The sequence below is a fragment of the Antechinus flavipes genome, chromosome 2 (genome assembly GCF_016432865.1).
Source record: "Antechinus flavipes isolate AdamAnt ecotype Samford, QLD, Australia chromosome 2, AdamAnt_v2, whole genome shotgun sequence".
Lineage (NCBI taxonomy): Eukaryota > Metazoa > Chordata > Mammalia > Dasyuromorphia > Dasyuridae > Antechinus > Antechinus flavipes.
Genome location: NC_067399.1, coordinates 372,571,484 through 372,715,662, shown reverse-complemented (window position 1 = coordinate 372,715,662; position 144,179 = coordinate 372,571,484). Strand labels below are relative to the sequence as shown.

The window sequence follows — 144,179 nt, the reverse complement described above, 5'->3', positions numbered from 1 at the left end:
TTTATCAATTGGAGAATGGCTTGAATTCTTAAAAATTTGAATCAATTCTCTATATATTTTAGAAATGAGGTTTTTATCAGAACCCTTAAATGTAAAAATGTTTTCCCAATTTATTGCTTCCCTTCTGATCTTGTGTGTATTAGTTTTCAAAAGTTTCAAAAACTTTTAAACAGTATAATCAAAATGATCTATTTGGTGTTCAATAATGAGTTCTAGTTCTTTCTTTTCTTTTTTTTGGACACAAAATCTTTCCTTATCCACAGATCTGAGAGGTAAACTACCCTATATTTTTCTAATTTGCTTATAATATCAATCTTTATGTCTAAATCATGAATTCATTTTGACCTTACCTTGGTATTAACAGTATAATCTTTTATTTTTATTATTATTATAATTTTTTATTTACAAGTTATATGCATGGGTAATTTTACAGCATTGACAATTGCCAAACCTTTTGTTCCAATTTTTCCCTTCCTTTCCCCCATCCCCTCCCCACGATGGCAGGTTGACCAATACATTTAACAATATAATCTTTAAACAAGTGATTGTTCCATTATGTATTAAATATACCCATATGTAGGTAAACTTTTTTCTTCAGGTGGTTTAGAATGGTTCACTAATATTGTCTTTTTTATAGTTTTCGTTTTGAATATAAGTATCTTATAGGATTATATTCATAATGATGAAAACATTAAAAAATGAAATAAAATGTAACCTATCTGATAGTACGTTTTCATAGAAAAAAGGAAATACATTAGAATTTATTTCTAAATGATGGTTGCAGAGAAGATAGATCAGAGTAGGCTCTGATCAAATTAGAGAGTTTTCCTAAACAATCTGATTGTTTAAAAAACATAATATCATAAACAAGTTTTCTTCCCCCCTCCTTTTTTAATAAAGCTTTTTTTATTTTTAAAACAAATGCACAGATAATTCGACAACATTGATCCTTGCATAGCCTTGTGTTTCAGATTTTCTGCTCCTTTCCCCACTTCCTCCCCTAGATGGCAAGCGATTCAATATATGTTAAACATGTTAAAATATATGTTAAATCCAATTTGTATAAACATATTTATACAATTCTCTTGCTGCACAAGAGAAATCAGATCAAAAAAAGAAAATAAATGAGTAAGAAAATAAAATGCAAGTAAACAACAATAAAAAGAGTGAGAATATTATGTTGGGATCCACATTCAATTCCTACAGTTTCCTCTCTGGCTAAAGGGCTTTCATCATTACAAGATCATTGGAACTGGCATCAGTCATCTCATTGTTGGAAAGAGCCATGTTCATCAGAATATAATATTGATGTTGCCATGTTCAGTGATTTCCTGGTTCTGCTCATTTCACTCAGCATCAGTTCATATAAGTCTCTCCAGGCCTTTCTAAAATCATCCTCCTGATCGTTTCTTATAGAACAATAATATTTCATAACACTGATATACTATAACTTATTCAGCTATTCTCCAACTGATGGGCATCTATTCAGTTTTCACTTTCTTGCCATTACTAAAAGGGCTGCCACAAACGTTTTTGCACATGTGGGTCCCTTTCCCTTCTTTAAGATCTCTTTGGGATATAGGCCCAGTATAAACATTGCTGGACCAAAGGGTATGCACAATTTGATAACTTTTTGAATATACTTCCAAATTGCTCTCTAGAAGGACTAGATCTATTCACAACTCTACCAACAATGTATTAGTGTCTCAGTTTTCCCACATCCCCTCCAGTATTCATCCTTGTCTTTTCCTGTTATCTTAGCAAATCTGAGAGATGTGTAGTAGTATCTCAGTTGTCTTAATGTACATTTTTCTGATAAATAATGATTTAGAGCACCTCATATGATTAGAAATAATTTTAATTTCTTCATCTGAAAATTGTTCATATCCTTTGACCATTTATCAATTGGAGACTGGCTTGAATTCTTATAAATTTGAGTCAATTCTCTATATATTTCACAAAGGAGTTTTTAAAATAACCTGATAATATTATAAGCCATTGGTTATCTGAAGAAGGCAATTGATGAGAGTCAGAGAATTTCTCATGATTAGTTAGCTTAGCATCAACCTTGTCCCCAGTGACCTCTTAAAAGGAAATTATACCTAGTCTGAGAATCTTAGCTTGAGAATTAGCTTTCAAAGAAGGAATGATCTATTGAGAATTTATGCTTATTTTCTCTTTTTTACATAGAGGAAAATGGATTTCTCTCATCTTCCCCCATTTCTTACCATTGATAATATGCCCTGTGGCAAAAGCACATAGCCATGAGGGGCATTTGGTTTCATATAGCTTGAGAAGGGAATTCAAGGATAATACTTCTTGAACCTTCTAGATAGGGGAAGTCAAAGAATGAGAAAGCCTAGCTTTTGGAGCTGAGATCATGTTGCTTTGAAAGATGGCAAGTTTTATAGCCAAGACTTTAAGAGAATATTACTGGAAAGTCTCCCTGCTAATTCTAGGGTAAATGTTCTGGTTCTTTTTCAAAAAGCATAGCAGTACACTAGCCAATAGCTTTAGGTGAACTAGTTACTAGAGGAATTGAAGATTATTAGATATCTAGTACAGAAACATGCCCTGTCATGATCAGGCCCAATAAAACCAACCAAAGTATATGTAAATACCATGACACCTCTTAATCTCTGTTTCTCATCATTCTATACTCCAAATGATTTATGATCCCATAAATAGTAGCATTTGATTTACCTGCCACAGATTGTAGCCCCCTCATATTTTCTTGTTTTTCTTCTGTTTCTTTTAAAATGTCATTTATACCAATTTGGCAACTGGCCTTTGCATCTATTATCCCTGATATCTTAATATGACTGACTCATTTCCTTTCCTAATCATTCTCATCCCACATCCTTGATGATGCTATTACACTGCATCTCATGTGAAAATCATCATTGGGAATATATTGCTATTTACTTACACTCACCAATTCTTATATAAGATTGTGAAATATATGTTGGGTATAACTGTCTTTGTACTTAAATGATGTTGGCATGTGTTATAATGTTTAGCCAACTCACCTTTTTGAAGCCATCTAAACTTGGTGACAAAAAAGGTATTTAGAATGATGACCTTGGAGAAGAGGCTTATTTCATTTTGGTAGTCCTCAGATTGTTTTTTTTTCAACTTTAAATTCTGATGAAACTGGGATAACAAGCAATTTTTAAAAACCTATTTCATCCAAAGCTATTGATTTAATAAACTATGGAAAGTAATTATTTCCAGGGATTCAAAATAAAAGAATGTTGATCTACCTATTTTAATAACTGAAGAGTGGGAACACTTATTCCATTTATATACATCAATCAAGTACCCAATATATGAAAAGAGGCACTGAAATATGGCTTTGGGATTTAGGGAATTTGTAAAGGAAAGAAATGATAGAAATCTGGCCAGAATGGAATAGTCATGAATAATCCCATTATTCTCTGATTACTTCAAAACTGATAAAAGCATCAATCTAAAGAGCAACAACAAAAAAGAAAAGTAGGAAAGAGAAAGCACCTTTTATTGGAAAAATTGTAGAGGAAAACTAACCGAAAGATTGAATGAGAGTGTAAATAGAAAAAGAGGCATTAATATAGTAAATAAATATTACAAAGTAAAAGAAAATAAATTAGAATCTACAGAACTCAAGAGTACAATTACATCTCTAAAATAGAGAACAGCCAGTGTTTTAAAATTACAAAAAGATAAAATTAAAAGTCTGTCATTTTTAAGATTGAAAACAAGTTCTCTTAGAAAGAAATTTCTATAATTCTCATTAATATGTGGTTCCATTATAAAAATTAGTCATGTATGGAAGCACAAATTTCTCATGAAAAAATATTAGAAAGCAAAAATGTTATATGTTCTTTACTGAACTCAATGCAATAAATATAGAATCCTTAAAGAAAGAATTAAAAAATAATAGAAACTAACAAAATAAGACCTGGTATTTCAAAAAATAAATTATATTAATAATGGAAAATTTTACCCAAGAAAAAGACAACAAAAATATAACATATGAAACTTATGCTATATTGCTAAAGCAGTTTTGTAAGGAAAATTTATATCTTTAAACAATTTCATAAGCAAAAGGAAGAGAACAAATCAGTGAATGGGGCATGAAATAAAAAACCAACAACTTAACAAAACAAAATAAAACAAAAAAAAAAAACCCTAACTAAACAAATTGGAAATTACAAAAATTAAAGAAAAGGTTAATAAAATTAAAAGGAAAAGATCATTTGATTAGTCAGTAAGACCAAAAGTTGTTTAAAAAACAAAGAAGATAAACTTATTGCAATTGATTTTTTTAAAAAGAAAGAAGGAAACCAAAATTTTTATATCAAAAGTGAAAAAGAGAACTCATAATATTTGAAGAGGAAATTTAAAAAATAATCAGAAACTATTTTTGCCCAATAAAATGCTAATAAAACTGATAACGTAGAGGAAAGAGATGTTGTTTATTCATCAATTGTATCTGACTCTTTGTGACTCCATGGATCACAACATAACAGCCCCTTCTACCATCCACCATCTCCTGAAATCTGTCCAAGATCAAGACCAAGCAAATTCAATTGATCTTATGATACTCTCTATCCATCTCATTTTCTACTGTCCCCTTTTCATTTTGCATTCAATCTTTCCCAACATTAGGGTCTTTCCCAATAAATCTTGTTTTTTCATAATGTGGCTAAAATATTTAGACTTCAACTTTGGTATTTAATCTTTCAATCAATAGCTTGAATTAATTTGTCTTAAGTATTGACTGATTTGATCTTCTTGCTGGCCAAAGAACTCACAAAAGTCCTCTCCAGCACTATAACTCAAAAATCATTGATTCTGCAATGCTCAGTTTTCCTCATAGTTCAACTCTTACAGCCATACATTAAGTACTGGAAAAAACATAGTTTTGCCCATCTGAATCTTTGTCATCAAGGTGAGATCTTTGCTTTTTTAATATTCTGAGAATAATTGGGGAATGGCTGAACAAGTTTTGGTACATGAAGGTAATGGAATATTATTGTTCTATAAAAAAAATTGATGAAGAAGCTGATTATAGAAAGGCCTGGAAAGGTTTACATGAACTGATGTTGAATGAAACAAGCAGAACCAGGAATACACTGTATACTATAACAGCAAGAATGTGCAATGATTAACTAAGAAAGGCTTGATTCTTTTCAGTGGTTCAGTGATCCAAAGCAATCTCAATGGACTTTGCACAGGAAATACCATCTGCATTCAGAAAAAGAACTAAGGAGACTAATATAAATAAACACATGCTATATTCACTTCTTTTCTCTTTGTGTGTGTTTGTGTGTGTGTGTGTGGGTGTGTTTTTATCTCTTCTGGGATTTTTCCATTTTGATCTGATTTGTCTCTCCCAACATGATTCATAAAGCAATGGGTATTAAAAATAAATAAACTTACTACAATTAAAAATTTTGAAAAAATATGCTGTGAAGATTTGCCATAGCTTTCCTTCCAAGGAGCAAGCATCTTTTAATTTCATAGGCATAGTCATGTCTACAATGAATTTTAAGTCTAAGACTGTAAAATCTGGTACTGTTTTCATTTCTTTTTTTCTCCATTTACCAGGAAGTGATGGGACCAGTTGCCAATATCATAGGGTTTTTTTTAACATAATGTTTCAAGTCAGTTTTTATACTTTCTTCTTTCACCATCAGCAAGGGATTTTTTAATTCTTTATTTTCTGCCTTCAGAATGGTATCTTCTGTATAGCTGAGACTGTTGATATTTCTCTTAGCAACATTAATTTCATCTTTTGATTCATTTGATTTGACATTTCACAATGTACTCTGCATACAAGTTAAATAAGTAAGGTGACAATATACAAGCTTGTTATTCTCCTTTTTTCCAATCTTAAAGCAATTAGTTTTCCCATGTTTGGTTCTAATTGTTGTTTCTTGGCCTGTATATAGATTCCTCAGGAGACAAATAAGATAATCTGTCACTCCCATTTCTTTGAGGACTTCAAATATTTTGTTGTGACCCACATAGTCTGAAGCAGAAGTAGATGCTTTTCTGGAACTAGCTTACTTTCTCTATAATCTAGCAAATATTGGCAATTTGGCTTCCAGTTCCTCTGCCTCTTTGGAAACCATCTTGTACTTCTGGAAATTTTTGGTTTAGATATTGTTGAAGCCTAACTTTCATAATCTTAAATTTATAAGTAAGAAATGATGAGTAGCTTTTTGAAGTGGCAAGGAAATGGAAATTGAGGGGATGTCTATCATTTGGGGAAAGTTATGGTATATGAAATTAATAGAATATTATTACTCTATAAAAAATGATATGCAAGCTGATTTTGGAAAATCCTGGAAACACTTGCATGGATTGTTGCTGAATGAAGTGAGTAGAACCAAGAGAACATTGTACACAGTCACAAGATTATGTGATGATCAACTCTGATAGATTGGCTCTTAGCAATGCAGTAATTCAAAATAGTTCCAATAGACTTGAAATGGAAAATGCTAATCACATCTAAAGAGAAAACTATGGAGACTGAATGTGGATCAAGGCATAGTATTTTCACTTTTTGTTTGTTTCTTGATCTGATTATCTTTTTTGATGTGATTTTTCTTGTACAACATGGAAAAAATGGAAATATGTTCAAATGGATAGCACATATTTATCCTATACCAGATTTCTTGCTGTCTTGGGGAGAGGGGAGGTAAGAGAAGAAGGGAGAAAAATTAAAAACACAAAGTTTTACAAAAATGAATGTTGAAAATTATCTTTACATTATTTGGAAAAATAAAATACTATTTAAAAAAAGAAGCGTGAGCATGATGGTTTCAGAAAAACCTAGAAAGATTTTCATGAACTGATGCAAAGTAAAGTGAGCAAAACCAAGAGAACATTGTATACAATAACAGTAATATTATAATATGCTTAATTATACATAGCTTAGCTATACTTCAGCAATACACTGATCCAAGAAAATCCCAAAGGACTATGATGAAAAAATGCTATCTACTTCTAGAGAAAGAACTGATGGTTTCTGAATGCAGATTGAACCATGCTATTTTTTCACTTTGTGTGTGTGTGTGTGTGTGTGTGTGTGTGTATGCATGGGTAGAGGGGAAGGAGGATGGTACAGGATTGGTGGGATGATATCGTTTTCTTTTATAACATGACTAATATGTTTTCTATGATTCTCTAACCTAGATCAAATTATTGTCTAGAGGAAGAGAGAGGGAAGGGATGAAGGGAGAGAATCTGGAACTCAAAACTTTTAAAATGAATGTCAAAAATTGTTTTTCATGTAATTGGGACAATGTTATTTAAAAAAAAAAAAGAATCTTAAGCATAACCTTGCTGGCAGATGAATTGAATGTAATTGTTTAGTCATTTGAACATTTTGTGGTATTACCCTTCTTTAGGATTGGGACATAAATGCTTTTTGTTGAGTTTTGCAAAGTTGTAGGCAGATTGAATGCAGCCCTTTAATAGCATCATCTTTTAGGGTTTTAAATAGCTCAGCTGGAATTCCATTACCTACACTAGCCTTATTGTAATGCTTCCTATGACCTACTTGACTTCATTCTCCACGATATATGACTCTAGATCCATGGTGCCACTATGGTTATTGGTGATGTTAAGATCTTTCTTGTATAATTCTTCTGTGTATCCTTGCCACCGCTTTTTATTCTACTTCTGTTAAGTCCCTATCATTTTTGTCTTTTATTACTCCCATTTTTATATGAAACTTTCCCTTCATATTTCTAATTTTCTTAAAGAAATCTCTTGTTTTTCCTATTCTATTGTTTTCTTCTATTTCTTTGTACTGCTCATTTAAGAAAACCTTGTTATCTTTCGTTGCTATTCTTTGGAATTTTCCATTCAGTTGGGTGTCTCTTTTTCCCTTTCTCCTTCCTTTCTCTTTCCTTAGCTATCTATAAAGCCTTATGAAGCCATTTTGCTTTTTTACTCTTCTTTTTCTTTGGAATAATTTTTGTTGCTGCTTCCTATATCATGTTATAAACCTCTAACCACAATCTTTCAGGCACATTATTTACCAGAACTAATTACTTAAATCTATTCATCATTTTCACTTTACATTCAAAAGGGAGGTTATAGCTACACAGTCTGATGTTTTCTTCTACTTTTTTCAATTTAAGTTTGAATTTTGTGATAAGAAGCTAATGATCTGAGTCACAGTCAGCACCAGGTTTTATTTTAGGTGACTATAGAGCTTGTCTAGGTTTGGTTGAAAAATAATTTATAATCAATCTGATTTTTTAATTAACTATCTGATGATATACACATTTAGGTTTTTTTTGGGGGGGGTGTTGAAAAGAAATGTTTGCTATAAAAAGAGAACTAGCTTGAAAAAATTCTATTAGTCTCTGCCTGCTTCATTCTATACTCCAAGATCAAACTTGCCTGTTATTCCAATTATCTTTTAATTTCCTATTTTAGCAGTACAATCCCCCCTCTCCCCATGATAAATGTGACATCTTTTGGGGATCACTATTTCCAGAAAATGTTGAATATCTTCAGAGAACTACTCAACTTTTTAAAAATTTCATTTCTTTATTTAGTATTTTTACAAGTATTTTTAGAGGAAAGGGAGATAAATAATTATAAAATAGAAAATACTCAGACTAACAAAAGAAGTATATTAATCTGATATCAGAAAAAGAAATTGAATTTGTCATAGATGAATTTCCAAAGAAAAAAAATTCCAAGACGAGATTAATTTCCAAGTGAATTCTATCAAACATTTAAAGAATAATTAATTCTAATACCATCACAAATTCTTTGCAATAATAAGAATGCACCCTTGCAATATCTTTCTGCAATACAAATATGGTCTTGATCCCTAAACTAATAAGAAAAAAGCAGATAGAAAACTAGAGACTAAAATCCTTAATGAACATTGATATAAAATTTCCAAATGAAATATTAGTAGGAAGGCTATGAAAATATATTGGAAAGATTATGCATTGATACTAAATTAGATTTATACCAGGAATGCAGGGTTGATTTTTTACATAAGGAATAAATAAGTGCTGGGGATACAAAAAAGAGGCAAATTCATCCCTACAAGGTACTTACAATCTAATGGGCATGACAACATGCAAACGAATATATACAAAACAAGTTACATACTTATAATATTGGTGAATTAGGGAAGCAAAAGCATTAAAATTAAGAAAAAATTTCCTGTAGAAATGGAATTTTATTTGGGATTTAAAGGAAGCCAGGGAAGTCAGTAGTTGCAGCAGAGGAAGGAGAGCATTGCAGGCAGGAGGGCAGCTAGAAAAAATGCCTTAGAGCCAAAAGATGCAACAGGAGGCCAATGTCACTGGATTGAAGACTACATGTTGGCGGATAAGGTATAAGGAGAAAATTCATAGCTAAACAAGTAATAAGAGGATTACACAAGATAAAATGGATAATTTTGATGATATAAAATTTAAAAAGTTTTCCCCTCCCCACAAAAATTTAATGTAATTAGAAGTAGAAAAGAAATAAATAACTGGGGGAAAATCTTTGCACCAAATTTCTCTAATAAAGCTCTCATATCTAAGATAGAAAAGGCATGAATTCAAATTTATAAGACTGAGAGCTATCCCCCAAATAGATAAATAGGTAAATAACCAAATAGATAAATAGTCAAAGGATGTGAACAGGCAGGTTTTTTTTTCCCTTTTAAGACTATTTTTAAAAATAATAGTCTTTTATTTTCAAAATATATACAAAGATAGTTTTCAGCATTCACCCTTGAAAAACCTTGTGTTCTAAATTTTTTCTGTCTCCCTTTACTCCCTTCTCTAGCCAGCAAATAATCTAAAATATGTTAAACATATATAATTCTTCTGTACTTATTTCCACAATTATCATGCTGCACAAGAAAAATCAAATCAAAAAGGGGAAAAAATGAGAAAGAAAACAAAAAGCAAGCAAACAACAACAAAAAAAGTGAAAATATTATATTGTGATCCACATTCAGTCCCCATAGTTCTCTTTCTGGATACAGATGGCTCTTTCCCTTACAAGTCTATTGGAATTAGCCTGAATCACCTCATTGTTGAAAAGAACCACATTCATCACATAATTTTGTTGTTGCTTTGTACAGTATTCTCTTGGTTCAACTCACTTCACTTAGCATCAGTTCATATAAATCTCTTTAGACTTTTCTGAAATCATTGTGCTGATCATTTCTTATAGAACAATAATATTTCATAGCATTAATATACCATAACTTATTCAACCATTCTCCAGCTGACGCACATCCACTCAGTTTCTAGTTCCTTGTCACTACAAAAAGGGCTGCTACAAACATTTTTGTACATGTGGCTCTCTTTCCCTTTTTTTATGATCTCTTTGGGATACATGCCCAAAAGAGACACTGCTGGACTAAAGGGTATGCACAGTTTGAAAACCCTTTGGACATAGTTCATAATTGTTCTCCAGAATGGTTGAATCAGTTTATAACTCCACCAAAAATGAATTAGTGTTCCAGTTTTTCCCACATCCCTTCTAACATTTATCCTTATCTTTTGAACAGGCAGTTTTTAAAAGAGGAAGTCTAAACTACTGTTAAAGGACAGGTCAATTCTCCAAGAGCCTCCACAGCTGTGGATCATAATATCTGAAGGAGTTGCAGGGCAGCCTTTACTGACACAAGTGTTGTGGACTGGGAATGAAATAAACTGGAGGCAGAGGGAAGAGGAGAGAGGTCAGACAAGCAATGGCCTCTCAGTCAGAGAGGTCAGAGAACAGTAACTGCCTCTCAGTCTCCTTGTGTCATCCTCTCACATGAGGAGATCTGGGTTGGATCTCCAGCAGCCAATGTCAGCTGGCTCCCATGTATTCCAACATCTGTCCCGTATATTCCAAAAGCTACCAACAAAATTATTTTCTAAAAAGCTCTCCATCACTAATAACTATAGAAATACAAACTAAAACAATACCTAGTGAAGATGATAAAAGAGCATATGACATGTTGCAAGGACTTCTGGAAAACAGGTATACTAATGCACTGTTCCTGAAACTGTAAATGGACCACTTTCATTTTGCAAAGAAATTTGGCACTATGCCTAGAAAGTTATAAAACTGTGCATATCCTTTGACTTAGTTATACCATTACTAGGTCTATTCCTCAAAGAAATCAAAGAGGAAAAGAATATACATGTACAAAATTGTTTATAGTAGCTCTTTACCATGGTAGCTCAAAATTGAAAACTAAGGAAGTATCTTTATATTGGGGAATGGCTAAAAAAAATTGCCATATGAATATTATTGTGCCATTTAAAATGCTGAAATGTATTGTTTCAAAGAAAACCAGATATGAACTAATGTACAGGGAAATGAGACCTAAGGAGAATAATTTATATAATGATAATATTATAGAGAAAAGACTTTAGAACTCTTATCAACTCAATAATAAGCCAATACCTCAATAATGAAGATGAAATATGCCATTCAACTCTTGGCAGGAAGGTGTTGAACTTAAAAATACAAAAAGCAGCATTCTATAGCATAAGACATTCTTAAGATAGTATAACAATTAATATTAATCTCCTAAAGCATTCACATATTACAAAAAAGTATGAATACTCTATTCGAGCAAGTTGAATAAGAAAATTACCTAAAAAGATTGAGAATATATGGTAGCATAAAATAAATAAAATTCATAAAGGGTATATGATTAAGACCAAATTTATATTTTAAGACAAGCTTTATGTGTGATATAGATAAAAGGTATGAGCATACAAGGAATAAGACTATGCTTTTTCTCTTTAAAAAAAAATATTTTTAAAATTCTGAACCTAAGCTCCAGTAAAAAGAGTGCTTCCACATTACAGTTGAGCTAAAAAAAAAAAAAAAAGCAGGAGTTTCAATCATGATTTCATATAAAATAATAGCAATGTACATAAAATTGAGAGAAGCTTTTAAAATATGGAAGATTATGGAATATCTTACAATTAAAGGCACAATAAATAATGAAACAATATCAATATTATGCACCAAATGGATTTTAAAAGGGAAGCTGCCTGAAATGAAAAAGGTCTAGATAGTAATTTTAGGTGACTTTAATATGCTTGTGTCAGAATGTGATAAATTAAACAGAATTTAATAAATACCACTCTTAGAGGTATTAGTGTAAGCAAAATGAGCCCTTAGTCTTAAAGAATGTAAGAATATAATCAATCGATCAGTCAGTAAACATTTATTAAAAACCTATTATGTGCCATGTGAGCAGTTAGGTGACACAGTAGATCAAGTGTATACTTGGAGTCAGGAAGATACATTTCTTTGGGTTCAAATCTGATCTCAGACACTTACTAATTGTGTGACATGAGGCAAGTCACTTAACCATGTTTTTCTCAGTTTTCTCATGAGTTGAAGAAGGAAATGACAAACCATTGCAGTATCTTTGCCAAGAAAATCCCAAATGGGGTGACAAAGAATTGGACATGATTGAAAATGACTGAATGACAATAACAAAAATAAGCCAGGCACTGTGCTAAGCACTGGAAATAGAAAAAATTGGCAAAAAACAATTCTTATCTTTAAGAAACTTATAATCTTTCCCTACCCCCATTTTAATAGCTTTTTATTTTATCAAATACATGCAAAGACAGTTTTTAACACTCATCTCTGCAAAACCTTGCATTTCAAATTTTTCTTTCTAAGTCCCTCTCAAATCTTTCCATATCCAGAAAGCAAACCAACATGGGTTAAATATGTAATTCTTCTGAACATATTTCTATATTTATCATGCTATGCAAGAAAAATCAGATCAAAATGTGAAAAAAAATAGGAAAATAAAGCCAACAAACAACAACAACAACATCAATAAGGTGAAAATACTATGCTTTAATTTATATTCAGTATCCATAGTTCTCTCTCTGAATGTGGATAGTTCTTTACATCTATTGGAAACTACTTTTAATCACCTCATTATAGAAAAGAGCCAAGTCCATCACAGTTGAACACATAATCTTATTGTTGCTGTAGACAATGCTCTTTTGATTGGGCATCTACTCAACTGAAGTTTATAATCTAATGGAGGAGACATTGTACAAACAAGTATATTAAAAAACAAGTTATATGTAGGAAATAATTAAAAGAAGGAAAGTACTAAATTAAGAGGATAAGGGAAGTTTTCCTGTAGAAGGTGGGATTTTAGTTGGGACTTAAAGGAAGACAGGGAGGTCAATAGCAAAGTGAAGGAGAGAGAGTATTCTTGGAATGGGGGGTGGTGATAGTGAGGGGGAAGTGGCCAGAGAAAACACCTGGTGTCAAGAGTTGGAGAGTCTTGTTAATTGAACATTCAGGAGGCTAGTGTCACTGGATTTAAGAGTACATGTTTCCAGATAAAGTGTAAGAAAAATGAAAAGGTAGGAGGGGATAGTTTAAAAAGGGCTTTGAATGCCAAAAAGAGTATTTTATATTTGATTCTAGAGGTGTTACAGAGCTTTTGGATGGGGGTGTTAAAACTGAACCAACATTTTAGGAAAATCACTTTGGCGAATAGATGGAGAATGGATTGGAGTAAAGTGAGACTTGAGGCAGATACACTCACCAGCAGGCTATTACAACAATCCGGGCATGCAACAATCTAGTGCAATCATCAGCACTAGAGTAAGAGCAGTGTCAGAAGAGAGAAGAGGATTTGCATTTTTAAATACAATAAAATTGTTGCTAATTTGAGAGATGTTGCAAAGGTGAAATCAGCAGGTCTTGGCAACAGCTTGGATATGGGGGGGTGAGAGATGGGGAGGAAGATAATGTCTTCTACAGTAGCAGGGAAGGTGGTGGTGGGGAGGGTTGGTCATTTAGGGATAAAGATAATAAGTTTTATTTTGGACATACTGAATTTAAGATACTACTACCGTGTTTCCCCGATAATAAGACACTGTCTTATTAAATTTTTTTGGACAGAAAAACACCAGAGGGCTTATTTTCAGGGGAGGGCTTATTTTAATGAACATTGACAGCAATTTTAATAAACAGGTAAATGTGAACAAAAAAAAGTACTTTTATTCAATAATGATCATGTCATCTTCTTCAACAACATCGTCATAAGTGTCCATACCCTGAATTCCGTCCTGGATGTCTTGCGCCTCTATTTCTTTCAGAAGAAGTGGACCCAATCTGTCATGTCCAGCAATATAGCTCTCTTTAAATGAACATGTCTTGTCCAGGTAACCTGCTCGTAGTGCCTTGGTGACACAACTGTCAGTAATTTTATCCCATGACTTCTTCACCCAAGTCACGACTTCTTACAGACAGGGCTTCACAAAGTTTCCATGCTGATTTCTTTCCATTCTATTTTCAATGTAGTCATTGACTTCCATGTGCAAATGGTCCTTGAATGGCTTGTTTATTGCAATATCAAGGGTCTGGAGATAGGCAGTCATTCCTGCAGGAATCATTACTTATCTATTCTTCTCTCTGCAAGGAAGTTCTTCATTTCTTTAGCGCGGTGAGTGCTGGCTGAGTTCTTCTTTTATCCTCCATCATGCCCCCTGAGTTCTTCTTTTATCCTCCATCATGCCCCTTTTATCCTCCATCATGACCCCTCACTCCCACTTACATACCGGGTTTTTATGTTGTCCTGCCTCAGCTCTCCTCCGCAGCACTGCTCTCAATGGCGCCAGCAAGCAAATCACTGGGGAAGAACAGGATGACGCGCTCACTGCATCTGATTGGATGTAGCTCGGGGAGTGCGGCATGCGTTATACTCGGGGGGGGGTGTGTGAGGGGGGATGTGGAGTTATGGTGCATACAGAGGGTACCGTAATGTAGCGTGTAGCGCAGGGGATCACCTTCACTACAGTAGCAATCTCAATAGGGCTTATTTTCGGGGGAGGGCTTATTTTAGAGGAATCTTATACAGTAAGGGGAGGACTTATTTTCGAGATAGGTCTTATTATTGGGGAAACATGGTAGATATACAATTTGAGATACCTGAAAGGCAGTTGGAGATGCAAGATTGGAGGTCAGTAGAGAGATTGGGGCAGGGTAAGAAATATTCTAACATAATAAGCAAGGAGTATGAGGAATTCAGGAAAACAGTGATTCACAAATTGATACAAAGCAGAGGGAACAGAAGCATGATAAAATTATATACAATGGCCACAATTATATAAAGAATAACACTAGAACATAGTTGAACTCTGATAAATTGTAACACTCTTTGACCTAGAGAACTGACAAATAAACATATCTTTCTCCCCTCTGTAGAGAGGTGGGGATTATGAGGTAGAATGTGTCAAATGCAATTGTTGAGTCAATTGGTTTTTATTAAATGTTTTTCTTTGATACAAGAAAAGATTCAGTGGTGACACAGTTTAGAGGGGAAAGATATTTTTAAAAAGGCAACAATAAAACATAAAAAAGCTGACATCTTAAATAATTAGTAAGTCAAAATTTGAATAGCAGAAACTAAAAAAAATATTAAAAAGAATAATAAATATGAGACAACATATGAAATCTATTTTATGTTATGAAAGCAGTCTTTTCAGGAAAACATATATTTCTGACAGCTTATAAAAGACAATGAATTGAGGGTACAACTGAAAAAAGAAAACCATTAAAATAATAATCCCAAATAAAGCATCAAAGATTTTTGAGAATTAAATTACAAATAAATAATATCAAAACATTTTAAAATGGAATAACCAAAGTGTTGGGGTTTAATACATTCAAACATTTAAAAATCATTAGCTAATTTGACTTTTTTTAAAAAAGAAAACAAAAAAATTAAAAGAACTTAAAAAACAAGTTGACAAGTAATAAAGAACATTATTAGAAGTGACTATTATATTATGTGACAAAAAGCTAAAAACTTAAGCGAAATGGATGAATAATTAAAAAAATAAAAAATGAACAAATTTGGATACTCTGAATAATCTGATCTCAGAAGAATTGAGCAAGCTCATAAATGAAATAAGTTAGAGAGAAAAAAATTGACTCCAGGACTGAATGGTTTTATAACAATTTTATTAAATACTTAAAAGTACAAGTAATCTCGATGGCACATAATTCTTTTTCAAAAATCAAAAAAGAAGGCACTTTGGCAGACTCCTTCAATAAGAACAACACAGTCCTGATTCACAAAGCAAGGAGGGGATAAAACAGAAAATCACAGGATAGTGTCATTCATAAATATTAATCTAAAAATATTAAATATATTACCAACAAAGAAATTATACCAATGTATCTAAAAAATTATTCAGTATGACCAAAGTGATTTTACATTAGGAATACAAATATAGCACTCCTTATCTAGAGACATTAACCTTTATCTTAATGAGCATACTATTACTCTCCTTAGAGTTCTGTGAACAACCTGGGGAGGGCAGAATAACTTGGCTTTCTAGTACTGTTGCTAATGAGTCCCTCACTAATTTTTATCCCATTCATTATCAACCAGATACAATTAGCTATTAAAGAGGGCCTTTACTTAGAGGGTAATCATAGAATCAAACATTTCCCAAAATTAAGGGACACATTCTCCTCTTGGACATATAAGATTCTCTGGGGAAAGTGAATTCAAACTTGGCACCTGTGTCCAAAGTTAAACTTTTAGCTTCTCATTATTGGAAGTATTTTTTTGTTGTCAAGTTGTTTCAGTCTGGTCCAACCTTCTGTGACACAATTTTGGATTTTGTTGGCAAAGACACTGTAGTGGTTTACCATTTTCTTCTCTAACTCACTTTACAGATGAAAAAACAGACAAACAGGGCTAAGTGATTTGACAAGGTTCCCACAGATGGTAAAGGTCTGAGACCAGATTTGAACCTGGATCCTCTTGATTTCTTTTTTTTTTTTTTAAATAACTTTTTATTGATAGAACGCATGCCAGGGTAATTTTTTACAGCATTATCCCTTGCATTCACTTCTGTTCTGATTTTTCCCCTCCCTCCCTCCACCCCTTCCCCCAGATGGCAAGCAGTCCTTTACATGTTGAATGGGTTGCAGTATATCCTAGATACAATATATGTGTGCAGAACCAAACAGTTCTCTTGTTGCACAGGGAGAATTGAATTCAGAAGGTATAAATAACCCAGGAAGAAAAACAAAAATGCAAGCAGTTTATATTCATTTCCCAATGTTCTTTCTCTGGGTGTAGCTGCTTCTGTCCATCTTTGATCAATTAAGGCTCTCTTTATTGAAGAGATCCACTTCCATCAGAATACATCCTCAAACAGTATCGTTGTTGAGGTATATAATGATCTCCTGGTTCTGCTCATTTCACTCAGCATCAGTTCATGTAAGTCTCGCCAGTCCTCTCTGTATTCATCCTGCTGGTCATTCCTTACAAAACAATAATATTCCATAACATTCATATACCACAATTTACTCAACCATTCTCCAATTGATGGACATCCTTTCATTTTCCAGTTTCTAGCCACTACAAACAGGGCTGCCATAAACATTTTGGCACATACAGGTCCCTTTCCTTTCTTTAGTATCTCTTTGGGGTATAAGCCCAGTAGAAACACTGCTGGATCAAAGGGTATGCACAGTTTGATAACTTTTTGAGCATAGTTCCAAATTGCTCTCCAGAATGGCTGGATGTGTTCACAATTCCACCAACAATATATCAGTGTCCCTGTTTTCCCACATCCCCTCCAACATTCCGATCCTCTTGATTTCAAAGCTAATATGCTCTATCCACTGTATCACTCATTCATAAAATTAACTCTTTATAAGATCCCTGTCAGATCTCTCTTTGGGACTCTGAGAGTTGGTGATTTTACAGAATCTTAAAGCTGCCTATATTATTGGTGTAGAATCTAGAATCATAAAATCATAGACCTATTGCTAGAAGTAAGGGTATGTTTGGAGCTAGCTCATGAGAACATTTGGAAATCAGCAAATGTTACAAATCAGGACTTGATTTGTTATTTTATTGATTGTCTGAAAGGGTAGGGTTAGCAAACTATAGTCCAAAGGCTAAACTTAGCTATAACTTAGGAAAGGGTTTTCCATTTTTTAAATAGTATTTTATTTTTTCAAATGCATGTAAAGATTGTTTCTGACATACATTTTTGTAAAACTTTGTGTTTTAAATTTTTCTTTCTCTCTCTCCTTCCTCCCTCCCCAAGTAGGCAAACAATCTGATATAAGTTAAATATGTTCCATTTTTAAACACAATAAATTTTATTTTATTTTAAAATATAAAAGCCATTTTTAGTTCAAAGGTCTTACAAAAACAGAGGGCACTTTGGATTTTGCCCATCTCTGGTTGAGACTTGAGAAAGTGATGGAGAAAATATTAATAATGCAGACTAAACTTATAAGAAAGTTGTGAATACATCCCTCTCCCCCCCAGAGAGCTGGTTGTTAAACATTTAATCATAGCATCACAGGTTAAAAGGATTCTCAGAGGTCACATAGTACTACCACTTCATTTTACATTTTTGTCCTCAGAGTGTTCTCTCAGCTCTCTCTTAGATGCAGTATTTACTATTGGTTCATGGCATAGTCAACCAGGGAGAGGGATGGAGTACAACAGTTCCTTTGGATTTACTCTTTTTTTACTTTCATATCCTCTTTAAGGAAGTCCCAGGCCAGCAGGCTCTCAGTGCTTTTCTAGTTTGCTGCTGGACCAATTGCTAAAATTCTCCCATTATGGAAAGCTGATCATGATCAGTTTTTTTTTTTAATTAGATAATCACACTAGTCCTTTACTGACCCAATCAAAGATATTCAGGCCTCATAAAGTATTATAAACCATTTTGCTCAGACATTTTAAACTTCATTTAATTATTAAGGTAATGGTATAGAACCCTTACACTAGGATGGGTCACTAAGTAGAGGTTAAGATTTATTGTTGTTTGACCTTCATACTTGGAAAGGACCAAAATAATAACATGTCAGGCTCAATATACAGCGTGGCTAGCTGTGCCTGATATATGAGTTTTGAAGGTTCTACCATCAATCAGACATAAATGGCTTATATGATCTTTTAGAAAGAAGATGTCTCAAAATTTGTGTACCTCATGTTACTTTTTGATTACTGCAATTCTGCTTTGCTCCTAGAGCATAGCAACTTCTTTGTTATGGTTACTCCATGCTGGATGGTCTGTGCCAGTGTCTCCTATGTCTCACCATCAACACCAAAATTCTTCAGGAAGACTTTACGAGTGTCCTTGCATTGCTTCTTTCTGACCACTAAGTGAGCACTTGCCTTGTGTTGAATTCTCGTAAAAAAGTCTGTTAAGTAAATATAAGTTTAAGATTCAAACTATATGGCTAGCCCATTGAAATTGCATTCTGTGCAGTAGAGTTTGAAAGTTTGACATAAGATGGAGGAAGTCCTGCATGGTTGGCAGATTAGCCTTCCTTGAGTATAGATCATGATGTTCTTCTGTTCAAAACTTGCCCTTTGTTCCTAATCAAAATTCAAACTCTTTTATTTAATTTTTAATTTTTAAAAATTTTCATCTGTTTCATTTTCCCAAATACACATGAAGAGCAATTTCAACAATCATTTTTGTAAAACTTTGTTTCAAATTTTTCTCTCTCCCTTCCTTACTTTCTCCCTCATCAAGACAACAAGTTATCTGATACAACAAGTTATCTGATATAGGTTAAATATATGCAATTCTTGTAAACATATTTCTGTATTTGTTATGTTACACACAAAAAAAAAATCTGACCAGAAGGGGAAAAACCATGAGAAAAAACTCCACCAAGGTGAAAATACTATGCTTCAATCCATATTCAAACTCCATAGTTCTCTCTGGATGCAGATGGCTGCTTCCATCCTAAATCTATTGGGATTGCCTTGAATTACCATGTTGTTAAGAAACAAATCCATCACATTTGATTATCACATAATCTTGCGATGATTTTATACAATTTTCTCTTGGTTCTGCTCACTTCATTCAGCAAATAGATTTTTTCAGGTTTTTCTGAAATCAAGTTCATCAATTCTTAATAGAACAGTAATATTCCATAACATTCATATACCATAACTTATTCAGCTATTCTCCAACTAATGGACGTTCACTCAATTTCCAGTGCCTTGCCACTACAAAAAGGGATGCTACAAATATTTTTGCATATGTGGGTCCTTTTCTCTCTTTTATGATCACCTTGGCTTACAAACCCAATAACAGGTCTCCTGGATCACAATTTTATAGCCCTTTGGGCATAGTTCAAAATAGCTCTCCAGAATGGTTTAATCAATTCACAACTCCACCAACAATTATGTTGTATTAGTATTATGAATTAGTGTCCCAGTTTTCTTTCATCCCTTCCAACTTTTTTCATTATCTTTCCTTGCCATCTTAGCCAATCTGAGAGGTGTAAAATGGTATGTCAGTTATCTCAATATGTATTTCTCTAATCAATGGTGATTTAGAGCATCTTTTCATATGACTAAAAATAGTTTTAATTTTTTAATTTGAAAATTGTCTATTCATATCCTTTGACCATTTATCAATTGGGGAATGACTTGTATTCTTACACATTTGACTCAGTTTTCTATATATTTTAGAAATAAGGCTTTTATCAGAAATACTGGCTGTAAAAATTGTTTCCCAGTTTTCTATTTCTCTTCTAATCTTGCTGCATTGGTTTTGATTGTGCAAAACCTTTTAAATTTATTGTTAACAAAATTATCCATTTTACATTTCAAAGTGTTTTCTAGTTCTTCTTTGGGCATTGTTTCTTTCTTCACAGATCTGAGAAACAGACTATCCCTATCTTTCTTAAGTTGCTTATAGTATCATTCTTTATATCTAAATCATGAATCCATCTTGGTATGGGATGTTAGATGTTGATCAATACTTAGTTTCTGCCATACTAAAATTCAAACTCTTTAGCATGGTGTTCAAGACTTCTCACAAACGAGTAGACCAGGTTCTTAGGACAAAGGTTTGTATTAACTGTCTTTATCATGTTATCTGAGAGTAGTAGTAGTTGCTCTCTGGAAACTCAACCTGCCAATTTGAGCAGAAGTTAGGGAATGTTATTTCTCCTCCTCCTCTCCCTCCTCCGCCTTCTACTTTCTGCTCCTCCTCCATTTCCCTCCCAAAAAGTGAGATAACTTATTTTGGGGGCAGTTTTCATTTTTTTATTTTTATTTCATGAAATATATCTCTGAAAAAATAGGCTTTTAAAAAAATCCATGAAAGAGGAATTAGAGGAATTGCTTGGGGAAAGGGAGAAGGGAGGGAAAATACAGGGTTTTGTAAGGATGAATGTCGAAAATTATACATGTATATAATTGAAAATAAAAAGCTATGATTTAAAAAAAAAAAGAAAAAAATCCATGTGTTTTAAGTGGAGCTACTTTAGCCAATAATCGACCAACCTAACCCTCTGTGGCTCATTGTTTAGTTTTTGATGGCTTAAAATGAGTGCAAATAGCAATCGTTTTTCTCTTCTGCACCAAATTAGGCCATCTTAATTTTTAGCTTGTTCCTTATTCATAGAATGGATATTGCCTTAGACAATCTGAGACCTAGGAAAGATGGTTGGCTGTTATTCTTAGTTCTTGAAGAAGACCAAAATGACATCACTATATTAGAGTCAAGTTACAGTATGTCCAACTGTGGCTGATCAGACCAATATGAGCTTGCAATGGTATGCCACAGGTTGGACACAAATAGTCCATATGAACATTTGGGATAGCTTCTCTAATTTTGCACATCTTGCATTTCCTTTGGGCTAAATTCAATTTTGCTTTGCTCATAGAGCACAGTACCTTTCTATGATAAGGGTATGCCATGTTGTTAGGTCCTGTTCAGTGTTTCTGGTGTCATACAATCGATTCTAAAGTTATTAAGAGATAACCTTGAGAATGTCCTTATTCTGCTTTTTCTTACCACTTTCTGAAAGCTTATTCTGTGTGAGTTCTCCATAAAACAATTTTTTTGGCAAGCATACATTTGGCATTCAAAAATGTGGCTAACCCTCCAGAGAGTTGTGTTCTCTGCAGCAGAGTTGGAATGGTTAATTCCAGAAAGGACCTCAGTGTCTGGTATCTTATCCTGTCAGGTGATCTTCAGACTCTTCCTAAGACAATTCAGTTTCCTGGCATGGTACTGGTATACTATCCAGGTTTCACAAGTATACAGCAATCAGGTCAGCGCAACAGCTCCATGAACATTTAGTTTGATAGTCAGTCTAATACCTCTCTTCTCTCACACTTTTGTTTGAGGGCAGTGAATTTGCCTTATGGGCAATTCTCTTAGTGTCCTCCCAAACACCGAGCTGGCTCTTGCAATGCATGTGTCAATCTCATTATCAATGTGAATATCCCTAGAAAGTATACTGCCAAATAGCAACTCTGACTGAAACAAGAATGGCAAATTAAGAAGTAGGAGTCAGATATATGTTTTTCTGGAGTAGCTGAAGTGAAAGGGAGCACCGTGAAGTTGGAATAGGCTTTACAATCAAAACTAATCTAATAAACAAGCTCACATGCCTTCTAAAAAAAGTGAATGACAGGCTCATGACAATGCAATTGCCACTTGCAGAAAAACACCATGCAACTATTATCAGTGCCTATGTTCCCATCATGACAAATCCTGATGAAGTCACAGGAAAATTTTATGAAGACCTAGAGTCCCTTATCATCAATGTACCAAAAGAGGACAAACTTATAATTCTGGGTGACTTTAATGCTAGAGTAGGCTCAAACTACTAGATGTGGCAGGAAGTCCTTGGGAGGAATAGAGTTGGAAACAGCGATTAACAATGGTTATTTACTATTGAAGACTTGTGCATCTCATGACCTGGGAAAAAACTTAATTTTGAAAGGTCAAAGTCATTCACTGTATCTTGCAACACCAAACCTCTTTACTTTTGTGGCAAGCCACTAGCTTTTGATGATTCTGGAGGAGTGAGGTTAATGATTTTGCCCAGTTCTGTCTCACTTAAATCCAATGCAAGAGCAAGTAAAGATATCATTCTCATAATGTCATTGATCCTATTAGAGATCAATGGATAACAATGGCACCACCAAGACTTCCCCCAATTTAGCACCCTTAACAATCCTACCTTCCAAATCTTTTCTTATACTATATTCTTTATATAGTCTTTGACAAACCTTACTGTAGTTTTTCAGTGCTTGGAAGTCTTCCCGACCATTTAGGGAACATATCTTGTTTGATCCCAAGATTAACTTTGCAGAGCTAGAAATCAGTGGGATTTGTAGAGAAACAGACTTAGGAATTGTGGCGTTGTGGATAGAATGCTGGTCCTGGAATCAGGAAGACTCACCTTCCTGAATTCTAATCAGCCTTTGATACTTATTAGCTATGTGACCTTGGCAAGTAACCCTGTTTTGCCTCATCTTTATAATTAATTGGAGAAAAAAATGACAAACCACTGTAATATCTTTGCCTCAAAAACTCCAAATGGGGTCATGAAGGTCAGACAGGATTTAACAACAACAAAAATAATAAAGCTGCAGAGTAATTTTGGTACATAATAATTTTTAAATTTAAATCCTTTATTCAAATCTCCACTAAATATTCACCTTCTACAAGAAGCTTTTCTCAGTCTTCCTTATTCTTTTTCTTCTGAGATTATCTCCAATTTATTGTCTCCTCCATAGACTTGAGCTTCTTGAAGGTACTGAATGTCTTTTACCTTTTCTTATATCCCCAGTATTTAGCATAATTTTTAAAATACTTCTTGATTGATTCATTACTGGAGGTCTTCCAATGGAAAACTGATGAACAGTCAGTTATTATAGAGATTGCTTGCTCATGTATAGGCACTATATATTTTTTTAACTATGATTCTATGAATCATAATAACAGATATGTGGAAAATAGGATGAAAATAATTTTGTCTATGCAAATAGCATGATAAATGTGTTATTATTGTTTATATGTCACACTAATTGTTCAGTCAAGTCCAATTCTTTGTGATCCCATTGGCTAAATTGTCAATGTTTTCTTTTTCTTTTTTTTCCCCTGAGACAATTGGGGTTAAGTGACTTGCTCAGGGTCACACAGCTAGGAAGTATTAAGTGTCTGAGGCTGGATTTGAAATCAAGTCCTCCTGACTTCAGGGACAGTACTCTATTCACTGCACCATCTAACTGCCCCCATGATGTTTTCTTGGTAAAGATACTGGAGTAGTTTACTATTTCCTTTTCCAATGGATTAATGCAAACAGAAAGTAAATGATTTGCCCAGGGTCACACAGTAAATGTCTGGGATTGAATTTGAATTTGGATCTTCCTGACTCTAGGTCCACTGCTGTATCCATTGAGTCACTTAGTTACCTAATCATATTAGTTAATTTTTTTTTTAGAGTGAAGAATCTAAATTTTTTGCACAAAAGATGAGTTATAAAAACAAAAACATTTTTCTTTACTAATTAATACTTTTGCCTCTGCTTTGTTAAAATTAGACTAAGAATTTGGAATAATAATTTATGTCTTGATTTGTATGTGAAATATCCTCCCTCCCCCTAAAATCTGAGTTTACAGGGACTGGGTTTAATCTTGGAAGGTGACCCTAAAATATGACCTTCTTTGACTTGTTATGCCTATGTCCAGAGCTTAATCTAGGAAAATCACCAAATACTTTAGTTTAGATCTCAAAGAAGGTGGGGTAAAAGTACCTATAGCTTAAAGTTTCAATGATAGCAGGTATAGGAAATGTTTATTTTACCTCTATAGAAAATGCACAAAAGGCAAAGACTTACTTGAAGGAACCTAAAAGAACAATTCTTTGAATTTGCTGTTGGGGTCTTTTAAATTCCTCACAGACCTTCATCTGAAGGCTTTGTGTCCTCTAGAAATGAGCTGCTAGACAATCTTGTTTCTAATGGACTTTCTCTCTCTAAATAACTCAAGGTAATAGCCTTTCTGCCATAATTTTGATCTTTGGCTGCTTCTTCATTTTTCTGAGCCTTATGGGCAATTCTCTTAGAAGCACACTATTCAGGTAATTCCTTATTCCTTGGCTAGAACCATGAACTATTAATTTCGGTTACTTGAAGAATCATTTCCAAGGCTGGCATTCCCCTTCATTTTGGTCCCTTCTTTACTCATGAGCAAATGTTTGGAAATTAAATATTCATGTACTCTCTTTTCTAGTTTTTAAGTTTTTTTTTTTCTAAATTAAAGCATCAAAATAAGGGATCATTTCCATATACAAAGTAGATCATAAGAAGAGGATTCTACATGAAACTGAGAATGTATTATGTATTGCTTGTCTTTTAAAAGTATATAATAAATTTGACTTATACCCTTCATAACTGTCCTGCTTGTCTGTGTTTCTCTTTGTTCTCCCTTCTGTTTTTTTTTTTTTTCTTTCTTTCTGTAAAATGAGGATAATGATGGAATCTACCTCATAGGATTGTTGTTAGGAACAAATGAGTTAACCCATGTAAAATGCTTTGCAAACCCAGCCTCTTGTCATTTAACAAAACATATTCAATCATGATTTTTTGTTGTTGGTAGCAATACAACCATTCCCTCCTTTACTTCCCCATTTCTCTCACAAATACTCATATTGGGGAAAAAAATGCAAAATTCTTGTAACCATGGTCAGGCAAAACAAATTTCTGCATTGTTCATTTCTAAACTGTATATCTTGAATCCATTACCTTTATCAGGTGGTAGATAGTAGCAAACTTCATCTGTTTTTTGGCAAAATGGCTGGTTATTGCATTGATCATGGTCCTAAATTGCCTTCTCAAGGCATCTGTGTTTCTATGATACTCCAACATTTCCCTGGCTCTTTCCATCATTTGGCCTTAGGAAATTCATGGTCATTCACGTGCTGAGAAAGGGGAAAAAAGCACCCCAATATTCTAAATAAGCTAGTCCACTAATTTCCAACACCTTTCCTACCACGTGAATGTATGCAACTCCCACATGTCTTTGAGGCAGACACTGTAGATACTACTACGGTCTCTCCTAAAGAAAGGTTAACAACAACAAAATCTAGAATCTTTAATGAAGATGGAAATGGGTTGGTTTTTCCGATAAGAATATGTCTTTTTGAATCTTAATTTTCATCTTAAGAGCAGCTTCTAATTACTGAAAGCTCATCCCCTAGGATTGTGACTCCAAACAAATGAATGATTCCCAGTTATAAAGGGTTTCAAAGAAATTCTGGTTTTTTATCCACTTAAAGGGTCCTTGGCCATTTCCAGACTTTTTAGGGGAAGGTAAGGTCAGACATAAACTGATCTCCTGGCACACTCATAAAATTTGACATTTGATGTGAGTTGACCACATCAATGCCCCATCCCAGATTTGATTTTTTTAAAATAGCTGTTAAAATTTATAGTAAAATTTGAGAAAAAAATTGCAAAATGCCTTATAAGCATATCCCTACATAAAGTACTTTATCTATGAATTAACAGATTTTTTTTTTTTAAACTATAAAGTCGCTTAAGATCACAGAATTTAGAACTGGAAAGGATATAATAGAATATCTAGTCCAACTTCTTGATTTTAGGTATAAGAATGCTGAAAACCACAGAAACCAGAATCATAATGGAAATCTAGATCCTCTGACTCCAAATCCAGTATTTTCCCATCACTGTAGGTGTCTCTCAAAAAAAAAAAAATACACATTTTATCAAGTTTGAAAAAATTTTAATGCTGTAAACATTTGGGGAGATTCATGAAAACAGTTCTCTGATCTGAACAGTCTACATTCTTTAAGAAGACAATTGTATAATTCTTACTCTATTAACAATACGAAATAATGGGTCAAATATTCCTAAAATAGGTATATCAGTATCAACGTAATTACATTATATCAATGTAAGATCATTCAAGCAGAAGTTAATGTGGTTAAATCAACAAAATGAATGTTCATGTAGTATTAAAAACTGAATTTAAATTACTGTTTAGTTTTTAAAATAATGAAATGGAACATTCTATATTTATTTATATGCCTGTACTGGTGTAAATCTTACACGTGTTAAGCTTTGGTTTTGAAAAGATGTTATTTTTCTAATGATTTAAAAAATTTAATTATTGAAGATCCTTCCCAATGATCCATTGATGATATTTTATTTAGAAAACATTTGATTTTTGGCTAAACGATATTTTCTAGATAATCACCCCATAAATCTTTAGACTTCAAAATAGCCCCAGTGGATTTTGTCCCTTTAAGTCTTTGAACTTGTGAATTTCTCACATCACTGTTCAGCCATTCACATGAATTTCTTCAGCTCCACATTGAGCCAGAGGAGATAAAGCAAAAGCAACGAAAAGCTAATTCTACCTGGAACTGAAAAGGCAAGTTCTTTATAAGACACTCAAGGGTGGAAACTAGTGGACTAATTTAGAAGATTGGGGTGCTTTCAGTGTTGAAAAAGTGGACTTTGTCTTTGGAGGAAGTTGACCCACATAACAAAGGGATTTGGGTGTCAATTTTTATTTCTTTATCCTTTTTTCTAACATCCCGGCCATTTTCATTAAGTGTAACTCTCTCGGAGCATTCGGGAATGTCTTTCAGTTACAGTCGAGAAATTAAATATCTGAGAACCAGTGCTGGGGAAAGGGGGACAAGGAGGAAGATTCAACCTCAAAACCCAGCAGCACTATCACTTTATCAGCAGCCCTCTTCTTCTATCCCTTACTCTGCCCTAGCTCTTTCTGGCTTAAGGGGAGAGATAGGGACAGAGGAAGTGCAGATAGAGAATGAGGGACAATTTGGAAGGATGCATAATAATGTGATAAGGTGCAGTCCCAGCGGAATTTTTACAATATCATGACACAGACCAGCCCGCACCTAGTTACAAAGAGGCAATTTGATTGGAAACTCTGCAACTCTAGACGCGAGAGGGTGAATGTGTTAGAGAGATGTACATATCCCTTATAGCGCTATGGCTGTTTAAACTGGAAATAAAAATCTTTCAGTTATCTAAGGTGGAACCTCGTAAAGTGGCTGGGACCTTGCCTGCTCCCTTTGGAGGCGGGGTTCGGCCCGTAGGGAGAACAGGGAGAGGGGAGATGGCCCTCCGCAGCGGGAAGCTCCTCCTCTTCTTTCCCTCTGGCCGCAGCACACACAATAATTTGGGCAACTCCAGCAATTCAGATGACTTTCCCCCCCAACTCCCACTTTCCTTTTTTTTTTCACCCAAGGGGGGTGGTGGTGGGACTTTGTATACTCTTCTGGGAATAGACCCAATCTCAGAAGAACTGTTTCCCCCGGTTCTCCACCTCCCCAATCTTTGGAGAAGATATAGGAGTGGAAGAAGGGGGACTGGTGCAATTAGTTTCTTCCAATTAGTTTCTCTTCTTTGTATGGTGTCCATTCAAACTGTGATGTAACCTTCCGCTGAAAGGGGGAGGAGAAAAAGTAGTCCGGCTTTAACAGCTTTTTTTAAAAAAAAAAATATATATATATATATATATATTTTTAAAAATGTGATGTTTAGCGCTTCGGTGGACTCCTTGGGGGAATTTCAGATGAAGGTGTTGGTTGACGGGTATTATAGGGAAGGGCCGTTGGGGGTAGATAGTCTAAGTCTTCTCCATTGCCTAGACTAGAGAGAGGGATCATGGGGCGTAGAGATTGCAAACCCCCAACCACGTACAGCGGACTATACGCGTCAACCGAACTCGAGCAACGGAAGCGCCGGGCCCGCCCCCTCCTCTTTCCCCCTCCCTTCCGCACTCAGCTTTCTTTTGACGGACGGGGTGTCCTAGCCAACCAACGTGACTGTGGCTCTTCCAAAATCCCAAAGGGACCAATGAGAGGCAGGGAGCGGGGCGGGGCCTTCCTCCGGCCGGCTGGGTTCGGCTGAGCTCCCTCCTTGCTCCTCCTCCCCTCCTTGCCCTCTCTCCTCCCCCCTCCCCCCGACTCCCTGCTCCCAGAGTAGTTGAGCCAGTGAAGTGCGGGCGGGCGGCGATGAGAGCGAAAGTTGCGCTTGGCTTCGAGCTGGGGCGTTGAAGCAGCTCCGCGTTCCCGGCTGCCGTCACAAGTCTCTCCCTCAGCCCTTTCTCCCTTCGAGTAGCCCCGGTTCCAACTGTCGTCCCCCGGAGCCCCGGGCTCCCGGTCCCCTCGGCGGGCGCGCCCCCCTCCCTGCGCCCTCGCGGCGAGCCTACCCTCCGCCTCGCTCCTCAGCCCCACTTTGCTCCCTCCTCCCAGCGCCCCGCCGTCCCCTCTGATGCCAGCCATGGTGGAGAAGGGCCCGGAGGTGCTGGGGAAGAGGAGGGGGAGGAATAATGCCGCTGCCTCCTCGGCCTCCGCCGCCTCCAACGCCGCCAACGCCGCCACCACCACCACCACTACTACTGCCTCCTCCTCCTCCTCCTCTTCCTCCTCCGCCTCCGCAGCAGCCGCTGCCGCCGCCTCAGCCTCAGCCTCGGCCTCGGCCGCCTCTGCCTCCTCCGCTGCAGCCTCCGCCTCGGCTGCCTCCGGCTCCGCCAATAATGGCCATAATAAAAGTTTGGCAGCGGCCGCCGCCGCGGCGCCCAATGGAAATAGCACCAACTCCTGGGAGGAAGCGAGCTCGGGTTCCTCGAGTGATGAAGAGCATGGTAGGTGATAGCCTCAAACTCGAGCCGAGGCTACCCTGCTTCCACCCCCCTCCCCCTTCCGCCCGGGCGTCCCCGTCGTCCCCTCTTGCCCAGTTCCCAAACTCTGCCCGGAGCCCTCACTGACTTCCCTCCCGCTCTCCTCTTTCTTCGCAGGAGGAGGTGGCATGAGAGTCGGACCCCAGTACCAAGCAGTCGTCCCTGATTTTGATCCTGGTGAGTTTGACACCCTTGGGGGTGGGGTGGGGGGTTGTCGTCCTGACTTCGGATGACCGTTGCCCCTGCTTGGGTATAAGAGGATGATATGTAGAGCTTGAGGCTGATGGGGTAGGTAGCCTCAAACTGGTTAGAGACAGTGCTGGGGGGAGTTGGCTGTGTGTATGTCCTTGGTTGTTGCACTTAAGCCTTCCAGGTGGGTTATGTTTGAGGGACAGGTACCCCACCCTTTTCATTTCTTGGGGAGGAAAATCTTACGGGAAAACGTAGGATTCATGTGAATTTTAAGGAGTATGAGGGGATTTGGGTAGGGAGTGGAGATCAAATCAACAACTTTCTTTTTGTGTGTGTTCGCCCTGCTGTCCAAGGGAAGAACAGCAAGGGGGGGAGGGGGAACGTGTTCTGCCAACGTGCCTCCAGACTTATAAAAAGAGATGATTTCTCCTTCACGAAATACCATTGTAACTTACGATTTGATATCTATCCTCCGGAGTGCTGGGAATGTATTTATAGCGGGGATGTAGTAGTGGAAGCAATTGTATTGGCTCCATTCTGGCTCAGGTGTGGTTAGTTTCACATTCACAGTGATTATGGTAGTGGTGGTGAAGTAGCATCTAGCAAGCTAAATGGACTTAATGAAATTTCACTGACCACATAAAATAGACACCCCTACCCAATCAATTATTGCTCAAGATTCCCCTTTCTTTTTTTCTGGCCTCCTGAGCTCTTGCTTTCCTCTTTATCCCTGATTTTGAAACGTCAAGGATGGATGGAATAAGGACAAAATACATATTGTTTCAGTTTATGAGAGAATTGGGTTTTCCAGAGGGCGCTTTGCAGGAAAAAGAAGAAAAGCTTATATAGCCAGGAGAGAATCTCATATAGTAGGTTGCTTTTTCTTTCTTTTTTGAGACTTCTTTGTAAATGTTTTTTTCCCCTTTGGGGTGTTGGTAAATGGAGAACAAGTTTTGAAAATAAAATAATTAAAAGTCTTATCTTATAGAATACGTTAATCTAAAAACAACCAGCCCCAAATCCACCCCCCCATCCCCCCCCAGAAACAAGAACAGAACATTTTAGAAACATTGCCTGCTTGGCTGTTATATGCAAGATAATTTAAAGTGATATAGGAACAAATTTACATGCAGACAAAAGAATTTTATTTAGATTTTAATATTGAGATTTCAGCTTGTCAGTTTACATGACATATTGGTATATAGAATTTTTAAAAGGAAGAAATTTTATTAAAAAAAATAAAACTTGACCTCTTAGTCAAACATCCTTACTGGCTAGGGTTTTTAGACCTGGAATTAATTCATTCTTGGCTCAAACTTTGAATGATGCATAACTTCTTTTCTACAGTATATAAACAGTCATGGAAATAGGTAGAATTCTTACTTTTTAGTGAAGGTTTTAGTACCTATTGTGATTTGATATTTGAAGTCAGTTAGTGGAGATCACTTTGTCCTGTTCACCTATACTTTGGTTGTGCACTTTTTTCTTGCAATTTTATCTTTCCTTGTAAATTTTAATAATTTCTAACAATGTTTTAAAATTGAAAATAAACATTTTAATCTGTGTAGATGACAGTACATAAAGACTTGTGCTTTTAAAAAAACGCCCTCCATGTTACTTTGTAATAATTTTTATTATCTGAATTTTGAGAGTGCCTCTCCCCTTTTTATAGTCACTTTTCATTTGTTTGAATGACAGACCAGATCTAGGAAGATATGCTTCCTCTCTCCTCTTCTCTCCTCTACCTTCTCCCTTTTCTTTTCCCTCCCTCCCCCATTCTTACATATGACTTCTCCATTCCTTAGTCAGCCACCAGGGGAGGTATATTGTTTTTTGGTTACAGTTGACCCTTTCTTCAGTTTGTAGGTCAAGCTCATCATTTCTTTTGCATATTAAAATAAAACTTGTCACCAAGTATCCACAAAATATTGTCTATTTTTTCAATAATCTTCTCAAATCTTCTAGTTTTAACAAGTTGTAACTATGTTGATACATTTTAGTTACATTTATTTGAAACCTTTCACTTAAATGTTTTAAGTGGGCCACAAGAAAATGTGGCAGATGCTTTGGGAGCTAAACAAGATAAAAAATTTTTGCTTTTTAGCTGAATATATCTGGTCTGACTTTATCATTTCATATTTGATTGCATTATTAGCAGTTTGAGGATTTGACTTGTATATTCTCCCATGGAAGAATATATGTAATATATTTTAGTTGCCTAAAAGTTTTCAAGTAAATAAATATTTACTTGATGTGGGCTTACTATAATAAGCCCCTTGTTGATAAAGTAAAAGTAAAACATTGTAGATGTTCTTGTTCAGGTAAATAGAATAATTTGTCTCTTGTTTTATGTAAACATTTCTGAATGCTATTTTGAACAAAAATGAAAAATTTGAGTTATAATAATAAATTTCAAATAATACTTTATTTGTATAGTGACTTTCAGAAAGTTGGTATTGGTTCTAAATTAATGTTTGGTTAAAGGTTGTGTTTGGCCTTACTGTAATTTCACAACTAATGACTCTCTTGCCTAGTAGTCTATACTTAAGAAAATTCAGGAACAAATAATTGGGATACAGGGGAAGGAAAGAAATTAATTTTGGAAACTTAGATTCGCTCTTAAACTATTTCCTTTCTTTTAGACTAGTTATGTATTGGAAACTACTCTTAAGGGAAGTTTATTCATTTTAAGATTATTCACACTCCTTAATGCTTTTTCTACTTAACTTTTTGGCATTGTTATTCTTCTGTAGCTTCCCTACTAGATATCAGTAAGGAGGAAGTGAAAATTGGATTTAATAAGTGTTACTTTTTAAGTGTAATGTATTTGGGGGTATGTAAGATAGTAAAGGATAACAGGGATAACTGGCTAGCAGTAATTTTTAGACTGTCTTATTATCTACAGTATATTTTTCCATTAAGGTTTTTAATGGCACTATATAACTTAAATTATTAAGTTGGGATAAGACTAATCTTCCTTGGCCTTCCCCCCCACCCCCTTTTTTAATAGATCATAGATCATTTGGGGCATACAATCATCCTGTCAAGAAGATGTGTGAATAACAATGTTGATTTACTTCTTAAAATTTAATTAAGTACTAAGCTAGATTAATAGAGTATTATTTGAAAAAATCCGTTATAAAGTCATCTTAATTACTGTCTGTTTACCTTGGAAAGAAAGGTTTTAGCATTCAGAATAAAAAAATATGTGAAAGTTGAAAGTGTAGTATAGTAAAATGAACCTTTCACTTAGTAGATTAGACTTGTTTGAAGAAAGGGATTATCTTCTGAATTTGGATCACATGGACTCAGTGATGCTTTTTAGGCTGTCTTGTATGAGTTTCTTTAAATTTTTATCTTTGACTATTCTCCTTAAATATATTTTAGCTATCACAAAGAAAATTATCTTGAGTTTTATAGTCCAGTGCTTGATTTGTTCCATCCAATCTGCTTATTAATTAATCAATGTGTTTCCAAGTTATGGCTATTATTTTGAAAGAGTTAATGTGGATTACATATGTAAATGTGAAAACTCCTGTAATTTTATTAGTATGTTTAATAGTAATATGTTAAAGTCTTTGCTCTTTGCTATTCTGTAGTCCAGTAAAGCTATCAAATTCTCTCTTGTCTTTTTTTCAGTGGTATGTATTTCAGGGATGTTAGTCAATAAGTATTTTATTAAGTCCTTGTTATGTGTGTCAGGTAGTGAGCTAAGTCTTGTAGATACAAATAAAGGCAAAAACCCCCCAAAAAAACCTGTCCCTTCTTTCTAATGTGGGAGACAACACATACATAACTAGATATATACCAGTTATATAGACAGAGTAGAGGGAAGGTAATCCAGAAAGGGAGATGAGGGAAATAGCCTGTATGGAAGATACAATTTGAAATCAGTATTGAAGGAAATTAAGAAGCAGAGCTGTAGAAGAAGGGCATTTCCATCCTCCACTTAGTTGTCAAAGTGGTCTTCCCAAAGAGCAGATCTGAGTATGTCATTGCCTTACTCAGTAAATTCTAGAGACTCCATATTATCCCCAGAATAAAAATACAAAGTATTTTTATATTATAAAATATAATGCTCAGCATTCAAAGTCTTTGATAACCTGCCCTCTTACTAGTCATAATACCCTACTTTCCTCTCACCGCATTTATTTTTCAGTTTAGTGACATTATCCTTTTTACTTTTCTAAGAAAACACTCATCTCCCAGCTCCTCTGTATTTTCACTGACCAGTCAGTGAAATGTTTTTCTCTAATTCTTGTCTTCCTGCTTCCCTGGTTTCCCCTTAAGTCCTTGATAAAGTTACCTTTATGGGAAGCTTTTCCTGACTCTCCAATGCCTTTCTTCTGTTGATTGTTTATCCTGTTCATTCATATATATATATATATATATATTATATATATATATATATATATATATATATATACACACATACATATGTATACTGTTTATAAATCCTATGTATAACTTTTTTGTACAACTTGATGTTGTCTTCTAAATTAGATTGAGTTTAAGAGCTGGGACTGTCTTTTACCTTTTTGTGTATCTCCAGTGATAAGTGCAGTGCCTGACACATAGTTGGTGCTTAATAAATGTTATTGACTGACTAGGGAACTTTTACTAGATAGGGAGATAGAGATGGAAATGAGAGAGAGAGTTGGGAGAGAGAAGTACTTCAAAGTAGACCAGTAGAGTATTAGAGTGGAGTAGTGTGAGAAGACTGGGCCAGATTATGGAGAATTCTAAAAACCAAACAAGATTTTTCTTTTTAAATTTAGTCCTAGAGATAATAGAGAGCTACTGGTATTTTTGTAGGTGTAATGACATGCTCAGACATATACATGAAAAATCATTTTAGTAGCTAAGCAGAAGCTTGATTAAAGTGAAAAGAGATTTGAAGCCAGGAGTCCAGGTTCTTTCAGTGTTTCAGGTGAGAAATGATGGGGTCCTGAACTAGAGTTGTGATTGCATAAGTGAGAAATTGTGAAGGTAGAAGTAGGATTTGATAACACTTTGGATATGTGGAGTGAATTTTTGGGCCAAAGTGATAGTGTGAAAGATGATGGCACCCACAACTGTGATAATTAAATTTTAATTTTAGGCATCTACTATGTTCCAATACTATGCTAATTGTTTTTTTCAAATATTATCTCATTTAATCCTCACCACAAACCTGGGAGGTTTTACAGATGAGGAAACTGAGGCATATAGAGGACGACAGGTAGGTGGTACAATGGATAACATATTGGGCCTGGAGTCAGGAAAACTCATCTTCCCAGTTCAAATCCAGCTTCGGGCTTACTATGTGACCCTGGGCAAATCATTTAATCCTGTTTGCCTTAGTTTCCTCATCTGTAAAATGAACTGGCGAAGGAAATGGAAAACCACTACAATATCATTGGCAAGAAAACCCTAGATGGGGTCACAAAGAGTTGGACACAACTGAAAATGGCCGAGTAACAACATTCCCCAGAGTCACTTATGTTGTACCTGAGATTAGATTTGAAATCAAGTGTTAATGGTTCCAAATTCTTGGCTCTATTTACTATGTCACATAGCCCCTCCTAGGCAGTGTTTAGGAAGTTTGGAAGTTAAGAAGAAAGATGATGAATTCTGTTTGAATGTACTGATTTGGGGTGCTAAGTTTTGGGTTGCCTATTAGACATCCTGTTCAAAATGTTGAAAAGGTACTTAGAGATGCTTAACTTTTACTTGTGGAGATTTGTGATAGATCTGTAGAACTGGTAATTATCTACATAGAGATGATAATTGAACCCATGGGAGCTGAAAGGAGAGAATCAAAAGAGAAGAGGGATTAGAATAGGGTCTTGAGGGATCATGGGTGTGTGGCATAAAGAAAGGGCTAGTGAATGAGACTTAGAGTCAGTTGGACAGCTGAGAGAACCATGACAAGAAAACCCTGAAAAAGATGTGTTCAGAAAGTGATCAATATACTATAGAAAAGTCAGAAAGAATCGGGATTGGTAAAAGGCCATTAACTTTGACAATTAAGAGGTCATAGCTAATTTAAGAGAATGTAGAGCATTTAGAAGAGATGGAGAGGAAGGAAATAGAAAAATATGATAGCCATGTTGTTGGGATCAAATGAGGGTGGTGTTTTTTTTTGTTTTTTTTTTTAAGGATGAGGGAGGTATAGACATCTTTGTAGATTTCAGTAAAGAAACCAGTAGATAGAGGTTGAAGATAAGAGTGGGAAGGATAGTAAGAGTAGGAACAATTTGCTATAGAGGTTGTGAGGGAATGGGATCAGAGGTGCATATAAGGGGATTTGCCATGGCAACAAGGACCACCTCTTTATCTGAGACTGAAGGAGATGGAAAAAAATTGGGAAGAAGAAATTCTTAGGAATAGTTTCAATTTTTCTTGTTATTTATGATATGAAGTTCTAGGCTAAGAAGATACTAAGGGGAGGGGTACAGCAGGAGGCTTGAGGAGAGAAGAAAAGTTTCAGAGAGTGGACAGTGAATCAGGTAGAAATAAAATATTTTTCTTGCTTCAGTGAGGTCCCAGTTGAGATTAGATAATATATTTGTAATACGTCCCCATCATTTTCTTGTAACTCTGTTTAGCAAAGGTACATAGGAGTAAAGGAGTGGGATAGTGGAAGCAATCCAGGGTTGGAGCTTGCAAGGATTGATAATAATGAAGGGGCAAGGATTATTGGGCAGAGTTACTGTAGAATTGAATTGATACATTGAAGTGTTCCGATTAAGAAGAGAGTATAATATAGGAGTGATGACTTGGGAAAGAATAGAGTTGAAAATTGACTTTGGTGCTTTGCCTCTTGGCCAATGTTTATTAGGGCAGTTTGTTGTGTTTTTCAGAACTACTGGTTACCATTTAATAAAATAGGTTTTCCACAGACTGTTTTTTGGTTTGTTTTTTAACAACTCAAAGAGGTTATAGATATGCAGGTAATCTAACCTGTATTTGATCAAAAATATCAACATCCTTCTAACAAGTAGTTAGTCTTCTATTTGAGACTCCCAGTGAGAGGAAATCCTATTACTTCCTTAGCCAGTCTTTTCCATTTTTTGAAATGTTTTGGTTAAAAACTTTGTTTTTAAATTTGAGTCTGGGTCTGCCTCTCTGCATCATTTCAAGTTCTGCTTTCTGGAGAAAAGCAGAATTAGTCTAATTCCCTTTCTATAGGAGAGATCTTTGAACATTTTAATGTCACAGTCATGCTCTCTATCATCATCAAGTTGTCTCTTCTATAGACCTAAAATTCTTTACTTCTAATTTTGGCACGTTCTCTAGTCTTCTTGCCCTTCTGTGTTTTGTACATACTCCAATATATCTTTTCCAAATGTGGCTCCCAGAATCAAATGGATTAGTTATATAGTCTGACCAATGTGAAATGTAATGTGTTAGTTTCTTCATACTGGACACTATACCTTTCAGTACAGGCTAGGATAGCATTAGTTTTTTTTTTTCCCTTAGAGCTGACAGTATTGACTGTCAGTTTTGAGTTTGCATCCTTTTGAGTTTGCAATCCACTTAACCCTTCTGTTCTTTTTCACAAGATATACCTGCCATATCTTCCCTATCATATGTTTATCAAGTTGATTTTTTTAAAAACACGTGTGTATAACTTTCTTTATACATACCCTGTTCAATTTTTATAGATGATCTAGAAATAAGCAATTGTCTTTTTTGATAATGGTGATATGATAGCCAGGTTGTTGGGACCAAGTGAGGGTGGTGGTGATTGTTTTTTTTTTTAAAGGATGAGGGAGGTATAGACACCTTTGTAGACTTCAGTAAAGGAACCAGTAGATAGAAGTTGAAGGGTGGGAAGTATAGTAAGAGTAGGAACAATTTGCTATAGAGGTGGGGAGGGAATGAGATCAAAGGTGCATATAAAGGGGTTTGCCATGGCAACAAAGACTACTTCTACCTGAGACTGAAGGATTTAAGTTATATTAAGTAGTATAGAAAATCCAAAGCTTAACTTAAATACATTATACAAGTGAATTCATTTTACATTTACTATTAGCGCAAGTAAATTTAGTTGATTTCTTAGTAAAAATAATATACTTTAACATAGTTTTCAGAAGAGAAAAAACTTGTGTAAAATAAATATTTTAAAATATTAGTTTAATAGATGAGCAATAAATTCTGGTTCACTTAAACATAAAATAACATTCTTAGAAGAATAAATTAGTGTAAAAGCTCACTGATTAATTCAAATGAGTAAGTCTAAGTAAATGAAGTTTGAACAATTCTTCTATTTTCTAGTATATTTAACTACATACAATCTGACATAGCATGTTTATCATGTTAAAGGTCTGTTTTGCTGAATAGATAAGTACATTATGAATTTGCTTAAGAGAACCTTATTTTATTGCGAACAAAAATAGAAAAGATGTTTTAAAAAAGTAAATCTCCAAATATCTAAATCCTACTCATGGGTCATAGGAATTTCTAAGTAATATAAGAGTCTGAATTAATGAGGTTTTTATTCTGTGATCCTTAAGGTTTGAGTATTTTATGTTTGATTATCAGAGGTCTTTATTTTACAATTTCTCCTTTGAACTGCTGAAACCCACATATATAGTTCATAGACTTAGAGCTTGAAGGGATCTTAATAGATTATTGCTTCTATTTCCTCATTTTAAAGATTAGGAAACAGTCCCAAAGAGCTTAAATGGCTTGCTTAAATGGTAGAATCAGTATTCGACTCCAAGACTTTGTGACTTTAAACCTAGCATTTTTTTTATTTTATCACATTGGAGCAATTAGGAAGTTTGTTGAGAGTTGTTGTGAAGAGATTAAAAAAAAAACAAACCAGTACAAATTTGGGGAATTTTAAAGAGACTTTGTTATAATTTAATTTTTAATTTTGAAAAAAGTTAGATACCAATAAAAATGAGGGTTTTTTCCCTTACCAGTTCCATTAACATCTCTTTGTTGTCTTGTTTGTCCTTCATTTTAGAAGAGGACCATGACATCAGGAAGGTAATGACATGCAAGTGAATTGAATTTAAGTGAGGGAGGGCTGCCTCACTTTCCCCTCCAGAACCATCTGGATTCAGTGGCCAAATATTTATCAGGACCACTGGAGATGGCCCTAGACATAGACCTTGGCCTTTTTAAGCTAAGGTCTTCAACAACCTTCAGTTTGATTTGAGTCTGCACTCAGGGAAAAAGTAGTAATTGAGACAAAGAATCTCTTAAAGGTGATCCCTTTAGTCATTGATTGGGTCCTGATTAACTCACATTGAATGTAAACATCAGTCATTTCTACTTTGGCCAGAAACCCTGGGGGTCTTTCCTCCCAGATATTTTTGTTATCTTATAAATAAGATATACTACAGTTTTGTGTGTGCTAAAGACCTTTACTAGAAAACTATGAACTTTGGTTAAAGAGTTTATGAAGAAAATATTATTTTTAAATCTGTCAGCTGAGAACCTGAAGTCTATTTCAAGAAGTGGTAGTCAGAAGGTTGTTCTTTGTACCCTTTCCCTTTCTCTTGCCAATAATGCCTTGTAATAATCTTCCAGAGATCAGTATGACTTAGCTACAGAAGAACTGGATCCTAAGGGGAATTGATTTTGAAGATATTAAGTTGATATTTTTAAAAAAAGTTTATTTTCAAAATACATGCAAAGATAATTTTCAACACCACTCTTGCAAAATCTTGTGTTCCTAATTTTTCTTTCCCCTCACCCTCTCCCCTAGTCAGTAAGTAATCCAATATATGTTAAATATGTACAATTCTTCTGTACTTAATTTCCACAATTATCATGCTGCACAAAATAATTCCCCATAGTTCTTTCTGGATGCAGATGGCTCTTTCCCCACTCCAAGTCTATTGGAATTGGCCTAAGTCACTTCATTGTTGAAAAGAGCCACACCCATCAGAATTGATCATCATATAATCTTGTTGCTGTGTACAATGTTCTTTTGGTTCTACTCTTAAGTTAATACTTAAGTCTTGAATAACAGTTATAGATTGGGCAGCTAGCTGACTCAGGAGATGAGTATAATCTGGTTTCAGCAGTAACTCAGTTCAAATCTGGCCACAGCTACTTAACTACCTGTATGGCCCTGGACAAATCATTTAATCTTGTTTGTCTCCCTTTTCTCAGCTGTAAAATGAACTGAAGAGTGATATGGCAAATCACTATAGTATTTATCCTTCATGAGAAAACTCCAAATACAAAGAAAGAGGACTGAAGCTACAGAATGATAACAGCAATTATGGAAGATACTTTGACTCTCTTTATGCATTCATTTATTTGTCTTATTTTAGTCAGACTGGCCACTATCTTTTCACCAAATACAATATTTCTTCTGACTGTGTAGGAATGGTTCTCCACACTTAGAATGTACTTCTCTTCATTTCTTCCTTACAGAATTCAGTTGCCTTAGATAAGAACAGAACTCAGATGCCAACATGAGGCCTTTTTTCCCTCCTTTTCCTCCTTCCCTTTTTTCCCTTTCTCCCATCATTATTATGCTCTCCCTTTGGAAATAACTATTAATTTATAAATACTTTGTATTTGTTAGTGTACATATTGTATCTTTCTAGTAGAATGTAAGCTCCTTGAAAGCTTCCTGTATATTTGTTTCCCTAGCATTTTGTTCTGCAGTTTTTAAATGATAGAACTTGATAAATGTTTGAGTTGTGGGAAGGTATTTTGCTACTGTGTTTCTTTCTATGGTGTTAGAAATATTCTAACTTTTGAATGACTGCATGTAGGGTGTTAATTTCTGGATCTTGACTTGACTTTTGACTACTTTTGACTAAAGAAATGAATATTGGATAATTGATCTAAGGTGATAATACTTTAGACAAAGCATCTTATTAAAGAATGGTACTCTTAAGACCTCAGCTAAAATTGGGTGTTTCAGAGTGGTGTTGGACATAGCAGTGTGCCTTGGCATTATGCTAAATAGCTACTCTCGATTATCTGGTAAGAGGATGTCTAGTGTAGGATGCTGAGAAGAGGTCAAGTGCCTTGCCCACAGTCACATAGGAAGATAATGACAGGGCTGGCATTAACCTGGGTCTTTTGGTGCCAAATCCAGGATTCTTTCCAAGGTGCCTGATAGCAGGGGGTTAGTTAGGGAATATAATTTGCTTCTACATTCATTGAAAAATGAAATGTTTTATTTTCTGTTTTTGCTTTGTTTTTTCTATAGAATATAATTGAATTTTGGTATCAGAATTTTAGTGAATTCTCACTCATCTCTAGATCTCTATTTTCAAGCTTTTATCCTATTTACTTATCTGCAATTCATAGTCTTGCTCCTGAAAGCAGTAATAGATTGACTTTTCAGATTTGGAACTTGAACCTACTTCTTGTTTCCCAAACCAGCTATCTATTATGCTATTGAAATCACAAATCCCTGTTACTTGTACTTACTTAAGGTAGCTTTTAAATGAATAGTTAAAACAAGCAAACAAACCAAAAAAAAAAAAATACTACCAGGTTGTGGCATTGAAAAAGGCATTATCTTACAGATAATTTTCCAGATGAGGGAACCCTATAGGATCAGAGGTAGCATATGGAGGGGGAAGCAATGGGCTACATTTTCTATCCTAGAACCTAAAGAGCCATCTACTGAAACAAAGATATGAAGGAGGATTTAATTAAAGTTCTGCACTGTGTGACAAAGTTAGAACTTTAACTCAAGTCTTCTAACTATGGGACTAAATTACTTCTGCTGATCAATGACAATAGCATTGCTGTTTACTTGTCTAGCTTCTGGGCTGTGTCATAAGCTTAGCCCATCATGGCCTAAACTCTTAGTTTCTTTAGCAAGAATGCTATGCAGTGAAGTTGGTACTCAGGGTAAGCACTTATTTCAGCTCCTCTCCTTATTTTTTACAGATGAGACCTCTGAAGCTTCTTAGTAGAAACTTGATTAAGGTCACACAGTGTGAATTTGTGGGAAAATTGAGGCCAAAAACCAAGTTTCTTTATTCTAGTGCTTTTTCCAGATGTTCACTATGTTCAGTGTTGTAGTACTAGATAGAGGATCACGGGCAATCATTTACTATTCTGCAAAGGTTGTCGGTTTTGTTTCTGGGTAAATCCTTTTTTTTTTTAAACTTTTGGTTCTTTTCCCTAAAAATGTAGTATAGTTGCTCATTGTTATCTAAGGATTCTGATTAACTACTAGGAGTTGGCTAATAAAAGTTTCATTATTTCATATCTTGAGAGAAAGCTTTACATTTTTTTCCCTTTACAACTGAAATTCCTTAAAGGGAAAGTTACTTAAAATTAGCTGAGAAAAATTATATAAGATTAGAATTTGTTTCAAAATATGATTTTTTTAATTGAAGGGGGAGTTTTATTGTCTGCAAATGTATATTTCCTCATTTACAAGAAATTTATGTGTTCCTTAATTACTTGTCAGAATTTACTCAAATAAGAGATTGGCGATACTCAAAGGACTGTTGGTATCTTTTCATTGTTGGCTGCTAGATTGTAATGTGTTAATACATTATTAAGGCATGTTTCCTTGACTTTGGGAGATGCTCTGAACAGCTCTGCTATTTTGTTAATAATATCTGCTTTTTCTACTACAGTTTGTTGAGAGTATGTTATTACAATGTAGAATATTTACCTGAGACACGAAACCAAATTTTATTAGGATTCAATCACATATTTTTTCAAGGTTTTTTAAAAAAGACCTTTTTGCTTTAAGTAGGAGAGAAGACTCAGCTAAGGATATTTTGCTCTATTGCTTCCCTGTAATGACAGTTATAATTAGTATAGATATAAGTCCTTTTTTTGGCTTTAGTTTTGAATATGGATAATTCAAAAGAATGTACTATATAGATATATGTACATATATTTATATATGTATGTATATGTGATTTTGTAAATTAGTGACTCAGATACTCTTTCCCCCAGTTTTTATTTTAAACTTTCTTCAGAATATTATTTTAATGTGCCAGGGATAGTTTCACTGAAACCTGGGAAGACTTTTATGAGCTGATACAGGATGAACTGAGCGGAACAAAAACATTTTAAATAATGACATGTAAAAACAAAACAAATAATTTTCAAAGATTTGAGAACTCTGATCACCGGCTGTGATTCCATAAGAATAATAATGAAATATGTATCATACTTCCCGACAGGTAATAGATTGAGTACAAAATAAAACAGTGTTTGTGTATGATCAGAATTTTGGAATTTGTTTTGTTTGACTATATTTGTTGCAAGAGTCTCACCTTTATCCCCTTCCCCACCCCCCATGATTGGAATGTGCAAGGAAAAAAATCATTTTTTATTCATTGAAAGCAAAGCAAAATATAAAAGATTATGTTTGTAAGAATATTTTCTTTAGAGTAGGATACTGGGGCAGCTAGTGGTGCAGTGAATAGAGCACCAGTCCTGAAGTCAGAAGGACCTGAGTTCAAATGTGGTCTCAGATCCTAGTTGTGTGACCCTGGGTGAGTCACTTAACTCCAATTGCCTTAGCAAAATAAATAAATTTTAAAAGAGTAGGATACTGATGAAACCAGGGTCATAGGTTTGGTCAGTTTTGCAGAGAAGAAACATTGATTATAGGCAGACCTAACTTATAAATCACTTTGCTATTTTGTGTTATCAATTTAAAGTTGACTTAAGCATCAGTGTTACTGCTATTAGAAAGCCCCAAAGACCCAAGGATATACTGATTTACTAACATTGTTATCTTATGAGGGAAACGCTTTACTTTCTTTTTATTTGTCAACCCAGCATATTTTGGAAAGAGCCAAATAAAAAGACATTGAGGAAAACAGTGCAGTACATAGCATACAATTCTAATTGTTTATCTATATCATTTGTGTCTATATGACTCTAAATGTAAAATTAGTAGCTGGAACTCTAAGGTTGATAAAAATTGCTCTGCAGGCACCTTCATTTTTCCTTTCACTAGCAGAAAAGAAGGAATATAATAAAAGGAGTCCATCTTTTGAAGCAAGAAGCTAAGAGTAACTTGCTTTCCTGTTACATGTTAAATTGAAATAGTCAATACTCACAGTTTACCCTTGGTTTTAGACTAAAAGGTCCTGAGGTGAATGATCCCCCTCTTCTGGTTAAATGTGATATTGTCTGACTCTAGGTTGCCAAAAATAATGATATAGTTAATCCTTTTTTCAGGCAGGATCAAGAATCCTGCTTTGAAAAGCTCCCCTCTCCCCCTTTAGTGTTTTATTTATCCAGTTATATTTAAAGATAGTTATCAATATTCACTTTTGTAAGTCTTTTGAGTTCCAGTTTCCACCTCTATCCCTTAATACTCCCTACCCTGAGACAGCAAGCAATCTCATATAGATTAGCTTTGTACAATCATTTTAAACATTTTCATTTTATGGAAGAAAATTTAGAACAAAAAGGAAAAGCTATCAGAAATATAAAATAAACAAATAAAAAAGATGAAAATAGTATGCTTTGATCTTCATTCAGTTCTTTCTGGATTCAGATAACATTTTCTATTCCAAGGATATTGGAATTGTCTTGAATCACTATCTATCATAGTCGATCATTCCATAATCTTGCTGTTACTGTGTGTGTGTGTGTGTGTGTGTGTGTGTGTGTGTGTGTCACTGTATCTACAAAGCAGACACATTTGTTTAAAGTTATTTTTCTTCCTTTTAAAAATTTTTTCCAGTTATGATCTTTCTCTCTTCTTCCTCATTCCATCCCCAATTGCAAAAGTTTGGGAAAGCAGGAAAAACAAAACCCAGTTACAAAAATTGAAGAGTCAAGTAAAATAGACTGTCACAGTAGTTCATACATATTCTTTGATTATTATTTGGAGAATGGCTCTTATTCTGAAAATTTTGAATGAATTTCTTGTATATCTTAGAAATGAGACAGATTTTTTCACAAAAACAGTGCAAATTTTTTCCCCCTATTTACCTCCTTTGCTTCTGATTTTAGCTGTATTGCTTTTGTATAAAAATATTTAAAATTTTAGTATAATCAAAACTGTCCATTTTATCTTCTGTGACCTTCTTATTTGGTCATGAACTCTATCCATAAATCTGACAGATAATTTCTTCCTTGTTTCTCTGATTTGTTCATGTTATCCTTGATGTCTAAGTCACATACCCATTTGGAACTCATATTTGGTATATATGGTCTGAGATGTTTTTGCCATAGTCCTTTCTAGTTTTCTCAGTTTTTGTTGAACAATAAGCTCTTGCTTATCTAATAGTTTGTATCTTTGGATTTATCCCTAATCTATTTTACTGATCAGCCTTTCAATTTCTTAACCCAGAATTAAATTGTTTTGATGATTACTGCTTGAGATGTGGTAATGCTAGGACCTTCCCATTCCCTGCCCCACTCCCCCACTAATTGTTTTGAGATTCTAATTACTTGATTCCTTTCTCAGTCTGGCTTGGAATTTTGACCTGTTAGTAAGCAATGAACAATAGAACTAATACTTAGGCATCCATTTCTGCACCTTGCTTTAGGTTAGGGATTCCATGTATGTATCTGGCACCTTTAGTACATAGTCTTAGTTCTCTTTCAGCTTCTGCAACCTGGAATGCTCTTTGAATAACATTCTCGGCTAGACAGTTTCCAGTGTCCACAGACCTCTCAGCCTGTTTCCACATGCTGACTGAGGCTTGGAAGTATGACTCACTTTGATTTTTCTTGAATTTTTTGATTAAGAGTTGGTACATTTTCTAGATCTTTATGGAGGAGTAGTATTGGGGGAACTTGGCTGTACTTTGCTATGCTTCTCTGCCATCTTAACTCCTTTATTTTTCATAAGATAACATAGTTCTATTAACAGTCATTGTCATAGAATGACATTAAGAAGCCTCTGTTGTTGTTATTATGATTAAATTTTTGATTCTTATTCATCAATTCATGTAACCAGTTGACCAGTACAAGATATAGTCCTTTCATATTTTCTCATTTTGTGAAAGTTTTGTCAATATTTCCCTATATAAATCTTTCATTGAAAATTTACCCAATAAGCAATGGCCCACCTCTCTCTTTTTAAATGTTACTTTTTGTTTTTTATGTCCTCTAAATTTCCCCTCTTCATGAATGAATTCCTTATAACAAGGAATTAAAAAAAAAGAAAACCTAGTTCATTGAAACTGACTCATTATTTTATAACCTTTTAATTTCATGACTGATAGCCTCACTCATCTATAGGCTAGTCATGTTATCTCATCCTCCTTGAAATGTAGGATTTTGTAATGATGAAAAATTTTGTAAAATTCCAAGATGAAGTGTAATATTCAGGAGATTATGATTTTTCCAGTAACACAAAGTATTCTCTTCTCTTTTTTCCTTCTTTATTTTATTCATATATCCACAAGAGTTTCTATGGCTATTCTTTTGCCTGCAATTCAAAGACTAGACTCATAGATAAAAAGCAGCTATTGGAGAAGGTTTACCTGTTCTTGTTGATGTAGAGAAGTCTTAACTTTTAAAAATTTTTATTGAGAAGTTACCTGATTTGTGAGTGGAGGCATGACTTTGAATTTATATCGGGAATCTGTAGGGAACTTAAGTTAAATTCCTGTGTTTTGCTCCTGGAAGTTTAGTGAATCAAATTTCCTGCAAGTTCATATAACTGTCTAGAGAGACATGATATATAAGAGTTGATGAGTTTAAGTTTTCATTAATACCATAAGATGTGCTTAAATTCATGGGCAAATATCTAATTTTGCCTGCCTTTTATTGAACTGAATTCTAGTATGGTCACTTGATTGCACTGCAATAAGTCAGATAACCCTAATTTCCCTCAGCTTAAACCTAAAGTTTAGCTTTAAAAGTAGTGTTTACAAATTACAGGAATAAGTGAGTGCTGCTTGGCCTGATTGAGTATAGTTTTCCTGAGTGGGTTTGAAGAGAATGAAAACAGAAACCATGACCTTATAGTATTTGATATATTCCAGAAAGGAATTTAGTTTTCAATTCCCTGAAAAAAACAGGAGATAATTGCCTATGAATAGTGACACAGAAGAAGCCTTAATGGTTCTGACTTTTAGAACATATTTTTTAAAGTATCCAAACATATTTGGCCTAGTTAACTTGTCTTGAATGGAGAATTTTTATGAATTTTTGTCATTAATGTTTGTGATTGTGAATATTTAAAAACAAAAACCTAAATAATTTAAGTAATTAAAAACTTGTGTCCTTGTTTTGCCTTCCTGAATTGATCATCTACAATAATACAGAAAGAAAATTTCTACAGTTTTCACTTGTATCTTGAGCTTTTTATTCAGAATCTTTCTTTAAAATGTATTGTGTCTTTTATTTTGTGGAATTGTCTAGGGGAGTTGGACTTAATTGAAAATCCACTTTTTGAATATTCTTTTTAATTGGCTCTGGAATTATGCCTCATGTACAGTGTGATTGTATTGAGCCCTTATTCCTTGATATGCAGTATTTTCATGTTTTCTTGCAGTAGATCAGAGGTTAGGGTGTGTGCTTTTTTTCTCTAATGTAGATTTTTTTTTTTTATTAAAGCTTTTGATTTTCAAAACATATACATGGAAAATTTTTCAACACTGACCCCTTCAAAACTCTGCATTCCAATATTTTTCTCCTCCTTCTCCCCAGTTCCTTCCCCCAGATGGCAATCAATATATGTTAAACAAGTTTTTAAAAAAATGTTAAATCCAATAGATATATACGTATTTATACAATTATCGTGCTGCACAAGAAAAATTGGATCAAAAAGGGAGAAAATGAGAGAAAACAAAAATACAAGCAAATAAAAACAAAAAGAGTGAAAATGTTATATTGTGATCCACATTCTGTTCTCACAGTCTTCTCTCTGGTTGTAGATGATTTTCATCATAAGATCATTGCAACTGGCCTCAATCATCTCGCTGTTGAAAAGAGCCAGGTTCATCAAAATTGATCATTGTATAATCCTGTTGTACAGTGATGTCCTGGTTCTACTCATTTTACTTAGCATCAGATCATGTAAGTTTCTCCAGGCCACTCTAATATTATCCTGCTGATTGTTTCTTATAGAATAATAATATTCTATAACATTCATATACCATAACTTATTCAGCCATTCTCTAACAACTTCTTGACACTGATATAGTTATTTTTTTAAGGAATTAGCATCAACATGTAATAGGATGTTCATCAAAAAAGCCCATAGGAAACCATTTGAAAGTGCAAAGAGAGAGAGAATCCTTAACTTTCCTCATCACCTCTACTTTTTTTTTTTTTTTTTTTTGGCCATTTTTAATACTGTTTTTGATGGTTAAGTTAAATGTAGAATTTAATAAATGGTGTTAAATATAGTATTGTGAGGATTGAACTTTTTCACTGACAGCTAGTTATTTTAAAATGGTTTACAATGATATGTGTATAAATTTAAAAATAATATTTAAATAAATATTTATAAACATAAATATATTAATCATAATTTAAGCAAATAAAGTATAAATATAAATAAAAGATTATTTAAATATTATATATATTATTTTAATATAATTTTTATATAAGTCTTATGTAACACTTCACAAAGTAATTTTCCTATGACAACCTTTTGAGACTTAAAATTTAGGTTGCTGGTATGATAGAACAAATTTGTTATGTGTTTAGAATATAAATGATAAAAGTTCTTTTGTAAGTGTAATATGGTACATTTCTGTATAACTACCAGCAATATTATCATGATGCAGTTGAAAGAGTATTAGATTTATAGTTAGAGGACCTTTGTTCCATGCTCAGTTCTGCCACTTATTACCTGTGTTAATAAATTAACTTCTCTGGTTGGCAGTTTCCTCATCTATAAATGTTTGGATTAGATGGTCCCAAAGGTTAGGTCCTTTTCAGCTCTTCTATTACTATCCAGTTCTATATACAGATTCTGAACTTATAGATAAGATTCCATTTATATGTTATTTTATAACAAAGCACTTTGTTTTTAACTCTGTGAAGTGAATAGTAAAGGTAATTTCATTGAAAAAATGGAAGCAAAATTAGAATTAACCCAGGACCACAGAGAGGTAGTTAGTGGCAGAAGTCACATTTGATCGTTCTTTTAACTTCAGGTACAGTGTTGTTTTCCCATGCTTCCTTTTGACTAATTGAATTGTTGACTTCAATCTTATTTGTCTCTAATGGACTCAGTTTTATTAGGTGAACAAAGTTTAATCTGTACTTTTATATCTGAATTTCCATGTGGTGTGTCTTTGTGGTGATCCACAGGGAATTTTCTTTTCAGGTAGATAAAGAACTTAAATTCTGTTCTTCATGTACCATAATTCTTTTTGCTTTACATTAGCTTTCTAAAAAATTTGCAACAGGATTAGAACGCATTGTATACTATTATAATGTAGTTGCCTATATTTTAAGAAATGTGTTTCTAAATGATATTTACCAGGTTGTTTCTATCATACCTATGTAGATTCCTTTATCATCTGAAAACTGAATTATAATTTTTTAAAGTGCACATGGCTTTATAAAGATCCTATATTAAAAATTCACAATTTTATTTTTATCAGTACTTCTAGTATTGTCACTTAAATTAAGATGAATACATTTCAATAGCAATGTTTATGGTTATAATGCGTAGTCTGAAATATAAAAGTAAACATTGCATCTTCCCCTGTAAATGGTACACATTACATGCCATAGTTGGTCTCAATACATGCATGCTTCAATTAATGAAGTGGGTATGGAGATAAGTTCATTTTTGAGGTACTGATTAAAATCACAGTGCTGTAGATAAAAAGTCTTCACATTTGTGTGTGTGTGTGTGTGTGTGTGTGTTAGATATTTCCTAGGGCAAGTTGGAGTCTTTATTTTATTAATTTCTATTCAAAACATGGGACAATGTCTTTTATTTTCCTTGGTGGGGTTACTCATTCAAATGATATTTTAAATTTCATTTTGATTATTTGTGAGCTCAGCTTTACTTTCAAAGTCTCTCCTCCACTAAGCACCAAAATGTCATTTTACTTACTGAAAACTTGGATGATTATCCAATTGCAGATTATATTTATATTTTCACACATTCGTTCACTTGTCTATATGCAGTTTGATATTAATTCAGATACAAGTTTAGTCTACAGATAGTTTGATCAGAATGCTAGCATGCTATCTAATTGTTTCTTCCCTATACTCATGGCTCTCTACTTTGTTTTTATGGTTAGAAAAAGGTGAAACATTATAGGTTGCTTCTGAAAAAAGCTTTTTGAGTTATGCGTAACTTTTGAGGTTATTTTCTGCTTTCAACTTGAATTGTTAAACTTAATCAGTGGAAATGTTTATGATTTTATAATTTTTTGGTACAGTTATTTAAATGTATATGTAAATTTTTTTATACAGATATTTGTACTTTAAAATTTAACACACATTTGTTCAATTACTTTTCATTTTCCATGAATCACATTTAATAGGTTAGTGGTTTCCTTCTAAGTAGTAATCGTACCCTAATCTTTTTAGATTAGTAATTCCTAAGAAATTTAACACAAACATTCCAGATATAATAGAACTTCTTTTGAGGTTATTAAGAATCAGACATACTTGATCTGGAGAGATTTTTATACTCCTGAATACTGCAAAGCAGTAGACGTCAGGCTGAATTTGAACTAGATCATAGTGATTCAGACCCAACTCTCTAAACATTACTACTAGCTGCTTCTTGTGTTACTTATGGGCAAATCACTTAAACACCCTAAGCTTCAGTTTTATTGCCTACAAAATGGAATGTCTAGTAGCACTTACCTCATGGGTTTTTGTGAAGGTCAATGGGATAATGTATTTTGTAAACTTTGGAAAATCCTTTCAAACATTAAAGTAACATAGAAATAAGTATGTCATTTATAGTCATACTTTTAAACAGATTGCTGTCTTGATGTTACTGTTAGATCTATCACTTATTGGTACAAGTATATCCAGCCTCAGACACTCACTAGCTATATAATTGAGTAAGTCACTTAACTGCTTTCTTTCTCAGTTTCCTCATCTGTAAAATGGGGATAATAATAGCATGAACCTCACAGGATTGTGGTGAGGACCAATTTTGTAAAACCACTTAGCACATTCCCTGGCATATAAGAAATGCTATATGAATATTCTGAGAACAATATCCCAGAAGGTTTCATGTTGTCTTTTTATGTAGTGCATAAGTCCACTGCACAGATCCATATCCAACCCCTTAATTTCACAAATGAAAAAGCTGAGGTTCAGAGAGATTAAGTGGGTTTGATGAAATCTTATCTTCCTGGGACAAGTATAAAAGACATAACAGATAACTTCCCAAGAATTATGAAAAGGGGTAATTATTACAGACTTCTGGTGATTGTCATAGACACAAATAATAGTGCCAGAGAAACCTAAAAATGTGCAGAAATGACAAAGTCTTGGTCAAGAAACTTGAAGATAGAAGAGCACAGATGATGTTTTTGTTACCACTGAATAGAAAAGTTAATTTGAGAGGTGAATAGATTGGCTCTAGGACAAAGTTTCATCCTACATCAAGAGTTGAAGGATTTCTTTTGGTGTGCCCTCTAGAGCTTTCCTTCTCATTTAACTACTTGCTATTTTTCTGTCCTTTCCTTTTCTTCCTTATTTGAGGAGTCAAGCCATCCAAAATAAACACTTCTTGAGATAAAACATTTTGACTCATAACTAATGTCAAATTGCTATGCTAGATTATAGTTATTTGTTACAAGAAAGGGTTGAAGAGATACAAAAAAGGGGAAAGAAACATCAAAATTTTTAAAGATTAAAGATTAAGATCACCATCGTTATTAAAATATTATACTAGAACTACTAGCTATAGAAAAGAAAAAGAAATTAGAGGAATAAGCATAGGCAACAAGGAAACAAAGCTGTCACTTTCTTCAAATGACTCAGTATACTCTGAAGACCCTAGAAAGACAAAACATAGGAATAAAAGTCTAGGCTAATTCTCCTAATTAATATTGATGTAAACTTTTTAAATTAAATCTGACAAAGAGATTTTACCAATCTTTCACAAATGTCATATAATATGACTAGGCCAGTTTTATACCAGGAATGTAGGATTGATTCAGTATTAGGAAAACTATAAGGATAATTGATCATACTGATAACAAAACCAACAAACATCATGTTTCTATGAATAGATACAGGAAACACTTTTGACAAATATAAAAACATTAGAAAGCATAGAAATAAATGAAGGTTTTCTTAAAATAATAAGTAGCATTTATCTAAAACTAAGACCGATCATTATTTGTAAGAGGGATAAAGAAACCTTTCTGGATCAGGAATAAGTGAAGCAAGAATGTCTGTTGTCACTATTATTATCCCATATTGTACTAGAAATGCTAGCTGTAACAATGAAACAAGAAAAAAGAAAAAACCAACAACGTTAGCTAGCAAGTTGAAGGATATAACATAAAGCCACACCAGTCACTAGCATTTCTCTTTATTGTCAATAAACCAAGTAGGAAATGATAGACATTCCATTTAAAATAACTATAGAGAGGATAAAATAGTTAAAACTACTTGCTATTATACCTCTAGAACCTATATGAACAATTTTGAAACACTCCACGCAAAAAAAGGCATACAAATAACTGGATAAATATTAATTACTCTTGTGTTGGAGTCCAGCTCCAGTGAATATTGAGAGTCTGGTCATGAATTTAATATTCACGAGCCACGTGGAAATCAATTTTTGTTTTATTAATCCAGAGAGCCAGAATTTGTATATTCAAGCAAATGTTGCATCAATACCAGCTACCTCCAGGTGGCACTATGTACATTCCAGGGTTAATGTATAGCTCAAACTTGGACATGAACAAATAACAATGTGCTTATTATAAAAGTCATGAATAGCAATAACTGACAATAACAATATATTATCATAACAAGAGTTGTAAATAGCATAGTTGTGATGCCTTGTTCTGTTACATGTATTCTTCATCAAGATTATCTTAAATTTATCTTGAGCATGTTTTTTGTTCATTGTTAAAGGGAGAAGGTAAGCCAATGCTTTGAACTGCATGTTTTTACAGAGAGCAGATCTCAAGTAATTTCTGTATATGGACTTATTCAATACTGGTCTTCTACACTCGTGGGTAGACCAAATAAATATAATAAAAAAAATTACCTAAATTTACTTGTTCAGTACCATGTCAATTCAAACTATCTAAGATTTGCTGTATAAAACTAGAAAAACAAACAGATTTCATCTCAAGAACTTATAAAAGTCAAGACTGTCAAGGAAGTTCATGAAAACAAAATGTGAAAGGCGTTTAATAATTCCAGATCTCAAACTATACTACAAAGCAATAATTATTAAAATAATGCAGTGCTAGATAAGAAATTAAGTGGTTGATCAATGGAATATTGATTGATTGATTGATTGAGTTATAATATTGATTGATTGATTGATTGAGTTATATGTACAACATAGAAGCAAATGAGCATAGAAGTCCAGTAATTCATAAATTCAAACATCTTAGATTTGGGACAAAGAACTTAATATTTAACAAAAACTGTTCTATGTTTGGCACATCTCTGAAAACTTGCCTTTTCTTCAAAGTCCTTTGTTAATTATTATAATAATTACTCTTGATCATTATTATGATTATAATCATTATTCATATTAGATATGTCCAATATTTCTGATTTTCTTTATTAATGAAGTTTTAAAATTCTAGCCCGTAGTAAATTTTTGTTAAGGATATACATCAAAGAAATAGGTACATTCAGTAATTGCCAGAGAGGTATCATATTAACTTTTCTAAAATTCTTAAAAAAAAAAATTTAATGAGCAAAAATCCAACTTAATCTCTCTCCCACTTTTCCCCCTTCATTAATAAAGAAGAAAATAACAACCCATTTTGCATTTTGTAGTTAAGCAAAACTAATGTCATTAATTGAAAATGTCCAAAAAAATTCTCAAACTTCACTCTGAATCTCATTATCACTCTGTTGAGGAGATGGATGGTGTATTTTATCATGAGTGTTTTAGAATTATTGGTTTTTCGAATATTGGAGGGGATGTGGGAAAACTGGAACACTGATGCATTGCTGGTGGAGTTGTGAACAGAGCCAACCATTCTGGAGAGCAATTTGGAACTATACTCAAAAAAGTCATCAAACTGTGCATACCCATTGACCCTACTGGACTTATATACCAAAGACATATTAAAGAAGGGAAAGGGACCTGTATGTGCAAAAATGTTTGTGGCAGCCTTTTTTGTAGTGGCTAGAAACTGGAAATTGAATGAATGCCCATCAATTGGAGAATGCCTAAATAAATTGTGGTATATGAATGTTATGGAATATTATTGTTCTGTAAGAAATGACCAGCAGAAAGAATTCAGAAAGGCCTGGAGAGACTTACGTGAACTGATGCTAAGTGAAATGACAGAACCAGGAGATCATTATATACTCCAGCAGCAATACTATATGAGGATCAATTCTGATGCAAGTGGCTATCTTCGGCAGTGAGAGGATCCAGATCAGTTCCAGTTGATCAGTGGTGAACAGAACTAGCTACACCCAGCAAAAAAACACTGGAAAATGAGTGTGTACCACAACATAGCATTTGCACTCTTTCTGTTGTTGTTTGCTTACATTTTTGTTTTTCTTCCCAGGTTATTTTTATTTTCTTTCTAAATCCGATTTTTCTTGTGCAGCAAGATAACTATATATATGTATGTGTGTGTGTGTGTGTGGGGGGGTATTTAACATATACTTTTAGCATATTTAACATATATGGGACTACCTGCCTCTAGGGAAGGGGGTGGAGGGAAGAAGGGGAAAAGTTGGAACAGAAGTTTTTGCAAGGGTCAATGTTGAAAAATTACCCATGCTTATGATAGTTTTGTCAATAAAAAGATATAATAATAAAAAAAAAAAACTTGTTCATCTTTGAATTGATCAGAGTTCTTACATCTTTCAAAGTTGTTTATATTTACAATATTGTTATTGTATTTTAAGTTGTTCAGGAGGTTTTGTTAATAACACTTTACATTAATGTATATGAATCTTCCCATTTTTTTTGGTTAATCTTTTTTGTTATCTGTGAGTGATTCTGAAAGAAGCACATCCCCAAATCATATAGTTTTGCTTTCTATTTCTCCTTTCAATTAACTTTTCCTTTATATATGACATTTAGTCCCTATGAAAAAACTGATACTATTTCATTGTTTATGGTGCTTTTATAGAAAAGGAAATAGCAAATCACTCCACTTTCTTCACCAAAAAAACCCCAAAGGGGATCTGGGAAGAGACAACAACAAAAAAGTGATTTTTTAAGTGTAATAATGTTTTCTTATTTATATCTTAACCGTGCCTTTTTTTCCTTTTGTTGTCTTGTCTAAAACGTAATTGCTATTCTTTTGTGAGTTTAACAAGAATAATAAATTAAGCTTCATTATCATTTTAACTGCGTGAATCTTTGTTTTGAGTTTGTTTCTTGTAAGCAGCATATTGCTGGGCTTTGCTCTTTAATCCATTCTATCTGATTTTTTTTTTTTTTTTATGAGTGAGTTCATATCATTTCATTTGCCTTTACTATTATGATTGTTCATTGTAAATTCCCCCCTTTTCCTATCTGTTGTTCTGTTTTTCTATTTACCCCTCTTTTACAAAGAAGACAGTGGTCAAGTAGGAGTATCATGAAGTGATCTACAGTTTTACTTCCATTCCAATGACCTCTTCTCTTTCTTTGTTGCTCTCTTGATCACTAGTTCTTACTTTTCCTCCTCCTCTGTTTTAGTCCTTTTCCCTACTATGGTCTATTCAATGAAGTTTGTTTTATTTCCTTCTCTATACTTTATTTATTAAACCCCTCACTCTGTGTTACCTGTCTGTTTAGTTTATTTCGACACCAACCTGACCTCATTTTACTTTGTCTATTTCTTTTTTCCCCTCTTTTTGTTTTTTATGAATTTCAAAACAGACCATACTCATGTCTTTTATCATTTATTTATCTTATTTTACTTCCTCAATGACTTTTGAAGGCATATATATTTATATTTGGGATGAGAATAATTTCGTTTTTATTTTTTGAATGATATTTCACTTCTCAATTACATGTAGACAATTTTTAATATTCATCTTATAAAAAAATTTAGTTTCAGACTCTCTCCCTCCCTCTTTTACCCTCCACCTGGAAATGGTAACCAATTTGATATAGGTATACATGTACAATTGTGCAAAACATATTTCCATATTAGTCATGTTGTGAAAAAAAGCACAGCTGTCTTCCCTCCCACTCCCCATCCCAAGAAACCATGAAATAAAGAAAGTGAAAAACAGTATGCTTCATTTTGCAATCAGAGTCCATCAATTCTTTTTCTAGAAGTGAATAGCATTTTACATCATGAATTATATAGAATTTTCTTGGATCATTATATTGTTGAGAATAGCTAAGTCAATTCACAGTTGATTATCCTTACAATATTGCTATTACTATTTACCATGTTCTTCTAGTTCTTCTTACTTCATGTTGTATAAGTTCATATAAATCTTTGCAGGTTTTTTTGAAGTCATACTCATTATTTTTTATTACACAATATTTCATTACAATCATACTTTTCATTACAATGAACTTGTTCACCCATTCCCCAGTTGTTGGAAATCTTCTCTACTTCCAATTTCATTGCCTTCATTAAAAGTTGCTATAAATATTTCTGTACATATGTATAGGCCCTTTTGCTTTTGGGGATACGGATCTAGTGGCGATTTTGCTGGAGCAAAGGGTATGCACAGTTTGATAGATAACATTTTGAATACAGTTCCAAAGTGCTCTCTGAAATGGTTGGATTACTTCACAACTCCACCAAAGCTGCATTAGGGAGACATAAATGTTTTGAAGGGACACTTGCTTCTTTTTGCCTATTGTAAGTCCTACATCAGCCTCAACTCCCTTGTATTTGCTTAAATGTACTTACCTTTCTAGGTTTACTTGTCTTTGTATTTCCACTGAGTTCAGATCTTTTCATTAGGAATGCTTGAAATTAGGTTCCATTAAATATTTAATAACATTGAAAAACATTGAAGAAAGTGCTAAAAAATGTGATACAAACTGCAGCTTTCTTACTGCTATATTAAGTTTAATATACATTTAAATTGGCAAGCTTATGGGTTTATAGATAATCATTACTTTTGTTCTTCATATTGAAATGGTTGTGTTTTCTTGACAATTCATAATAAATTTTTTTACATATTACTTCCTATGATTTGTCTTTATTCCATAATATATATATTTTTATCAAACGGATCCTATTGAATGATGAGCATTGCTTTAGGTGACTTAAACTATAAAGAAACTTCTATGATAGTGCTCAGTGGAACCAGTGTACCACAAATAACTTTTGACAAGATTTCCAAGGCAAAATTACAAGGAATAACAACAACAATAATGATAACGACAACTGACATTTATATATTGCTTATTATGTGCTAGGTACCATGCTAAGTACACTACAGTTATTATTTTATCCTCGCAGCAACCAAAGACAGAGAGTTAAGTGATTTTCATAGAGTCATACAGCTGGTAAGTCTGAGGTTGGATTTGAACTCAGGTCTTCCTAACAATAGGCCCAACATTCTACTCATTGCACTACCCAAATATATACCTTAGAAGTAAAAATAAATTTTAAATGAGTAATCTTGCATTATAAATATCTGTCATATGAGACCAATAATTATGACTAAAAGTGGCAGGATTTTCAACATTAATGTCTGGCTGTGTATATTATAATCAACTATAACCTAGAGTATTGACATTTATTGCTTGAAGAATAACCAAGGATCATATTCTTTATGATATTTAGAAGTTTTTGATGTTTTTCTTTTCTTTTTGTTATATATATATTTTTTTTTTTATTAGAGAAATTTGAATGTGGGAATAGTGGCCTTATTTGGAAAGGAAATATGATGGAAGAAACTTGGCTTATCTTCTCTGGTTAAGAATCTCATCAGTTTTTCTTTATAGTTGGAGTATAACCTTTATTTTAAAACAACTATTTGTCATCTTTTGGAGTACAAATCTTGATTTTCCTATACACAAATGTCAATGCCAAAAATCATTAGATTTGGTTTTTAATGAACAACAACAACAACAAAAAGACTTTGTTTCTTCCTTGACTATTTTAAAATGAGAATTGGTCTTCCAATTTTCAAACCAGCTTGATGGTTTCTCCATCAGAAAGTGCAGGCAATTGTGTGCTGATTTGGAAAAAAGCAAACCAAAAAGCATTTTCAGATGCTATGTAATATTCTGCTGAAACCTGTGTTGGCAATTATTTCTTTAGAGATTTGTGGGGAAGTTTTTAATGAAGATAGTTAGGTGCTTTTTAAGAAATGGAAAGATGGACTTTAATGGAAAATGTACCAGACAAGCATTCCTATCTTTTTGATATTGTTTTGTAGCTGTCTCAAATATGATTCTCTTGGGATCTTTTTCTCGATTTATTCAGTTGCCACAGTACTGTTCATGACAGTAGCCATGGGAACATAAGTAGGATGACACGAGTTTATAACTTGTTGCTAGGCAGATCTAGCTCAGTATGCGTATTAAAGTCTTATTAAAAAAGTGTTTGGATTCTTGAAAAAAAAATTGTTTTGAGGAGAAAGATAAATCTTAACTTTGCATGGATATAGATTTTTTTTTAAAAATGGAGTAGATTCCAAATTACAATTGTGAAACTATATGAAATGTCAGAGTAGAAGGGATTGGATGAACATGTTAATTGAAGTTCTACACTGAGTAGAATTAAATTATCAATAGTGTTCCTGAAACCTAGCCCCTCATCCTTTCAAGCTCAGGTCTAGATATCTGATCCACTCAGTTGCTCCTGAGCCCAAGAACCATCTGAATCTCTTTAGTTTCTTTTAATCAGTGACTGAACTGGTTCATTTGAATTCTGACATTAAGCACTCACCCTATAGTTAATTGCTGGGGTTTTGAGGGATGAGAAAAAACTAGTTCCTGTCCTCCTAGGGAGATGGAATAATTTTAGTAAAACATCTAGCATTAATAAAAAAGATAAAAATGAAACAATCTTTGTTCTCAAGTAGCTTAAAGTCCAGCTGGAGGAGACAACATATATGTATGTATACATACATCATATGTGTGTATGTGTGTGAAAGCTAAATAGAAACAAAATAGACACAAGCTAATTTGCAAGGAAAATTGCAGTTGGAAAGACCAGGAAAGGATTAAACATAAAGTGATATTTGAACAAAGCTGGAGGTGAGGAGAGAATACAATTAAGGTATTTTGAAGGGCCTTCCAGGCTTATATTTTATGTTAGAATAAGTTATAGTGTGATTAAGTATATACACAGACTCAAAGGGTGATGAGATTGGTGGAGAGAGAGTTCAATTCTAATCAAAGGAATCTAGGAAGGCTTCATAAGGGAAGTAACTCCCAAACTGAGTCCAGAAAAGGATGTTAGTAGGTGAGGTCTGAATAGGGTTTATTTTTGAGCCTAGAAAGGGTATGTACACACAGGACAGGTAGGGAATAGAGCAGGATGAATACAGGGAAGGACTGATGGTTTGTTTTGACAGTAAAATAGTTAACATGAAAGGGAGGATTGTGAACAAGTTACAAGGAAGCCTGAAATGATGACTTCTAAAGTGCTTTAGTCTATTACAGATTGATTTTAATAAAACCTTCTTGGCCTTTGACTGGTAGGGTGGATACAAACTCATCTTTCCAGAGACAGTTGCTTATGCTTATATCATCAGTTACTTTTATTGCCTATATTATATTGAGCCAGGTGCTTGATTTCCTTTGGTCTCAGTTTCCTCATTTGTCAAGTGAGAGGGGACTGGATTGAAGGTTTTTGAGGTCCCTTCTAGCTCTATAGCTATGGACCTATTAGTTATAGAATATCTGTTATAAATTTCATATCTCTGAATATGTATAGTTACCAAGTGTTCACATCCCATATTGTGAATGAACCCTGCAGGACAGTTGATAGTACAGGAAACTAAATGGTATATACAGAAGCAGCAACATAAACAGGTTTAGTATAGCTAAACATATCTCAATTCTTTGGAAATTTGAGAGAAAAACTTGTATTTCATGTGGCTATATCTCTTTCTACTGTTTCTAGGACAATGTGACTGAAATTTGGGACAGAAATCTGGAAGGGTCTTTTACAAGGACATATGAATATTGTAGCTTTAGGAAATTGGCTTTTATATTATGCCCTATAAAGCATAGGCATGTTTCTTAGCCATTTTTGTTCTTGCTCTAGTGTCAGTCACTTCCTTAAGCTCATTCAATCAACTTTAGAGACTTCCCATTGCTCTAGAATTTAAAAAATAGCAACAAGAATATGTATTTAAGGTTCCAGTTAGCTTTTAAAGAACTATACGATCTGGCTCCAACCTGTCTTTTCAGCCTCATTGGACATTAAATTCCTGCAATCCAGTCAACCTGGACTCTCTGTTCTTTATGCATTTATTCACTTTATATTTATGCTGCATATACACATCTAGACATAGTTCTGATAGAATGTCAGTAGCAAGTTTACATCCAAGCAGACTGCTTCTGGTGGTGTGCTCCATCCTATTTTAGTTGTGTCTGCTTCTCTGTGACCCTATTTGGTTTTTTTTTTTTTTTTTTTTTTTTTTTCGTTTTTTTTTTTGGCAATGACTGCATTGGTTTGCCATTTCCTTCTTCAGTGTTTAAGGCAAATGGAGAGAAAGTGAAGTGACTTGGCTGGAGTCACGCAGCTAATTTGTGTCTTAAGTCACATTTGAACTCAAATCTTCCCGATTCTAGATCTAGCACTCTTATCTGCCGTGTCATCTAGCTACCTTACTGTGCCCTATTACCGACCTCTCCCCCTCCTCCCTTTTTCCCTAATTCTTCCCTCCCTTCATTTGGCATGATAAATGACGAACACTTAGAACTTATATACACTTGCAGGAATAGGTAGTTTTGTCCCTTGAGTGATAATGGAGAGATAATTGAGTGATAATGGAGCTGTTTTGGACAGCTGATTTTTAAGATGTACATATGGGTCATTCTGATGGTGATATACAAAAGGCCATTGTCAGGCAAGAGACTAGGTATGGATAGTCTCCTATCCTAGGATAGGATAGGATAGAAATTATCATTTCTATGCCAATGATTCCTAGATGTATACATCTAGGAATCATTGGCATAGAAATGATAATTGAACCTCTGGGAGCTGATGAGATTACGAAGTGAGAAGATAGCAGAGCAAAATTATAGGAAACATGGGTAGGACATGATCTGGATGAAGATGCAGCAAAGGAGAAAGGATGGTCAGATAGGTAGGAAAGGAACTAGGAGAGAGCAATGTTGATGAAAATCTAGAGAGCAGAAAGAGATGAACATCTTAAAGTGCCAGAGAGGCACTTGATAAAAGGCCTTGACAGTAAAATGTTTTGTCAGTTGAGTAATTTCTAACTTTGGAAAGCATAATTTTAGTTGGATGTTGAGTTTGAAAGTCAGACTACTAATGACTAAGTTAAAGAAGCAAGAGGAGGAAGGTCTGAAAAAGGAAAGAAGCCTATAGGACAATTGGACAAGGCTGAAGAGTCTCTCTAAAGAGAAGATTCAAATGAAATTTCAGGCAGTTATTTGATATATCCAGTCTTCCATCTCATGTCTTATAGTATCTAACTGGATTGAGACATTATTCACAACTTTCTGATGGAATTTTGAGGATCCTTCCCAAGAATATTGTTTAGTACAGATTTTCTGTACTAAAGAATCTAGTTTTAGCTGCATTGATAACTCATTTATAGATTTATAAAGATTTATAAAATGTTTTCCTTGAAATAAATGTTTTTGTTCATTTTACATATGAATAAGCCATGGCTCAAGAAAGATAGAGAGAAAACTTGAACACATCATCTGACTTCAAGTCCAGCTCTTCCATCAGATCTTGCCACTGATATCTCCTATATAAGTGGTGGCCAGTGTGTTGCTCCAATCCCCACCAGGTTGTTGAGTTAAGGCAACATGTTCATTATCATTGCTTTAACAGCTACCTGCTACTGGGAGTTGACATACTGCTGATACTGCAGTTCATTGGCACTTCAAATAAAATGCTAAGAGGATGATAGTTGCTCATGAGCAAACTTTTTTGTCCCTGTTTTCCTTCCTACTTAACAACTGTTCATCATAAGGACTGTAGTGCCCACTTGATTAGGGAGGTTAGGGGATGTCTGCTTTATTGTAATAATACCGATTAGTAGAAGAAACTAAAAATAAGTTGGAGATAAAATAATCATAATTCACAGAATCACAGACTTCAAAATTTTTTCAGTAAGTTTCTGGGTAAAAGTAAGGGAAATAGCTGATTGCTAAACATTTTCTCTCATTGTATTGCACTCAGGTTGTGCAGTCCTATTAAAAGAATCAATAGGGAAACATTACCCCTCCTGAAATGGTGATAGAAGAAATAAGAGCCTCCATAACACTAAGAGCCTCCTCATTTCCCAGATCCTGTACCATAAGGAGTATTGAAATTTTAAACTGGATGTATGGAAGTATCTTAGCTTGATATCCTGGTTTCTTTGTGCTATGAACAGAGCAGTAATGTCCAGGACCAGTTTCCACTGTACTACCCTTTTTTACTCCAACCCCAGGATTCTGTATGTTCATTTTTAACTGTTTGTTTTAAATAATTAGAGAATAGAGAACTTTACCCTTTACTGAATTTTCTCTTTTATTGTAAGAGCCTGGTGGATAACTTGAGCTGGAAATAGATGATCAGATCACTGGATAGCTTTAGTTTTTATTTCCCCAAAGAAGAAACAGACCCAGAGAGGCTAAATGATCTATACAACATTCCCTCTTTTCCCCTTCTAATATATTTGTCCTTGTGGATGTCATTCTCCCTCATGGTCCTCCCACCCACACCCACTTTCCATGTGCTTATGAGACGTCTTAAGTTGGAGGTGATTGGAAAATTGAGTTATTTTGGAATGGATAGCATGGGGGGAAAGTTTTGAAGTGGATTTATAGATGGCTTAGTAAAAGAACATATGAAGGGAGTTATTGGATTGGGAGCAATTTGTCTAATCATTTCTGAATTTTGACTAATATTCTTCAAAACAACAAACAAGAGGAAATCTTTTAGTCTAGGATGTCTGTGAGACATTAGCCTTTTCTATTTAAAAATATAGGTGACCATCACTGATACCTAAAAAGGATAGGATCAAGTTTAAAATTGGAGGGTATCTAACCTGACATGAAGTAACTTTTCAACAATATATAGGCTCCTTTCTTTTTGTACTTAGTTGAGGAATGCTTAGGATTTGCATTTTTTAATATACTGAATTCCTGTTACCTCCCTGCTACTACTATTGATAATATGAAACTGGAGCAACCTTTAATTTGGACTATTGCATTAATTGATTTCTCTGCCTCAAGGTTCCTCCCCCTCTAATCCTTCTTCCACAAAACTGCTTCAGTTCAGTCATTTTTTTCAGTCGTGTCTGTCTCTTTGTGGCTCCATTTAGGGTTTTCTTGGCATAGATCCTGAAGTGGTTTACTATTTTTCTTTTCCAGCTCATTTTACAGATGAAATTGAGGTTAAGTGACTAATCTAGAGTCATACTGCTAGTAAGTATCTAAAGCCAGAGTTGAATTCAGGAAGATTCATCTTTCTGGTTTCTATCTTAGCACTCTTTCCACTGTACCACATAACTGCCTAAAAGGTATTAAATTGAGGCATTGTGGAATAATGGAGGGGAGCAGAATTCAGGCTAGGAAGCCTTGGGTTTAAGTCCCATCTCAGACATGGAGTAAATACATGACTCTGGATTTAAATTTTCTGTGTCTAAGTTTCCTCATCAGTAAAATGTGAAGTTGAACCTTAATGTTCTCTAAAATCTCTCCCAACTCTAAATCCATGGTCCTGTAATGTTTCTAGGAACCTAAAATGTGGATATGTTATTCTTTGGTCAAGAATTCTCAAAAAAAAAAAAAAAAGCTCCCTATTGCCTTTAGCCTCTTTGCAATACACCTTCAACCTTTATTTCCAGGCTGTTTTGATATTACTCTGGTTATCTTATGCACTCCCATTCACAAACATTGTATTCTAGCCAAATTCGATTAATTGCAGTTATCTCTACTTGGCTTTTCACTTTCCAGCTTTTTGACTTTGCAGACTGTCATTCATGTTTGGAATTTTTTTTATTTTTATTTTTATTTTTTTTTACTTCTGCCTTTTGGAATGTCTTGCTGCCTTCAAAGTTCAAATCAGGTGCTTAATTTCACGAGATCCTTTCTTCTTCCTGTTCTCAGAAATGTTAATTTACTTTGTATTTTTTATATTTTCTTTAGGTATACATGTTTCTTTCCAGTAGCGAAGGAATTGTTTCCAATGATCCTTGTTTCCCCAGTTCTTTTATTGTTCTTAATAACTACTTGATGAACTGAATTCTTTCTTATGAGTTATAATCCTAATTTTTACATCTTTCCCTATATATCCATCTAACTTAGCTATAATTTATCAAGTACCTATAAGGTGCAGGGAGCATAGATTTGGAGGAGAAAGGATCTTGTAGACAATCTAGTTTTCATTACAGATGAGAAAATTGAGATCCAGGGAATTTAGTGACTTGAACCCATTTTCTCTGATCCTGTTAGTATTTTTCCTACAGTACCTTACTACACCCCAAAGTGTAGCTAAAAGCTCCTATATTCAAGAGGTTACAGTTTGATAGGAGAATTATATATGGACACAAATATGTAATTGGTCTGAATGCAAGCTGTCCTTTCTCCCAAAATTAGACTTAAAATTTGTGTTGTTTTTCATCCCCTATCTTTTTTTTTCTTCTCATTCAAATAGATTTAAGGGATTGCAACTTATATTAAAAAAATTTTTTTTTCAATGCACAAAATCTTTTTCTCTTTTAGCCTCCTCCCAATTAAAAGAAGAAAAGAAAAACTCTGATAAATAATGCATAGTTAATTTTTTTCATTGCTTCTTTGTATCTCTCCCTCCCCCCCCCAAAAAAAGTTTCATCTTGTACCCTGAATCCATCACCTCTTAAGGAGGCTTGCCTCTGGAATCATATTTGGTCATTGCAGTGATCAAAGTTTTTGTGGTTTTCAAAGTTGTTTATTTTTATACTATTACTATTATTATAGAAACTTTATTTTTTCTGCTTACTTTATACAAGACTTCCTAAGTTTCCCTGAAACCATCTCTATCATTTCTTATGGCAGAATGTATTCCATTACATTCATGTGCCGTGATTTATTCAGCTATTCCTCAGTTAATGAGGAATCAGTTCTTTGCCACAAAAGAAAGAGCTGTTAAAATATTTTTGTAATGTGGAACTTTCCCTCTTTAATCTCTTTGGGCTTTAGTATATAACCTTTTTAGAGCAGTCTATATTTGAACTAATTATAAATTATATACACACAGACATGTGTAATGTGTAAATGTGAAAGTTGCTCTAAGATGTAAAACATTTTGAGAATTCATAGAAGATAGAGATTGCTTTGAAATGAGCCTTGAAGGCTGGGTGGGCTTTTGGTAATCGGGGATGAGCCTAAAGATATTTTAGAAGTAAGGCATAATGTTAGGAAAGACAAGAAAATGAGCACATGCCCTTGTATGTGTATGATGTGTATGATAACCAAAGTTAAGTGGGTAAAGATGGCAAGGTAAGATTGATATTAATTTTTGTTAGTTAAGGTAATTGCAAAGGATTTTTATTTTATTTTATCTTGTACATCTGCTCTTTTTATTTCTTCATTCAGCATATTTGGAACTGATAATAGATCAAATAATGGCAGCCTTACATACTGTCCCTGATGGAGAAAAGTTAACAAATTTTTTACACATTTTTTATCTGCTGAATATCCTTCTTGGCTCATTTGTATGTTTCATCAGTCTTCTTCACTTGTAGGAGGAGATGAATTGAGATTAAAAACAAACTCCATTCAACAAAGAAATTGATTTTTAAATGTGTATAGTTGACAGAATGTCTTGACATTAAGAAGTCATATTCAAATCAAAAATACATATTTTAGACTTAGGACCAAATGTGTGGTAATGGGCTGAAGCATTTAACTTCAGTGGGTCTTTTCTTATCTCTAAAGTGGGGATAGTCATTCTAAACTACCTACCCTTAGGGTTGTTGTGCCTCAACGAGGTACTGGGTTTTGTAACCTTTAAAGTTGATGTAATATCAGCTATCATCATCATTACTACAGTTATTCTTCAGTATTTCAAAAGTAGGGAAGCAGTTAAGTAGTCTGTGGGAGGTATAGTCAGCATTGTTAAGCTCAAGGTAGAAATATACTCAAGAAAAGAGTCGAGAAGCCGAAATAACTAATTTGCAATTTGCAAGTGATCCTTAATTTTTAAGATAAGGACCTTGTGAGTAGTAATTTCCTCTTTTATTTTTGTTGATGGAATTTACTTAATTCCTTTTTGGGTGAAAAGGATGCTGATAGATTCTCCTTCACAGTAAAAAATGTAGTTGTGCTGTAATAGTTCACTGATTAATTAAAGCCAAAACTTTTGAATTATTTATGTACCATAAAATATGCTCATGAAATTAAATATGAACTTTTCAAAAAATTTATTGAGAAAGTGTTTGCAATGAATGGATGCCCATCAATTGGAGAATGGTTGAGTAAATTGTGGTATATGAACATTATGGAATATTATTGTTCTGTAAGAAATAACCAGCAGGATGAATACAGAGAGGATTGGTGAGACTTACATGAACTGATGCTAAGTGAAATGAGCAGAACCAGGAGATCATTATATACCTCAACAATGATACTGTTGTTATATGTATTCTGATGGAAGTGGATCTTTTCGATAAAGAGAGCTAATTCAGTTTCAATTGATCAAGGATGGACAGAAGCAGCTACACCCAAAGAAAGAACACTGGGAAATGAATGTAAACTGCTTGCATTTTTGCTTTTCTTCCCGGATTATTTATACCTTCTGAATCCAATTCTCCCTCTGCAACAAGAGAACTGTTTGGTTCTGCACATATATATTGTATCTAGGATATACTGTAACCTATTTAACATGTAAAGGACTGCTTGCCATCTGGGGGAGGGGGTGGAGGGAGAGAGGGGAAAAATCAGAACAGAAGTGAGTGCAAGGGATAATGCTGTAAAAAATGACCCTGGCATGGGTTCTGTCAATAAAAAGTTATTTAAAAAAAAGAGAGAGAGAAAGTGTTTTCAAATGGGCATCAGTTAGACTGGTATCACTTCATACCTCTCAGATTGGATAAATGACAGGAAAAGAAAATGATAAATGTTGGAGGGAGATGTGGGAAAACTGGTGCACTAGTGCATTGTTGGTGGAGTTGTGAAATGATCCAACCATTCTGGAAAACAATTTGGAACTATGCCCAAAAGCCTATAAAATTGTGCCTGTTCTTTTATCCAGCAGTGTTAATACTCATAAAAGAGGGGAAAGAACTCACATATGCAAAAATGTTTGTAGCAATCCTTTTTGTAGTGGCAAGGAATTGGAAATTGAGTGCATACTCATCTGTTGGAATGGCTGAATAAGTTATAGTATATGAATGTAATGTTATTTTCTATAAGAAATGATGAGCAGGTTGATTTTAGAAAAGCCTAGAATCATTAATATAGTGAAATGGGAGGGAAGAGATCAATTTAGGAAGTCTTTTGCTTTGCAATTTTTATTTATTTCTGCTCCAGCAAAACAAGATGAAGTTGATTTATTGAAAAAAAAATTTTATAGGTATTTTACTATTTAGAACTGATAATACTGAATCTTTGCTTACGAGTATATTGTGATAAACTGGCTACATATTATATCCTAATAACATTCATTGTTTCTTGACAAGTAGATGGGCAGAATTATTGTATTATTATAAATATTTATATATACACAAATATTATGTATAAGTAAGAGCTTTTATTGATTAAAAGCAGTATGCTATCCTTAATGCTATACTTTTAATGATAACTTATGGTTAAAATACTTTACAAACATTATTTCACTTGAACCTTATAACCCCTCTGATGTACTTTAGGTATTTTTACTATTGAGGAAATGATAAAGGTCATATGCTTATTAGTAAATGTTGGGGATAAGGAGGGGTATGGGATTTGATAATAGATCTTTTCTAAAAAGTTTAGTGCTTCACCATAATCCCATAGTAGGCTTAAGTGAAATATAATTGAATAGAGGAATGCTTCCTGCCATTTGCTATTGGGTCTCCCTGCCCCGGGTCTATGTGTCCAGTCCATTCTCCCATTTAACCACCAAAGTGATTTTCTCAAAGTGCAGGTCTGACCACGGCACCCTATCCTTCCTATGCAATAATTTATAATAATAATTTAGTGGATCCCTCTATCCATTAGAATCAAAACTAAAAAATTTAGCATAAAAAGTCCTGTATAACCTCTTCTGCCTTTTCAATCTTAAAAATGGACCAGTAACTAGCAAGGTTCTTATCTCAAAAATTTGACTTACCTTAAACTGAAGTGTAGCTTAGAGTTATTTTTTTCAGTACTGATAAGTTATTTTTATTTCTTGTCTCCCTCTCTGGGTTTATTTCTGCCTACATTTACAGTGCTGTATTTTTCTCAGACTACACAATTGACTCTTCACCATATACTCTTTTAATGAGTGATACTGATTTCCTCTTGGCTATTACTTGAAAAAGACACTCCATCTCTCAACACTGGCTTTTCTCTGATTGTTATTCTTACCCCTCCCTTCTCCCCCTCTATCTGTTGCCTCCTCACCTCTGCCTTCTAGCTTCCTTAAATCTCAACTAAAACCTCATCTCCTATAGAAAGACTTTCCTAACTCTTCCCAACCATGAAGGATTTCCTCCTTCTGGTTCCTTCTGTTTCCTATTTATCCAGTGTATAGCTTGTTGTATGTAATTCTTTGCTTGTCTCTCCCATTAGACTCTTAAGTTCCTTGAGAACAGAGATTTTCCTTGGCTTCCTTAGCACAGTGCCTGGTACTTAATAAATGTTTATTGACAGACTTCTTCCCACCTACAACAAAAGCTAATGTGTCTCCATTCAAAGTATTCTAGGATAGAAAAATAAAAGAGAATTAAAATACAGTATTAGATCTTCTCCTGTTAATGCTGTTCATTTTTTCCTCCCTCCTTCCCAAACCCCTATTATTTTTGTACTATAGAAAAATTCACTTGAAACTAGATAGGATCTTTTTAAAAAAATTAATGAGAAAGTATTTCTAAATGAGCATCAGTAAAAGCTAGTACCATTTCCAAATGAGCATCAGTAAAAGCTAGTACCACTGATATAATGAAATGGTAATGAAAAGAGAGATTTATGAGGTGTTATTTTAATTTTTTTTTACTCATGAATGAGAACAGAACATACAGCTGACCTATTGAAAAAAAATAAATTTATAGACAATTTACTAATTAAAATAAGTGTGATCATTTGCTTAAAATGTGTAATTTTTCTCTATCACTAATAGTAAATAGGATTATTATTTGGTGTAATAACAATTCTAAGAGCAGCTATAAAAGATATGTACTAATAATAGTGTCTGCGTCACTAGGTTAGCATTCATTTTTCTGTTTCACTATAAGAATGGTATAGTGTAAACTCTACTATAAAGGAAAGAGTTCTCTTAGAATCAGTGCCCTACAGTTTCAAGTCCTGGTTTTAATATTTACTGGCTCACTAGTAGGTGACTCATGCGAGTCACCTAACTTCTTAGTGCCTCAATTTCTTCATGTATAAAACTTACAAGATTTATTTCATAGGTGTTCTGGGGAAAATACTTTCTAAGTTTAAATAAATATTTGTTTTGTGTTCATAAATACTTCTTATTTAGGACATCTCAAGCCAACTGACTGCTAGTAAAATGTTTTTTAAAAAATCTCATTTTTTGCTTGTTTATTAGTGATTATCAATTGATAGTTTGCATAGTCTTTATTACTTGGTTGCATTTCATGCTCTCAGATTTTCTTATACTTGTAAGTGTATAAGTATACTTACACACACACACACACACACACACGAAGAGGGAGGGAGAGACTAAAATTCAGAAGAATAAGCTATGGCTGATGAGAAAAATTAAGGAGGGAAAGAAAAACATTTTTAGCTATATAATTATAGCCTTTTTAGGTTGTAAGTTTGCTTTACATATATTATCTCATTTGATTATAACAATCCTGTGAAATAGGTACTATTATTCCAAATTTTTCACTTAGGATTACTCTTCACCTGAGAAATTGTTACACAACTTTGGTATACAAGTATATAAAATAGGGATATGAATCAAACGATGCTCATCAATTGGGGAATGGCTGAATAAGTTATATGTGAATGTAATGGAATATTATTATTCTATAAGAATTGATGAGCATGCTGATTTCAGAAAAGCCTGGAAAAACTTATGTGAACTAATGATGAGTGAACTGAGTAGAATCAGGAAGACTTTGTACACAGCAAGATTATGTGATAAGCAATTATGACAGACATAGCCCTTTTTAGTAATGCAGTAATCTAAGACAAGTCTAAATAAACTTTGGATGGAAAATGCCCATTCACTTCCAGAGAAAGAACTTGGACACTGAATGTGGATTGAAGCATATTATTTTCATATTTTTGTTTTCTTTTGTTTCATTTCTTTCTTTCTCATGGTTTTTCTCTTTTATTCTGATTTTTTTTTTTCCCTAACATGATTCGTATGGAAGCATGTTAAAAATGATTATATATGTATAACCTATATTAGATTGCTCTTTTGTAGAGGGGGAAGGGAAGGAGAAAAAACTAGGAACTCAAAATCTTACAAAAGTGGATGCTGAAAACTATCTTTACATGTAATTGGAAAAATAAAATACTATTGAATTTTTTTAAAAAGCTTTGTTCTAAATCACTATTGATTAGAGAAATGCAAATTAAAACAATTCTGAAGTAACACCTCACACCTACCAGATTGGCAAATATGACAGAAAAGGAAAATGATCAATGTTGGAGAGAATGTGGGAACTTTTGAACACTAAGCACTCCTGATGGAGTTATGGAAACAAATTGTAGTATATAATTGTCGTAGACTATTACTGTAGTAGTATGATGAGCAGGATTCCTTTTTGTTCTGATCTTTCACAGCATAACTGTGAAATACTTTTAACATGACTGTCATATGTAACCTATATTAGATTGCTGTCTTGGGAAGGAGAAAATTTTGGAACTCTTAATGTTCTTAAAAATCAATGTTGAGAACTGTCTTTACATGTAATTGAAACAAGATAAAATATTAAGTCAGAAAAAAGAAAGAAATGATGATTTCAGAAAAACCTGAAAATATTTTAATGTAGTGCTACAAAGTAAAGTGAGCAGAACCAGAAGAGGATTGCATACAATAACAGCAATATTATATGATGAACATCTGTGAATGAATTAGTTCTTTTTAGCAATACAATAAATATTCAGTTGTACCCAGTAACAATAATATTGTAACAATGATCAACTGTGAAAATTTTGATGTTCTGATCAAGACAATGATCCAAGACAATAGTTAAAGTATGTAAGGTGAAAAATGCTTTCCCCTCTAGAGAATGGAGTCTGAATGCACAGTGAAACCTTTTTTCTTTAATTTTTTTTCCTTACCTCCTCTTCTCTCTCCTTCCCTTTTTCCCTTTTTTTCTTCCTGTTTTCTTTCACAGAATGACTAATATGCAAATATGTTTTATATGGTTATGCATGTTAATTTGCTGTCTCAGGGAGGTGGCAGGGGAGGGAGAGAATTTGAAAATCAAAAACAAAGTGAATGTTAATTGTTTTATTGTAATTTTGGGGAAATAAAATATTATTTTTAAAAAAGAAAAGGTTGTACTAAATTTGACTTTTTTCCTTGATTCACATGGTTGAAAGGACTGGAAGTTCACTAGGGTACTACAGATATAATTGACATGAAACCTTTGTCAAATTCTGAACTAAAATTATATGTCTTGTAGGTAAGCTGGAGACATGTAGATTAGATGATAGCATTGGTGTTTTTGAAACTGGTTGAATGACTAGGTCCAAAGAATAGATATTAAATGGGAAAATGGCCTGAGTCCATGTTAACTTGGAATCAGTCAATCATGGTTGTATCTTTAAAAAACTAGGGAAGTTTGGAAGAAGAGGAGGGAGAAAGATGATTTCAGTTTTGTACATGTTAAATTTAAGATTTGGGGGGGCAGTTGATAAATGGTTAAAGGATATAAACAGAAAAATTTCAGATGAAGAAATTAAAAGCCATGTATAGTTATATTTTAAAAATTGCTCTAAATTACTTTTAGAAAAATACAAATTAAAACAACTCTGAGGTACCACCTCACCATTAGATTGGCTAAGATGACATGAAAAGATAATAATAAATGTTGGAGGGGATGTGGGAAAATTGGAATACTAATACTATGTTGGTGGAATTGTGAACTGATCCAACCATTCTTGAGCATTTTGGAATTATGTCTAAAGAACAGTAAAATTGTGCCCATGCTTTGATCTAGCAGTATTACTACTGGTTTGTAACCTAAAGAAATCATAAAAGAGTTTGTCCACGTGTCCAGTTTGTAGCAGTTCTTTTTGTAGTGTCAAGGAGTTGGAGATTTACTGGATGCCTAGCAATTGGAAAATGGCTGAATAAGTTATGCTATATGAAAGTAATGGAATATTATTGTTATGTAAAGAAATGATGAGCAGGCTGATTTCAGAAAAGCCTGGAAAGACTTATAGGAACTAATGCTGAGTGAAATGAGCAGAACCAGGACACTGTAACAGTAACAGCAATATTGTGTGATGGATCAACTGTGATAGACTTGGCTCTTTTTGGCAATATAGTGATCCAAGACAATTCCAATAGACTTGAATGGAAAATGCCATCTGCATCTAGATGAAAAATGTGGATTGAGGCATATTATTTTCACCTTTTTATTTTGTTTTGCTTTGTTTTTGATGAGGCAATTGGGGTACAGTGAGTTGCCCAGGTCACACAGCTAGGAAGTGTGTCTGAAGCCAGATTTGAACTCAGGTCCTTCTGACTTCAGGGCTGGTGCTGTATCCACTGTGCCACCTAGCTGTCCCTTTCCTATTTTTTCTTTCCCAACATGTCTCATACAGAAACATGCTAAAAATGATTATACATGAATGACCTATATCAGATAGCTTGCTGTCTTGGAGAAGTGAAGGAGAAAGGGAGGAAAAAAATTAGGAACTCAATCTTTTTTTTGGGGGGGATTGAACAAGACATTTGTTTCAGGATCATAATTATGGTGGAATGATCTTAACCTTGTAGCCAGTACATGGTAAATTGAATATTGATTGACTGTTCAGAATGGACAGGTAAAAATGTTTTCAAATAAAAAAAGTTAAGAAATATATTGAGGGAAAAGGGTGGAAAATATACCAGTTAACACTCAAGAAAGTTCAGAAGAATTCTTCCAGCAACTTATCCAACATGCGATTCAATCTCTTCTATGATATCCCTGATGTCGGTCATCTACTTGAATATTATCAGAAATGGGGAAATCACTGCCTAGAGAGCCCATTTCATTTTTATAAAGCTTTAAGAGATAAAATAATCATTCTTATATGAATCCAGCTGGCCTCCATATTACATGGACCCTTTACTCAGTGGTGCAATTAGAAATGTTTAATAGTCTACTCTTTTAAAAAATGTATGCAGGCCTCAATTTTTAGGAGAATCAACATTCATATTTTCTCTATCACTTTCTTGTCAGGCAAGACAATAAAACAATAGGAAGTCCTGGTTGATAACATTTACTGATTCCTGGGGTGTAATTGGTCACATACAGCATTTATCAATTAGCTGGTTTGAAGTGGCCCCAGTACATTCATGAGCCTTAGCTTTTCTGGGTCATCTACCTAAAGCTACTCAGAATTGATCTTCCACATGATAACCTTTCACACAGTTATCCAAAGTATGGTGTAGTCAGGATGATCTAGGTTTCCATCCTGTCTCTGAAACTTTGTAGCATGTCACTTAACCTTTTTGAGACTTAGTTTCCTCATCTGTAAAATGGTAATAGCTGTTTCTGCTTTGAAGACTGAAACTTTGAAAACCATAAAGTGCTCTTAAAATGCCAGGTGATGACCCCCAGTCTCTACATTTTTTCCTTTATATCCCAAGAAAAACCTTTCTGATGCCTTCAACTTTTCCACACATCATTTGTAGATTGTTCATCATTTATCTGTCTGGGCACATGATCCAACTTGTCAAAATCCCTCTTAAAATGTAGTTCCCTACAGGAAACACAGTGTCAGATGTGACCCAGCCAGCACAGTGAGACCATTATATTCTACCTTCTGGATATAATATCTCTATTATTGCACCTGGAGATTCTATTAGCTTTTTTGGCAGCCCAACACCTTGTGGACTCAAATAGAGCTGGTGATTACCTAAAACCCTTAGGTTTGGAACTCAAAATCTTACAAACATGAATGTTGAAAATTATCTTTACATGTAACTGGGAAAATAACATACTATTAAAACAAAAATATTTAAAAAAGGAAAACTTGAGACATCTCAGTGCAATTTGCATGAACCTACCTAACTGTCCATAGGAAAGATGTAAAAAGAATAAGACTGTCTTTTTGACTCTCCAAAGTCTTGGTAAGGAGGGGCTTATATGAATGGGAAGCATACATTCTAGGAAGCAGGAAAAGGAGATGTAATTATGAATTTCCCAGCATGGAAAACAATGACATATGAACTGAGAAAGATTTTTTTTCCCTTGAATCCAAAAGACCCTTTTGTAGGAATTGATGCTTTGAGGGCCATGTGTAAAACAGACCATGGGTCTAAATCAGAAGGCACTCGATGCTCCACGAGGGGGGAAAGTCATTTACAGCTGTTAATTCCAGAACATTGCTATTACTTTATACAGTATATTTCACTTTGTTCGTGGATAATTTTCCAGGGTTTTTTTTTTTTTTTTTTCTTTCCCTGAGAACATCCTGCTGATCATTTCCCAGAGAACAATAATATTCCATAGGACAATATTTTTTCATTATAAGTGCTTCAGAATTGTTTTGGATGATTGTACTGGTCAGAGTAGTAGCTAAGTCAGTCCACAGTTGAAAAACTTTATATTTCTATACTGTGTACAGTGATCTGGTTCTACTCACTTCATTTTGCATCAGTTCATATAAGTCTTTCTAAGTTTTTCTAAAAACATCTTGCTTATTGTTTCTTATATCACAAATTATCCATCACAATAATATAGGTGATCTTCTCTATTTCCACTTTGCCACCACAAAAAGAGCTGTTATTATTTTTGTGCACATAAGTTTTTTCTTTTTCATTGATCTCTTTGGGATGCAGAGCTTATAGTGCTATTGCTGGACCAAAGGTATGCACAGTTTTCATAGTGTCATATTGCTTTCCAGAATGATTGCATCAGTTCACAATTCCACCAACAATGTGTAAATGTATGGATAATTTTCAATAAAGTGGTTTCATTTGAATGATGCAGAGAATTAAAAGTACAAAAGGTTGATAAAAGAATAAGTTGGAGGCAGTGAGTATAAATACATTTTTTTCCCAAGGAGTTTGGTTGTGAAAAGGAAGAAAAAGATATACTACAGTTGTTGGAGGAGATAAAATAAGGTCTAATAAAAGTTTTATTATGTTTAAAATAATTGGGGGGATATGGATCCTTTGAAGATTGTAGAGAAGGAATCTACTGATAGAGTAAAGGGCTAGTTGTGTGTCAGGTACTGTGCTAAGTCAAGGGATTACAAACTGAAAAAAGTTAGATGGCTGCTCTCAAGGAGATTAAATTCTAATTGGGGAAACCAGAACATAAAAGAGAATATGAATACTGGCCCTCAAATGAGGCAGAGACTTGTTCACCTATTAGATACAGGGGTCCTCAAACTACGGCCCGAGGGCCAGATGCAGCAGCTGAGGATGTTTATCCCCCTCATCCAGGGCTATGAAGTTTCTTTATTTAAAGGCCCACAAAACAAAGTTGTTTTTATTTTACTATAGTCCGGCCCTCCAACAGTCTGAGGGACAGTGAACTGGCCCCCTATTTAAAAAGTTTGAGGACCCCTTGCATATTTTCTGGAGGAGAATCAAAAGTTCTGACAAAGATCCTCCAGGAAAATGAAGACAGTGGTTCAAGTGCAGGTATCAGTGATGTGGCTCAACTCCTATGGAAGGTATGGCAATAACCCTAAGACCATCTGGCCTTGGGAGTGATGTAGTTGGAAATGGTGTATTTCTCTTCCCTTCAACTATCTTGCCCCAGTTTGCTTTATATGACCAGGATACTAATGCAGCAAATATTGATGGCTGTCAGATGACAGTTGCCTGTTGGTCAACAAACAAAGTTTCTGAGACTAATGAGCAAGAATAAAAAGTTGACACTTTTTGATATTTGACCCAGTGATATTTTAGGTTTAAAAATTTACTTTCAAAAGGTTCCCTCTCTCCTCTTTTCCCCACCTCCCAACTCTGTCCAGAGAATTATGAATACTGCACCTGCATGCAGAGTCAGAACCCCAGACCCTTCTTTGGTTCCATCTCTAATAAGCCATAAAATTAGCATATCACTGAGGTGAAGCACCTAGTTTCTCTAATTTTTCTCTATAAATTTATCTTCTTGTTCCTGGTTTTTTGCTAACTTTTTTGGGTATTTAGTCAACTTAAATTGATGTTATAATTATAATAAATCTTGTCCCTTGACGTGGAAATGTGTCCAACTCTGCACATTTTTTTGAGATACTTCATTATGTTGGTCTGGAACTCCCAACATTTTTGAGGTCTCCCTTGTTGAACCCCAACACCAAGGGTTTAGAAAAATGGTAGGTGGAATGATTTTTTTTTCAAGCAAAGATTTTGTGACCATTTGTTCAGGTTCAAGTTGAATTAGATGGCTTTTGAGATCACTCTGGAAAGACTGGTTCTCTTCTAAAATTATTTTTTAGAAAAAAAGTTTTGTTTTTTTAAATGGCTGATTGATTTCATTGGCACAGGAAACTTTTGGCAAGAATTTTCAGAGAAAAAGAAGTTCCTTAACCCAATGCATATTGACAATTATATAATTGAAAAATGAAGTGACTTTTCTGATCAGGCTGCTCTCTACACTACACTATGCTATCTTTCTTGTGTGTTTAATACAAATAAATTTAGGTTCCCAGATACTCTCTACCACTTTTTTGTGAATTTTGAGTTATTTTTCTAGTGGTGGTGTTGGAGCTGCACTGAATGGGTGTTTATAAATGTGCCAGAGGATCAAAATGAAGCTAATTCACATGGGAATTGACTCAGGTGACCCCAGCCTCATTAGTACCAATTCTAACTAACTGAATTAATATATAGCTAAGGCTTACCTGCTGTATAGACAAGTATCAGAATGGGGACAATTTTTTATTTATTATCATTCTTGGAAAAGTCTTTTTCTAAATAGCTACTTTTAGAAAGAGGAAGGTGCCAGTGGGGTTGATGATACCTGTTCGCATTTGAGACAAAAGATTTTTTCTTATAATTAAAGAAAATTAAGATTGTAAATATATACATTGTTCAGTTTAATCCTACAACTTCAGTTTTTTTTAAAATGTCTTCCTTTTTGTTAGTTAAATTTATGTTGGATGAGCAAATAATTTTTACCCAAATTATTTGCCTGAAGTGTGTTAGGCACTTAAGTCTAATATGTCAATATTTATCAGTATGCTTATTGACTTAGTCTTTTTTTGCATAGTGATAATTTTGAGGGATTTTTGTAAATATTTTAATCCTATATATACATAGTATTTTGTGATCTTTTTACAAAAATAGATGCCCCTATGTGATGTCAAAAAATTTTGGGTTTTAAAAGGCAATAGCAATGAAATCTAAGTTTTTGCAGAATTTATCAAATTATATAGATCTGGTGATTTTAGATGACAAAGAATCCTACTCTGGTTAAATTTTGGGAAGGAGCTCATCAGCAGTTTGATCTTAAAGATCATGGGTCTTACACATATAGCTGATAACTTCTTATTTAACAGAAAAGGAAACTGAGGTTCCAAAAATTTAAATTATGTATAACATATATTGGATTATTTGCCATGTGGAGGAGGGATGAGGGGAAGGAGGAAAAATTTGGAACACAAGGATTTGTAAGGGCCAGTGTTGCAAAATTATCCATACATATGTTTTGAAAAGAAAAAGAAATATATTGTTAAGAACTATTCTTTATCACACTAAGTAGAAATGAGTCAAGTGTATTAGGAATATTATGAGATTTCAACTAGTCTTAAGACTGTTTTATGTTCTGTTTTTACTCTTCTGGTTAGATTTCGCATTGTTTCATGTTAATGAAATCCTTTATTCTGACCTTTGTTTATGATTGAATCATTTAGGATTAGAGCAAAATTTTCAAATTTTTTAAAGGAGCTTTTTTCCATCTCAGAATGAGAGCATCGTAATGCATTTGACATAGATATTGTATATTAATTAGTTAATGTTATAAAGTGCTGTTAAAGATGAAAGACTTTATATAACTAAAATTTATTATCTAGTTGATAAGCCTCTTGAATAATTATGTTGAGGGTGCTGAAACAATATTTTTTCATTTTTATCCTTTTGGGATGTTATCAGGAAAGTTTAGGCTATTTTTAGTTGTTCTCCCAGATCTTTTACATTTATAGATTTAGACCATAAATAGAATGTGTACTTGATAGAAACACTATATGGACTAAATTTGAGCCTATTTCCTACAATCATGGATTTTTGTTTGTTTGTTTGTTTTGTGAAACAAGTTAGAACCTTTGAATGATTATAAAACTTTACTCCTAGATTGTCATCCTTACATACCTTTTAAAAATTCTGAGCAACAGACCGTCATTTCTAGTCACAATTATAAATGATTGATTTTTTTCTCCCCATTTCTAGGACCCTTCATGTCAAATGTGACAGGGTATTTTCTGGGGAGAGAAGAGTCACCAGGCTCTTTTATTTTAATGTCAAATGAATTCTCTTTCCCATATGTACAACAAGTCTTCAAAAAACACTCCCCCCTCTCCCACACACACACACACACACACACACACACACACTAAATTCACACTGCAGCCAGAATTTAGTTTGGAACTCACTTTTTTTGGGGGGGGTTGTAGACATTGATGATAAAATGTAAATGAATTTGAGGTTCGTGGATTTTGAACCAGCTAAAAAATGTTAAATTTAAGAGATGCCAACACATCATTTTATAGTGAGTATGAATAAATATTTTTCTTTGTACAAAACTGTTAAGAGTATATATATTTAGGTTGTCTTAATCCAGAGATAGATTTTAGTACTTTTGATCTGTATCTTGTTTCAGAAGTTTTCAGTGTATATCAAAAGAATATGTGTAGGAGTTTTGTTTTGTGTTTGTTTTTGGTGAGAGGGCATAGAGGGAATCAAGTCTGGTTTTTCATTAATCCTAATTACTTTTTTCTTTTGTAAAAATTTTATTAATAACTTGGAAAGTTATTTTATCAAAATAATTTACAAATGGAGATGCTAGAGCATTTTCTTTTTTTTTTTTCAAATTGAAGTTTTTTATTTTCAAAATGTATATATGGATAATTTTCAGCATTCACTCTTACAAAATCTTGTGTTCTAAAATTTTTCCTTCCCTTTTTCCCCACTCCCTCCCCTAGATGGCAAGCAATCCAATATATGTTAAATATATCCAATCTATGATCTCCTGATTCAGTAGAGCATTTTCTAATGCTAAAGCAGAAATACTTCTTTCTCTTAAAAATCTATGGTTTTTTGGGGCAGCTAGGTGGAGCACCAGCCCTGAAATCAGGAGGACCTGAGTTCAAATGTGGCATACGACACTTAATACTTCCTAGAGGTGTGACTGTTGTGACCTTGGGCAAGTCACTTAACCCCAATTGCCTCAGCAAAAAGAAAAAAAAAATCTATGGTTTTTGTATCATTTTAAAAAGTTATTTTTTGAATTTGAACCTCCTTTTCAACACGAGGTAACGTAAGATTTGGATCTCAAGTTGGAATTAAACTACTCATTCTCTATCCTTTCCACTGAGAAGTAGCTATGATCTTCACCTATAGAAGTCTGAAATTTTCCAGTTACTTTTCATTCAATAAGCATTTGAAGCTTCTAATACTTGTCAGGCATAGTAATAAATATTGTGAAACTAAACTCTCAAGAAAGTTACATTCAAATTGGGGGAACAATATGTGCATGGAAAATTAAGTACTAATTATCTACAATATAATTTCCTACAGAGACCCCTAGTAGCTGAGGGAATCCAGATAGGCTTCCTGTAGCATTTAAAATAAGCAAGGAAGTCTTAGGCATAGTTGAAGGATTGCATTTCAAGACTGTAGGAATAACTTTGTATGAAGGCCTAGAGATGGGACATAGGATATTGCTTTTTTGAGAACAGTAAGCAGACCGCTTTTGGTGAAAAAGTAACATAAAATAGTTCTGTAGATATCGTTCTGAACTAGATTGTGAAAGATTCTCTAAAGCTAAACTAGAAAGCTTGTATTTGAAACTAGAGGCAACTGGGAGTCAATAGACCTTCTTATAATTATTTTCTTTCTGTGTGAAAACTTAAAGATTGTTTTTAAAAATGTTAACAAAGAACAAGGAGGAAAATTGAACTTGTTTCTTAGAAATTTTTATTTAAAGAAATACAGATAGAAAATAAAGGAGTAACAAAATTGTATTTGTGGTACTTTCACTTTTTTCTTTTGTGCATTTAAATATTTTATTGAATTTTTTAAATGTTTATTTATACTAATGAGAGGAGCAGAGTAAAGGGAGTTAAATCAATACATTGATCATGTCTGAGAATTCAAATCTAGTTCTGTTACTTCTAGTCCACTTCATCTCTGCAAATGGGTAGAAGATAAACTTTATCATCAGTCTTTTGAAGTTCTGAAGGTGGCACAAAATTCTTTTCTATCATGTCACTTAGCAAATTATTCCTCTAGTTTTGCTTTCTAGGGTTATTAAAAAAATCTTCTTTCCTCTACCCTTTCATCCCCAATTAGAAAAGCGAAAAAAACAAAATGTGGGTTTTAGACATTAATGTCAAATTTAATTCCCAAATTGACAACTCTCAACTTAGATTTTTGGCTTCATCACTCCCAGATAGCTTACTTCATCATGAATCTTTTGTGATGAGTTTCAAAGATGATCAGTCTTATCAAAATTGATTGTCTTTTACAATATTGTTGTTACTGTATAAATTGTTCTATTTTGATTAGAGGTCTAGTAGATGGGATCTTTGAGATTTTAAATTTGTGTCATGAAAGGATGAATAGTAGTTTCCTTCATAGAAATAGAGGATTTTAAATGCAAATCTGAGTGGTTGAAAAATAAGTTTTGTTTTTGAAACATCCAGTTGGAAATGTCCAAAATGCATTTGGTGATGGTGGGATAGACTAAATTTATAGATCTAGTGGCTGTCTGCATAGAGGTTGTAGCTGAACTTATGGGAGCTGATGAGGGCAATGATAGTTTGTACAAAAAAAGAGTACCCTACACTTGTGTGTAGAGAGGTGGGACAAGGATGATTATTTAGCAATGAAGACTAAGGAGAGTCCAAACTAATATGAGAAGAATCAGGAGACAATAGTGTCTAGAGAGGGAGAATACTTAATGTAATAATGTCTCACTCTTCCTCTTTTTGCAATATTTTAAAATCAAAATAAATTTAAAAATGAATTTTAAAAATCAAAATGAATTATTTCTTAGTAATTATGGAAAATTTTTAAGACATTAAAAATCAGTTCTCAACTTATCTTACTATAGAAATTTACTGTATTAGATATTAAAATGTTTATTATATTAGATATTAAGATGTATTAGTATCATTATGGAAATAGTGTAGCCATTTTTACTACATAGGCTTCTTTGAACAGATCTTGGTGGGGTCAGTTCTTAGATCACACTTTGAGAGTATTGCATTGTCATATAATGCCAGAAACCTGTATTATAGGATGAAGAAAGTAGCAATAACTGTACTCACACTTTTCCTCCAATCCTAGTAAATTCACTGGGGGAGGGGAAAAGTTAGGAGAGAAAGAATGGGAATGATAAGATAATGTGATCATTTAGGTCCCGGTCTGTTTTGGTATAGTTCATTATTTTATCAGACTCACTGTCCATTTATTAAAAATCATTTGCCATGTTAATTAGAATATTTTAAAAGTCGTCCTTTATTTCACCAATACTTTTCTCCCTTCACTTAATAGTGTCCCTTTAGGGATTAGAGATCTTTTCCAAGAAGTCTGGGTCTGTTGACTAGATCACCTCTACCTTCTTTCAGCTCTAAACCTATGAGCTTATGTAGGGAGATGATTTGAATATGATGGAAATTTGTTTTGTTTTTATTTTTCTTTAGAAGGAAAAGAGATTTTGACCTAAATGAGGAGGGAAAATAAAGAAGCTTCTATCATACTCAATCTCTACAAGGTTAGAAGTGAACTGACTCCAGAAGCTCTATAAGCTTTGGGATAGTAAGATATAAGGAAGAAGCCTGGACAGGCTTGAAGAAGATAGATTTGACTGCTTTTCCTGCTGCTCTCTGTTCCTATTTCCTTTCCTCCCAAATAGCAAGTGGTTCTTTTGTGTTAATCTTTTTCTGAAAGTGACCTGCCAGCATCCATAACTTCTGCAATTGGAAGAAAGACTTAACATAACTACGATATATTTATCTTGCCTTTGTTTGTCTTCCCTTAAGACTAAGTCATACTGTTAATAATCATCACTTATTTAAAAGGGATGGTAGCTGTTAGGAAGCCTGCTAGGGAAAAAAAAAAATCCTTTTTTTTTTTTTTAATCTAGTTTTACTTTTTTTTTTTTTTGACAAAAGGTAATTTTTTTTGTTTTTGTTTTTGTTTTTGGTTTTTTTTTTTTTTAAGAAGGATTATAGACAAAATGAAGGATACAGTAGACACCAGGAATGGCAAATATGAAATAGAATTGGGAGAGCATATGCTTAGACTAAGGAAAAAGACATATTTCCCCCAGGGAACTCAGAATTAACCAGGAGAAAGGAAATACTCCATGAGGTGGGAGAGAGCCATTGTCTGGCAGGTTAGACTGGTCAGAGTTAGCTAGACTAAGGATAATGGTCCCATTAGAAGGAAGGTCCTATGTGGGAGAGAAAGAGACTATCTCATAATGGACTTAGTCCTCAAGAGAATTTAGCAATCTAATTCAACTCTTAAGAAATCTTACCAAAAAAGCAACTTTGCTTAGGAACACATTTTAATTTTTTGGTTTAGGAGTCAAGAAATCTACTTTCCAATCTAGCTTGATCTTGTATTGAATCCTTTTCATAATGTCTACTGCTTTCATGCTTTGTATAATCTTTTCAGACATTCCAATTATGAGAAATCATATGGTTTCGAATAATTGCTGAAATAAATTTCTAGGTTTCTTATGTTTGTTTTTCAAAGTTCCCATTCAGAAATATTTTTAAAGTATTTCCCCCTCTCAGGGATTGTACTCAGTTTTGTAAAATAAGTTATCCCTGGTTACAAGTCTAATTTTTTTGCCTTTTGGAGTATTGTATTCCAAATCTCTTTTATAGTTATAACTATCAGGTCTTTTGTGATTACAAATATAATTTCCCGGGACTTGCATTGTTTCTTTCTAGGTGCTTACAGTATTTTTTTCTCTTTGAAAATATGCTCTGGATTTTCGCTATGCTATTCTTGAACCTTTTTGGGAGGAGGGAGTTCCTTTTGAGGTACTATTTTATTTCTCTTTTTAGTGTGCCCTTTCATTTTACTAGATCTGAGTATTTGTCATTTGAATTCTTAAAATATTGTGTCTAGGCCTTTTCCTCTTTTATAGTTTTCAGGCAGTCTAATATTTCTAATATTTCTTCTTCCAGGTTAGTTTTTTTTTTTTTTGCTTTGTTTTCTTTTGTTTTAAATATCAGATAGATTTCCTTCTAATTTTTTTAAAATTAAATTTCTCAATTGTGTTATAATATTTCTTATTTACTCATTGGAATACTGATTTCTGTTCAGTCTAGTCTAATTTTCAGGGAGTGTGTTAATTTTATCACTTTCTCTTCTGAGTTACTTTTGTTTCCTTGACAATAATGTGAATTTTGCCTTGCTTTTTTGGATTTCATCATTACACCATACTGGAGTGGGGCCTTTGGGAAGAGGAAATATCTTACTCCCATTTGGGGACAAGTGCAAATAGTCATCCTCTTTCATCTATAATGAGATGAGAGTTATTAGGGAAGTATAACACTAGGAAGAGTGAGAGGTGGGGGCTTTGAGAGGTAGAACCATAAGGGAAGACAAGATGGGAAGACCCCCAACATGCCTCTCCGGAATAGACTGATTATTACTTGGGCTCTTTGACCCCAGTCACCTGCCAAGGAAAAGCTCAGATGTCTCCATCCATAGTTGCAATGTAGTACTTTAGTGGAAATGGGCTTAGAACTTCATGTGGTGATGGAGTGGGTGGTCTGCTGGTCCACCTCACAGAAGACAATCTCCAGTTTCAGGTTTGAAGCTGATCCCATCCATGGCCCCTCAGGCTGATACCTTTAATATTCTTCATAGGGCAGAGACTAGTGTTTGTGACCCAAATTCTACAGCTGCTCCCCTGGCAGTGAGTTTTGAATGTTAGGTTCCCATTTCATTTCCCCCATAAGCCCTGTGGTTTTGATTACTCAATTTTGTGTAGCACAGTGATTTTTATGAACAGATAATGTTGTGTTATAGCAGAATTCCCCATATAGTAATTCTGAATCTAGTGTTCTATTACTGTATCTGCTTCTTGATTGATTCTTAAAAATCTAAATGCTATAATACAACTTTATAAAAATCTATTTTCTAAATGGTTTTTGGGGGTGGGAAGTGGTGTTATACCTTAGGTAGTATAGGGTTAGTATAATATTCAGGGTTCTATGGGCTATATATCATTGTCTTTCAGCAATTTGTCAACCTGTATGTGCAAACTCAGCCTGCTATTTCCACTCATCTTACTTGGAGCTTCTAATTCTTAGATAATGGTACAATAATTTGAGAACAGTGGTAAAATAATTTTATTATTCAAAGAGTTCTGGTCACTACTTTAAAAAATTTTTCTAGATAATAGACATGGATATTAATTTTTGTTTTGGCACCTTTTTCTCAAAGATTCCTATAATTGTAAAGCTATAAGTTGTTCTGATTTGAAATAATGGTTTTCTTACCTTTTTGTGACCTTCTAAAGGAAAGATAAATTTAAAAAATCAATTTTAAAAAATACGCCAGTAGAAGTATTTCCACATTTTAAAAAGCATTTGGTTTGCATGCTGATGGATGAATTTTCTTTGTCACATAATGTCAAGGTAAAGTTTAGGTAAGGATGAATAATCTTGTCAGAACATCCTATGGTTTACACACACACACACACACACACACACACACACACACACACACACACACACACACACACAATTTGGTTTTGCTTTTTGTATCTCTTAAAACAAGAAAATGTGTAACTTACTGTTTCTGGTTTGTTTTTTCCCCCCAAGCAAAAATTTCAAGACGCTCTCAGGAAAGAGAAAATCTTGGCATGCTGGTATGGTCACCTAATCAGAATCTATCAGAGGCAAAATGTAAGTTTTAAAAACAATTAAATTTTCTACTTTTTTTTTTTTTTGCCCTTTTCCAACCAAAAGTGCTTATTTTAGTTGTATTTTTCTTTACTTATATGTATGTAAATCTAATGAATTCATGGATTTGTGTGTAGAATTTTTATACTGCTAGGCAGCCAGCCATCACCAAAAAGGTCTTTAGTGATCTAGGCACAAACCTTTGAAAATTTTGTACCATGAGCTTTCATAATCATCCATTTTTTTCCCCAAAAGTGCTGTAGCAGCTGACACAAAAATAACATTGCTGAGGCAGGATTAGCGGCTCAGGCAGGGAGCACTGCAATACGGTAACTAATCCAGCTGGAACTTTTAGGATATTTTTAAGGTGCCAAAATTTGAAAAACCTTGGAATGTAATAGGAAAAATTACAATGACAAATGCATGTTGTAGAAAATGAGTTTTCTGTTGCTAAAAATTCAAAACCAGAAAGGCAAGATTAATTACAATGAGCTCTTTAAAAAAATTATAATTTATTTATGTCTGGTTTTAAAATTGTATTTGTGTCTTTAGCTACTTTGTTGTTTTTTCCTCTTTTGGTACTCCAGCTGTTAATAATTTTTAATGCTTATGTAGCTTTTTAGCATTTCTGGTTTCTTTCCACCCTGATGCTCTTCTCCTTTCCTCTCTTTCCCCCCAAACACACTCCTCTAAACATGTGTGCACATACATACCACGAAGTAATCTTAAAGATGAATTTTGTCATTTCAAAATCTTTGTTTTCTCCCAAGTAAAAAATAAGCCTTTTCCCTTTGAATAATTATTTGCAAAAATATAATCCTCTCTTTCTAAATTAATCTTTTACATTATATTTTTAAAGTTCCAAGTTGACTTCTTTTCTTCTCTCTCCTTTCCATTTTCCTCCCACCACCCCAGTAATAGAGAAAGCTACCATTTGGCATAAATAGATAGATATTTTGCATACTTTCCTATTAACTTTTTCTCTGGAAGTGGATACCATCTCTCTTCATAGGTCCTTTATAGCTGATTTGAATATTTATAATACTCAGAATAGTTTAGTCAGTCACTCTTTGAACCATATTGCTGTATACAATATTCTCTTGGTTCTCATTTAATTTTTCATTATTTCACGCAAATCTTTCCATGTTTTTCTAAAATCAGTGTCATTTCTTAATAGCAGAGTAGTGTTACAACCATATACCACAATTTGTTTAATTTTTTTTCCAATTTATTGGCATCTGCTCAATTTTTACAAAAGAAAGCTGTTGTAAATTTTTGAGAACATATAGGTCCTTTTCCTTTGATCACTTTAGGAAACAGATCCTCTTGTGATATTGGGCATAATATCAGATTATTTTCCAATATGATTAGATCAGTTTTTGGTTTTACCAACAATGTATTAGCATCCCAATTTTTCCATAATCTCCTCCAACATTTGTCATTTCCCCCTTCTAGTCAACTTGCTAGGTGTGACATGATATTTCAAAGTTATTTTACTTTGAATTTCTCCAATAAATAATGCTGTAAAGCATTTTTTATGTGACTAGCTTTAAAGAAATCATTTCTTCATCTAGAAACTGCCTGCTCATATTCTTTGATCATTTATCAATTGAAGAATAGCTTGTATTCTTATAAATTTGAGAAAGTTCTATATATGTTTATGATCTGAGATTTTATCTGTGAAGCTCTCTATAAATATTTTTCTTCCCATTTTCTTTGTTCCTTCTACTGTTTGGTTTTATTTGTACTAAAAAAATACAATTCTCTAAACCATCATTAAGAATGGATAAAGATAGAATCTGTATCAAATCCAATTTAAGCAGACATCTTAAAGCTCAGCCTTTCAGCTATTCTCATCTTTTAAGAGTACTTTACCCTTTGCTCTCACTATATTATTATTATTACAAATTTGAGAAATAGAGTGGTGATGAGCTTTTTCATATTCAGAAACACCTGGGTTCAAGTCCTCCTTCAGATACATCCTGATTAACTCTTAAGAAAAAATAGTTGCTGCTTTGATAGGAGGTCCATCAGCAGACATTCCCTACTACATTGAAATCACAATGTGGGCCAAAAAAATAAATATGAATATAATGACCATGTAGAAATATGGAATTATTTTGGAAAGGGAACTTAGAAATCAAGCTAGTCTAATTTCCTACCCAATTCCTAGAATATTTATTAGTTGGTGGTTTTGTCTTCTCTTGAATACTTTTGTGATAGGTACCTCACTATTTCACAAGGTTACTCATTAAATATTGTGAATAGTTGTGGTATAAAGAACTTTCTAAGAGTGACTTTAAAATTTTCTCTTTATGATCTTTACTCATGCATTTAGTTTTTCCCTAGCAGCCCAAATTAGTTCACTCTCTTGATAATTTTTGAAGTTTCTTGAAGATAACTGTTAATTAGATGATGTAGTTCAATTTTTCATCTTCGATCCTTCCAATAAATGTGTTCCAATTTGTCAGTGTCCTTTCTGAATTGTGATATTTAGAATAGAGATTAATACTGTTGATGTGATTTAAATAGATTGGAAGACAGGAAGATAGTTTCTTTTACCTGAACTTTAGTTGAACTCAAAAGAATCAAAATTATAGATAATAAAAAGGACAGTGAGAAAGTTTCAATATGCTTTTGAAGACTTGGATTTGAAAAGGAAAAGTAAAAGAAATAAAATGAAGAAGAAGAAGAAATTATGAAGATATCTGACTAGAAAAGAAATCTTGTAAGAGGAGACTGACAGCCTGAGGGCATTGGCATCCAGAAAATTTTAACTAGAAAATTGAATAAAAATTGCACAAGATAACATGCAACAGCTTAAATACAATATTGGATTATTGGGAGATATACAAATAAAGCTCAACTAACAACTTTGGGATTAACTACTTGGATTAAAAATTATTTTAAGATGGTAACCTATGAAAGGACATATTAAAAAATACACACATCAATGCTATCCAAAGCAGATTTGAAGAAATGTGAAGTATGTTTTACTGAGCAGAAGTCATTGAGTCTGGGTTCTAATCCTGGATTTTCACTGACTTGGCTATGTTACCTCGCTGGCCTCCAGGGAGGCCATATTTTTCAAATATGAGAGTTTGAACTAGATGATTCACCCTGCAAGCACCAATATTCTTTGATGATGAGTGTGTCTTTGATGTTAGCAAAGTTGGTTGTGGTTTTGGAGTTTCATTAATAATAAGTAGATTTAGCAACACATGAATTATAGTTCTTTTGAACCTGTATTCTGCAAATGATCCTTTGTAGAATGCCCACTTAAAAATTGTAAATGCACATTGGAGTAAAAGCTTTGTATTAAAGATTGCTGAAAGTTTTGTTATAAATGGAGATGACTTTTGAGAGGAGGAAATCAAAATCAATTGCCTTTGTCCTAATTGTACAAAAAAATTTAAAAATACCTCTTTTTAAAGCATTAATCGTCATTGGGTATTCTTGAGCAAATACAATAAAAATCATTATCATCCAAATTTATTTATTCTGTGCTTATCAAACCATCCAAGGAATACTTTATGGAGCTATAGAATGCACTACAATATGGAGGAATAAAATTTTGGTAAAAAGTCCTATCACAAGCAAATTAGAGCATCAAGCAAATTATCTCTTGGAACTGTGGATAGTTGAGTTCATAATTTAACCAATGGTAGATTTGAGAAGTTTTTGTACAAACAAATCTAATGTAGTTAAATTTAGAAAGGAAACAAATAGGAAAAATCTTTATAACAAGAAATACTTCTGATAAAGTTTATATGTTCAAGATATAAGAAATGGATTCAAATTTAAAATACTCAACAGTAATTTCTGAATATATAAATGGTCAAAGGATGTGAACAGACAGTTTTCAAAGACAGAAATCCAAGCTAACAATAATCATGAAAAAATGTTCTAAATCATTAATAATTAAAGAAATACAAATTGAAGTTAATTGTGAGATTCTACAATCTTGTCAGACTGGCAAATGTGGTAAAATAGGAAAAAGAGTCTGGGAAAATAGATGAGTATACTATTGGTGAAGGGTGGTAAAGTTGTAGATTAATTGGTCCAGGTATTGTGGAGAGCAATTTGGAACTATGCCCAGAAAGTTGCCTTGAATCCACCAATATCATCAGTACTCTCATGCCCACAAAAGAATAGGAGAGGTAAAGGCTGTATGTGTACAGAAATGTTTATAGCAGCTCTTTTTTTTTGTTAGTCAAAAACTGAAAATTAAGGGCATGTGTTTTCTTACTGGGGAATGAATGGCTAAACAAATCATATTATATGAATGTAATGCAGGAATGTGCCATAAGAATAAAGGAAATGGACAGTTTCAGAGGAGGATCTTTATGATTGTTCAGATGGAGAATGAACAAAGTGAACAGAATTAGAAATACTTTTTTGTTTTTGTTTTTTTATAATGATAACGTGATAAAGAACTTTGAAAGACTTTGGAACTCTCTGATCAACATAGTAGTAAATCACAAATACAAAAGTATTGCAATTGAAATATGCTATTCACCTCCAGAGAAAGGGAATATACTTAAATTTAATCAAATTAATAAAGGGATGCATTGTAGAACACAATTCACTTGGATAAATAAGAAATCTAGAGTATAAAAGGAAATGATGAAAAGGTGAGGATGAAGGAAGAATAGCATTTCCCGATCTCAAAGTATAGTGTAAAGCAGCAGTCATTAAACTATTTGACATTGGTTAAAATATGGGGAAGTAACACCAGTGGAACAGACTGTTCTCCATACTCCATCATACTCCCTGCTTAAACAATTCCAAAAGCTTTCTTTTGCCTCTAGGGTAAAATACAAACTCCTCTGTTTTTTAAAAGTTCTTCATAGTCTGGCTTTAGGCAATTTTTCTCAGGTTCTTCCTTTCAGCCATTTTGTTAAATACAAACTGGCTCGTGTCATTTCATTTTTTGTCTTTAACTTTACACAAAATGTCCCTAACTACCATGGCTTTCTTTACAACTCAGTTCAATGCTATCTTATCCTACATGAATATTTTCTTGATTCCCCTTTTTTTTCATCCAGAAATTACTTTGCATCTACTTTGTAAATTTTTTGTATTGATATTTTTCCTCAATAGAATATTAATATATTACAGATGGAAAGAGTCCTAAACTTAGAGTGAGTTGGTCTTATATTACATCTTGATCAAATCGTGTACTGATGTGTCCCTCATACATATTATTTCAACTTTATGAAGCCTATTTTCTCATCTGAAAAAATGAGGGTAACTTTTATTTATAATATGTGCTTCTTAGTTCGATAGAGAAAATACTATAGGAAAGTTGTCAAGTACTATGGAAATGATTTATCATTTAATCATGGATTCAAATAGTATTACTCCCTCATGGTTCTTTATGAGGAAAAAGGCTCAGAGATATTAAGTTACCTAAATTTAGTAGCAAGATTTTTTTGTTTGTTTTGTTTTTTTGGCCATGACCATTGTGAGAATTTGTTTTGCCGAAATTGTGTGTGTTCATAACAGATTTCGTTTTTCTTTCTTAGTTGGAACGAGGGAAAATTTTTGTTGATTGAAAAAAAATAATCCAAGGTGGGCCATGCTTGAAGATGTGTGGCATGATACTCTTAGCAACATACATTTATTTATCACTTATTATGTGCCAGACAAAGACTCTGCTAAAGAGTAGAAATTTAAAAAGAAAGCAAAAATAGTCATTGCTGTCAAATAACTTACATTCTAAAGGGGATGAGGCAACAGACAACATAAATCTATATAATTATGTACAAGATGCAGAATAGAAAGAAAGTATGTAGCCCTAGAGGGGAAGCTGCTAGCATGGAGCTTAAAAACTTAAAAAGGACTCCTCCATGAGGCAGTGCTTAAGCGGAATCTTTTTTTTTTTTTTCCCCCCAAATAAATGCACAGTTTTCAACATTTACCTTTGCAAAATCTTGTGTTCCAAATTTTTCTCTCTCCCTCCCTTTCCAAAACAACAAACATTCTAATATAGTTTAAGTATGTGCAGTTCTTCTAAATATATTTCCATATTTGTTACATTGTACAAGAAAATCAGATCAAAAGAGGGGGAAAATCCACAAGAAGAAACACAAACAAAAAGGTAAAAATACTATGCTTTTTAGTTCATATTCAGTCTCCATAGTTTTCTCTCTGGATGCAGTTGGCACTTTGCTTCAAAAGTCTATTGGAATTGCCTTGGATTATTGAATTGCTGAGAAGAGCTGAGAGACTATCACAGTTGATTATTGATTATCACATAGTCTTATTGTTACTAAGTAAAATGATATTTTGGTTCTGCTCACTTCACTCAGCATCACTTCATGTGAGTCCAGATTTTTCTCAAATCAGGCTGCTCATCATTTCTTGTAGAACAGTAATATTTCATTATATTCGTATACCATAACTGATGGAAAGCCACTCAATTTCCAGTCCCTTGCCATTACAAAAAGGGGTGCTACAAAAGTTTTTGCACATGTGGGTCCTTTTCCCTCTATTATAATATCTTTGGGATATAGACTCAGTAAAAACACTGCTAGATCAAAGAGTATGCACAGTTTTATAGCCTTTTGAGCATAGTTCCAAATTATTGAGCTGTATCTAAATGAAAGATATCTAGAAGTCAGAGCTAGAAATTCAAGTTACAAGGTATAGTCATTGTAAAATTACTGAGTACACAAAATATAAGTATGTGTGAGAGTGGACATGGTAAAAAGAAAGGAGTACTATAGTAAGACTGGAAAGGTAGCAAATTGTGAAGGGCTTTTAAATGACATTGTGGCTTATATTTGATTCTAGAGGTAAAAAAACTGAGTTTATCAAATACAGAGAGTGACATGGTCATGTTTTGCTTTAAGAAAATCATTTCAGCAGCTATGTGAAACATGAATGGGAATGAAAGAGAAGGGAAGGGCATGAAGGAAGGTAGAGGCTATATTAGTAGAGAAAAAAAGGGTTGGATGCCAGAGATTTAGAGAAAGACACATTATAAATGATTGGGTATATGGAATAAGTTGATAATGTATCAGGCACTGTAGCAGTCAGCAGTTATTTATGATATTAATAACTGGCATTTATAGTAGCCCCTTAAGATTTGCAAAGTGCTTTATGTGTAATCCTCTTTGATCTCCAGAAGAACTCTGGAAGATAGACTCTCCATTTTACAGATGAGGAAACTGAAATGCAGAACAGTGTCTGAGTCAGAATTCAAATTTGGGTGTTCTTGATTCTAAGACTTTAACCCTGCCATTACCTATTAAGTGCTTATTGAGATCTAGGCACTCCCCAGATGTAGCACATGGGATTTAAATTAAAAAAAAAAAAGATAGTCCCTACTCTCAATGAACTTATATTCAGATTAGGTGGGACACCAAGGAATAACTTTGGGCAACCCTAGGAAAGTGGATTGATACAGTCTGTTTAAGAATAATGATAGTGTTTATTTTATTTTGCTTCATGGTTACAGAACTGGAAAGTGGGGAGGGGACATGGGTAAGGCATACTACATATTGTTGAGTAGGTATTTAAAGAGAACAGAAAGAAGTGAAAAAAAGTAGCCTGCTAGAATTTTGATTGCATGAAACTCAAAGGAAGAAATTGCTTAGCCCTAGCGCCTGTGATTGATTGGCAATGGAGAGATCAAGGGATCTTTCACCTTCCCACCTTGAGTGGGAAGCTGGTAATGAATGGAAAGAGTGGACAGGGATAAATGCTATTAAAAGGGCATCATGTTTCACTGAATGCCAGAGAATGGAAAGAGCAAGAGATGAAATGTATTAGTTTTAGAGCAGACATTCTGGAAGACACAGTGTTGGTGTATTATAGGGAAGGGTTGAGCTCTTTGAGAATTAAGGGAGGTAGATAGCTAGATTTGGAGAGGAGGATTTTTTTTAAACCAATTTTAATTTAGTTTCATAGGGATAGGACTGGTGAGTGGGAGTAGGGGTATTCTCAATGGGGAATGAATTAAGTCAGAGGAATTGCATTCTAAATATAAGGCAGTGATAAGAAGGTTGAAAGTAGACTCTAAAAGATTTTGGAACTATCCTCAATGCTGTCTTCCTATGTCCTGGGAGGTGTCTGAAACTCTGCGTTGTTGGAGTTATGAGTAGTATGTTCCTAGCTAAAAAAGTACTGTGTCAAATTCTGGCATTTTTTAGTGGTCAGTTGTGGTAGTCATTGAGATATCTGTGGAAGAGACAAGAGAAATATGTCCCAATTCTTCTTGCAAACCTAATGTGTTTAATTTTTAGTCCATATGATAAGTTGAAAAGTTGGTATAGTTTTGATTTGCCAAAACTGATATAAATTCTTAACCTTATGTATGTCCAGTCATGCAAAACATATTTCCATATTAGTCAGGTAGTGAAAGAAAACATGGGATCCATTCCCTCCCCCACCCCACCCCCCAAAAAAAAGTTTTTAAAAATGCTTTTATCTGCATTCAGATTCCACCAGTTCTTTCTCTGGAGATGGATAACATTTTCCGTCATGAGTCTTTTGAAATTATCTTGGATCATTGTATTTTCAAGAACAGCTAAATCATTCAGTTGATCATCATACAATATATGTTACTTTATACAATTTTCTTTTGCTTCTGCTCATTACACTTTTCATTAGCTCGTGTCAGTCTTTCCAGGTTTTTCTGAGACTATTCTGCTCATCATTTCTTATACAGTACTAGCATTCCATCATAATCATATTCCATAACTTGGTCAGCCATTCTATAATTGATGGACATCCCTTTAATTTCCAATTCTTTGCCTCCACAAAAAGACTTATTATAAATATTTCCGTACACATAGGCCCTTTCCCTTTTGGGGATACAGACCTAATAATGGTATTGTTGGATTAAAGGGTATGTATGATTTTCTAGCCCTTTGGGTGTAGTTCCAAATTGCTCTCCAGAATGGTTGAATCAGTTTAGAAGTCTAGTAATACATTAGTGTCTCAATTTTTCCACATTGCCTCCAATATTTGTCATTTTCCTTTTCTGTCACATTGGACAATCTGATTGGTGTGAAGTAGTAGCTCAGAATTGTTTTAATTTGCATTCTCTAATCAATAGTGATTTACAGAATTTTTTTCCATGTGATATGACTATCATATGCTTTGATAACTTCATCTGAAAACTGCCTATTTATAGCCTTTGGCCATTTATCAGTTGGGAAATAGCTCTTATTTTTATAAAGTTGAGAGATGAGGCCTTTTATCAGTGAAATCAATCAATTCTGATTATTGTGTATTTCCCTACATGTTTCCTCCTATTTATGCTATTCTCTCTCTCCTTTCAATCTTTCCATCCTCAAAAATATTTCATTTCTGACTACTGTCTCCCCTTCTTCTCCTACTGTCTTGTATGTACTGTACATTTTTATATCCAACTGAATGTGTTACTCCCTCTTTGAGCCAATTCTAGTATGAGTAAAATTCAAGTGGTTCTTCTCCTTCCCCTCTCCCATACCTCTCATCTTTCCCTCCACTATAAAAACTCATTTGCTTTTTTCCTTTCTTTTCTTTCTTTCTTTCTTTTTTTTCTTTTCTTTTTTTTTTTTTTTTTGAGGCAATTGAGGTTAAGTGACTTGCCCAGGGTCGCACAGCTGAGACCAGATTTGAACTCAGGTCCTCCTGACTTCAGGGCTGGTGCTTTATCCACTGAGCCACCTAACTGCTCCTCATTTGCACTTTTTATGTGAGATAATTTTTACTACATTCTACTTCTCCCAGTTTATTCTTTATTTTTTCCTCCTTTAATTTAATTTAATTTAATTTTTTTTGCTGCATTTCATTATCTTCAACTCACACTCCCATCCTCTGTCTATGTATACTCCTTCTAACTGCCTTGATAGTGAGAAAGTTTTTAGGAGTTATAAATATTATCTTTCCATGTAGAAATGTAAAAAGTTTAACCTTTGAATCCCTTATGCATTCTCTTTCTTGTTTACCCTTTTTTGTGCTTCTCTTGAGTCTTGTATTTCATATTCATCAGGAATGCTTTCAAGCCTTTCATTTCATTGAATGTCTATTTTTAAAAATTTAGTTTCCCCTCACACTTAATAGTATTTATTTTTTCCCAATTACACATAACAATAGTTTTCAATGTTCATTTCTGTAAGATTTTGGATTCCAATTTTTTTCTTCTTCCCTTCCTAAAACTGCAAGCAGTATGATATTGATTATATACATGTACAGTCATTTCAACCACATTTCCATATTAGTCATGTTGTGAAAGAAAAATCAGAACAAAAGGGGGAAAAAGATTGAAATAGGATACTTCAATCTCTATTTAGTCTCCATAGTTCTTTTTGTGGATGTGGATGGCATTTTCTATTCAAAGTCTATTGAAATTGTCTTGGAATAGTGTATTGTTGAGAAGGCTACCAAGGTTGGTCATCTTGTTATTTATGTTCAAGTTCTCTTGATCCTATTCATTTCATTTAACATCACTTCATGTAAATCTCTCCAGACTTTTCTGAAATCATCCTGCTGATTATTTCTTATAGAACAATACTATTCCATAACATTCATATACCATAACTTAATCAGCCATTCCTCAATTGATAGGTATCCACTCAGTTTCCAGTTGCTTGCATTATGTGGATGCTTTTCATTCTTTTATAATCTATTTGGTTTATAGGCCCAGTAGAGACATTGCTAAATCAAAGAGTATGCACAGTTTGATAGCCCCTTGGGCATAGTTCTAAATTGCTTTCCAAAATGATTGGATCATTTCACAACTCAACTAGCAATGTATTAGTGTTTCAGTTTTCCCACATCCTTTCCAGCATTTATTATCTTTCCCTGTCAACTTAGCCAATTTGAGTAGTGTGAATTGGTACTTCAGAATTGTTTTAATTTGTATCTAATCTAATAAATAGCGACTTAGAGCATTTTTTCATGTGGTAATATTTGGCTTTAATTTTTTTTATCTGAAAATTGTTCATATTCTTTGACTATCAATTGGGGAATGTATTCTTAGAAATTTGACTTAGTTCTCTATATATTTAAGAAATGAGATCTTTGTCAAAAAAAAAAAAACACTTGCTATAAAAATAAACTTTCTGTTTTCCTTCTAATCTTCGGTGCATTGGTTTTGTTTGTGCAAGACCTTTAAATTTAATGTAATCAAAATTAATTTATTTTGTATTTCATAATATTCTCTATTTTTTGTTAAATTTCCCCTTTCCCCAAACAATGACAGGCAAATTAGCCCTTACTCTCCTAATTTGCTTATAGTATCACTCCTTAAGTCTAAATCATGAACCATTTGGACCTTATTTTGGTATCAGGTGTGAGAATGTCCAGTTATTTTTCCTGAACATGTTATTCAGTTTTGTTTGGTGATTCTAGTTCCAACTTCTTTGCCCTCTGAAATCCAAGCTCTCAGAGCCTTTTATATAGAGTCTGCTAACTATGACTCCATGACATTTGTTTTTTGAATTCATTAGCTTCCACTTACCCAACTCTCATTTTTAGGAAAATTTCTTCAGTGTTCTTTTGTACCTCCTTTTCCATTTGACCAATTCTGCTTTTTAAGGAGTTCATTTTTTTAAAGTGGATTTTTGTGCCTCTTTTACTATTTGGCCTATTCAGTTTTTAAAGTATTATTTTCTTCAGTATTTTTGTGTGCCTCTTTTGACTCCCCCCCCCCCAATAATTCTGGGGTCTCATTTTTTTCCTCAAATTTCCCTCTTTGTCTTTGATTTTTTTTTTCCTTACCATTCTTCTTGAATTCTTCCAGGAATTTGGGGGGGGGGGGGCAAGGGGGAGGAGTTCACATATTTCTTTATGCCTTTAGTGTAACATTTTGACTTTGTTGTTTTCTGAGTATGTCTTTTGATTTTTACTGTTATCATAGTGGTTCTTCTTTGTTATTGTTATTGTTTGTTCATTTTCCCATCCTATTTCTTGACTCTGTGTTAAAATAAGATTTTGCTCCAGAAGTGGAAGGGGCACTGTCCTAAGCTTCAGGCCTTTTTTGCTGCTTCTCTCAGAGCTAGTTCTGAAGAACTATAAGTTTTAGTTCTTCCATTGTGGTATGATCTAAGGAAAGATGTGTTTACTACTCTCCTGGCCTGTACTATAGTGTTTGAGCAACCAAAAAACTTTTCCACCGTGGAACTGTTTCCAAGATCCCTGCAGCTACAAGTTTTGGTGTGCTAATATTTCATCTTGCCCTGAGGTTGGACACCCAAAAGTGCTACCCAGATCTGTTTATGGACAGTACAGCAGATTCCAGCAAAGGATCCCTTATTTCTGCTCAGTGCAGATTGAGAGCTCCAGTAGCTGCTGCCACCACTGCTGATTCAGTTGACTCCAAGGTCTGCTTCTGGTTACTGGGGCTTAGCCTGTGGGCTGTACTTCATTCAATTCTACCTCATCCTGGTGCTGCAGATATTAGCTACTGACCTTCTAATTTGTCTTTGACTAGAAAATTGTTTCACCCTGACTTTTTTTGGGTTCTGCCATTTCAGAATTCATGTTGAGACACACAAAACACAAGTTTTTTAGAGGGGAATTTGGGAGAGCTTTGGTCAGCTTCTTCCTTTCTTTCCCCATCTGGGTTCCACCCCCTAGGAAAGGATCAAAATCATTCCTTTGTTCTTTTCAACTCCAAACCCTCTTACCCCCCGTCCCCCATTTTAATTTTCTTAATAACTCTTTTAATTATTTTCTTCCTAATCACTCTCTAGTCTGAAGTCCTATTACCTCCATCCATCTAATACTTTTCAGCCAGAATTATCCTCCTAATGCAAAAGGATGTATATGTCCCTTTCTTGTTCAAAACCCTTGTGAGAATCCATTGGCTATGACACACAATACATACTGAAGAAATTATTTCATACTTTCTTATTCAATCCTCAAAACAAACTTTTCAAGAAGGAAATAAATTAGAATAGTCTACAGGATTCCATTCCTGCCCTTAGAGGAATCACTAAATGACCATAATTTGATCAAATAAATGCCCTTTGATTTGTCATACCAACACATATGTGTTCAATCTAAAAACTGTTCCACTAGCTATCTAAAAAATAAAATGTGTTACAATAGAACTTAAATTCTGCTTTGCAAAGAAAAAGTTTTTGTTATGAATTCCATGAAGTTAATAAACACATTATAGATTTAGGCTTAGAAAAGAGACCTGATCTCAAATCATATGACAGAAATGTCATTGTCTTCTCAAGATGTCAGGTAGTGAATGTATCTCTTTTCTTGACCTGCCTCAGGATCCCACATTTTTCTGTCATCCCCAAAATGATATATGCCAAGTCATCCAAACACAACATGTTAATGTAGAATGGCTCTACATAATGAATATTGGCAGAAAATGGGGTCATTAGTTATAAAGTGTTTCTGTCATTCCTGCCTCCTTTCCTACATTGTAGATGAAAAGAAACTCGGCTCTAGAGGAGTTAAGAGAATTTGTGACTGTTTCAAATAACTTGAAATAAAAGGACAGATTTGCTTGGATCAAACTGCTTATATTTAAATTTTGAGCTCTCTTTTAATCTTGGACTTCTGAAGAATGTAAAGGGAAAGCCTCACTTTTAAGAGCTCAGAAACCAAAAGAACCTTATAAATTTTCATCTGAATCTTTATTTAATAATAAAAAATTTATTTTTATAAATAAAAATATATTTATATGAATATATGTTATATAAATTAAAATAAAAAAGTGCTTTTTTTTTTAATGTTGCCTTTGGATAACTGACTTAATTTGGTCTTCATGTATAATATCATAAAATAGGCATAATAATGATTAATAGGATTTTTATAAGGCCCACATAGGATAATATATATGAAATATTTTTCAAATCTTGTATCGCTAAATGTCAGTTTTTATTTTACTATTACCCTTCAAACTTCCCCTTTTCTTAAGGTTTTCTCATTGGTTAGAAATGTTGCTTGTATTAATGCTTTATAGTCACCAGATGGCAGTGTTGCTTTACTAAAATAGCTTTGCTAATTATCCTTTCCATTGAGATGCTGTATTAGCTCATTCTTTACTTTAATCATAAAAATGTCAGCCATGTATTCATTTGCAATCACAGTCTAGATTTTTATTCATCCATTCATTTATTAATTTATCCGTACATTTATTTATTTGATTGTTTATTTGTGTTGGGTATGCTCAAGATTTCATTTTGAAATGCCAGATTTCCTTGCAGTACCTAATGCTACTGCAAATGGCCCATACATTAAATAGGCTTCATTAAAAGGGTAGCTGTGTCCTATTGTGTCTTCTTGTTGCACCATATAGAATATGCGGGATCACAATATTTTTGAATGCCTAGAGCAAATAGGCAAGAGGGTGAGTTAAGATTTTGTGGGGAGGGAGGAGGGGGGTTGCAGCTAGATTTCTTTTTCTTTTTTCTTATTTCAATTATCAACTATCTTTATTATTTTACTTAATGGCAGTATTACCATAAGCTTTTTAGTGCTGATTTGTTCTATCAGATACAAAAGTTAATTTAGGAAACAAGATAATTTTAGAAGTCTCTACCTTCAAAATAGCATATCAGCTTTATTTTTCAATATTCTCTTCATCTCATCCAAGCCAGTCTGTCATTCTTCTAATTTCTCTGCTAGTGAAGATTTGTTCTAGAACTTTAAGATATTCTTGTTTTAGGAGAAAGAGAGCCATAAAAAATCCAGATGATTTGGGTTTTAATTTAACTTTGTAACTCATTAACTATTTGACTTTAGATGTTCAATCCATAAACTTTTATTAAGTCCCTACCGTGCTCTGAAAGGACACAGACAAAAAGCAGTTAGTTTAACATTGCTCTCAAAGATATAGCATTTAGCAGATTAATAACACGCACATACTTGGGTATATGTAGTATAATACAAAATAGAGTAAAAGGTGACCTTGGAGGAGTAGCAGCTAGTGGAATTGGACAAAGCTTCATTCAGGAGGTGGTGCTTTGAAGACTTTTAAGAAAATTAAGAGGAAGGAGTACAGCCAGTGCAAATGCAGAAAGGCATATAGAATGTAGCCCAGTTCATTATACAGTTGAAGAAACTGAGATCTGACATTTTTACTTTTTTATGATCCTCAAATTTGATATATGTTTTGCCTTTCCATTAACAATAAATAATCTTTTTATAATTCTTTTGCTGGCAAATATTTATTTCTTTTATAGCCTAAATTTGCAAGTTACATAATGGACATTCAAAATCCTTAGTGATTGGATAGCTAAAATTCTGAATTATAGTCATTAACTGATCTTGTATTGTAGTTTTATTTTTAATTTCTTCTAAATGAAATTATATTTGTAAAGTACTTCACACAATGTCTGGCACATAGTAAATGCCATGTTAGTACCATTGGGTTTTTTTGGTGGGGGTGTTCTTGATTTTGAGGCAATTGGGGTTAAGTGACATAACTAGGGTCACACATTAAGTGTCTGTGGCTGAGTTTGAACTGAAGTCCTCCTGACTTGAGAGCCTGTGCTCCTGAGCCATCTAGCTGGCCCTGGTATTGTTAAAGTAGAAAAATGAATAGGCTGTCTCAGGGAGTAGTGATTTCTCATTTCCTGTTATTTTGAGAGACAGAAATTTCTCTAACTTGCCAGTAATTTTATAGAGTGAAAGCTCTTTATTTGGGGTCCCACAACTTGCATAGGGAAAAGTTGCATCTTTATTTTCAGTTTTATGCATTAAAAAAACATTATTTGGGGAAGTAATCCACAGGCTTCCTAGACTGCCAAACACTCCCATAGCACACACACAAAAAGATTCCATTTAAAGGAATATGGATTAGGCTAAGATTCCTTCCGTTTCAGAATTTTTAATGTGATAATACTATCATTATTAAGTAAAATAATAGAGACAGGTTATCCCATGTAATTGGTTCCCACTAGTTAGAAGAGCCTTTATTACTAATTTTTTGGAGGATAGCAGTATTTTTTCTTGTGGTCATTTTAATCTACTAGTTTTATTAGTATTTTGCTTTATTAAGAGTTTAACAGAATTAGCCATAATATAATTAAAATACATTTTCATAGAACAGTAAACTGTTTTGCAGAAGTTATTGAGTAATTAAAGATCACTGAACTAAATGTCACAATACCTAGAATCAAGACCTCACTGTTTCTGGTCTTTATTATTAGCTATGTTAACCATGAATAAAACACAAGACCTAACTATATCTTCCTAAAACAGCGATAACACTATTTGTAGTAGCTACTTTATAGAGCTTTATAGAGCTCTTATAAACAAAGTGCTTTGTATACTGAAGAGTAACTACCTATGGTGAAGTAAGAGATTAAGATAAAGAAAAAAAACTAGGTCCTTTAACTTAGAAATATTCTAAATATATGTATAGTCACCTTGCATATTAGATCCTTTGGGGGGGAGGGGTAAAGAACATGTCAATTACCTTGTTTCTTATCTTGCCATTTTTTACTTCATGTGTTTGATGGCTGCTGTGGTGGCAGTGACATATAGAGAAGATCCCATTTAATGGTGTTACTTTCTCACTATCCTTCTGGTTGCTACTATTAGGAATATGATAGAATGGGGTAGGCATAATGCTCCCTATTTGTTTGCCTATAAGACATTTTTCTTTGTTGGTTAGTTTGCCAGGTCAGATCACAAAAGACCCATTTAACCCCATTTTAATAGAACTTCTAAGATTGTCCATTTAACAAACTACTTTCTAAGAAACAGCTTAAGTATAGAACCAGAAGATACCGGAAGGCTATCATCTTGATGAAAAATTCTTTGACTGTCAACTCATGGGAGGGAAAAAAACACCACCATGAAATATTAGTCTTTGAAAACTTTTTGTTTCTTACAGTGATAGTGGCATAAAAAGAAACACAAGCTCTTAAAGAATCATGGTTTTTAGACCTTCTAAACATTCACTTAGATGTTGGATACTAGAAATGTGAGAACCCTGTTTGTCCATTTGATGAGGTTTAGGTCTTGGGGTTCCCTTTAATAGGGAACCAAATGATAAGGTCTAGATTTAGGGAACCAAAATGAGATTAGGGTTTCTGGTGGTCAGGGAGTTAAATGATAAGGTCTAGTGGCAGGTTCGGGGTTCAGGGAACCAAATGGAGAGCTCTGGCTTTCCTGCACCCCCTTGGGATTCTGTGCAAGGGCAGGGAATTTTGGGGAACTCCCTTCTGGTGGCACAGAGATTTTCTGAAGGAATTTACAAACCCAAAAACCTAGAATGATAAAAGAGGTTTAATTATAGAGATTGGGAGGTAAGGCTAGAAATTCTGACAGGGAGGCATAAAGTCTGGTTAAGGAAATAGGTGAGGGTAAAGAGAGGGTGGCACTGAAAAAAAAATTATCCAGTGGCCAGAGGCCCTTGACATAGCCTAGCATGGCATGTTTGGAATCTCTGCAAAGAGAGGATTTTAGATTGGCTCTTTTATAACAGGAGCTTTGGCTATAAGCTGAAGGGAATTTGTGGGTGGGGTCCCAAGTTGGCTCATCTCTGGAATTCAATGAGTTTCTTCAATTCAATAGGATTGGAATTCCTTTTGCTAGATAACAGAATGAAACTGTCTTGTTTGTTTTCCTTCCGGGCGGGGTCCCTCACTGAAGCAGAGTTGAAGGAGATTTTCTCCTTCAGGGATTTTTAGAGTTTGGGGGGGTCCCTTCTTCACATTGACATGATGAATGGAACATTATATTAATTTGTAACTTTTTTTCTACTAATGAAATCATAAGACACAAGAACGTTTTATTTAAATGGGAAAAAAATGACATTCGCTTTTTCCTTGGGCAGTCAAATCAAAGAGTTAAACTCCCTCCTCTCCCCCTCCCTCCCACACACACACATAAATTTTAAGTTGCAAACTACCTTAGAGGTAATGTGGTTCAGTTCTTCATCTTATAGCTGAATATAATTGTATTCTTCCTCAGGCAGGGAGCCATTCCTTATGATAAAGAATTAAAACATTCCTTTCACTACACACTTTTTTGAGAAATTGGCTATGTACTGAACAAGTTTACACGCAAGTGGTAACTGTGTGGTGCTAACTGTAGGAGTGAATGGGTCTTGGTTCCAACTTTTAAACCATTCTAAAGCCTGCAGAGTAATAACTTGTACAGGAATCCCTGAACAAAGTTGGGGAGCTTGCAGTTCTATCATTTTTGACAAGTAGAGTTGTCTAGTTGGTTTTTAGAGACTTAGTTTAGCAATAGTATACTAGAACTACAATTGGGACAAACCCATAGTTGTATTGTTTAGACCCAAACCCAGGTCAGAAACTTGCAGAACTCAAATAGAAAGATAGAAATTTGACTGTGCCCTTTATCTCAGACCATTTTAGGAACATGGAACGCTTGAATGTATTCCAACCTGTGCTAAAACCCTGAAAACCTGGAATCACATAATATTCATGACTCCCAAGAAAACAGCAAAACGACTATCCTAAAAATTTCTTGTGCAGATTCTGTCTCCAATATAAAGCCTGGAGTTAAAAAGTAGGCTGGAAGATTAAACAAACGAAGAACCCCACTACTAAAAAATGGTGACAGAAATATTTAAGGTACAAACCCAGAAGAAAATTAATCTAAAACATCAATATGATATTAATGAACATTTATATAGTGTTTTAAAGTTTGCAAAAAGTTGTGAAGTCTGCTCATTTCAAATATAATTTCACTTTATCCTGATGACAACAACCCTGGAGTGAATTGACTATTATTATGTATATTATATTATGTGTATTATCTAGCATATGTTGAAAGCCAGATCTGAACTTGTCTTCCTGACTCCAGGTCCAACACTTTTATCTCTTGTGCCTCTTAGCTGACTCAAAGAAAAATGTAACTTTGATACAAGTTCAACTAGAATTCTTATAACATTAGTCTTAAATTTTAAAAAAGTTTCTATAAAGGAAATGAGAGTATTTGAGGAAAAATGGAAAAGAAATGAGAGCTGTGAAAGAAAGAATTTAAATGGAAATTAACAATTTGAAATAAGCAGTGTATAACCTTTCCTAAGCATCAAATTCCTTGAAAATTAGAGTGGACCCATTAGAAGATAATGAGATAAAAATGAGAAAAAAAGAGTGGAAGTTTATTTAAAGAGTACGGTATTCAAGAAGTCAGAAGATAAACGTTACATCCAAGAAAAACTTAATATTTTCTCATGAGAACTCTGGACTTTTATTGAAGTAGAGGATTTTTAGACACTCCCAATTAAAAGATCAGAGTCAGGTAGAAACTTTGCTTATGTTTATCTTTTTATGTTTTTTGTTTCAAACTTATAAAGAACTAATGAATGAATTGTTTATATACTGATATGGAGAAAACAATATTATGTGTCCCTTCTGGTCTTGGAATGTTCTCCCTCTTTATCTTTACTTCTTTGTATAATTGGCTTTCTTTAAATCTCAATTAAAATCCAACCTTCTTTTGGAAGCTTTCACTTATATCTCTTAGTTCAAGTGTTTTTCATATGTTAATTATTTTCAATTCTATATATAAGTTGTTTGTACATATTTGTTTGCATGTTATCTGCCCAATAATCCTGAATTTCTTAAAGACAGGAATATATTTTGCCCTTTATATTCTTACTATATATAGCACAGAGTCTGACACATTGCAGGCATTTGTTTAACCTCTACCATCCAATGTAGGATGGATTCTAATTAGATAGAAGATATGGGAGATGGTTGTTTTATGTATTGGTGATCTTTCCTATTTCCCTATAGGGTAAGATAAATTTCTATACAACAAAGTATGGATCTTCCCTCTTTGAGCTTTTTTCCCTGCATTTACTTTTTATGCTTTTCTTGAATCTTGTATTTGAAAATCACATTTTCTGTTCAGTTTCAGTCTTTTGATCAGAAATTATTGAAAATCTTCAATTTCCTTGAATGTGCATCTTCTGAAAGAATATGTTCACTTTTGCTGGATAGTTGATTTTTGGTCAATATCCTTTGCCATTATATTCTAGGTGCTACTGGGGAAGCTGCTAAGTCCTGGCATAAACCTGATTGTGGCTCCTCAATATTTTAATAGTTTTTAATAGTTTTTGGCAGCTTGCACCTATTTTCTCCTTGACCTGATAATTCTGGAATTTTAGTACAATATTCTTGGAGTTTTCATTTTCAAGTCTCTTTCAGGAGATGATTGGTGGATTCTTTGAATGACTATTTTATCCTCTGGTTCTAGGACATCAGAATAGTTTTCCTCAAAGATTTCTTGAAAGATGTTGTCCAAGCTCTTTTTTGGATGACTTTTAGATAGTCTAATAATTTTCAAATTCTCTACTGGATCTCTTTTCCAGGTTGGTTGTTTTTCCATTGAGGTATTTTATATTTTCTTCTATTTTTTCATTAAAAAAAAAAAGTGTAATTGATTCTTAATGTCTCATTATCATTCCTGACCACTTCTAATTTTTAGTGAGTTATTTTCTTCAGTTAACTTGTTAACTTCCTTTCCCATTTGGTCAGCTGTACTTTTAAAGGAATTGGTTTTTTTTTTTTTTTTTTTAGTTCATTTCTCCTCCCCCATTGCTCCAAATCTTTTTTTAATCTGTAAATTAATTTTTAATCAGTCAATTTTTGTATTGCCTTTTCTAAACTGTTGATTTTTTTTTCATAATTCTCCTGCTTAGTTCTCATTTCTTTTCCCAATTTTTCTTCTATTCTACCTTGATTTTTTAAATCCTTTTTGAGTTCTTTCAAGAGAACCTTTTGAGCTTGAGACCAATTCATATTCCCTTTTGAGGCTTAACATTGTAGGCATTTTGTCATTGCTGTCCTCTTGGAAGTTTGTCCTCTTCCCTGCCCCCATATTAGCTTTCTATGGTCAAGGCTCTTTTTATTTTTATTATTATTATTATTTGCTAATTTTTAAAAGTTGAGCTCTGTCCCAAGGCCTACTGTCCCAAACTTCTTTTGCAGGGGTTCAGGAGCTTATAATTTGCTTTCTGCACTGGGACCAGAGGTCTTTTCAGCTGGCCTGCTGAGCCACTGGCCCACTGAGCCAGGACAAAAGGGCCTCTGCTGCCGATTTATGCTGTGACTGAGAACCTCTGGCTAGAATCCTTGCACTACTCTTGTGCTGAGCTGCACTCCCCTTTTACCCAAGTGAGACATGTCTTTTCTGAAGTCCTTCTAAGTTATCCTAAGCTAGAAAATTGCTTCACTCCAATTTTTATGAGTTTTGTAACTCTAGAATCAATTTAGAGGCTTGATTATTTCTGAGAAAAACTGGGGAGGGCTCAAGCAACTTTCTGACTTTTCTTTGCTATCTTGGTTCCACCTTGTCTTTGTGATTGTAAAAGAAGAAAAAGGAGAAGGCCTGTGGGAAAAATTAATCACATAATTGTAGTATACAGATAGAAGTCTATACAAAGAGGAAGGGATGGAGAAAACTGGTAACACTTGAACTTTATATCAGAAATGGTCAAAAGAGCAAAGAATACACACAAAAATACCCAGTTTAAGGCAGGTATACATTTCATTCAACAGGGAAACAATGGAAAGGGAGGAAGGGTGGATTAAGAGGGAAATTAATCTTGAGGAAATAGAAGACAATGTACAGCATCTCTGTGTTGGCAAAGAATTGGAAACTGAGAAGCAGCACACTAATTGGCTGAACAAGTTATGGTATACAAATGTGATTAAATGCTTATGTGTTGTAAGAAATGATAGGATGATTTCAGAGAAAACTCAAAAGATTTGATAACTGATTGAGAATAAAGTGAGCAAAATCAGGAGAACAAAGTTACTTAGTGCTAGACCTGAGTCAAGAAAACCTGAATTTAAATTTGCCTTTAGTCATTTATTCACCATGTGATTAAGGACAAGTTTATCACTTCACATTTTAGTCGGTTTCCTCATCTATAAAATAAAGACAATTATACCATTTCCCTCTTAAGATTATTATGAGCCCAAAGTGAGGTGATATCAAGTGCTTTGCAAACCTCAAAATACATTTTTCTAAAGACAATTTGGAAATACTGAGGAACTCAAATCAGTGCAATGATCAACCATGGTTGCAGACAATTTATAATGAAGCATAGTGTACCTCTCCTGTAAAAAAATGTGAAAGGAACCAGTTAAATGGTGCAGTGGATAGATAGAACACCAGGCTTGAAGTCAGTAAGACCTGAGCTCAATCCAGCCTCAGACACTTAACACTTATTAACTGTGACCCTGGACAAGTCACTTAACCCAAAAGGAAGACAGAAATGTGAAGGGACCTAGCCTTCAGATTGAGGCTTTTTTGTTACATGGCCAGTGCAAGAATTTGCTTTGAGTGACTCCACGTGCTTTGTTTTTCTTTCTTTCCCACTGGAGAAAAGGAATGGTAAGAGTGACAAAAGGCAAATTTTTTCATTGAATAAAAATAAATGCAAACAAAGAGCTTTTTTTGGAGGGGAAGTGTTAGGAGAGAGATAGTGATGATGTAAACAGAAAATGAAAGAAAGAAAGGTAAGTGAAATTTGAAAAAAATAGCTAGAAGGAAGCAGAAGGAATTACAGAAAGATTTAGACAATTAGGTTATTGTAGATAAATATGACATTAAATTTAATGTATAAATTTTAAAAATTTAATGATTCATGTAATACAGATTCAAAGTTTTATATGCAAGCCATTTTTTTCTGTTCATTGTTTACAGAAATGTAACTGATGGATTCTTGATTGCAAATTGAAACACATTTTTCTCCCATTAATTCTTTCTTGTTTTTTTTTTTTTTCTTTTGATATATTTCTTCTTTTACAACTGTGACTAATATGGAAATATGTTTAAATGATAGTACATGTGTAAACTATATCAAACTGCTTATCTTCAGGAAGGGAGAAAAATTTGGAACTCAAAATCTTGTAAATATGGGTGCTAAAATTTTTCTTGACATGTAACTGGATGGGGGAGTAGTTTAAAAATAAAAAAATTTATAAATAACATCACCTGAATATCAAATTTATTATAATTTAAAAGTAACTGCTGATGTGAGACTATTTGCTGGATTGGCTATCAGTGAATAATCCAACTATTAAAGTTCCTAGAGCAGAGCTTTGTTTTTCTTTATAATTAAGATAATTCCAATCTGAGCTACTTTACTGCCCTGTAAAGGAACAGATTGAAACAGACTATTTTCATTTCCTAAAGAAGTTTAAACAATTTAAATTATAACAGAGAGCAAAAGGAAATAAATACTTTACCTAACAGTGTGGGGAATATGGTATAAAAAGACTGCAAAGGTAGGAAGAGGCTACATTATGAAGGATTTTGAATGCCCTACAGAGCATTTTGCATTTAGTGCCGGGAAGCAATTGGAAGCCACTATGGTTTGAGTAAAAGGGGTCTCACATGATCATATCATTTAAATGGCAGAGTGGAGGTTGGATTGGAGTGGGGTGAGATTCAAAGTAGTCAGATCCACTTGCAAACCATTTCAGTAATATAATCCTGAGGTGAGATTTACCAGAGTGATAAAAAGGCTTTTTTACTCATCATGGTATCAGAGGAGAGAGGTAATTGGAAAAGAAGATATTTTGTGAATGCATTATTGTTTGGCATATAATGCCCAGAGACCTAGAGGAAACCTTCAGGACATTGAATACCTCTGTGGAAGTATTCCACATGTTCTACATAGTATTTCATGTTATATATGATCACTTGAGCAAGAACTATACAAAGTGAAAAGGAATAAAGATTATATAAGGTTTTCATCATTTGGAAGGAGTACTTACCTTGAGATTACAGATTCATCCATATAGCTAACGCCTATAGAAATTACTTTAGTCCTTTATTTTAGCTACTATACTGAATTAACCTTATTTTATAGAAAATGCGTTCTGACTTTGGATAACCAACTTACAAATAAATTAAAACACAATAAGGTCCCAAACACTTAACTACTAGAGATACATATAAAGTATTGCTTACAGCTGTGAGGGTTATTATGCTAAATGGCATAGTTGCTACCCACTGTGACCTTCCTTCTTAGTATAGAAGAATAGGAATTTGTAGAACACAACCATTATTATATATTAAATAAAACCAAATTGCATAGTGTTGTCTAATTTACATTTTTCTTATTTGACTAAGACTTGTTGTCATGGATCATTTATATTTTCTCTCTTGTCATTAAAAATCTTTATTACAACAGATTGGTTCACTTAAATGACTAATTTCAGGATAATTAAGTGAGTTCTGGACATTTGACTTAATGCTGTTTACTGTTCTAGATTTAAGTGACCATAGTTCATTGGGAGATATTAAAGATATAGAATTGACTGTTCTAAATAGAAATTAATGTTTATTTCAAGAGTTATACTTGTTTTTTTCTTCCCTCAATTTTTTCTGTATGATATCAGTATACATTAATACTTAAGTCTTTGTTGATATACTATCCCTGTGAAGTCATTTCAATGTATCCAAATGTGGGTATACTTTCCAACAAATGTAGATTTCTGCCTTTTCTTACCTTAATCTAGAAAATCTTTGTGAATTTCTGAAAAAATGATCACCTAATTGCTAATGTTTTGGTTATTTTTCTTTCAGAATTATAGGAAGGGTAGTCCTTGAGCAACATATGCAGTCTGTACTAATCTGGTATTAATCTCAAAACCTTTACAATTTGATGGAATATGCCAGAACATGGGCTTTTATGGCATATCCTTTAAAAATCTGGGGTTATCCATTTCTAGTCATATGAAAAGATGCTCCAAATCACTGCCGATTAGAGAAATGCAAATTAAGACAACTCTGAGATACCACTACACACCTGTCAGATTGGCTAAGATGACAGGAAAAGACAAAGATGAATATTGGAGGGGATGTGGGAAAGCTACTATCTTGTTGGTTACCTGAATGGATGCAGGCATTTTGTAGATCAGTTTGGAACTATGCTCAAAAAGTTATCAAACTTTGCATACTTTTTGATTCAGCAATGTTTCTATTGGGATTATATCCTAAAGAGATCTTAAAAGAGGGAAAGGGATCCACATGTGCAAAAATGTTTGTAACAGCCTTTTTTGTAGTGGCAAGAAACTGGAAAATGAATGGATGCCCATCAATTGGAGAAAGGGTGGGTAAATTATGGTACATGAATATTAAGAATATTATTGTTCTATAAGAAATGACCAGCAGGATAATTTTATAGAGGCTTTCAGAGACTTACATGAACTGATGCTAAGTGAAATGAGCAAAACCAGGAGATCATTGAATACGGCAACAGCAATATTATATGACAATCAATTCTGATGGATGTGACTCTTTCCCACAATGAAATGATTGATGCCAGTTCCAAATGATGAAGTTCGGGCGCAGGGCAGGGAGTTGTGGGAACCCCTTTCTGGTCAGTGCGGGTCCTTCATAAATGAATTTAGAAACCCAAGAAGTTTATTTGCACTAGGAACTTGGCTTTTGCAGGCTGACTTGCTTAGTGGCTAGGTCCCAATAGAGAAGTATAGGTCTAGTAGAGAAATCCTGATGGAGAGGTAAAAAGGAGTGTCATGTTAGGGAAATGTGTGAGAGAGACAGAGGTTAACGCTGAAATAAGAATGTCTTTTCAGTGAGCAGAGAGTCCATCATAGGCAGCTATGCCAAGGGAGGTCTCTTGGCCTTGCATGATTCCTGCTTTTCCCTCTCTGCAAAGAATGAGCCCCAAGTTGCCTCTTTTTATAATTGAAATTTTGGCTAGAGACTGAGGGGACAGTTATTTTCGGAATTGAATAGAAATTTTACATTTGAGTGAATGTCCCTGGACTAAGCTCCAACTCAGTGGAGTTGGATAGAAATCTCCAGATTGGGTTAAGTAGGAGTGGTCCTCGACTCAACTAGTTCCACCCAAACAACAGAATGAAACTACTTTATCTTGATTCCCTAGGGCGGGTCTCTTGGGGAGAGCTTCTAAAGGGCTCAAGCATTCCTTCTCCAAAGTCAAGAGAGAGAGTTTCAGGGGTTCCCCTCATCACAATGATCTTGTGATGAAGAAAGCCATCTACATCCAGAGAGAGGACTGTGAGAACTGAGTGTGGATCATAACATAACGTTCTCACTCTTTTTGTTGTTGTTAGCTTACATTTTGTTTTCTTACTCATTTTCTTTCCTTTTTGATCTGATTTTTCTTGTGCAGTGAGAGAATTGTATAAATATGTTTACACATATTTGATTTAACATACATTTTAACACGTATAACATATATTGGATTGCTTGCCATCTAGGGAAGGAGGTGAGGGAAAGGAGGGGAAAATCTGAAACCCAAGGCTATGCAAGGGTCCATGTTGAAAAATTATCCTGCATATGTTTTGAAAATAGAAAGCTTTAAAAAAAAAAAAAAAAGAATCTAGGGTTGTCACTGACCAGAAAGGGGTTCCCACAACTCCCTACCCTGCGCCCGAACTTCATCATTTGGAACTGGCATCAATCATTTCATTGTGGGAAAGAGTCACATCCATCAGAATTGATTGTCATATAATATTGCTGTTGCCGTATTCAATGATCTCCTGGTTTTGCTCATTTCACTTAGCATTAGTTCATGTAAGTCTCTGAAGGCCTCTATAAAATTATCCTGCTGGTCATTTCTTATAGAACAATAATATTCTTAATATTCATGTACCATAATTTACCTACCCTTTCTCCAATTGATGGGTATCCATTCATTTTCCAGTTTCTTGCCACTAAAAAAAAGGCTGTTACAAACATTTTTGCATATGTGGATCCCTTTCCCTCTTTTAAGATCTCTTTAGGATATAATCCCAATAGAAACATTGCTGAATCAAAGGGTATACAAAGTTTGATAACTTTTTGAGCATAGTTCCAAACTGATCTACAAAATGCCTGCATCCATTCAGGTAACCAACAAGATAGTAGCTTTCCCACATCCCCTCCAACATTCATCTGTGTCTATAGTGAGGCATCAGAGTAAGACTTGAGTAGAGGGCTAAAAAATACTTGGAGAGATATAATATCTCTCTGTTTCTATACTCTACTGTTTCTAGGAATAGAAAATCTTTCAATGTAATTTATGCAGTTCTATTATTGAATACTTTGAATCTTTCCCAAGGCATTTAAAATCCATTTTTTATTCTTCAAAATAACTATTTGCCCTAATCAATACTCTGTCTTTCATTCTACATATCACCTAAATTTGGGTCTTAAACGTAGATGCTCATAAAAATATTTTATTGAATGATAGTCTAATTCTTTTATTATATTCCATTATCAGGGGCATTGTATTTAATTCAACTTCACAAACATTCAGTACTTTCTATGAACTAGAACTCTGTTAGGTGCCAGGGATACAAAGCCAGTAGGGGAAAGTTAAAAAAAAAAAAAAAAGACCTTGTTCCCAATGAACTTATTCCTGCATTTAAGATAAATAAACATATGAAAATTTGAGGAAGGAGTGAGAAGAATCAGAAAAGAATTTTCTGAAGAGGTGGTACCCAATAAACTCTGAAGGAAGCTAAGGAAGCCTGCCTATGAAAGGCAATAGATTTATATGCTGAATTTGGGGAATATCATTTAGGTAGAGGTACAAGTGATGAAAATAAGTCAGATGAGTTAAGCAGTAGTCAAATGATTGAATGATATATTTGTAAAGCATTTAGCATAGTTCTTATTTACACAGAATATGTACTTAATAAATGTTTATTCTCCCTTTAAATGCCAAATTAAGAAGTTTTTCCCTAGGGACACTACAGAGCCTCCTTTTTTAAAAAAAATAACTTTTTATTGACAAAACATATGCATGGGTAATTTTTCAACATTGTTCCTTGCAATCACTTCTGTTCCAGTTTTTCCCTTCCTTCCCTCCACCTCTTCCCCTAGATGGCAGGCAGTATCATACATGTTAAACATGTTAAGTATATCTTAAATACAATATATGTGTACACATCCATACAGTTCTCTTGTTGCACAAGAAAAATTGAATTCAGAAAGTAAAAATAATCTGGAAAGAAAAACAAAAATGCAAGTAGTCCACATTCATTTCCCAGTGTTCTTTCTCTGGGTGCAGCTGATTCTGTCCATCATTGATCAATTAGAACTGAATTAGTGGAAGATATCCACTTCCATCAGAATACATCTTCATACAGTATTGTTGTTGAAGTGTATAATGATCTCCTGGTCCTGCTCATTTCACTCAGCATTAGTTCATGTAAGTCTTTCCAAGACACTCTGTATTCATCCTGCTGGTCATTTCTTAAGAGAACAATAATATTCCATTACATTCATATGCCATGATTTACCCAGCCATTCTCTACTTGATGGGCATCCACTCAGTTCCCAGTTTCTAGTTTCTAGCCACTAAAAACGGGCTGCCACAAACATTTTTGTACATATAGGTTCCTTTCCCTTCTTTAATATCTCTTTGAGATATAAGCCCTAGTAACACTGCTGGATCAAAGGGTATGCACAGTTTGATAACTTTCTGAGCATAGTTCCAAACTGTTCTCCAGAATGGTTGGATCCGTTCACAACTCTAGCAACAATGTATCAGGGGACACTACGGAGCTCTTGAACAAAGTAATAATCTTTTTTTTTTTTTTTTTTTTTTTTTGGTGTTTTTCAGTAGATGAATACATTGCCATTGCCAAGGAGAAGCATGGATACAATATGGAACAGGTATTAAAGTGATTTTTTTTTTTTTTTTGTATTAAGTGGGGTTCTGTAAACTGTTGAAAAGGGTTTTCTTTAAGTACTATAATATAATTATCTTATTGAAAATGCTTTTGTACTTAACACCATTGCTCAATAAGTCAGTCTCTCCCTCCTTGCTCCTTTCTCCCCTTTGTCCTTAAGTTCTGAAGGGATCTTAGAAATCACCTTTCCTATAAAATGAGCTAATAATTACCTACCTCACCAGGTGAATATAGGGAGAAAATGGCTTATAAATCTTTTAAAAATATTGTAGAAATGTGAATTAGTAACTAATGTAGCTTCTTTCTTCATCTATAAATATTTCTACAAATTATAAGAATTATTCATCTATTCTTAACTTAAAAATTGACACTAGTGAGGAAAAATTACTTCCTAACAAAGAAGTTCTTTTCATTGGTGAATAGTTCAGTACATCCCAAGGGTACTTATTAGGTGGATAGGAAGAGGTACAACATTCTTATTGTTAGGATTAGGAAAGAGGGGAAAAGATAGCATTTCCGGTGTGGGTTCTAATCACCATTTCTTTATCTGAAGCAGCTCAAGGAAGAGGATGAGATGGGTTTTTATGTCATTTATTAAAGTCAAAGAGAAAGAATTAAAAATACACAAGTTGAAGAAAAATATCAAACTTGTCTAGTTATAAAATCAGAAAATTTTAATGAAGATTCTCATCTACCTGGCCCAAAAATATCTATTATGTTTGGATGGCTTAGCCCTCTCCATTTTCAATTTGATAGACTCCCTGTGTATTTGGGTGGTCTGGATCAACACTATCCTCTTCCATTCTTCCCTCACAACAAATATTTCTGATTAAGTCAGACTGATTCCCTTTTTTTCCCAGTTAATGTCCAGTTTGCAGGGGAAAAAGCCAAGTTTTCTCAGCTTTTCATTTTTCAATCTATATCTTAACACTTTTACATAATTTTTTTGTGTGGGATTATAGAATTGAAAGTTGAAAGAGAGTCTGAGGGCTGTTATCTTTTCAAGGATTTTCATCTGTAATATTCTTAACAATCATAACCAAAAAACTTTAGAGTCCAGTAGCATTGTATTTGTTCTTTATCTCTATTCATAACATTACATACATTTTTAAGGTTGTTTGATCTAAGATTATAGTATTGTATATAAAAGTTTTTATGTGTGTTATATGTATATTTTAGGCTCTTGGGATGCTTTTTTGGCATAAGCACAATATTGAAAAATCCTTGGCTGATCTACCCAACTTTACCCCATTTCCAGATGAGTGGACTGTGGAAGATAAAGTTCTATTTGAACAGGCCTTTAGTTTTCATGGGAAAACATTTCATAGAATCCAACAAATGGTAAGTAGATTTAAAAAATATGGAAGGATGTTATCCAGTACATTGTCTTGGTACAGGTATGCTGGTTTGATTATGTATAGTATTCAGAAAAGGGTATTTATAGTTTTTTTTAGTCACTTATACAAAGATATTTAATTGAAATCTTAAGAAATTTTTGAAGATTTTTTTTTAAATATAAGGCTATTTAAAATAAATAAGGGCTATGGTAGGAACATAGGGAATATGGTAGGGTTTTACAATAGATGTTCATATTGTCATTAGATGAAGTCACTGTTACATGTGCCTCTGCTGAATTGTTTGTTGTGAAGAAGGTTCAGTTCTGATGGTAGGGAGAGCTATTACTGATCAAAACAAGGTATCAACAATTTAAAAAAAAAAACTTTGGGTGTGCTATATTGCTTAAATATATAATAGTTCTATTATTTCTGATCACTTTCGCCACTTAGCTCACTAGAACTATGCCCTGTAGACAATAATAATCAGAATTTATGGTAATTTTGGTTATGGAGTTGGCTAAGTTAAATTTTATTTGCACTAAGAAAAAAAAGATTCACTTATTTTGTATTTGAATTTGGATAATAACTTACATTATTTAAATTCAAATTGTAGTTTATACAATAAAGTTTTATTAGAATACATTTTTTCTTTCTTCTTTTTTTTTAAGCTTCCTGATAAGTCTATAGCAAGTCTAGTGAAATTTTACTATTCTTGGAAGAAGACAAGAACCAAAACCAGTGTGATGGATCGTCATGCTCGGAAACAGAAAAGAGAACGGGAGGAAAGGTAATAATCCATTATTACATTTTTTTTTTTTTTAATAACGTGGGCAATTTTGGTTAGTCACTAAAGTTCATGAGAGCACATAGAGGTAAAAAATGCAAAAATTGCTTGTAGTTATTTCCTGATAGAATAGTAATTAAACAGAAACATTGCAATTAATAAGTAGATGTTTTCTTCATTTTGCCAATATATCCCTCTTTTTTAACTTAGTGAATATTTAAAATGATAATAAAATTTTTAGGTTGAAATGGGATGATTTCACAAGTTACATCTGGAGTCTTAACAAATTCATAAACTTAAATGGCCCATATGGAATCAGTTGTCAAAATATTAAAAATAGATCAGTGTAGCTTATTCTACTTTGAGTAGTGTTAGTTATTTTTCTTTAAGTATTTTAAATTTGCAAAGCCTATCTGTTACTTCTAGTTCTCTCTTTAGGTTCAAAAGTACAGTTCCATCTTATGCCTTTAAAGTTCTTTTTTTTTTTTTTTTTTTTTTCATTTTTTTAAACAAGAGAAAGTAAAAATCCTTGCTGACCTGCTATAACCCCATGGTTTTGCCTTTAAAGTTCTTGACGAGAGTTATCATCCAGCTTGAACTTTTCCTCTTCTAATCCATGTTCTCTTCAAGCCAGATATTCCCAGTTCTTTCATTTGATGATAATGTGGCCTGGGCTTTTGGGGTCTTTTATTTTCCTGGTGCTTTTCACCTTTTCAGTCAGCTTCATGCAGTATTCTAGATGTAGTATGACTGGAACAAGTAGAGGATGGTGGATCAGTTGCTTCCTTATTTCTTCCTTTGATGCACTACAAGACGTCTCATTTGTATTTTGAATGCCATTTCACATTGTAGATTCATAGAAGTTATGATTCACTAAATTTTTTCAGATAAAACTGCTGGTTTAATTTTGTCTGGCTAACCATGATTTCTCTTTTATTTGTGAAATCAGGTTTTTTGACCAGAATGTAAGACTTTTGCTTTTATTCCTATTAAATTTCATTTTAAACCAGTTTTTTTGTAAAGAAAGGGGGGAAAAAATGCTTTTTTGGGAGTTGGAAGACATCCCGATTTCAAATCTCTCCCTTGGACAAATCATTTAAACTTTCTTGCTTTCAATTTCTTCATTTGCAAAATTGAATTAGAAGGAGAAGTTCCTTTTAGCTCTACATCTAGGATAGTATGATATATTGAAATCCTGGTCTTTTTAGCATGTTATCTGTCCCCCTTTGTTTTGTGTCATCTTTAAATTTAAAATTTCATCCTTCCCTTTATTAAAATCATGGAAAACAATATTAAACAGAACAAGGCAAAGAAATCTATTATGATTTCTTTTCATATAAATATGGTACTAGTAATAACTACTTTGGCTCAGACTATGCAACCAGTTCCAAATCCATCTAGCTGTACTATGTTCTGTCCAACCTTTTTTTATCAAATGGCTCGCTAAAGTCTAGATAATGTTATCTACAATATTCTACTAATAATTCAATTTAGTAACCTTCTCAAAAAAAGAAATAGTCTGGCACTTCCTGTTCTTCAATAAGCCCACACTGTTCTCTGTGTTCATTTTCTTTTCTAAATGTTTTTTTTTAATAGTATTTTATTTTCCCAAATTCATACAAAGATAGTTTTCAGCACTCACCTTGTCAAAACCTTATATGTCAGATTTTTTTCCCTTCCCCTTGCCTCCCAAAAAAGCATGCAATCTGATACGGCAATTCTTCTAAACATATTTCCATGTTCATCATGCTGCACAAGAAAAATCTGATCAAAAGAGAGAAACAAATGAAAAAGAAAAACAAGCAACAAGTAAAACAGAAAGGTGCAAATACTATGCTTTGATCCTCATTAAGTCTCCATAGTTCTCTCTCTGCATGTGGCTGATACTTTCCATCACAAATCTGTTGCAATTGTTTTGGATCACCTCATTGTTGAAAAAAGTCAAGTTCATCACAGTTCATCATCACATAATCTTATTTCATTAACCATTTCTGTAATAATAAACTGAAATTTTTCCAGGAATCTAAGACCCTTAGTAGATTTTTATTTTCTTCCCCTTTTTTCTGATGATCAGGATATTTTTCTACTCCAATTCTACCTTTCTAGCTTTCTGCATTTGAAATATCAAAAAAAATCACATCTTCCAGTATCTTAATTTGGGTTCTGAATTGGTAATTTGAGCTCATGAAGTTTAATTATATGCTGTTATTTATTTTGGGTATCAACTCCTTATTATGGTTTTCATTTTTGTCTTATTCTTTCTTCTCAACAAACCCCTCCCCCCCACAACCGAGAAGTAAATAGAGTTGCTACTTCCCATTTCTGTTGAAGGTGCCACCATTTTTCTAGTCACCTAGGTTCCCAACATTCATATTAAACCTTATTCACCCTTACCCCACATCCATGCATTTGTGTCCATCATTTGTCATTGCTAGTTTCTAAAGCTTTTAACTCCTTCTCTCCACTTACACAACTGCCACCTTAGTTCAGGTCCTCATCATCTCATGCCCATATTGTTTTTCCTGCTTTCAATCTCTTCCCAGTCCAGCTCAACCTACGTACTATTGCTGAATTAATTTTCCTTTAGTTCATCTCTAGCCTAATGAGATTGCTATCCTGTCAATTTTTGTGACTTCTTGTTGCATCAAACATCAAATTTCAACTTAGTTTGCCTTTAAAACCATACACAATATGACCCCAATCTATCTTTCTAGACTCATTGGGCATTATTCCTCATCTCACAGCCTTTGACTTAACCAAGTGGCCTCAAGACATAAAATAAAGCTCCAGATCCTTGCTCATAAACTTTGTCCCAATCATCCTATGTGCCTGGGATCACCTCTTTATATTAATTTATGTACTTGTCTCTTCTGTAAGAATGTAAGCACTTTGTAAGTAGGAATAATTTCGTTCTGTGTACTTATATTCCTAGCAATCAGCACTGAGGTGGATACATAATAGATGTTTAATATATAAATATTTAACTGACGGTTTATTCAGTTGCTGCTTTGGTGAGAGGTATCAAATAAATCAGACTTGTTTTTGTAATAGGTGAAATAATGTAGTCCAGAAAAGTATGGGGTTTAAATGTCATTTCTTTCTTAGAAGTTTAAAACGTATACCAAATTAATCCCAAGTTAAATATGTGTGTTTATGTAGAATCATCACAAAGTAATTTTTCAGTAACTTACTTTTGTCTTCCAGTGAGGATGAACTGGAAGAAACAAATGGAAATAACCCAATTGACATTGAGGTTGATCAAAACAAGGAAAGCAAAAAGGAGGTATCTTTTCCCTAATTTGTTGGAAGGCTACTACAATTCATTATCTATTTTTACTAATAAAAACACAGCTGTCACAGAAAACTTGTTACTGTTTAGATACAGCAACGGTATTTCCAGTTTTGTTCAAGGAAGAAAAGATAAATGTGGAGATCTTTTTTTTTTCTTTTTAACTATTGCATAGTTAAAGGTAATTAAAGATTTTTCTCTAGTAGCATCATGTTATAAATCCACATCTTTAATTTAAACCATTTGACTTAACTGGTGCCAATAAAGATAAGATTCCTCATTTGATTTCTTTTTGGAGCAATTTCTTCTCTGTCACATTCTCATTCTTAACTAGCACTCTCGAGGAAAAAAGGGGAACATGAAAAGTTGGTTTGATAAATAGCATTATTTTTACATGAAAATTAGGTGCTACCCTTTCCCTTAGGAAAAAAATTCCCCATGCCTTATAAATATAAGTAGTGCCAGATGTTCTACTGGACGCTAAGTTTAGATTATTAGTTTCCTTCAAGGAACCAAATAATTCTATGAAGTTTGGAATATGGTTTACATTTGTGTATTGTAATTTCAAAATGTTTCTTGATTGAAGGATTTTTCATCAATAAGAAAAGGGTAGATATAAAATAACAACTAATAAGTAATTTCTGATTAAAAAGAAAGAAAATTGGCTAATTAAATCTCAGAATTCTTGTGAACCAAACCTCAGTAAAGCAGGAATGCTGTAAACACTCAACCATTGGTGTTGGTTGAATAGACAATCATAATTTAACATTTTGTTATTGAGAATGTAATGTTTTGTTTCTAAGAATCTTTGTTTCAGAAGTGATCTCCACTATTATTTTTTTCTAGCTATTTGATTTTTGTTTTAATTTCAAGTGATGACTTTTAAACATCTAAAAATTATTTTATTAACAAAAAGTCCTTAATCTTAATTATAATGAATGATATGTTTTACTAATATTTATATATGCCCTTAAATATTAATATAATAGACTTTACAATAATAAAAAGAACTTGAAAAGTGAGACATATAATGAATTAAAAACTCATTAAATCTTTTTATTAACCAAATTCCGCTTTTTCTTGTTAGGATATCAAATCACAATATACTGAGAACTAAGCTTTATTATTGGTTTACTTTGAAATTTTATTTTATAACAAGCATTGAAAATGCATTTTAGCAGGTTAAAATTTCATTATGGAAAAATGATACCAGTTGTATCTGAAATTATGTATAATTTCCAGATAAATTATAGTGAGCATAAGTTGATGTAAAAGTTTTGATTTCTTTTTGACATATTCTTATTCTATGAAATGTATAAGAATATGTCAAAAAGAAATCAAAACATTTGTCATTGTTCACTATGTGTTGCCATATATGTTTGTCTTTGACCACAAAGCTTTCTGCATAAAATAGGCCCATGTTCTTTAAAAGGGAAAAAAAAAAGACATCACAGAGTAGCAAAGCTCATCAGAAGTATGCTGAAGTTTCCCCCATATTTGCTGGAATTATTCAAGAGTCTTAACATCCTAGTTGATACAATAATCAAACTTAAGTAATGAATCTTCTGTGTAAAAAAAACAGAGGAATCAATTTTGAAATATTTAGTCATTTGGTGACTATTTTTTTGAACCAGTTAATGTTAAAATCTGTAGATATAATTATTATATAGCATGTATTTGATAGTATTTTTAGCATTATATGTGAAAAAGAGCTGTTTTGTTATTTTGTACAACAAATGATTTTTTTCAGTTTTGTTTTAAAAGCAAAATTTCTCTAAGCATGAATCATTTATCAAATATTTGTTTTGCAGGTACCACCAACTGAGACAATTCCTCAGATCAAAAAAGAAAAGCATAGTACACAAGCTAAAAATAGGGCCAAGAGGAAACCTCCTAAGGGAATGTTTCTTTCTCAAGAAGATGTGGAAGCAGTTTCTGCCAATGCTACTGCTGCTACCACAGTGCTAAGACAACTGGACATGGAATTGGTTTCAATCAAACGACAGGTACCTTCCTTGTAGTACTGAAGAGACACCTAGGACTTTGGCTTTTAATCAGACCTATGATTTCAGTGGCATAAGAAACTCCTAATCCATCAACCAGTATTTATTTTTGTTCCAGGCACTGCTAAACACTCGACATGCAATCACCTTTGCAGAACTCCTTCTCTCCCTTCCTCCCCTAGACAGCAAGCACTCCAATATAAGTTAAACATGTGTAATTCCTTTAAACATATTTTCATATTCATCATACTACACAAGAAAATACGGGTCAAAAGGGGGGAAAAAAACCAAGCAAACAACAATACAAAAAAGTTCAAAATCCTGGGTTTTGATCCACATTCAGATTCCATAGTTCTTTCTCAGGATGTAGCTGGCACTTTCCTTCACAAGTCAATTGGAATTGTCTTGGATCAACCTCATTGTTGAAAAGAGCCTTTGTCCATCACAGTTGGTCATCACATAATATTGTTACTGTGTACAAATGTTCTTTTGGTCCTGCTCACTTCGCCTAGCATCAGTTTATGTAAGTCTTTCCAGGCTTTCTGGTGAAATCTATTTCTTATAGAACAATAATATTCCATTGGATTTATGTACCATAGCTTATTTAGCCATTCCCCAACTAATGGACATCCACTTAATTTCCACTTCCTTGCCAGTGCAAAAATTTTTGCATATTTGGGTCCTTTCTTCTATGATCTCTTTGAGATATAGACCCAATAAAGATACTGCTGGATCAAAGGGTATGTACATTTTTATAGCCTTTTGGGCATGGTTCCAAATTGCTCTTCAGAATATTTGGATCACTTCACAACTCAGCTAACAGTGCATTAGTATCCTGGTTTTCCTACATCCCCTTCAACATTTATCATTATTGAACTCAGTTTTTTGGGGAAAACAACAAACAGTGATGTATAAACAAGATATAGACAGTATAAATTGAGAATAATTTCAGAAAGAAAGCACTCGAATTGAGGAGGACTGGAAAATGCTTCTTGCAAAAGATAGGTGAAGAAAACCAAGAAAGCTAGGAGGTAGGGGTATGGAGAAAGAACATTCCACATATGTAGAATAGTTCATGAAATGTAAGAACAGGAAAATGAAATGCCATGTGTGAGAAACAGTAAGAATGCTAGTGTCACTGATTTGCAGGTACATGAAGATGGGTGTGAGATATAAGAAGACTGGAAAGGTATAGGAAGGGGCCAGGTTAAATGAAAGGCTTTAAAATCAGGATTTTAAAAAATATATACTGGAAATAATCAACCAAATTGAGTTTATTGCATAGAGGCATGATATAGTCAGACCTGCATCGGACCTTTATTTGACAGCTAAGTAAAAGATAGAGTGGGCAAAGACCTAAGGCAAAGAGACTACCCAGAAAACTATGCCAAGGACCAGGCTCTGGATCTGTACTAGAATGATGGTAGTGTCAGGAGAAATGGCATACATGAGATTTTATGAAGGTAGAAATAATGAAACTGATTTGGGGGTTGAGGATACAAACATTCTATCCAAGTTACGAGCATGAGTGGCTTGGGAGGATAGTGGTATCCTCAACAGTAAAAGGAAGTTAGGAAAAAGTAAAGGTTTGGGGAGAAATGTTTTGGACATGTTAAAGTATAATATGTTTATGGAAAATGATTGAGATGTGAGAATGGAGTTTGAAAGAAAGTTTAGATTGGATAAGTAAATCTCTGAGAATCATCTATATAGAGATAATTGAAAGTATGGGAACTGATAGGATCAACAACTGAAATAATGTGGGAGGTGGAGAAGATGACTCAGGATACTGTTAGAAACTGAGGAGTCATGGTGGATAGCAGAAAAAGTAGAAGAGGATGATCAGGAATATTAAAGGCCATTGATTGATAGAGCACCAACCCTGAAGTCAGGAGGATCTGAGTTCAAATGGGCTAGTCACTTAACTCCAATTGCCTAGGGGAAGGGGATTTCTGTATCTGTGTCTGTGTGTGTGTGTCTCTCTCTCTCTCTGTTTCTCTCTTTCTCACACACACACACACAAAATGTTAAGTGTCTGAGGTCAGATTTGAACTCAGATCCTCCTGAATTCAGGGTTAGTGCTCCATCCACTGCACCACCTAAAGAATAGGGATTAGGGAATGCTTTCTATCTTCAAGGTTTTGTGAGGATAAATGAAGGGAAAACTGTGACAGTATTTTGTATTCCAAGATAAAATCTTAGTCGATTGTAATAATTAAAATCAACCATATCAATTTAGGTTTTACCAATTACTTTCTCTTATGCCAATTATATCAACTTTTATTTATATTTAACAATACTTTATTATTACAAAGCATTATATACACCATGTTATTTTATCTTTATAACAAACCTTTGAGATTGGTTATAAAAATATTATCCCTACTTTATAAAGCAGGAAATTGAGGGTTAGGTAATATTAATAGTTTTCAGAAGGGATTTTCCCTTTCCTAAGAGCAAGGTGCTATTTTACCTAAATGTTTTAAAAGAAAGGCTGACTATCTTACCATTGAAATCATGCTGTTTCACAAAAGTAGGAGGGAAAAATTATAATTTCAGAGTAGGCCAGTTCTTTATACTGAGATTAAGTAAAGGAAATCTTTTTTGACTTATCCTTGGTCTGTTTGGAGCATAAAAGATAAGTAAAGCCTCTTTTCCTCCAGATATGCCTCACCCTTACTTATATAGTCCCATTTGAACATTGAATTATCTTTCAAAAAAAGGTTTTTACCCTTTTTATATCATGGATCATCTGGTGAAGCCCTTGGACCCCCTTCTATTTTAAATGCATAAAATAAAATATTTAGGATTATAAAGGAAATCAATTGGATTGAAATACTATTCATATTTTTTAAAAACCAAGTTCATGAATCTCAATTTAAGAACTCTTGTACTAGAATGTTTCACAATAATAAGACTCACTTAATTCCTATTTACTTCTAGAATCTTTGCATTCTGACTTCACATTTTAATATCCTTTTGAAGTTGTTCTATAAAAAGTTAATAATCTAACTGCTAAATATAGTGATGCTTACTTTTTTTTTTAAGTTCTCATCATCCTTGACGTCTGAAGTTTTTGACATTGTTGACCAACCCTTTTTCTTGAAAAGACAGCAACCTTTCTTTTCCTAAACTTTTGACTGCTGTTATAAAAATAAGTTTTATTAATGTCTTTTCTTATTACATTCACAAAATAGTTCCATTCTCCACGTCCCTTGAAATGCTTCCTTCTAATAAAATAATTTAATTAAGCAATATATATCCAGTACGTTGATCACAACTGACAATGTATATAACATTCTATTCATCTTTCCTGCTTCTCTTAAGTTGGCATGTTTCATTATTTGTTATCATCGATTTCTTGGCCCTCAAATGGTTCCTCTCCTTCTTTCTTTTTGTATTTTCTCTTTGATGTCCTAAATTTCTTCATGAAAAGCTGTTTCATTTTTGAAATTTTTATATATGTAGGACCTAGGGTGCATTTTACATAATAATACATATTTGTTGACTAGCTGTAAAGTAGATTTAAAGGATGTGTATTCCATCTTCAAAGGATGAAATATGGTTGTGCCATAACAATATAGTTTTTAAATTATATATAAAATGTCCTGTGACTAACATACTGCCATACTGTACCAAACCTCTCCAGCTGGTCTCTGATGGTCTTCTATCCACCCAGTTTGCTTTATCCAGCATGGAGTATGGCTAGTATTATTATGTAATTATTATGAAGACCTTTCTAGGAGGTAACAAGGTATTCCTTAGGAAAACGCTAGGGCACCTTGCTGTATGTAATAAGGTGTTAAGTTTATGACTGGAAGAACAAAGTCCAATTACATGTGAAAAAATAAATTTTTATTCATATCATTTTCTAAAAACATTAAATTTAACCTTGTAGGAACAAAATTGACATTTTTGTGACCCTTTCAAATTTTGTTTCCTTGTCATTTCCCCTCTACCTAGATTGAACTCCTATAATTTATGACAACCTTGTCTAGAAATCTATACAATATTCTGTCCTAGTAGACCCTCAATCCACTATGAGAATGGGAAAATTTCTTGTTCCTAGAACTTCCATTAATCTTTCAGTTACTCAGAATTGAATTTCTTTTAGTGGTTTTTATTTACTTTGTAGCCATGCATTTTTTTTTTCTTGATTCCGCTATTTTTCTACATCTTCCCATATAAATTTTCCCATGTTTTTAAAATTTTTTATATCCTTTCTTATTGTATCATGATATTCAGCATTGCTTTCTTATATCATAATTTGTTGTTCAGTCATTTTCAGTTGTGTCCAACTCTTTGTGACTCCATTTGGGTTTTCTTGGAAAATTATTGGAGTGGTTTGCCATTTTCTTATCCAGTTTATTTTACAGAGGAGGAAATTGAAGTAAATAGATTAAGTGACTTGCCTGGGGTCATATAGCTAGTAAGTTTTTCTCTCTCTCTCCTTCCCTCTATCACCAGATTTGAATTCAGGAAGTTTTCCTGATTCTATTTCTACCACTCTATTTACTGCCTTTTCTCTTTCTTTGACTTGCTTGTGCTTAGTAGGAGAATTTTGTGTTGAAAGGATATGAACAGCACAATTTTCTTCTGTAACTCCAAATTTAAATTTGAAACAGCGGACTTCATAGCACAACAGTCCATCAATCAGTATTTGGCTCTTTTATTGAAAGTATTTTGCATAGATACTTAGCAATGAAAATGATCTCTGTAATGGCCATTTAATCTGATACAAATCTGACAAGGAATCTGTTCAAATACCTTGGCTTGAAGGTTACCAAAGAATAGGAATCCACTATCTTTTAAGATTTTATTTAATATTTTATTGTTTTGTTGAGAATAGTTAAATCATGTAGAGTTCTTCATTGTCCATATTACTATTACTATGACCAAAGTTCTCCTGATTTGGTTCACTTCACTTTGTATGAGTTCGTGTAAGTCTTTCCAAGTTTTTCTGAAATCATCCTGCTTAAAATTTCTTAAAACACAATAATGACTCCACCACCTTTTAGAAAGACCATTTTATCTTTGGTTTGTTCTTAGGAAAATTTTCCTTAAATCAGGCTTAAATTTACCTCTTTTCAACTACTAACCCATTATTCTGAATTTTATGCTCCTCGGGTACAAGTAGAAATAGTCTTTCTACTGAATGAGAATCCTTCAGAAACTTTTATTTGTTAAACTGCTAATCGGTTAAAATTTTTTTGAATATTGACTATTTTTCATTGTCAGCTACAGAATCTAATTTCATGTCATCTGTAATTTTCATAGATTTTGTCTATATCTTTATACATACAAATTGATTAAAATGTTATCTATGCAGATAGCTTTTTCATTAGCCTTTATTTTAAAAATAATGTGTAAAAGGAAGAGTACCAGAGTTAGAAGAATTGGATCAAGTTATTTAATAATACCAAGCTTCATTTTATCTAGGCTATATACATTTTCTAATTTGTAATATTATGAGTCAACACTAAGCATCTAGTACTAGTATCTAAGTATCTAGTGTTGATACAAATATGAACTATCATAGGTTTTTTATTCATTTAAAAAGAAGTTTTTTCCCCTACTTTCAGATTCAGAATATTAAACAGACAAACAGCGCTCTCAAAGAAAAACTTGATGGTGGAATAGAACAATATAGACTTCCAGAGGTAAAACCATCATTACAGTCCCCTTTTTCTCAATAACCTTGTGATACTTAATGTGTAAAGTATTTAATCTATTATTCCTGGCCATCAGTTTTTTGGGGATAAGGGAGGGATAAGTGTAAAATTTCAATATTTTAGAATTTTTGTTTTTCCTATTTATTAATAGGAAAATGAAAACACTTCCTCTCTTGTAAAGTTCCAAGTATAAATGGGCTAATAATAGTTTATTCTGATGAAATTTAGGTTATTCAGAAGTTTAATGCACGTTGGACCACAGAAGAACAGCTTCTTGCTGTACAAGGTATGAAGGGAGTTATATTTCTTCCTTTTGCTTTGCAATGTATAAAAAGTTGGCTTTAATAACATTAGTCTTACTGTATGGGTATTAGAACTTTTTGTTTCCTTGTGGATTTTTGGATCAATGATGAAATCCAAAAAGAAAATAGATCCTACATCATGACTGATTTCCTGAATTTATTGAATTGAGATTAAATTTGGGATTCTTGTATATTGACTAAGTATCTTCCTACCTGTCTTTAGCTTAATTCATAGAAATGTGTCTCTCTCCAGAATATACTCCATTCCTGACAGGCCTCTTTAGTGCAGTGTGTGCTTTTCATGAGTCCTTCCAACAGACACCTACTCTTCTCCCTCTCCTTCCCTCCACCCCCCCCCCCCCACTCAACTCTCCAATATACTGGGTTGATAATATCATATTATCATAGCTATAGAACTGAAATGGATCATATTTTTTTTTATTAAATTTTGTTTTAAACTTTTTTTGCTGAGGCAATTGGGGTTAAGCCCAGGGTCACACAATTAGGAAGTGTTAAGTGTCTGAGGTCACATTTGAACTCAGGTCCTCCAGACTTCAGGGCTGCTGCTCTATCCACTGCACCACTTAGCTGCATCTAAATCATCTAGATTTCCCCCCTAGAATGGATCTAAACCATCAAGGCAATTACTTCAGTTTACAAATCGGGAAACTAATGCCCAAAGCAGTTATTTTGCTTAAGTTCACAAGAATAGTAAGTAGCAAAGCTTTAAAAATAGTCTCTTTTCTTTGATGCCATCTCATAACCCTCTTTCTGCCATCAACATTTGCTGTCCTTTCCTTTGAAGTTTCATTATTTCTGTACTAGGCATGTTTTTTTAAATTGCTATAATCTACTAATATTCTGGGCACTGTATTTTATGAGTTGATCAGTTCAATTGTATACTCTTTTTTTGTCTTTTTGCCATTAATATTTTGTTTTGATATTGACTCTATAATGTGTCCTACTTCCTCTTTTCTTAAGCCCTTTCAGCTTAGAACTTCCTACTTTATTAAAAAAAATTGTAATTCTTTCATTCAAGGAAAGGTAGCCCTTTTCCTTGCAAAAGCCCATCCTTATTCCTGTCTGTGAGTCTTTCTGGGAATTTCTCCCTTTCTTCCCTGACCCTGACATCCCCTCAGGCAATTAGCTCTTTAATTGCTAAACTTTTGGGGAAATCTGTTCATTGTCTCCATTTAATTACCAATTTTTCATTTCTCAGGTTTTTAATAACCATGTTTTTGACAATCCCTGTTCTCCAAAATTGTTTCTATTTATCTGTACATATTTTATATTTTACCACAACTCATACTTCTTAACAATTTTAATAAATTTCTTGCAGGCACAAGCGATTTTGGGTGTTTTTCCCCCTGTATACCTCATATTTTTCCTAAGTGCTTAATAAAGATTTGCCAAATTTAAGCCCCTCTGATAGTCTTCTGTTAGATTTCAGTTATCTTATGATTAGGTAGTATGAAAGTCATTCTCCTAGTTGATATAATTCCATATTGTGCTCTAATTTATAAATCTGGCATTTTCTGATTTTTGTAACCAGTGTAGAGTATTTTGTAGTCCCATTACCTTTCAAATTTTCATCTAATGATGCTTTAGCACCAAAGGAATTTGTGCTTTCATCAACGTGGGCACTCATTACATTGAATCAAGTCATAATCTTTTTGTCTTCTGTTGGCTGTTGTAGAAGAAATTGTACTTGGTTACCAATTCTCTGTTTATGATCCTGTCTGAACTTATTTCAAATTATTCTTGAGTGACAATAGTCCAGCTCCATATTCAAAGTCATTTCCAATTCTTAGAACTTACCATCGTCTAGTCTTAAAGAATCCAAGTGGCACATTTTAGTAGGTCCTATACAATAACATGCAAAGTAAATAAAATGGAGGAAACAATTTTCTCCATTCTTTGTAAGGGTTTTCCTTTAGTATTCTCTGTTGGGAGTGAGTAGGAGATGGAATATTATTTTTCTTTGGCACTAACGTGACTTCTGTAATTCTTTAGCAATCAGGAAATATGGCCGAGATTTTCAGGCGATCTCAGATGTTATTGGAAACAAATCAGTGGTACAAGTGAAAAACTTTTTTGTAAATTACCGACGCCGCTTCAACATAGATGAAGTCTTACAGGAATGGGAAGCAGAACATGGCAAAGAAGAAACCAATGGAACCAGTACACAGAAACCCATAAAGTCCCCAGATAATCCCATTAAAATACCTGAAGAAGAGGAAGAAGTAAGTCTACAGACTAAAATCTGGCTCTTTTCTTTAGTAACATGTTCAAGTCAGTTTCTAATGTCTTTGTGATTTTGAAAATAGAAATATTTTTATCCTTCAGTTACAATGAAACTAAAAGCATCTTGCATTTTTGTGGTACTTTAAGATTTGGAAAGTACTTTACTCCTTAACCTGTGAATTAGATGTATCAGTAATTTTATATCTTGTACATACTATAGAAAAATATTCTCACATATGCACCCTCCAATCAATTTCTGGTCACTTGTGTAAATAATATGCAATGTACATTCTGTAACTTTTTCATAATAATCAATTTAACTTAACTAGAAAAAGTTCATTACTTTAAGTTATAATTTGAAGTAGATCAGAATTTATAAGCCAGTGGTTTCTTTAAAGTATCTTTCCCATATTTTTCAGATATTACTAATTGTACAACCCACGAACAAATTGCTAAATCTCTTTTAGTCCCAGTTTTGTTATCAGTAATGTAATACCTATTTCACAAAGTTGTTATAATAAAATCAAGTAAATGTATGTAAAGTACTTTGTAAATCTTAAAGTGGTGCTGTATGTTTTAGCTCTTATTAGCTTTATTGCTAGTGTCAAAGCTCCCATAGTGAGCTGGGCACCTTGATTTCCTACCTTAGTCTACCATTCTTTCTGTTGTACTACTTCTCTTCCATTGATGCCCACTTGTAGTTATTTTGTCTAATATGTGATTTTTCTCTTCCTCTACAGGCTACTTCTGTTCTTGATGTCAGATATGCATCCGCTTCATGAAAGACTTGAGTAGTTTAGAATAATTTGCGTTAACTACTGTTATTCAAGATATCAGGTATTACCGAACCTCAGACAGCCATCTGCATCATACCTATGTGGACAAGCAGCTATTACCAAAAAAGGCAAACACTTCCAGTCCTGTGCTGCAACTGCCTTAATTCTTTGCTCATTCCTCTGCATTGCCTCCACTTCCCAGTATGCTTTTCATTTCATCGGTACCTGCCTGAATGCTGGGGAGAATCACCACATCCCACATAACTTGTGGGCTTATTTTTGAACTGTCTCCATAAGTAGGAGCTACTCTCTCAATAGTCTCACAGTAATCGGCAGGGAGTGGATGGGGGAAAAGAGTCAGCTCAGAAGGTCTTTGTATTGCCTGTAATCTTTGCTTTGTGCGTATTGTAATTATAATAGTGACACTCTTAGCTTTCCAGGAAGAGCCTCCTATTCATTTTTTGAGTTGACTGACCACCCCCTGAGACATCATGCTTTCTCTGAAAACATAGTCTATGTTTGTAAACTGCATCGTGACTTTTTAGTGCTTGGCGTTCCAATGCCATTCATGGTCTCCTCAACTTAGGTCGTAATGATGGTTTATAATTATTAGACCATAATGGTTTAATGGCAGGTGTCTCTTTAAGCCAACCCCTAATAATCTGTCTCAGTGGAAAACTCACTAACCTGGATTACTGTAGTTTCAAGGTTTGGTTAAGTCAAGTGCCACCATACTCATCATTTTGCATTGTAATCCTGGTCAGGCACACCTTTCCCTACATTCTACTCGGCACTCCCTAGAGATTGAATCCAAACAACTTTTATCTGGTGCTCATCCATTTGGAATTGGTGCCTTTTACATTTGGCATCCATATCACCATTATGCTTCAATGTCATCTTCTTTCCTTAAAGCTTGCTGCTTGCCAAAGATGATTTGTATTTATATGAGGGGTGGCAAGTATGAGTGTGCTTGCCATAGATCCTGACAGGAGCATAGGTTTAGAATTTCTCCTTATTTATGAGTAGTTGAATGACTGGTGACTACTTGGTGAAAGCTCACTGCACTTCCCTTTCTTCTTTGTACAACTTGCCTCTCAATCACAACCCCTTTTGTGTACCTATGCACCAACATGAGATAACAAAATATACATGGGTCAGAGGGTAGGGTGTAGAAATGGTTGGTCACTTTTTTTGATCAAAGAAGACTAATAAGAAAGATATTCCAAGGTAGTAGGATAATGCCTTTTGGTTGGACTGCTAAAACATTTTCTAACCAAAACTTTGGAGAAGAGATTATCTTTTAACCAGACCTTGTGTATGGAAAAGTGAAGGAGGAACAGAGTTAGCAAGCCACAGATTCAGATCCATGTTAAATTCAAACTATATTTTCTAGATATAATTAACTTTTTCCTAGTATCATCAGTTTTGATTTCTAATTTCTGTTTTCAAGACCAAAAACAAAAAATGCTTGCCAGATGCTTTAAGGTACAATATTCTTTTAAGAACTTAAAATATGCAATTAAAATTGGTCATGTGTTTTAAGTCCCTCTGTGTACCTTGCTTTTTAAGCTAATTGATCCTCTGCTTAGGAAGAGGGGCATTTGGGAACTGCAAATTTCTTAGAAATGCTTCTCGAGAAAGATTACTCAAGTACAGAAATTGGAAGAGAATGTTTTCTTTTCCTTTTTGCATCTAAACAAGGTCTGTGTTACTTAGTGGACGCTATTGAGGAAATCAGAGGAGGAAAGATAAGAGGGCAGCAACTGGTTGCTCTTGCATGATGACAGTGGGAATCATCAACCATAGAATGATCATCTTTTTAAAAAAATAGCCAGCCTGCTGCTGACTTGGGGAATTGGCAAGGGATAGTGTAGGGAAAAAGAATTAAGGGACAATTTTGCACGTCTTTCCAAAGCAACAATACATGCTTTCTCTATGCTAATGGCAGCACATCAGCAACTATTGCTGCAGGAGTCCCCTTGGCTTTGCCAAAATGCTCATTTTTCCTATCACAGATACTCTGAATAAAAAATAGTCTCTTATGGCAGTGCTTTGGAAGCCAGCTGCTATTGCCTGTTAATTTAGAATGGCAAACAGGTTAATACCACCAGTTCTTATCTTTAGTAAATTAGGCTCCAAGTCCCATCAAGCTACCATTCATGTTTCCTAGCAGGTATGTTTTGGCATACTCCCTAAAGTATAATAAATAGCATATAATTTTCATTTGATAGAAAAAAGGAAAAAATAAGTGACCCATCTTTGCTTGACTGCTGCCACTGTAGCCATATACATAAGATAGCACTGTATTTTTACCTTTGATTTTCATTACACTGTCTTTGCAATGATGTTTTAAATGTAAGAAATCACTTAGCTTTAAAAGCTAAGTAGTTTGGTCTTATTTATATAAAGACCCATTTTAATGGATCAAGAATTATATGCATCAAATGGTGGCATTCAGACATGTGAAAGTCTGCAATGATAACTGCAGAAGATGTAATGTTCACTTAAATTTTGTTTTCTTAAAAATTATCAATGTGAATGTCATAATTATAAATTTTTGTGGAAATGGGAATTTATTTCTCCTAATTATAAGTTATTGTGCAAAATATAGTATCATTAAAGCAAATAATAGTTTAACTTTTAGTTTAGAATCCCTCAGAGATATAAAGTGTATTACATATGCATAAGCAAATTACGTTTTGTTTTATTTAATTTTTCATAGGTGTGTAAAGTACTAGGTAAATTTTTTCCCACCTAACCATTTAAACACCTCGTTACTTGAATATTGTGTTAACTGTTTCTGAAACACAGTGATCAATTTTGTAATATAGCTCTCTTAACCAAGGAAATGACTATGCCTCAGTTGTGCTTAATAGTTGAGCAGTTGTGGACAATTACAGTATATGCTCTGGTCCACAGGAGCCATAGGTAGTATATGTAGCACAACCACTGTGTTGTGTCTCAATAAGTTCATACCAATAAAGATATTGATTTCGTGATAAGTTATTTGTAAAAGTTTTCAACACAGAGGATCCCTTAATGGTCACATAAGCCTCTAATCTACAGAAAGTCATTGGGTTTTAAAAGTTTTACCATGGTGTTCAAACTAGTTTTTAAAATGTCCTTTAAAAAGTTCTCTTAAACATACCTATACCACTTAAATATACTCATTGTCACTTTAAATTTAAACTGTGCCCTTTATTTGTCTTTCTAAATATCTGATATACTGTTGGTATAATTGCACACCAAATATGAGCCAAACAGTGCATTACAGCTCACTGGGCCACTGCTAGATAAGCCCAGGGAAGCCATGGACTCCTCAGTTGAGCCAAGGCCCTACATAATGGCGCCAACCAGAAGTAAGAGCCTCTCAGTTTCCCCTTGTTTTAAAGTCTATTGACAAATGACCTAGGATTCAAGCTTTTAAAACAAAATTAATCCCTGTTTATTGACTTGAGGTAGTTTTTAGCTAGTCTGATGCTGATGATCTAATGCAGGGGCCTAATTGCCTACAATCTTTCAGCCACTCCCTGGATTTGTGGAGCTTTTTCTGTTGATCGTGAAGCACAATTGCAGTAACAGTTCAGAAGAAGGAAGGTCAGTATAGTCTATGCATGTTGTATAATAATGAGTGTTTACAGTCATATTCTCTGAAGATGAAAATTTATACTGGATTGTATAGTATTATTCCATTATGTAGATTTTATCAATTTTGTTAAGTGCTTTTAGACAGCTTAAAAAGTTTTTCAAGATTTTAAAAGATGTATAAGGTTAAGTTTGCAAATATAATGGAAATGCTGTATAGCTTTTGAAGTGATAAATTACATGTTGGAATTTTAAAGAAAGTATGTTGTAATAATGCTGTTGTAAGTAATATTTTAATGTCTCTTGGGCCTGTTTATTTTTTTTTAATTATTATTCAGCACATTTATTGTGGTGAATGTTCATAGCATTATAAACTTGCTAAGCCATTGAAAGGTAAAAGGTAACTTGTTTTTCTGATTATCATTTTATTGTAAATGAAATTATAGTGGAGATTGGAAAATTCATGTGAAATTCTGCATAATTCAGTTTTTTCTATAATTTGCAATGTTTGCTGATATCAAATAAAACCTTTTCAAGCCATGGATGTAATAAAACATGGAGTAAAAACACCTCTCCCCTCCACAGTGAAATGTTCTAAACTGGTGTTTTCTGTTTCTAGATTTGGAATTAGTATTGACAGGAAGCTAGTTTATCAAAAATGTCATCTCTGGAAATTAGCAGTGTGTCTCCTTCCTTCATTCCCTTCTCTCCCCCCCCCCCCTTTTTTTTTTTTTTTTTTACTTCAATAGTTAACAAACCTTTTATTGAATCCTCTTTTCTTCATTCTTAATCCCTTCCTGTGATAAAGAAATCAAAATATGTTTGGGCTCTACCTCTATGCACATTTTATTTCTGAAGTTTCTTTAGTGCGAATTTACTTAAGCAGAAAGAGGATCTCCCTTTATCCATTGCCCTTTTCAGACTCAACCATGTTTCCTTTATATTCATTTTCATGAAGAGTCAACAAATGCCATAACTCTTAAAATGGTATTAAAATTGTTCATAAGGGACTTCACTAATATACTTTTTTTTTAACTTTTCAGTCAAAATAATAATAATAATGTGAAATGTGGGTTTGGACATAGTCATTTGCTTTGGATTTGTCTATATTAGTCCCATATTTCAGATTGATAAGAAAGATCTATTGTAGCATTTTGAAATTAATCAATTTTCTTGGGCGACCCACATGCTGATATGAGTTAGGCTGTGGTTGTTTAAAGAAATGTGCCTTAGTCTAGGTACCTGTTTTTCTTTTTTTCCAGGGTTAGGTAAAGAAAGAACAATCAGAGATTTCCTACAGGTGGAAGTGTTTAATAACAGCAAGAAAGAATAAATAAGGCTAAGAGTTACAGTAATCTGCCTTTGTTTTTCTGACTTTTTTACAATCTCATCAGAGGAAGCAGTATCTCTAAGGATAATTTCAGCCCAAATCATTTCTTGCATTGATGGTCAACCTCCAAGGGCCCCCATTATATATGTTATGATCACTGGGTTAATGAGAAGTGGATACCTTCCCATTTGTACTCTAGGTAACCAGGTAAATTCATTTTTGAATCAGAAGACTTTATTAGTGCTATGGTAGCAATGTATTTGAAAATGTTATAATAAAATAAGAAATGCAACTCTGTAATCAGATGCACACATATGGTAAATAGTTATACACATACCGGGGATGTCCCAAAACTTTTAGTGTAGTTTAAGCTTTAATACTTAAGAAATAAAATGCCTTTCAATTGACAAATGATGGACAGAAGCAGCTACACCCAAAGAAAGAACACTGGGAAACGAATGTGAACTATTTGCATTTTTGTTTTTCTTCCCGGGTTATTTTTACCTTCAGAATCCAATTCTCCCTATGCAACAAGAGAACTGTTCGGTTCTGCAAACATATATTGTATCTAGGATATACTGCAACATATTTAACATATATAGGACAGCTTGCCATCTAGGGGAGGAGGTGGAGGGAGAGAGGGAAAAATCGGAACAGAAGCGAGTGCAAGGGATAATGTTGTAAAAAAAAATTACCCTGGCGTGGGTTCTGTAAATAAAAAGTTATTATAAAATAAAATTTTAAAAAAAAGAAATAAAATGCCACAAATTCATAGAAAATTGGGAAAGTTAATTACTTGTTTTTGCAATACTAATGTTTATTATTAAAATTCTGTTGGATTATCCAGCTTTATAAAAACTTTCATTAGATTTTGCTTAATGACAAAAAGGCCTCTATTTATAATCCTAGACTTAAGAACATCTTAAGAACATGCATGTGTGCATATGTGACAGTTTTGACATGACCCCACAAGAAAAAGTATAATGAAGATAAGGTGACCAAGCAAGACAGCTTTCAGTTTCCAAATCATTGGTCCTGAGAAACTTCAAAACATTCAATTCAAACATGATCCAGAAATTCAAACATGATGAATAGGTTAAAATTAAAAATAAAATAACATTAAGAAAAACTTAAAACTTAAAAAATTTAATTAAATTTAAATTTTTTTTCTGAAACTGATAAAGCTTAATAAGCATGTATATTATTTTTATGTTAAAGATTTTATGTATGTCAAGAAGAGAATATGGAAATGGATAGTATACAAGATAGAAGATGAATCACTGTGAACAAAGCTGATTTCTTGACTAGGCATTGGTGCTATGAATCTAATCCTGACTTAGCTTTCTGGAGTCAAGCTCAGAATTTTGTCATGCTTTAAGATTATGACAGCAGCAGCAGTTTAAACATTTTATTGATGCCTTATGTACTTTTCCTTTTCTTTTCTATCACATTTAACTCTGCCTTATGACAAAAACGTTTGCAACTTGGACCTGACAGGATATGATTCTTAATGTGCTTTATTTGCTCGTGTATTAATTTATATAACTCTGCTTGTGTTTAGGTCAGCCATTTTTTTTTTACTCCTGTTAATTCATGCACCACAATGTGGTTAGCTGTTTTCCAATGAATGGTCATTTACTGAATTTTGTTTCCACAAAAAGTACAACAAATATTCATGTATAAAGTTTTTTTGGTATACCTTTGATCTTATTGAGGTATAAGACCAGTAAAATATATGAAATGGGAGATGAAGTGGGGATTAATGTTGAGTTAAATCTGAGTAATTTGGGGGTTTTATGGCTAACAGTGAGACCTGACTCTTGATTTCCTTTATCTTGAAGATATTGAAGTTAATTGAATTACCATTACTTTTCCTTTGATTAATGAACTTTACCCTTAAGCTGTGAGTTCCTTGGTCATGTTTTTTATTTTATATCTCTCATGCTTAGCACATTGCCTGGCTTTTAATAAAAACAATAAATGCTAACATTATAACATATTTAAACATTAATACTGTTGTTCAGAAAACACATGATTAGAAGGAAGGAGCCTGAACTGTTGCCTTGTTCTATGGGGGAAGGCCAATTTTAGCCTTTCACTTTCTAAAATATCCTTAATCAAGAAATCATTCGGGTATTTTGGGTTTAGTTTTGTTTTAAGGGGTTTTGAACATTTCCAGTGACAAACTTAAACTCTTATGACATCCCATTCCATTTTGGACAGCTCTGATTGTCAAGAAAATTTTATGTGGATATTTGGATTTATAATTTTTCCATCTATACCCTCCAGGATATCATGAGAAACTTTTGTCAAATAACTTGCTGAAATTTGGCAGTACTGTATCTCTGGCATTTCCCAAAGCTGGCTATTGAGTAATCTTTTCAGAAAAGAACATGAAATTAGCTTGTCTATGCTTGACTCCTAAAAAAATTCTTACTTTTTTCCCCCCACAATTTTTTAAAAAGGGATGATGAAGTCTGCCTTCTTAAAAGTCATGATAAATATTCCCATCTCTTGGAAACTTTTCTGTGCTCACTGCCCTATTACTACATTTCTTGCAGTCTTTTCCTCCACCTCCCGAACTATTTCTCCCACAAGTTCTAATTTGGATCTTATGCCAGTTCTGTGAGGGAATGTAAAGTAACCTAATCTTCCTTAGGCAACTGTGAGATTATTTTATTTGCTACAAGTAAATATAGTTTTTCCTCATAATATCTGCTAACAGATTACAGAGAACTATGAAGCAGCATAGTGTGATGTAAAAGATAATAACTGGACTGAGTTAAGACACCTTGGTTTCCAATATTACTTTCCCTATGAACAATGGATGACATCTCTGGAGCTCACTTTTTCCACTTGCAAAGTGCATGGCTTTAATTCGTTCTTCAAAATCACTTAAAAGTTTTAACAATTACCACTTTAGTGGTCAATGACAGTTCAACCACAGGAACTATAACTGACAGATTGGAAGAAAAATGAGGCAGAGGTGACTACAATCTTTCATTATAACCTTTTGGATAAGGAGTCAAGATATAGTTAGATACCCGGAAATTGAGCTCAAATGCCCTATTTCCAACTACCTGCTGGACATCTCCACCTAACAAATTCAAAACCCATCCCTCTTCTCTTTCACCCTTTTATATTTTTCTTTTTCTTTCCCCTACCAAAACATGCAAGGCAGCAAAGAGGAGTCAGGATCAGGTCATCAGCCAAGAGTTTAAAAAAAAAAAAAAAAATCTGTGAGAATTCTGTACAGCTAGCCACATCTTTGCCCAGGTGAATAGCATCAACACCCAGTAATCCGTATGCAAAAGCTAAGAAGAAATAATCTTTGGTCTTCTCCCTCATCCCCACCCAGTCCTGTTGATGAGGTCCTGAATGGTATGTTGGACTGAAACTATAGAACTGATCCCTGAGGCAAGCTGGGAGAAAGAAGAGTTTAGCTCCAGTGATCCTACCCTCTGGGGAGGCCATCCAGTTGGAAATTCTAATTTTGTCAAACCCCTGAGACTTACCCTCTAGAGTTCTCGAGCTGTCTCATCTTCCCATGCCCTATCAGAATTCCCAGTCATGTCCCTGAAGTTAAATTTTCCCTATAAAATCTACTTAATAAATCATCTTATGGCTGCTGCCTGCCTTTGTGTCAGTTTACCAGGGCACTTTGCCTCACTGGGACTTTTCCCTTCCTCCTTGCCACGGGGTATCTCTCCTAACTCCACTATGCTTCCCAACCCCACTTGTCCTTACAGATAACTAACTCTTCTGGAGTGCTGAGTTCCTTTCAAAATTTAGCCTGCCAAATAAGGGAATACCCCAATGTCACGGGGTATTTTCCTTTCTCTTGGTAAAACCCTTTTCTATGCTTTTCCACTCAACAGACACCATTCCTGGGGTCTATTGTATCCCTTCATTTTGTCTGAAATCTCTTCTCTAAAGAAATCTACCTTTTGCCAGAGAGAATGGTCATTGTGAATTCTTTAAATGACTGAACTCCAACTTTTGGTGCCTGCATCACTTAGTGTTTACATTACGCACATTACTGTCAATTATATCACTTTAATTTTTCTCATCTCTTCTTTTTACTCATACTTATATTTCCAGATCTTCTCTTCTTTGTCAGGTTGCTATTAAAAAAAAAATTAAATCCTAAACCTAAACACCAAATAAAATGAGCACTTCTATATAGTTTACAGTTGAAAAAGGGGATTGAGCATGAAGCTGCAAATCTTAGTTTGCTTTTCCTCTTAAGTACATATTAGATTCCCGGTCTGTATTTCTTTCTGGCCTTTTGAATGCATTCATTCTTGCGAGAATGGCCATATTTCAATTCTGTAGAATGGAAATACATTTATAGAGGCTTGGTCAAATCTTTTTATGTGGTTTAGTTAGCCCTATTTTTTCAGGATCTTTTCCACATTTTTATTCTCCCTTATAAGGTATGTAATATACCCAATTTTAAGCAAAATATAATCAGAGAAGTTCTTTCTTTGGTTCTTTGAGCTTTTGCTTTTGGTTACGTCTTTATTCTCCCAGTTCTTCCCAGTCCAAGAAGTAAACTCCCCTGCTTTATCACATAGCCAGTCCCTACCCCCATTTTTTTGAGGAAAGATAACCAGAGCAAGAGAAGGGCAAAGTATAGGGAGTTCCTGTCCAAATCTAAAACCTTCAACCCTGATTATTCTTTGATGTCCCTTATAGAGTTTCAGTTTTCTAATTTTCATTTTCATTTCTCCAATTTAATTTTCATAACTGTAGAAACTAAATGCCCATCTATTTCTCACAATTCCTCTCTTCCCTTGCCCCCAAAAAAACCAACTGAACCCTTCTTCAATTCAGTTCCAATATCAAATTTGTGGCAGTCACTGTGCTAGGTAATAGGAATATAAAAACAAATGTAAGCACTTACCTTATTTGCATTATGTGAATACGGGGTAAGAGGGAACAAACACTATGGGGGATCAGAAATGGCTTCTGTTAGGAGGAAGTATATGAAACTTCTTGAAGGAAAAACGAAGGACTTTAAAAAGCACAGATGAAAAATTGCATTCCATGTGTGGAAGAACAGTCTGTGCTAATATACTAGAGTGAGAGATGGAATGCTGAGTTTGGGGAATAGCAGCCAGTTTGGTTAGAATAAAGAATGAATGAATGGTGGGAAATGTTTGGGGGGATAAGCTCGAGCTGTGCTCTAAGAAATTTTAAATGCCAAGTGGAGAACTTTGTGTTTTATCTTAAAGACCACAGGGAGCCACAGAAGATGCTTAAGAATGATTAAATTTGATGTTTATGGAGGATAGACTGAAGAAAAGAAAATCTGGAAACTGGGAAACTAATTTAGAGGTTATTAGGGCAGAAGCCAAGGATAGATACAGATGTAAAGAAACCATCATCTGGAGAAAGCAGTTGCAGAGTAAGTACCAAGTATGGACCCAAGAAGTTTAGGGAATTTTGAGAATCTCAAGTGAGTGGCCACCTAGCAAAGAGTTTTACCAGAAGACGTACCATAAAGGATTGTCTGAAGAAAAAACTTCCAATACCAGGAGTTTCATAATCAGGAGTTGAAATTTATTTCAACTTATGTATTCTGCTAGTGTGTTTCTATCCTTTTACTCAAGTTTGAGCCCACTTTTACTATGTATGTCTTGAGGTAAAATATGAGTTTGAGGGAAACATTTTAACCTTCAAAGGCCCACAGACTGGGCCTTAGTGAGTCTTTCTTGAAGGAGGCCTCCATTATTTCAGATATTTCTCTCACCACTAGGATATTCTTCTAAGACTAACCTCAGAGTTAATCTCATTATCCCATTTGAAATTACAAGGTTCACATAGTTAACATACCCCCCAAATCAATCAACATTTCCCCCCATATCACTGGATATACTCAATCTCTCAAGAAAGGAAAGTAATTGAGCAGCTTTACTTGAGAGGCTCCTTTTGCTTTTGTAATAGGATCCTAAGGCTTCAGAAAACCTTATGTATGTATGTCTTCCTTTGTTTAGGCACCATTACCCTCTGGCAGCCACTGTCCATCAACTGATAGTAATTAAACTTTTTGTCTTCCAACTTTGCTTCCTGATTTATTGGCTTCTAGTCAAATACAACAGAGAGAAATTATTCTCTTGTGAGGATCTTAGGACTTTCAGGTTGAGTCCAACACATTTTATCCAACAGATATTCTGTGTGTTTCTAAAAGGGATTTGGGGAAAAAAGGGGCTTTCTGCCAGCTGTCCTAATAATATCGTCCTATTAAGTGTCTTTTTAGGAATTGATTAAGCCTCCTAGTTAATTGTTATTGAATAGCATATAGAGAGAGCTATAATAGTAGTAATAGCCACCATAGGATTACTCCTAGAACTTGAGGTAGCAGTTTCTCTCCAAGGACTACCCCAAATTACAAATACCATGTGAGAGTAAGTTGGGACAGTAGCCCTAGAGGAAATATAATGCAAACCATATTAAGTTCCTCTTTCCCAGAATGCCTGCAAAACTGTATTCCTTCAGTATGGTGTGATAGAATTCTGAATAAGAAGATATTAAACACTTAGTTTCCTCATTTGCTAAGTGAGAATGTAAACAATTCTGTAAACTGCTATAACAATAATCAACAAATACTGATTACTAAAGTCAGATAACTGTGCTTAGCCATGAGATGCAGCCTATATAACATTGTACATGCATGCACAAATACAAGTCACATTTATAGAGGAATTGACATATGCACTGATAATTTGACAACATTATCCCTTGCATAGCCTTGGTATTTCAGATTTTCTCTTCTTTCCCCCCACCCCTTCCCCTAGATGGCAAGCAATCCATTATATGTTAAACATGTTAAACTATATGTTGAATCCAATATGTATAAACATTCATACAATTCTCTTGATGCACAAGAAAAAATTGGGTCAAAAAAAAAAGTAAATGAGTAAGAAAACAAAATGCAAGCGAACAACAAAAAGTGAGAATGTTATGTTGTGATCCACATTCAGTTTCCACTCTGGATGATATGAGAAAGTCCCCTCTGTGGGTGTAGATGGCTCTCTTCATCACAAGATCATTGAAATTGGCATCAATCATCTCATTGTTAGAAAGAGTTATATTCATCAGAATTGATCGTGGTATAATATTGATGTTGTCATGTATAATGATCTCTTGGTTCTGCTTATTTCACTCAGCATCAGTTCATATAAGTCTCGCTAGGCCTTTCTGAAATCATCTTGTTGGTCATTTCTTACCGAACAATAATATTCCATAATATTCATATACCACAGTTTATTCAGTCATTCTCCAATTGATGGGCATCCACTTAGTTGCCAATTTCTGGCCACTACAAAAAGGGCTGCCACATACATTTTTGCACATGTGTGTCCCTTTTTCCTTTGGGATATAAGCCCAGTAGTAACACTGCTGGATCAAAGGGTATACACAATTTGATAACTTTTTGAACGTAGTTCCAAATCGCTCTCCAGAATGGCTGGATCAGTTCATAACTTCACCAACAATGTATTAGTGTCTCAGTTTCCCCACATCACCGTCAACATTATTTTCCTGTCATCTTAGTCAATCTCAGAGTTGTCTTAATTTGCATTTCTCTGATCAATAGTGAGAATATCTTCTCATATGATTAGAAATTGTTTTAATTTCTTCATCTGAAAATAGTCTATTCATATCTTGACCGTCAAGCAATATTTTGAAGGAAGGAAATGTTTCCCTGAGAGGCAGAGGTGAGGTTGGAATGCATTCCAGACATCATTATGAAGATAAAGAGGCAGTAAGAATAACAAGGTGGTACAGTGGATAGAGTGCTGAAGCTGCAGTAAGGAAGGCCTGGGTAAGGACTGTGACCTTGAAGAAGTCACATAGCTTCTTTTACTATTCACAGTTTCCTATCAGTACACCGAGGATAATAGTTCCTGGCTCTCAAAGTGGTTGGGAGGATAAAATGAGTTAATATTGGTAAAGCATTTAAGGTCGATATAAATGCTAGATATTAAGGCCACTTTGGCTGGACCATATCCATTATAGGGAGGAAAAGAACTAGTAGTTTAGAATCAGATTCTTATTGGCTTTATAAACTGAGCAGAAGAGTTAAAACTTAATCCTAAAAGCAATAAGGATCATTAGAATTTACTGACCAGAGAACTTCATTGTTCGGACCTTAACTATAGGAAAATTATTTTAACAGTTGTGTGAAGGTTATATTGGAAAAACATTGAGAGCAATTAGGATGTTGTTGCAAAAGTGTAGGTAAGATGGCTTGAACTATATAGGCGGTAAATACAGTATGGTGTCAAGATTTGGTCTGTGGGAGGAAGGGTCAAAGACAATGCCATAATTGTGAATCTTGACCAAAAGGATAGTGCTATCAATAGGGAAATTCAAGAAATGATTGGGTTTTAGAGGAAACAGTGTTCTTTTTTGGATTTCCTGAGTTTGAGGTACCTATCCCAAGTCCAGTTTGAAATATCGAATAGACTATTGAAGAAACAGGGAAAGAGAGTGGAACTCAAGAAAGAGACTATGGTAATACCTAAAAGTTTGCAAAACACTTTACTTTTATATTTCAATTGATCTTTTATAATAACTCTGTGATTTAATTATTGCAGGCATTATTCTATTTTAAGGCTGAGGAAATTGGACCCAGAAAGGTTAAATGATTTACATAGACTTACATAGCTTCTGTACCAAGTTTAAGCCTATCTTTTCCTCTGCATTTTCTCCCTACCTTGAATCAATGGCTGATCTTTTCTCACTCACCTATCTTTTCTGCATCATGGCCTACCCCTGCAAACTATAGAAGCCTCAATAATATTTTTTGACTGATTTGTCTGGTACCTCCAGGATGTATAAATTGCTTTCAGATTATCAAGCTGTCCTTGCCAGAGGGCACAATAGTGGGTCCATTGAATGTTTGCTGAGAAGAATCAGGGGAGTTCAAGATTTCATCACCTAGCATCATTCATGGGAAATCAGTGCAGTAACTAAGATGAGGGTAAGGTAAGCAAAACACATGAAACAGCTGCTCTCAAATGAGGCACTAATAACCTGATA

General features: G+C 33.9%; 1 protein-coding gene across 1 annotated transcript; it reads left to right on the top strand.

The window, feature by feature from the left end:
* Positions 1–29,016: 29,016 nt before the first annotated feature.
* RCOR1 (REST corepressor 1) lies at positions 29,017–134,370 on the top strand. The gene is made up of 12 exons (XM_051978330.1): positions 29,017–29,470; positions 29,624–29,683; positions 85,149–85,232; positions 113,740–113,792; positions 114,989–115,150; positions 115,815–115,933; positions 119,135–119,213; positions 121,031–121,225; positions 126,805–126,882; positions 127,123–127,180; positions 129,210–129,439; positions 130,181–134,370. The coding sequence occupies exons 1-12, from the start codon at positions 29,098–29,100 to the stop codon at positions 130,220–130,222; spliced, it is 1,533 nt and encodes a 510-aa protein (XP_051834290.1). The 5' UTR covers positions 29,017–29,097; the 3' UTR covers positions 130,223–134,370.
* Positions 134,371–144,179: the final 9,809 nt, after the last annotated feature.

Excerpts from the sequence above, each read along its gene's own strand:
- RCOR1 (XM_051978330.1), top strand. The coding sequence starts at position 29,098 with ATGCCAGCCATGGTGGAGAAGGGCCCGGAGGTGCTGGGGAAGAGGAGG. Across the intron at positions 115,151-115,814 it reads TTCATAGAATCCAACAAATG|CTTCCTGATAAGTCTATAGC; the intron begins GTAAGTAGATTT and ends TTTTTTTTTAAG. Across the intron at positions 129,440-130,180 it reads TACCTGAAGAAGAGGAAGAA|GCTACTTCTGTTCTTGATGT; the intron begins GTAAGTCTACAG and ends CTTCCTCTACAG.